Below are 108427 nucleotides of genomic sequence, written 5' to 3'. Positions count from 1 at the left end.
GGGTCAACTCTTTTTTTTTTGTTTGTTTGTTCATCAGCAAAACAGGACCTGCATGTGCAGAGGCTACATTATAACTGAGCAATGCACTGAAAGCTTTTGTCTTAACAGTTACAAAGTGTTAAGATCGAACAGTTTTTTATTGAAATGTACCTTTCTCCATAATGCGTGGCAACCATAAATATAGGCACCGAATTGCTGTGTGCTAAAGGATTCACACCCATAAGTATTACACAGCATGCTGTATTTCACGGCTCTTTCATCATGCAGTTGTGAACAATGAATAAACCTTACTCAGCAGTTACGTCCCACATGGAGTTAATTAACGTCTGTGGTCCCTAAGGCCGTGGAATTACAGAAAAGGCTAAAACCTCCACACTACAATAAGCACGAGACTACAGGCAGGACGGACCCATAAAGAATAATGCCTCAAGCAGATTGGCTTAATGTAATTTTTCATGCAAATATCACGTTGATAAACAATTAGCACATTCTTTACTCAATTATAACACCATTGTCAGCTATGTCATTGTCTGCAATTAATCTCAGGAATTATGAGCATAGGGTTTGTTTACTTGTACTTGGGGGCTAAGGTGTTGTGCGTAGTATATGGTGTTTTAGTTTAGGCCACAGCTCGGAAGTTATCTTCCAGTGCACAACCAATCCACCAACTAAGTGCCATCAGTTCTCAGTACTAACCTGGTGATTCTTCCGTGACCACTGATCAGTGTCTCAGTCTCTTGTTTCCCAATGAAAATGTGGCTGTGGTAGAATTAGCCAGAAAGGGAGTGTATGGTATCTACACAAAACCTTGGAGGTAATCAATACAGCCTTCAATAAAATCATTTCTCAAGTCAACTTTATTATTGTTATAAAGCACGCACAAAAACAAACTAGAAAAACATGTCTCACCATCAGATACTTACAAGCATCTGAGGGAGAGTGGACAGAATAATAATAGTCATAAGAGTATTTTACAGTCTTAAATTACATACAGTATCCTTGGTGAATGTGCTCAGCAATAACTGAAATGCTAAAACATCATTAGCATTAGAAATCAGGCAAGTAGTCAAGACATTGCTTCTAAGAACTCAACTGACCCCCTTCCAACAGTCACAGTCCATGTAAGACAGTTATTCTGTCCATTAGGCCAGCCTTAGTTATATGGTTTGACATGTAAATACATTCAGTGCCCAAAAAAGAAACCGAAACAGAGACTGTTGAAAAATAATTGTTAATGTTATGGTTAGGACTGGGATCCTACAAGTGTTAAATTGGGACCTGCAGTTTAAGAATTTCAGAAGGTGAAAGGCAAGTTCCGATTACTGAAGAATATCCCTTAAACATACATTTTCTAGTACAGCCTATGCTCTACCAGTCATTAAATAACCTGACTCTGAAGAATAATGTTGTGTTATAAATGTGAAAATAGGATTTGCTTTAAAAAAAACAGACCGTCACACAGAAACTGTATTTAGGCCAACCCCCTTACACAAGCTCGCCCAACCATGGAAACAGTCATTTCTGCACTAGTCGTAGAACTGATCAACCAGACACTCAGCAAGTTATTAAAGTAACTGGTTTTCATACATGTCTTTACATTCAGGTCTTACTTTTCTCCATCTTATACATACTCCCAAGGGCACCCTTTTACCAGGCGAGTATTCCCTTCCCATCAACCCTTGCACACGACCGTGCGTTCACACACATCCCCCCATCGAGCGAGGACTGCGGCCTCAGTGACGAATGCCTCTTTGTGAGAGGCCGCCCACATAACCAGCGCCAGTTTTAGGGAGAGACACCTCTCTCTGTGCTCGAGCTGATGCCTCAGCTGGTCAGCTGACACCCAGGGGCGCGGCGTCCGACCCAAACGAACGCCACGTCAGTCCTAAACGTCGCGGCGGTGTAAAAAGGAACGGGTCACGCTGCTTCGCGTGTGGCTGTCCACGCTGGGGAGAAGGCCCCGGGTTCCAGCCCACCCTACCAGTGCTCCTTGTGGCCCCCCTGGGCCTTGACCATCTCAGGGGCCGGTTTGGGAGGGCCCCGGCTCGGGCAGTGGTCTGGGATTCGGGGGATGCCGTTGAGGTCGGCCAGCCGGGCCCCATCCATGCTGCCGCCCAGCTTGAGCGCGCGGGAGATGAACACGTCCAGGTCGAACTGAGGCTCCACCCCCGCGGGGGGGACCGCCTCTGAAGGGGCGGGGCTAGCGCGGACATGCGCGGAACAGGCGGGCGCCGGGGGGGCGGCGGGAGAGAGGGCAGGCGGAGGGGAGGAGGGGGAAGAGGGAAACAGGGACGGAGGAGAGGAAGAGGGAGGGGGGCTGGTCCGGCTCTCTTCGTCCGTGGGCTCGGGGGCGGGCAGCAGCACGGGAGGGGGGCTGAGGCAGAAGGGCCCGGGGAAGGCGGTGGGAGAGAGGGGCAGGGGGGGCGACAGAGGGGAGGGGAGGGGCTCCGGGGGCGGGCTGGGGGAGCGGAGGCGGGACTGCGTGCTCTCCACCCAGCGCGATATCTCCAGGAAGAGGTCGCCGGGCGCCTCGGTGGGCGGGGCCTCGGCGCGGGGGGGCAGGCCGCCGCCCTCGCGCCTCCAGCTGGACAGGTCCAGGATGAGCTGGGGCTCGGAGTAGTGCTGGGGCCGGCCCTCCCGCCACGCCATCCTGTCCAGGTAGGACGGCGAGCCCACCTTGTAGTCGCAGGAGCGGCCGCAGTCCAGCTCGGCGCGGTCCAGCGAGCAGTGCGAGTGCGCCAGGAAGCGCTCGGCCGAGCTGCTGTGGGAGTACTTGCGGGGGTCCACCTGCACCTCCTCCAGCAGGGGGGCGGAGCCCGCGCGGGGGTCCCGCTGCACCTCCTCCTCCTCCTCGCCCCCGTCCGACACCCCCGGGGCGCACCTGCACTGCCCCGGCGGCTGCCAGCAGAGGTCTGAGGACACGCTGGTGTCATACCTGCGGGGGGGGGGGGGGGGAGTGGGGGGGGGTGACGCGATGGGACACGCGGAGCTCAATGTCAACTGCAGTTTAATTTAATCTCAGCTGATGCGGATTTCAGCTGTGCGGCTTATACCTTCATCTTACTCTGAGCCTGAGCCAAATGGCATGACTCAGCTGCAACTCACCAATTTTCATTCATCTAAATTCTGGTACAACTCAATTTGAAGTGGGTCTTGTGTACCATTCATAATGCATTAATAAGCGTTACCTACACAATAGCCATTGTCATAAGAATACATGTAAGAATTATAACCACATCAGATCTTATGTCATAATGCTTATCATTACATGCTTCCAGGCAGCAGCTCTTATAAGCCAGTCAAAACTTTTTGCTTACGACAAGCCTGATTTCGGGCTTTGTTCAGAGCTTATGAAAGTGTCACGAAGACCGGCTTCGAGTAAACTGTTACCTCACGTCAGTAACACTTCCAGGCCATATGGCCTGGTGTTAGACAAGGATGGCATCATAATGAAGTGGGTGGGACAAGCAGAACATTTAATTAGGATCAAAACGCGGCTCTATATTTAGCCCCCAGCCAGTCTCTCAGCCTCACTGTGCCTTCAGGGGCATTATGTCTCGGCTTCATCACCGCGCTTGATCCGGGCAGCTTCATTCCCTGTCTGTTTATCCGCAGTCACATTATCTTTTAAATCTACGGTGATATGAATTAACTACAAATTAACTGGTTAGTTATGGCCAGGGATTACCATGTCTATTCCTGCTTTAAATGGATTCAAATTACATGCTAACAATAAAAACCATGTGGCCCTCCAGTTGACTGGATAGGACTGGCTCTATTGGGGCCATCTCTTAAATGTGTGGCTCTCATACCTGCCCCAGTGTAGGAGGTGACTACATAATCTGTCCTGCTGTTGTGTGAGGTAGCAGACCCAATGTGGATGTGCTAGCTGTAGCTAGACTAGCAGACCCAACGTGGATGTGTTAGCCGTGGCTAGCTACAGTACATTACCAGACCTAGCTGTAGCTACACTAGCAGACCCAGTGTGAACGTGCTAGCAGTAGCTGCATTAGCAGACCCAGTGTGAACGTGCTAGCAGTAGCTACACTAGCAGACCCATTGTGAACGTGCTAGCATTAGCAGATCCAGTGTGAACGTGCTAGCAGTAGCTGCATTAGCAGATCCAGTGTGAACGTGCTAGCAGTAGCTGTATTAGCAGGCCCAGTGTGAACATGCTAGCAGTAGCTACACTAGCAGACCCAGTATGAACGTGCTAGCAGTAGCTACACTAGCAGACCCAGTGTGAACGTGCTAGCAGTAGCTACACTAGCAGACCCAATGTGAACGTGCTAGCAGTAGCTACACTAGCAGACCCAATGTGAACGTGCTAGCAGTAGCTGCATTAGCAGACCCAGTGTGAACGTGCTAGCAGTAGCTGCATACCTGTCCCACTGCGGCGTGTGGCTCTCGTAGCTGTCCCAGGGCGGGGCCGGGCTGTGGCAGTGCTCGGTGACCAGGCTGTCGTCCAGCTCGTCCTCGATGCGGAAGGGCTGCAGGCACACGGGCTCGTCCTGGGGGCAGGCGTACTGCCGCAGGAAGCGGTGGGACAGCGCCGCCTCTGCCGTCAGCCGGTCCATGGGGTTAAAGGTCAGGATCTGCTCCAGGAAATCAGTGGCTGAGGGGGAAAGAGACGAAAGGGGAATAGTATCGATGAACGTTTTCTGAATGGCAGAGACGGATTCAGTCCTGTGAATACAAACGCTTTGTATACGCTGGTCACATATTTGAGCCCTGTTACATTTTAATTGAGGCAATATGTTCCCATTAAACCTGAACAAATAATTCAAAATAACTAGCAGACGTGACAGAATGAGCGGGAAACTGTCTCCCTTCTTCAGCCAATGGGATGACCACTGAGATGCCCGCTGCACACAGTCTGATTCTGATCACCCTCCATCACCTCCCCTCACCCCAGCCTCTCACCCTCCATCACCTCCCCCCGCCCAGCCTCTCACCCTCCATCACCTCCCCTCACCCCAGCCTCTCACCCTCCATCACCTCCCCTCGCCCCAGCCCCTCACCCTCCACCACCTCCCCTCACCCCAGCCTCTCACCCTCCATCACCTCCCCCCGCCCCAGCCTCTCACCCTCGGCGTCCACCTCCGGCAGGAGGTCCCGCAGCGACCGGCGCACCTCCCAGCCCTGGCTGACGTAGGACGGCATGACCCTCAGCAGCTCCTGCCGGTCCTCCTCCCGCAGGACGGGCACCGTGTCCAAAATCAGCTGCATCTGCTCCAGCTCGTGGGCCCCTGCGGAACACGGAACACGCGACATTCTGACACCGCATCGCGGCTGAGCCCCTGGGGAGCACGGAACACGCGATATTCTGACACCGCGTCGCGGCTGAGCCCCTGCGGAACACGGAACACATGACATTCTGACGCCGTGTCGAGGCTGAGCTCGAGGTGGGGACGTGGGCAGACAAAATGGCCAACCACGGGTGCGACTGCCGACTCTCGGACAGAAAGGAGGTAATGACGCCGGTCACGAACTAACACAATTTTTGTTGGTGAGGAGCCACTGGAAAAATCACAAACAACCCGAAGTGTTATGCTAGAACATTTGCACATAGGATTCCTTAGAGAGTACAGGCATCTGCAGATTACCTGTGAAAATGGGGGCAGTGCCGTAGATAATATTTAAAAAACAGCAAGTGGTAAACAAGGCAAGCATTGTACAAGCTGTAGTTCAAACCTTTCGGAAACAGTACCGCTTGTTTTTACTCAACTGAATTTTGGTTTCCCTGGAGACCTCAAACAGGCTGTTATTCAAGGGTCATATTCTCACTGATGTTCTAAAATGCAAGATACAAAAATGGCATAAATTTTGCTAAAAGCCATTGCTATAAATGTCTGTGCTTATTTTCCCTTAAGATGATTTTTATGCCCTGAATATGCTGTGAAATTTCACAACAACACTTTGTGAAAGTAAAACGTTTCTTCTTTGCATCAAGTATGGTTGCCCTTAATTTAAAACAACTTATCATAGAATGACCCTATATGGTATATTGGGGGGAAAAAATAAGTAATTCACTCTTGGAAAAGGAAGGAAGACACTGCAAGATATGAAGAAACTAAGTGAACAGATCGATACAGAAACACAGACAAGGCAGAAGGGAATAGATTCCTGACTGAAGTACAATGCTGAGCAGGACAGGGTAAAAAGACTCATGAAGAGTGAAGCTGTTAACTGCTGTATGAGGGAGGAGGGGTCCCACAAGAGAGAGATCTGGAGACTGGCACCGAGTAAACAGATCAATCGCTCATCCTAAGACCATCTTCTTTTTCCTCTGCAGAGAGAGAAAGGGGCCGGACAGGGTCAAAACAGCAGGGGGCGCCACAACAGAGGACCGCACAACTGAGGTGACCTTCGACACGAGATCTTCAGTTTAAGCATCAGCTGATGCTTGGGCACGTTTGGGAAAGGGGGGGGGGGGTTTATGAGCTCAGCTGATTAAGGCTGCCCGCATGCATTTTAATGGATCTGAATGACCCACTGCAATGAACAGTACTCTGGTAAAGGAAAAAACACATACGCACACAAACACTAACAGGGTTCACTCCACACACTTGCTTGCACACACACACACACACACACACACACTCGCACACACACACACACAAATGCACTCGCACACACACACACACAAATGCACACACACACACACACACACACACACACGCACACACAGCTGATCTGAAAGTCCCACACAGCGGGTTGGCTTGTCTCAATAGCTAAGGAATAAATTCCTCTTCGCTGATGTATTGTTCAGCAGTGCCCCTTCGCTCTATCTGTCCTCTCATCTCCTCCGCTGTCCTGTCCGCTCTCTCTCTCTCTCTCTCTCTCTCTCTCTCTCTCTCCCTCCCTCCCGCCCTCCTCCTCCTCTCCTCTCCTCACCGGCGAACAGCATGCGTCCGGTCAGCATCTCGGCCAGGATGCAGCCGGCCGCCCACATGTCGATGGCCTTGGTGTAGTTGTTCGGGGAGAGCAGGAGCCGGGGTGAGCGGTACCACTTGGTCACCAGGCCCTCCGACAGGTACCCCTGAAACAGACAGAGAGGCGCACGGGGAGACACGGGGGAAGATGGGGAGGAGCAGAGGGAAACATCGCTGGGTTAGCACATAGCAACGAGAACGTGAGCTACACACCAAATATGCTCATGCCTCAATATCTGCTTTATGACACAATAATCTAACGTCCAGCCTTCTCGCAATATTATGCTTAGAAAATAAACAAAACTTAGTTCACTGACATTGTTCATAGATATTTGAACCATAGGACAGTTACCTACAGATGAAGAAGGAGCACTATGCACAAGGTAACAGAGCTGATTTAGACAACCTTTATGGAGATCTCCGGATACCACACGATAATGTGGCCTGATTATAACGGCCTAACCAGCAAGGAGAGTCCGAAACTTCTCGCACAGTTGGGAGCCGCCTGCGCAACGTGTTTGGGTTGCGAACACCATCCTGCGTCACTCTGCCAGCGGGTCTGTGGGAGGTCTAAAGAGCCGCGCTGGCGTCGGCCGGAGAGCCGCGCAGCGCAGCGCAGCAGGCGGGCAATCTGACCTCCCAAACAAGCCGGAGGCCGCGTGTGGATATCAGCACCGCCCTCCCCCCTCTCCGCACGCAGCGTGGCTCTGGCTCAGCTTCACTTCCAGCGCCGCGCTTGTGTAACGGGCACCAAGCACCTCTGATTACAGCCTGCGCCGCATTTAAACAGCACTTTGAAAAGGCTCAGACCTGACCGGTCATTAAGCAATTTACCGCATCCCCGCAAAAATGCTCACTGTTTAATAAACTCAACCGTGTCGTTACGCTTAACTGGAATATCATTTTTTGCGAAGTGGTGGATGAAAGCGCCGCGTATAGCCCTATCTGTCACCGTGTCATTTCTGCCGATCGGTTCTCTCGCTCTCTTTGGAGACGTTACACGCGGGCGGGTTTAACCCCTTAAAGTACAAACTACCGCTGTTTTCCGCTGAATCAGAAATCGGACGAGACGAAGCTGAGCTAAACGACAGGCGTGCGCTCTGAAAGGATAACAGAAGTCCATCCTGCAGCGAATCCTCCCCTCCCCCGCCGACTTCCGCACCCGAAAAGCCGGGCGACTGCGGCGCGAGGGGTCCCTCCCGCCCCCCTCCCTCTCCGTGCCGATAAAAGGCCCCCGAGTAGCGCTGCTCAATGTTTCATGAGAAGCGGCCTGCTCGCGCGCGCTGGAGCTCGGGGGCCCGCCGCCGCCCCCTCATCTCGCCTTCCAACGGTTTCTGTTTTCCTGCCGCTCTGCCTCTTCCCCTCCTTCCTCACCTCGCCTCCCACTCTCCCTCCCTCCAGCGGAGGAATTATTCGAGGGGGTGTGAAAAGGTGAATTCAGCGGGGAAGGGAAACAACGTTTCTCTTTTGTTCAGAGACGAGTGCTAAGGCCAAAATGACGGTTCTTAAAGATACTTTTTTTTTAAAACACACATTTTCGCCGCTCCTGTTTCTAATAATGGCCGTGGATGGTGGGAGAACAGGGGGACCCTTCCCACATACCCTCTGCTCGGGCCTCATATCCCAGCAGCCTTTGAGCTGTGAAAATATTGATCTGGGGCCGGGCCCTCTCTCTCTCTCTCTCTCAGCCCTCCCTCCACTTCTTCGGGTTGTGTGGACCCAGAGACGTAACAGCGAGACTGGAGTCAGCTCCTATGTAGCGCTGCCTATCTCCTCTTACAAACGGAACAAAGCTGTCAATGGAGTCAAGAACTGAACGTTCTGTTCTGCGCTTTCAAAGGGGCCTTCGTGCTACGGGACTTTGGCACAACAATGATTCAATGTGCGCATGAAAACACAGGCCCGCAACACGGCGCGCGGAACAATGCCTGTCACTGCCATCCAATTTAGTTCCATCAAAGCACAATGCAGACACTGCGCAAACACTGCCTCCTGAAAAAGACAAATAAAGAAATTCAAGGTGGACTTTTTATATTTACTCAGGCTGAAATGTGTTCTTTTCTCCTTTTTCTATTTGTTAAAAAACCCACAAAACGACTTCAGTTTCAGAAAATGGAAACAACATTTGATGCTGCATTGGAAGCAGTATTAGATTAGACATGAAGGAAATTAGTATTGATTTTCGCATTTGTGTATCTGTTGAGAATTCATGAGCTTTCAAATATCACAGTCGCTGAGCTGCTGTGGAGTCGTGAGGTGCAGAGCAGAGAGGGGACATGACCCACCGCCCCCCAGGAAGAAGAAAGGAACGACAGAGAGGAGAAAGCTGAAGACGAGACAGGTTGGTCCTGTTCCAACGCGACGACACGAGTCGCCCCGGCAACAGGCCACCTTAGGGGCGGAGCGGAACACTCGTATGCCTGGATACGGTGTCACCTGCCCCACAAGGTGGAGGTGTGGCGTGGAGCACACCTGACGCATGTCATCGTCACCTGTCCCGCTCAACATTACATTACATAACATTCACTGGGCAGACGCTTGTATCCAAAGCGACGTACAATAGACGCATACCGAAGGTCCTTGGGACAATTACAAAACACAGATCTGACAAGGTACAATACTCATTATGTAACAGTTGTATGAATAACTGTTACATAATGAGTATTGTACCTTGTTGGAACACATCAAGTCCAGTTCACACAGTAAGCATGGGCTAGGTCAGAAAGTTATGGCAAGTCTAACAACATCAAGATAACGACACAAGTGCAGTATAAGTGCTGGATGGAGATACGAGTGTAAAATGAAAGTGCCAGAGGAAAAAGATAGAAGGATAGGAGCGATCCTAAATTGGGAGTGTCCTGCAGGCGGTGGCCTTGCCCTTCCTCTCCACCCGTCCCGGAGCACGTTTGAGTTTCGCCTTCTTCTCCCGCTTCCTCCCGCCCGTCCACGGCATGTCCTGCCCCTCCCGCCGTCGCCCTGTCACTCCGACTCTTACCGAGCCCCCGACCCCCCCCGCCCCCCGCCCCCCCGCCCCCCGCCCCCCTGCTCCGGTGTCACCGGGCCGGTCCGCCTCTGACAATGCGCCCCATTCAAAAGGGCCACGATCGCCCAGCTACTGTTACACGGAATTTACCCCCCCCCCCCCCCCCCAATAACGACCATACACAATGAGGCATTAAATTATCACATCAATCTTTCACAACCCTAATCCGAAGCGCAACGGGACAATCACTCCGTTTGATTACCGGGGAAGACGATATGAGCGTCGCTGTTTCCGAGGTTACCCAAGTGTCACCTGGCATCTTCACCCCGGCAAGACAGCGTCACATACTCAAAAAAAAAAAAGCTATTTATTTTTTCATTAATGTGACGTAAACTCCATTTAATGTGGAGATGGCAACAAAATCAAAAGTGCTGCGCTTGCATGTCCGGTGTACCATGAGGATTTGGTTTGTGACCATTGAGCTCTCTATCCTCAAACATGACTGCCAAGAGTCAAAAATTCAATCTGAGACGACAGACGTTTCAATCGTCAGGGTGAGGGAAAGTGCTAATAATGCACCTCCAGAATCACTGGCCAGACTGTTAGATCCCTCTAGTCTCATCGTCTCTCTCTGTGGTTGTTTTGTTTTGTTTCATCAATGGTGCAAAATGCACTACTGGAATGGGGATACATTTTTAATGAAACTTGAGGGAATTTAGCATATTAGCTCAATTTTCAGCGAACAAGATGGACTCCTGGCTTTGAGCTGAGGGCACAGACTACAGAGAGCGCGAACAGACAGCCAAACAGAGAGAAGATTCAGTGCTCACCGCTGCTAGCAGGAGAGCTAGCATGAGCCTTGACCTGATTCATCCAGTGCTGGTACCTAGGATGCCACCTAATTGTCACTTGAGTTGCTCTCAGTGTTGAAGCCTGGATCTTTGCAATAAGAGCGCTTTCAGGGTTTCTGACAAACAGCAAAGGGTGGCTTTGGGAAACATGTACCCCTGTAAACCAACAGCATGCTGATACTGAACGAGAATCACAGGGAAGAATTCTGCGAAGCTAGTGACTGAGGCGGTAACGCAACTCGGTGCGGATGAAATGTCACCCTGACGCTTCGCAGAACGCCGTCTGTAAACAGACACGGCCGAATCGCTTCTCTTACCAGCCCCCAGGAGTCTGTGACCTTCGCACTGCCGCTGCAGCAGAGGGCATCTCTCTGCCTGCAGACGCCAAGTTAGCATCTTTGCTAAATTAACTTTGTAGTTTGATCAATTTGTTGCAGCTATGAAACTAATTATCCGTAAATGTACCTCAGTGCCAGAGAGTGTTCCGTTTTCACTGAATTCTGTACCAACTGCTTAAAATGAGGTGAGAGGAGACTGCCTGGCTCTCCGTTTTTATCCAAGCCCAAGAGGCAGCGTCTGCCAGGCCCTGGAAACGATGTGCTTACCAACCGATTACTTAATTTAAGTACTTAAAGTGCTGGAATGTGCCAACAATCTAAAGACACCTCCCCCCCTCCCCCCCTTCCCCCCCGAAAGCGAGTTTCAGATCTCTGCATTGTTCATCCACTGCATGTCACAGGGGTTTTAAAAAAAAAACGTTGATGGACAGCTTTGTCACGCTTTTACAGCAAAGACACCAAAGTGGGACCCACCTTGTGGGAGTAGTGCAGATCGACGATGCAGGACCCACCTTGTGGGAGTAGTGCGGATCGACAATGCGGGCCCCACCTTGTGTGAGTAGTGCAGATCGACGATGCGGGACCCACCTTGTGTGAGTAGTGCGGGTCGACGATGCGGGCCAGGCCGAAGTCCCCGATCTTCAGCAGCAGCTGGTCGGTGTTGACGAAGACGTTGGCCGGCTTGAGGTCGCGGTGCAGCACGTTGGCGGAGTGGATGAACTTGAGCCCGCGCAGGAGCTGGTAGAAGAGCAGGGTGGCGTGTCCGGTGGGCATGGGGCCCTGGTCCAGCAGCCGGGCCAGGTCCGTCTCCATGCACTCCTGCACGATGTAGAGGGCGGGGAGGCGGGCGGGGTCAGGCGGCAGCGGCCGCCCGCGCGGGCCCAGAACCTCGTGCACCCGCACCACGTTCTCGTGGCGCAGCCGCCGCGTGATCTTGACCTCGCGCAGCGCGTGCTTCACGCTCACCGCGTCGCTCATCGCCAGCTTCTTCAGCGCCACCCGCTGCCCGCTGCGCCGGTCCACGGCCGACAGCACCAGCCCCGTCACCCCGCAGCCCAGCGGGCGCGGGTCCTGGAACTGCCCGCCCAGGTCGAAGCCGTACAGGAAGGGGGAGGAGGAGTCTCTTTTGGCCATGGTTCAGAGGGCCTCCAGGGGGCATTGCATGGGGTGGGGGGTCAGGGTGGAGAAGATCATTCAGACAACCCCATTAATATTTAATGTACTTAAAAAACTGGATATAAATAAATAATGCCAAAACACTAATAAATTACTTGGACGCGCTCACAAAGTATAGGATGGTCCTTGGTTCATTTATAAATAGCCTCAGGAGCACGATTCTGATTCTTAAACACGGCCTGTGGATGAAATCGCTCGCTCGGAATGACCCTTGGGTGAAGGTGCGAAGGGGGTCTGCTCCCCGTCCCGTGGAGTCAGCAACTGTGCGATGAGGAGCACAAAAATGAACTCCAGAAGCTCCAGGTCTCGGGCAGGTGTTCCCATAGCAACGTGCCACGGTCAGTCCCTTGAACTCATTGCTTCACTGGGGGGGGGAGGGAGGGTAGCAGGAACTACCCCCAGCCTCCAGCCTTTGAACAGCCCTCCAGGTAAAGCTAGCCGCATTCCCGGCCGATCCCGGTCGCAGGTCCTGTTCCCCGGTCCCGTTCGGTGTACCGTCCTGGAGCCGGTGTCTGGGGGCCAGTTCCCCCGTCTCTCCGGGGTGGCGGGTCGGTAAATCCCGCTGTAATCCGCGCGTAATCTGAGAGCCTCCCCGCCCCCCGCCTCAGCGCCGGGCCCCCGGCCAGCTGTCCCCCGCCCGGCGCACTGGATCCTCCCGGCCTTCAGCCGCCCCCACACCCCCCCTAAAAGAGAGAGAGAGAGAGAGAGAGAGACACGGGAGGAGGTCGTGAGCACGGAGACGAGGCGGCGGGGAAGCAAGAGCGAGGGTTTATCTGCCGTGGCCCGAGAGTTTCACGGGGAATGAAAAAAGCGCTAAAGAAACGCCGCGGCGTGGCTGTAAATCCTGCCCTGGCCCCGCCGCGGCCGGCTGGTCGATGGTCCCTGCGCTGGCTGGCCTTGTCGGGGCAGCAGTGCTGCCGCACGGTACTTATGGATCTTGGACCGCACTGTGACAGATCTGCTGTCGTGCGCTGGATGGAAACACTGTGGCCGCCCGTCACAGGCGCCCCCTGATGTCTTATTCAAAGGGTGAGAACACAATCGGTTAAAAAAAACAGGCCACAAATCCCCGCCAGTGCCAGAATTTTGAATAAAACATTAACTGTGTGCCAATCAAATCCGCCAAGGTCCATCACTGCCCTAAGGAAGTTTTTTTTTTCTTTTTTTCTGAACAGATCCTTGAAACACTACGGCCCCTGCCTGGACAGCCAGACAGTGAAGCCCGGTGGAGTTTGGAGGCTGGCTGGCTCAGCTCAGCTCGTTTCTTTGCAGCGTTTCTTTGCCAGCTGGTGCCACCGCAAGAGCGAGGTCACGTTGCCCGCAGTCATGCCAACGGCGGCTAGGACAGGTTTCCACCTGCCACTGGAGGTGAGCGGCGGCACACCTGGGACTACATTACCCATGAGCCACAACTTTGTCAACTGTTCGTCACAAATATTTAAAAACCTGCATTTTACTTTTCCTAGTTCTTTTCCAAGAAAACCAAATAATGTAAAATGTATCTGATGTGTTCATTGTACCATAATTTCTTGAACAAAGAAAGCCTGCAAAAATACAAAGAATTTTCTCGCGGATAACCTTCAGTCCTAACCTTGGTGACGTCTGCCCACAAAAAGCTGCTTTCTGGCTACTCTGATGACTGTTGCTTTAAAGATTTGGCAACAATAGAAGAATCTGACCTCTTTAGTCCTCAGTGCAACACAAGCAAACAATTACACACACACACACACACACACACACAGATACACACATACATACTCATATACTCACACACACACACAAGCACGCACACACACACACACACAGGCAAAGGTACAGATAGACATACAGGATTAAGCTATAATTGACTCCATTTGTGAGCTCAGTGGACTATATCTGGAGAATTATTTTTCATTTATAAATGTATTTTGTCTGAAGCCAGAAGGCTATCAGAGTAAGGCACATTAGGTACACCATCACAGGAAACACACAGTAAATGAGCAACAGACCAGAGCAATTAGCCAAATGCAGTAAATACTTTATACAGTAATCTCTACAGTCATTGACAAACAGTTAGAGTTTACGAATGATCATTAAGGCCAAGACTCAGAGAACACTATGTAAACATGCCTGTTACATAGTCTGAAATGTCTGCTTATTGAGCACAATACAATGTAAACATGCCTTTTACTGAGTGCTAACAAAAAACAACAGAATGGCATTCACATCCAATAACACTCTTACTTATTCTCTTTAGTAACGTTCATAAACACCCACTTATGATAACTTCCATAAACCCTCATAGCGTGACACATTGGTATGTACGGCGTGTTAAATTAATGCATTTAAGATGACTGCCTGTATACGAATTCTCACAAATGTCGTGATATGTTTTCTTCTTAATATTGTGTTTGTCCAAAACTCTTATAAATGAAAATTCTTATTCAAGAACATGTTTTATGTACAGCCTGCAGCTGCCATACACACACAGAATACAATGCAATAGCAACCGTATTCCGACTGTTCAGAAAATTCATCAAATTTAAAGGACTTCGACAAAAGAGAACCGTACGCGTCAAAGCTCGCGACCACTTTTTAAACGGAGCATTAGAACTCGCTGCCTCTCGTTTCCAGTCGCTCTAGACTGTGTCTCAGCGCAACCCGCAAAGCCCTGTCATTGTGTACAGCACGCGCAGAAAGCGCATGTGTCCGCATACACTGCGGGGGTTCCTGTCACTCATGTAACCCACGGGAGAAACAAACATTGTTATTATGTGCACATTCTCTGTGTTGTGTGATTACAGTCCTTCACTGAGGTGGCTGACAAGTCAACTGTTGCTAGTTAAAACTACAACTACACCTTACCATATAATAACAATAATAGGTGTAATAATATAGGTGTCGACATATTTTAGAACACTTTGTTTGGTAAAATTGGTATAATGGGCTACGAATTCAAAATTCAGATTTTTTCACAGAGCTGGACTGGGATTTGCTGTATGTTCAAACTCTTAGTTAAAGCAGCTTTGCATTGTCCAGTGAGGGACGTTTGCGTTAGTTCTATTTAGTGGTGTTTATAAAAACGAAAAGTGGGCTACATCACGACGCCACTCAAAACCTTATTTAATAGAGTACAGTAATATAGTTTCTTAGTGTTTTGGATTTTAACTCTGAGCATCTATGTTAAGAAAAGGAAAGTGAACAGGGTATGCTTCCTGGAGGCAACTTTATAAATTATGCATTCCTGTATGGCGTTTGATATGGGAAGATAATCATTTTATTATTTACTGTCATAAAATGCAACGGGGATTTACCCGATTTAGAAATACAACCTTGCATATTAAATTGGATAGCGAAACGAAATAGCTAGTAAGCTACAATACGTGCCTCGTAGCAAAAACACAACACTGAATAAAAAGGTCCAATGATCAAACGGAAATGAATATTAATATTCTTTTATAGCTACATTGTACTATAATACTTGAAAAGCGATGCTTATCTAACAGCCTATCAAAGATCTATGCTGCCTCTGTCTTTGTGTGCGGCGACACCGTTATCGCCTGTATCACATAAAACACAGTATTTCAATGCGCGCACGCAAGAAAGAAAGAAAAAAAAACATAATTTTCAAATTTACTGTTTTGTGACGAAGTCCAGAAGTCGCTTTGATCCCGCACACCGAGGTCTGACAGCAGAATCCTTTTCATCTCCACGGCCCATCTATTCAGGAAAACTACAAAAGGCACAGGCTGGGATAACAGGGTGAACACTTACCATAACATATGCCGTATTCCCGTCCGCTGCTGTCAGACGGAAGCGGCGAACAATGAACGGGGGGAACGAGTCCGCTTGTGTATTAGCTTGATCCAGTCACCGCAGAAGTAGACTGTGAAACAGAAAGTAGCATCATCATAGTTTTTTTTTTTTTTTAATTATTTTTGTTCCCGAATTGTGTGGACAGGCACTGTGAGCGAGCCCGTGCGCGAGATTGCGGCAACAGTTTCTGTTGGCTTCGTGAGATTATTATCCACAGTGATATCGCTCTCTCTCTCAAAGCTGCCCCATGTTAGGCTGCGAGCTATGGCTCCAGCAGGGGAGACGGGTAAAAGGCTCCGCTCTTGTTAACTGCACCTCTCCCCCTCTCTCTCTCTCTCTCTCTCTCTCTCTCCCTCTCTCTCCTCTGTATCCATCTACTCACCCCCCCCCCCCCCCCCTCAACCACCCCCCTCTCCGAATCGAAACCCTACGGTGCCTCCCGCCATGACGTCACATGCAAAGCCTTCAATCATCCATTCTATCCAGACACCTGCTAACATGCTACGGCGCTTCTTGGACGGGCTTTATTATACATTCTGTTTTATTATATAGGGTTTCCTTGCCAGTTATTATTAGTATTTCATTATATTTATCCTCCACGTCCCATTTTTGAAAACTGTACTCGATGTGTAAAAGGTGATGTATGAATTCCATATAAGGATTGCGTATCTTCAGTGATGCAATGTGTCGGGCTGGACTCGTTTTCAAAAGCCGATGTCGTATATTGTCCGGCTGCTCCGCCTATAAACACATTCCTCTCTCAGAAGCACACAGAACCAAACCGCATATTCCTGACATTTTTCCGAGTGTCAGTTCTGCACTCTTTCAACAAGGATCACGCGCTATCACCTCAGCAGGAGGGACGCGGACTCCCACAACTGCTCGTCTGCGGGCAAGTCATTATGTTATCGGTGACAACCCTAGTAATGGCGAGTGCCGTGGCGAGGAGCTTTCACGGAGGCTGCGTTGTCACTAAATAAACCAGATACATTGCCAGTGCCTCACCAAACTCAACACAAACAGTGAAGGGGCAAGGGGATAACACCAAAGTCTGCTGATGACCCCCAGAATTGGGGAGAACGCAGATTCCTTAGCACAGTGACTACCTGTGTGTCTTTAGTACACAGAACTCCCAAATGCCTCCAGGCTTCTTACTGAGCCGGTAAAATACATGAAGATTCATGGAGCCATTTTGAACTGGCCAGCGAGTTAAGAGGTCTCAGGATGAAAATATTTCGCCCTGAAATACGCTGCGCTGATTAATTTATTCTCTGGAATTTGTGGTGTTTGCTTTCTTTTACTGTTTTTGTTCTAAAAAAGACATCTAGTATTGTTCAATGATTAAATAAATCCAAGAGAAAACAGTTGGCTGGCCCCAACAAATAAATAACGTGACATTCCTGAACTTGGTCTTGGCCTTGGCTTCCGGTGTTCAGCTAAACCCTTCCCCAACCTATTTTAAAATGTTTTTTTTCTTTTCTTTATAATGCTACTTGAACAGATCTTTATTACAGGAAACAGAGTTGTTGGACAATTGACAACGAAAGAATACTCTCCTTCCACTATGATTCCGTTTAATAATGCTATGTTATGACTCAGAGTGGAATGCATAACCTCAGTTTGATTGATCGATTAATTGATGTATTGATCAGTTTATTGATTTTTTTAAAGTGTTGTGCACCATTTCAGATTCCCTATCCATATGGGCTTATGAGACAATATGTAAACGAAATATGCACGGCTTTCAGTATGCTTGAGGATATTTAATACCATTCTTAAGACAGTAGCATAAACAACACATATACACACATATATACAGTACAAACCTGCATGCATACTCTGCCTTTATTTTTTATTCAGGTTCTCATTTTTTTCACCACAGGTAGTGATCAAGGAACATCAAAATGAAGTTGTCTGATAGGGCGTCGGGGGAACCACATGCTGTCAGAACAGATTATACCGGCAGGGTCACATGATGTCCCAGCGTCTGGAATCCTGGAGGAGAGACGTGACTCAACTCTTCCACACAAAAAAAAAAAAAAGGTCAGCCAGTCTCATGCATTGTTGATGGAGGTAGGAAAGTTCTGCGTGAGACATTGTTCTGGAATCTCCCATGGGCACTCGTTTGGGTTCAGATCTGGGCCCTGTTTCACGGAACAGGATTACGGAGTTAGCTCTCCCAAATCTGGCACATGGACTGAAGTAAAAAGAGCTGCTCTAGGTTTTACTCAGTGCAGCTATCCAGCTAACCCAGTAATCCTGCTTCATAAAAACACCCCCCCCCCCCCCCATGACTAAGAAGGTCATGGCAAGTGGACAACAATGTTGTCATGCTAGTCAAACCATTAGCTCTTGACATAAATGCCTGTCCACACCCTATTTTCTGTGAGTCCATTTGGAGATGCTTGCCTGTTTAGCCCTGCACCTTGAGTTCCAGGCCGGCATCACCCGACACTGTTCCTTGCAAAACATCAGCAAGTTGTTCTGTCTTCATTGGTTAAGCTCCTGCCCAACACGTGCCTTATATATATATTTGCTTCATGAAGAAAATATGCAAACAAGTTTTGGGAGTCGAAACAAACTAGCGAAATGTTTAATTTGGAAAAATAAATAGCATACTTTACATTAGTACGAGCACTCCATCAGACTTTGCGGACATAAACTTTCTGCTGACAATACTGAAGATTGCCGATATTGATTGCACATAAACACTGCAATATCTCGAGATGGCTAGATGAAAAAGCCACAGTGCCAAGTTACTTCAACAAAATTTACGAATGTATGAGAAGCGTAATTTTGGGATATGGTTCAATATGTGTGACATATTGGTGTTGCAATGTTGAAGGTGGTGTAGTTGTAACTTGGAATCATTTTTATATCAATAATTTTGGAAACAGGTGCAAACAGATCTTTAGGAATTCTGAACATCGCCTCATATCACACTGAAAATATCAGAAAAGTGTTTAAATCGCCGTTCTGCGAGATTGACTTGACCTGACGGGGGCACGTCGACCCGATTAAGGTCCTGACACCTGCTTCCCGGCCACAGTACTGAGAGGACGGGACGACGGAAAGCCGACCTCAATCTGGGAGTCGTGCTGGTTTGGTGAGACGGCAACTCTATTGAGAGGAAGAAAAGATTCTTAACCTAAAAACGAAGTCAGTAATAATGGCATATTCATGTTGAGAACACATTAGCACACCCTTATGAGACCCACTGCATGCTGAATTCCTTGAAAAGTGACCTGAATGCCCAGAGATCAAAACATAAACATCCATATAGACTCTCAGCAACTTTTCAGCGACCAGCGGAATCGACAGGCTACTGTGTTGGGCCAAGGAATTGGTCTCACTGACAAAAGGTTCCATAACTGTCTTTGAGCCGTTCAGAAAGGAACTTTAGCTAATCCGCCTGTGTGAGTGCACGTCTGTGAAGCTGAATGACGAGTCAAAGCAGGCCTCCGTGAAGGCTGGTGTTTGAACGGTAAATAACACACGCGTGTGGTTTACGCATCAAGCTTTTGGCTCGCCGCGGTATTTCCAAAACACCATGGCAACGCGTGTGCAGCATTCGTCACGTCAGCAAAAAAAACAATTCAGATGCAGCGCAGATTTAATTAAATTAAACTCGAGCGAATGAGAGAGTGAAAAGAAAGAGAGAGAGAGAGAGAGAGAGAGAAGCTAATTAGAGGGGGTCAGGGAGGAGGAAAGAGGAAAGCCGGCGAGGTAATTGGCCTCCCCACAGACCTGCTTCTCTCTTCCCTGCTGTTCCGCCACACTCTCTCCATCTCTGGTGCTCTGTGAGCGCCCGTCCCCCAGAGCCCAATTACTGCCAGCCCTGCCTCCTGCCCGGGTGACCCCCCCGAGGACGTCTGGATGGACAGGCCTCGCCACGTACAACCGGGATAGACCGTAGAATGGGCAGCAAACTCACGGCTAGCCACACACACACACACACGGCTAGCCCCACACACACACGTGCACACACACACACACACACACGCATGCACGCACATATATATGCACACACACACACGGCTAACCACACACACACGTGCACGCTTTGGAGGGTGGAGGTTCACTTGAATCTCGCACATCTTATCTCATAAAATGTCTGCCATCACCCATTGCAATTCTCCTAAGCAGGGCTCAGCTCGTGAGCCCTGAAATGCCATTTTTCCTGAATAAAATAAAATAAAATAAAATAACGACACAGAATCTTATGAAAGAGGAGCTTCCTTTGACACAGTTCAGTACATCAAAAAACCGCCAGCCGTCTGGGAGGAGTAGACAATAGGTCCTATAAAAAGCAAGCCTGCAAAGGACAAATGCCAACCGAGTTCAACTATGACACACAAAAACATCCTCTCCAGAAATAACCTCTGCATTCAAGGCTACGATAAACTGCAAAAAGAGAAGGTAATGCTGCCAACCCCCATGACTTCCAACACAAGGACAAGCAAAAGATTTGCTAATCAAATAATGGGATTTAGTGGCTGTGGTTTGCAGTGTGCATAGGCTGTGGTTATTTGGATAGCATGTGGTGTTCATGCAGGTGATGGTTTTCATACCTGCGCAAGGTTACGAAAAGTTCAAAAGAAGACTAAGAGCTGTTATTAAAAAAAATATATAAAATACAAAATTGCATAGTTGGAGGTGGTGTTGTTGGAACTTGGAATCATTTTGATATCAATAATTTGGAAACATTTGCAAACAGATCTTTAGGAACTTCAGGGTCTTTTTTAATCTGGAAGTTCATGAAGCTGTGAGAATTTCCCTGAAAGCCCACAGAGACAGAGACGGATGCCCCCCCCTAAAAACATTTAGGACATATAGTAAATATAAAAACTGTCTTGGAGCCTGACTTTTGGAATCCAATCGAGCCTAAAACACCTCCGTGATCTTCCCTCTCGCAGTGATCGAGGGGCGGGAGTCCCCCAGCTGTAAAAGCAGGTCTTGCCCTTGGAGCAGCTCGCTCGTAACATTTGCAGAAGGATCATCGCGGGCAGCAGCAGGACGACGCACCGCCACGAAGGTAAAGTCACATGACCGATGACCAGCTGCTCGCTCGCTGAGAGAGAGGCCAAAGCAGAGATAGGGGGTCGAGAGGACGAACATTCCAGGAGGTTTGTTCAGTTTACTATAACATTTCTCAGAGTTGAGACAGGCGGTGTTCAGAACGTTTCTTTTCTTATTCGTGGGCATATTTCTGTGCATGAAGACGCACTTCAGTCTGCTGCTGGAAATATGTAATTGCGAGATGTGACGTGTCAAAAATGCAGACATTGTCCCTCAGCTCCTTCTGGAATAGAAAAGACTGTTGTAGTGCCTTCAGTTCCAAAGCAGAACTTTTCTCTTTTGCTTTTTGCCTTGCGCTGTGTGTGCGTGTGTGTGTGAGTGTGTGTGTATGTACAAGAACAGGCATCTGTGTGCGTGCGTGCAAGTGTGTGTTTATGTGCATGGGTGTGTGTGTGCAAGCATGGACTTGAGTGTATGTGTGTGTGTGCATGTGCATGTGTACATGCGCGCATGTGCGTGTGTGTGTGTGTGTGTGTGTGTTTCCTCTAATTATAACAGATAACAACAGACAGCCCAACGGATTCTTGGCTATTTCCAGCAGCGAGGAAAAAAAAGGATAAGAGGATGTCGTCTGCACCTGTTCTTTCACTCCGCAACAAAGGGGTAAAGACAGAAGCAATCGCTCTGCTGAATCTGCCTCAGTGCCCTCCTGACGCCACGCCTGGCACCGATCCAAGAGGAGAGGAGAGCGCGGCGTTTTTCTAACGAATCCACACACATCACCGCCACTGCTGAACGAGAGACAGAGGGGAAAAAAAATAGAAGTGGAGGTATATTTATAGCCATCTCTCCAGCGCTGTACTACGGTTCATGAATTATCTACTTTCTAGAAAGAGAAAAGGAAAGTAAGAGAGAGAAAGAGAGGGAGAGAGATTTTCCCTCTTATCGATGGTTCAGTGAGATTGTTATTCTGGCTCTTTCCTAGTATATCGGTAGTTTAAACCCTCAGTTCTAAAGAACCTCTATACATCAGGTATCGCACGTCCCTGTTATCCACAAACTAATGGAAGCGGCTGTTAAATTGGGTCAACTGAGGTCCAATTAAAATATCGATAAGTCGAATCAAGCAGACGAATCCCCGGGCGCAGTGGTTTTTGTTGACAGAACGGAGCACCCAGATGCTCAGACTGGCTTTAGACTGTTTAACGTCCATTCCCACATTCCGTCTGTCCTTTCCAAAACGGTTTCTGAGAATAAATAGATTAGGTTAATGCATTGTCCAGCATGACGTCCAAGCACACCACACCCCAGCTCTTACCACTGAGCTGAAATAGCCTGACACAGACACATGTCTGCCATAAACAAAGTTACGGGTATACTGTGTATTCGTGTTCATGTACATGAACAAGAAAACAAAAACTCAAAAAGCCCAGCGGGTAAGCACGTCTTTAGAAAGCAGGCATCAGGCATACAAACGATGAGATGCAAATGATTAAGGTTTTGGTCAACAGCATTGTGTGCACTCATCTGCATTATCTGCTTTGAAATTTGAATACATAAATACAGGGGCATGCAAAATGCATCCAGTACACACTGCACACACATCTCATGTACTTTACACTGCACACACATCTCATGTACTTTACACTGCACACACATCTCATGTACGTTTTTGTGACAGCACTACGTAATGGCTAATGAACATTCCACTGCATAAAACAATGGCACAGAGTATTAGACCAAAGAGACAATATTTCCATGAACGAGCTGAACCTCAACGTCAGTGAAGGCCTACAGAACACAAATCATAAATAAGTAAATAAATAAATACAATAAAATTGAAATTATTATTATTATTATTATTATTAGTGGTAGTAGTAGTAGTATTTTCATTATTATTATTGTCATATAAAGCCTATTTTAAACAACAGTCTGTTAATGTCTCTTTCTTACGGAGTTATATTTGGAAACATAAGTGGGATTACAGTATCAGTGGCCTCCATTATCAGCCTGTCAGCTCATATAGACAGCGCTGACTGGTCAGGTGAATAAAATAACATCCTGCGCAGACTGCATTCTGTCCTCACACACACACAAATACACACACGCACGCACATGCACACACACACACACGCACACACACACATGTACACGCACGCACGCACACACACACTCACACACACACACACACACATATATATAACCCAGAGAGAAACACTCTTGGAGATGTGAGGGGATTATTCACAGTTGGAGCGGCGATGAGATAAATAATTCAGACAGCTCACCTCGCTGGTGAAAGCAGGTCATTACTGAGCGATGAAACCATGCAGAGAGGGGGGGGGGGGGGGGGTCTGGAGCAGTTTGTTTGTGTGCAGGTCATTGCGATGAGCCGGCTAGTTTACATCCAGGACTCCCACACAGGAGGCTCTGAGCCACACTCAGCTGCTCGGTGCTGTTATTCGCTCGAGTGACGCTGCTGTCAGAGCCTGCCGCGGTGTACATGGACTCAATTTTCACTTTTATTCGTGTAGCGCTTTTTACAAGCAGCATTGTGACAATGCAGCTGTACAGGGATCCGGGCCTGAACCCCCCCCAAGAGCAGGCCTGGGGCGACAGGGCCAGGGAAAGCCTGTCTCCGAGGGGGGGGGGGGCCCATCTGCTGCTGGCTGGCACAAACAGGAAAGTGACAGGACAGAAATGTCAGTGACAATCTGCAATTCATATGACAACGACAATAAATGTCATATTGTCATAAATGTCAATGACAACATGTGATTGGTATGAAATATATATTTATATGTTTTATAAATATGTGATATGACATTTCGTTTATACCCATCACATCCAAACAGTTGGACTGTTGGGTTCTTGTTCAAGAAATGAAATCAACAGTAACGGCGTCCATGATTTCAAATAATCACAACCGTTTTATCAGATCTCTCGCAATGCCAAGCAATCGAACGGGGCCACTTTCAACTGTCACGAGCGTCCTCCTGTGTGCGCAATGAGGTGGACTCGCACAGTTAACAAGATCAGTCCTCTTCACAATGGAGACATCTATACTCTATATATACTCCATCCGCTAGAGATTGAGATCTAATCACAAGGGCCCAGGGAGAGGGTTGAATCTGGGGACGTGAGAGCGTAGGTGGGAAGGAAGAGAATGTCCTCGCGTCACCTCTCTGAGACGCCAATTTGGCGGTTTCCCACACACAGCGACATGTCCTGGGGGTCGGGTTCAGCCACCCCCCCCCCCCCCCTCCCGAACCTGTACGGATGAGGAGAAATAATGTGAATAAAGGCCTGGTGTGAAATTTAACAGGAACGGTCTGTGACTCAGCGCTGCGGGAAGCGCTCTGACGGCCTGGAGCCCTGGACGCGGTCGGGCCGAGAGCGGAGAGGAGCAGTGGGACACGGGGGCGGGCGTAGCGAGGAGCGTGCGTTCGGAACAATGCGGGGACACGGGGTCACGTGCTGTCCGATAAATAAATCAATCCACTTTCCGACCGAGCAGAGCTCACCCATCGTCTGCTGCACATAATGCAGTCTAGACTGTCTCCAGATACTCTCTCTCTCTCTCTCTAGACTGTCTGGAAAGGAAGGACACAATTTATGAGATTAGTTTCCTGTAATCTGATTGGTTCTTCCACGTTTTAGTCAACATTATGTAATAGGGTAACAGGTCAATAGGATGCACAGCATCATTTGTCAGAGGTAGCAGGCCATTGGTGATTTAGCAAAGCGCATCCATGGAATTTAGGTGGACTTATCTCATTCTGAGTGTCAACCTGGAATGGCTCATATTAATGTGAGGTCACAAGTCACAAGTGAGGCAAATCATAATGCATATTTGGGGGAAAAGGGTCATTTGTGCCAGTCAAAGCAGGTTTTATCAGAATGATATACAGTATATACCAGTTATAAAACTCTTAACCTCGGTGAAGGAAGACCTTGGAACACAGAGCAGTACAACAACTTTCCACATCCGAAAAAAGAAAGACAGTACTTCTAAAAGAAGGTGGTGGAAAAAAAGGGAAAATTAAAGGTCACACCTGTCACAAAATGGAAAAAAATAACGAGCGCATGTAGAATTTATTAATTGGATCTGCGGAGATGTTGGGGTTGCCCTGTCTGACCAGCTTATGTGCGGTGAAATTTTATTGGCTATTAACTTTGACCTTTATGCTGGTTTTAAATGCTGTTAACAAGGCAGGGACTGTTTCATGCCAGTGACATGTTTACCCTACGATGGGTTTTCTGTGCTAGTGTTTTGCCATCCTTGGCCTGAAGGTACTCCCCTGTGTGGTATTTTATCCAGTCCATTCTGCCTTATTATGCAATAATTAATTTGGCCTGATAAAGATTTTAATTGAATTTTGAGCTGCATTTGGAATATGATCTAATTTATGCCTCTGCAGAAATGTTATTGAGGTGTTTGTGCTCCCTGGATAATTATTAATTAAATTAAAGCTGATAAAGGAACAAAGAGACTTTTGGAGAAATCTAGATCAGTATTAATTTAAGGGCTCGATCGTTAAGCCTAATTCATTTATCACTTCCTATACGCTATACCGGCATACAGCAGGGCATTGACACTGATACCATTGTATACGGTCTCCCCCTGCTGGGGAGTTTTATTATTGCATCTGAGTGGGCGATCAGCGGGCTCAGTTTTACAATACGGGAAAAGGCCTGTACAAGCTTCAAGCACGGTTTGAAGTGGAACAGAGCAGCACAAGACTGCTTGTGCTCAGGTTTGTATTTCCATAACAGTTTTCTTTTTAGCGCTTTTTATAGCCCTGGGTGGTGGGTGGGGAAAGAATGGCAGTCCCATGGCAACCAAGAGGGGGGTTAGACTTCCTGGTTGGCAAAACCCCTTGGTTGGCAGAACTGCATATGACTAAAGACTAAAAACCGCAAGACTAAAGGCTCATGGGAAGTTGGTTCAAAGCCACAGTTAACACATCAGTTCTGTGGTTATCGCTCAGCAAATCCTAACTAAGGCACAAATAGCCATCCCATAATTTTCAGAATCCCATAGCTCACCACAGCAGACTGTAAGACCTCTAAGCATAACCACTGCTAACCTGTGATTTGCACCGTAGAAATGCACACGCACATAAATGCCAGATTACTAACTACTTCCAGTGACAAATCTGGCTAAATTTACTGTAGATACAAAACCAAAATAGAAACCCTTGTATATCGCCTGCATTAAATGAGCTTTCTTAGTCATCATAGTGGACAAATATGTAAACTTGAATAAATCCTTTGCTTACGCAAAACAGAACAGTGTCTCTACAACGTAAGTGTGTAATCATATGTAGTGGTTTCCAGTGCGATTAGCTGATTTACACAGAAGCCATGGGAGATCATTGAGATTTGAACTGTATATACGACAACACATTTTGTAGCCAGTCATGTTCTCCTTTTTCATAAAACCTCAACTGTCAAACTCTTCACAGCCAAACCTTGGAGGAGAACAATTTTATTAAACAGGATACAGGAGATAGTGAGTTTAAATATTAAATACGGCGCCAAACACGGCTGACCTTCTTCACTGTTTATTTCTTTCAAATGTGCATTAATACAAGCAATTTACAAGGCATTTGAGGAGCGGTACGATGTCGCAAGAATACTATTTTTCTTTGATCTCAACTTTCTTTAACTCCATCAAAAGCCCTAAATTTACATGATTAAATCATATAAGTAAAAACCAAAAATAAGTTACTATGTTTCAACCCTAATGTTGATTATAAAAATTGGAATCAGTGAGGTTATACAAAGAATGGCAAAATCAATCGAAGGGAATAGGCTCCTTAGCAAAGGATGACTACATTGATATGGTGCTAGGTAACTTGCACGTGAGAAAAACATTGTGAAGGGAAATCAGCAATGACTACAGAGAATTTTATTATTTAAATCTTCAGTAATGCAAAATAATTTTCTGAAACAATTTCAAAAGATACTAAAACTTGTCTCGGTAGCTGAAAAGTATTACACATTTGTGTCGTCAAACCAGCAGAACCACCACAAAACATCAGTTTTTATCGTTGAGGTGGTTTTGGTTTTTGACCTTTTACTAAAAATAATAATAATAATAATAATAAACTGATGAAATGGAGGTTTAGTCAATTAGAAGTAATCAAAGTGGTTAACGGTGCGTATTATTTCTGTAGCAGTTCAGTTACCTGTGCTAATTTCACAGGTGTTCAGGAAATATTCACCCAGACAGCACATAAACACAGTCATGCTTGAATGAACACCAAGTATATGGAATCATATGAAAACGGCATCACATGTATTCAGTGTAACACGAATGGAATTTGATAAACTCACATATATATATTTTTCTTGTAAAATAACCTGACATTTGGATGGGTTATAATGGTGATCCTGAAGAGCTAAAATGCTAAAACGCTAAAAATGAAAGAATAAAAAAAAAAAAAAGACAAAAAAAAGGGTCAATTCACTTGTGACATGAATAGTCTCTTATTTATGTCCATTTAATTACTACTGAAATTGCTAGGTAGTTTTAACATGATCATTTACTTCAACAGTCAGAGGTTATCTTTTTTAAAGGGGTCCCAGAGAGGGAGAGAGAGATAACACAGGCCAACGCCCCACACGATTTCTCAGAAACCGCACGTTGACTCCTCAAATATCTTCTATGGAAAGACACTTTCTTGACGCAATATACGCTCTCTCAAATATCGGCATTTTCCTTTTTTAAATACCCCTGTATATTACATGTTTCTGAGAATTTTTGCCATAATTGCATTCCATAAATGACACGTAAACAGTCCATATACGTCTCAAACTCTGGTCCTGGGGGGCCGCAGTCTCTGCTTGTTTTTTGTGATTTCCTTTAAATCAGCAGCCGTTTATAGCTTGGAAACGAGGTGTGCAGACTCTTTAGCCAATCAATGACAGTTAAACACTTAAACATAAAGACATAAAAAACCAGCAGACACAGCAGCCCTCCAGGATTTTAGCTCAAGATCCCAGATTGAAACATTAAAAAAGAAATCCTTATATTCCCGGAGCGAAACTATCATAAATTCATCATTAATGGTTTATGATTCATTCTTTACAGAAGTGTTCACTCAGGCCAGCATTCAGGTAAATTTTGTTTTAATTGAAATTTCACAACGGTAAAAAAAAACTGCGCAACCAAATCATTTTAACAGGCACGTGACTAACAACGAGTAAAAGGTGAAACTATTTTAGTTTGACCTTGACATTACAGGCCCATGGTGAGAAAGTGTGGGAGGGGAAATAACCCCCACCCCCATATTTAAATGAACCAATCAGCAGCGTGCTTTCCTCTTCCTAATTCACCTCATGAATGTATATAAAATCTCCCTTGGTTGTGCACTTACACAAGCCAGAGCATGCAGCTGCGTGGCCAGGGGGCTGAGGCAGCTTTGAATAGATTTGTGTAGACAGCTTTGCATAAGTTCTGCTTCCTGCCACGAGGTCAGGCAAATGTGCTCTTCTCACAGGAGGATGAACAGGAGAGGGCCTCATTAACCTGATCCTAGATCAGTATTCACTCAGGCTGAGATTGCCAGAGCTAGTTTTTGTTTTTCTTTTCTTTTTTCTTCTTTTTTTTACAGACGAATGTTCCACTCTCGCATCATTTATTCCTGAAGCAATCATGCCTAAGAAAACCTGCTCGAACCCAACACACTTCCTAATCCCCACGTTTATTCTATCTGGGTACGAAACATGTTTTATTTTTTTAAAAACCAAAAAAAAAAAAAAAAAAAAGTAAAGTTAGTAGTCGTTCAACAGAAACATTCCAACACTGGAGTAGGCAGCAAAAACAAAGCGGTTTTCTGAGGGTTAAAAACACAAGAGAGAGAGAAAACCTCTGGAGGTACAGACATAAATCAGACTATACAGATGTACACGGTATTAAACTACGGTCATCAGAGGTCACATGACCCGGGCTCCGTACAGGAAATGGAGGTCGGCTTCGCGGTGGAGCCAGGCGAGGGACCCGTCTGGGACGTCCCATCGGAGTTCCGCCGGGACTAGGCGTAGAGCGGCTGGTAATCGTTCCGGTTCCTTCTGCAGGTGATCACGCACACGCTGAGAATCCCGAAAAACTGAGGGGCAAAAAGGCGGGAAAATTAAAAATAAATAAAATTTAAAAAACACGACAAAAACACTGAAGCCATTACTGCACTGTCCCATTGAGTTCCCCAATGCCAGTCCAAAGTCTGGGATTGTACTACTCTATGAACCCACCTTGTTGGGCAATAAACATTTATTTTGTATTTATTTAACTAGTTAGATCAAAAATAAAAGCTTTTTTTTGAGGGAACTTTGGCCAAGATAGCAGCTGCAATTAGAAAAATACAATAGCACAAGGAATCACATATTTCCTTTAGTTAAAACCATTACAATCGCACCAGGAGATGCAATAAGCAGGAGAAAGGGTACCTTGATGATGGCGAATGCCAGAATGACCAGCATCGCATAGCTCAGGACATCCTGCAGGAGCTGGTCCAACTTGGCCTCACAGCCCTGTACACACAGACACACGCACGCACGCACGCGCACACACACACACACACACACGTGCACGTTTAGTTTCATCCAACTATAAAAATTTCAGATGTGGCAAAACATAATTCTGTCAAATGTCCACACATCAAGTGCTTTGAACAGAAACACCCTGATAGCAGACTATGCTAACATACTGAAGGTGGTCATGTGTCGGGCGTGGCGTGGGTGTGGGGCTGGGTGTGGGGGCAGGAGTGGGTCAGGCGTGGGGTGGGCATGGTGTGGGTGTGGATCGGGCGTGGGGCAGGAGTGGGACAGCAGTGGGGTGGGCATGGTATGGGTGTGGGGCTGGGCGTGGGGGCAGGAGTGGGTCAGGCGTGGGGTGGGCATGGTGTGGGTGTGGATCGGGCGTGGGGCAGGAGTGGGACAGCAGTGGGGCGGGCATGGTATGGGTGTGGGTCAGCAGTGGGGCGGGCGTGGGGGCAGGTGTGGGTCAGGCATGTGGGCAGAAGTGGGTTGGGCGTGGTCTGGGCGCGGGATACCTGAGTATAGAGCAGGTCCGGCTGGTCCGGGCGGCCGGTGCAGCCCGTGCTGTTGGCCCTGCAGCAGGACGTGGGGACCGTGTTGTTGTGAGAGCTGTACCAGGTGGTCCTGGCCCAGTCGGTGTAGTTCTGCACCCCGCAGCACTGCAGCTGCGCAGAGAGGAGAGAGGCGGGACGGGGGGTCAGTCACACACACGGACCGTTTCGGGGGAGGAACGCGCCCCGGGTGTCCAGCAGGCTGTTTAAGGGCAGCTGTAGCTCAGTTTGCACGCTCGGGCCCTGGGGCATTGAGAGTCACCAACCCGTATGGATTCTCACATGCTGTGCATCACATGCTAGGCGATAGCAGTCAGCGGTAGCTCTCCCCTGTTCCAAGTGGTGGTCGTAAGGTCAAAGTTCAGCCCTGGCAAACCCCCCCCTCACCTGCGTCTGCAGATAGTCCACTGCCCGAGTTTCAGAGTTCTGGCCGTCGTACTTCTGGAACACGTCGGTCATCGTCTTCTCCAGGTCACCCTTTATCTGGTTACACACACACACACACACACACACACACACACACACACACACGCACGCACACAGACACACACACAGACACAAACACAAACACACTGTGTCACACTAACCTGATATATACAATGAACTCATCAGGAGAAGGAGAAGTTGAGGACAAACACTGTTTTAGTGACAAAATATGATAAAAACTTTATATAAAAAATACAGAAAAAAAACTCTGAAAAAATCTCCAGTTAAAAGTCGGTTTGTGGTTTGGCTGTCTTAGCCAGCGCCACTTTAGAATTATCCAAGATGGCCGCAACTCTGCTTTACCTTAACAGCTAATGCCTGTTCAACATTATCTCCGTGGAACATTTTAAATTAATTTGATCAATTTAATATTTAACAGATCTGAATAGCTGCACTGATATAACCCCTGAATAGAATACAATGGCTATCAACAGACAACAGAATTGTCTGAGATTTCACTGTGCTGAAACTTTGTTTCCATAGAAACATCAGTTGAAAATGGTATTGTTAATCCTTTTAAGTTTCCTTTTGACCCAGAAACATACATCAAACAGTTATACAACCCGTACTGCAGTTCACATTCAGCACATGCCTGTTCATCTTCAAATGTACGCTACTGGTCCAAGATGTACCCGTGATTAATAATTTGCCAAAAATATGGTACTCTAAAGCGTCTGATTCACCTCCTAAATTTACTCTATAGAGGCTCTCTTATTCCCCCTTAAATTCCTTTGATCTTAGGCCCCCTCACTGTCGTTACCTCCAATATTCACAATGAAGGTCGACTTCAATGTCAGTAGGGGAAAATATTATGTGCGCTTAAGAAAAACATTCAGCGTAATTCCTCAAGATTAAAAATGCCATACAGCAATGGTCATATGAATCCGGGTCGGAGCATTCATCACTACTCTAAGCATTTTAAAAAGTAGCTGAACTTCCACTTCTGCTTGATTGTAGTGGAGCTCAACTCACCTTGCCTCTGTAGATGAATCCAAACACAAAGGCAGTTACCTCTGCCGCCAGGATCACCAGGAGGATAATGAAAAACTACAGAGAGAAGAGTGGTGGACAAAAAGAATGGATAGGGAGCGTGACATGGTAAATAATCAAACACAGTGACACAACTCTGGAAACATCTGTAGGGGTCATTTCCTCCTTTTCAACAAGGACCAAATAAATTGGTGAGCCCACAGGTGAAGGGACGTCCCGCCCGTCCCGGAGCGAGGCTAGGCGTTCCTGTTTTTCTCCGAAGGCGCGAACTTACTGCGCACGCAGTTTAGCATACAGGCAGCAAACAGGAAGTGAGGCGTCGGAGAACGCTGAGTCGACCTTTCGTGGCTTCCTCTTGCCTACGGTGGCAGTGGATTTAAGAGAACTCCAATTCTCAGAAACACAGTACCCAGCCCTAACAATTCCCCCGACACACACACTGATACCGAGGATTTCCTCAGAAAAGTTCCCACAAATCCCCCTCACATTAATACTTGAAATACGCAGCCGAAACCTCTGTATCTCTTCACTTTTACAAAACCCCTACTGGTACACTACTTGTCAAATAGGAAATGACCACTTTTATGAAATGACTACTGAATCCCCCATCCAAAATCAACTTCAACAGCACTCCACTGAACCACTTCAATACACCTTCACTATACCCCGCCCACCCCACAACCCCCACACCCCCCCACCCAACCCCACTACCCCTGTCGCCGCCCCCCCCCCCCATACTCACAAATCCCAGGCCAAGTTTGGACTCCCTCAGGGTGGCACAGCACCCCACAATCCCGATGATGAACATCACCACGGCGACGCCGATGATGATGGCGGCGGGGATGAGGGTGTACTTGTCTTCAAAGAAGTTGTCGAAGTTGTTGTAGCTCTTCAGGACATAGGAGCCCACGTAGGCAAGGGCGCACCCTGCAGCCTGGGAGGGAGATAACACAGCGGTATCGTGAGTACAGGGGACCGCCGTTCGTTTTAAAACTACGCAGGTCGAACTTCCAGGACATATTCCCACCGCCTAGCAACAGGACAACCCTGGAGCAGGATACGCAACATATTTAAAATACCTAAATATGTACAACAGGGCTTCATCACACTTTTCCATACTGTGACAGCCAGTGACTCGCGCATCACATGCATCGCCAGAGGGCTTACTGGAGACAAGATTAAATCAGCACTGAGGTGCCAGTATAATTCAGCTTCTTCAGAAAAGGATCATGGGACGGCACGTTAGAAGCCGCAGGTACTGCGCATGCATGTTTTTTAATGCGCCCACAGGCTTCACCGCAATTCTGCTCAGTCAGTATGAGCTCATATGACACCAGTCTGGCTTGGGGCCATTTTCTCTCCCTCTCTCTTTCTCTCCTGCTCTCTCTCTCTCTCTCTGAGGGATCCCCTGCACCCACACCCCAAACACATGACCCAGCTCGGCCACAATCAGACGCCAGTCATGGGGCCTTAGGGAGAGTGGGGGGGGGGGGGGGGGGGCTTTGGGGGGGGTGGGGTGGTTGGAAGCTCCCCCCCTAATCCGTCCTGGAACTGAAGTCTCGTGCTTCAGATACTAGGAGCAAAAAAATGAACATGCAGTGGAATCGGGGAGAGATGGCGGACGCTGGCACATGTCCGTCTCCTTTCCAAAAAAAAAAAACATTCCCACACATGCGCGCTCTTCAAATTGTTTAAAATGAACTCATCAGTATCACAAACATAATGAAAATGTGCCTGAACTGAAACATTTTCAAAAGGTTTTTTTTTCTCCCCCCCCCCCCCACAAAAGGTTTAATGCTGGTTCATGTGACAAGACTTTTTGGTTTTTCCCCCAGATACTTACAGGACGGTTTATTAGTCAATATCTTTTAAATATATAGAATAGTTCACTAGTGTGCTTTATTGCAACAGTCTGCCAGTACTTCACCAGATTACATCAGTCTCTTGTCCATGTATATAAGGATAACTACAGTGGCCTGGTATATGTTTACCTACATGAAAAATAATACAGCAAATAACATTAATAAAGCACACTGTAAATACAATACACAATCGAGTGCATTCTTTCCAATCATTTAGTTCTGTTCCTCTTTATTCCTTTTTCCTCTGACTTTCATTTCTTCAAAAATGTGTTATACTTTCAAAACATGCTGAATTTGTCGATGAAAGTGAAAGAAATGTTTGTTCACCAAAGTCAAAAAAGGACAACGTACAGGAAAAAAAAATCAGTTGTGACATAAATTGGACAGAAAGCATAATAAAATGTACAAATATAAAACTTTTTCTCAGAAAATAAAACATTAAAGAATTAACTGAAGCCACGAATCGATGCAGACGTTTACTGGCACCTGTTCTTTCGACATAAAAAATCTGGTCAGTTTCACAAACTATAATTTGTGGGCAATTATCAGAAGACATTCAAGAGCTGTGAATGTAAGCTGTGACTGTATCTGTCTGAGGTGACATGACACAGGAATACCACAGCTAACTCGTTAAGCCACAGCGAGAAGCATTATGTTTTTTAATTCCCTTATTTCATCGCAATGCGCCACAGTGTCCTTTCTCAGACTGCCTGAACCAACAACAACTGCTTGTTTATTTTCCTCATAACCGAACTGAATCGATGTCGTTAAAATGCTCTAACAAGAAAGCAGGGTGAAGCCAATTTTAAACGAAAACAGTCGCTAACATATAATTGCAGGGGGGATAAAGGGCTGTTTTGTGTGTAGCTCCCAGACCATTAATTCCCAGCAGCCTTTGCTCCCGCTGTATTGTTGCGCCATGAACAGACACAGGAGAACAAACGACACTGCCCATCAAATGGGTGATCATGAAGTGCACTGCTGTGTGTTTGTCAGAAGACATGGTCATGAGTGTGTGTGTGTGCGCGCGTGTGTGATGTGTGTTTGGAGGCTATCATGTGGCATTGCCGTGAAACAGCAGGCCAAGTCACAGAGGAGGCTGGGAGATGGTGAAATAGAGGGATGACAGGGGGTACAGGGTGAAATGTCAGTATGTAAACTGTTATCATTATCATTCCACTGATAATTTCACTTTGGTCATAAACAAACAGAAAATCATTATTTAAAATGTACCAGGAGTTTATTGCAGCCCAACCTGTAGTTTGCTAAAGGATCCGTTAAGGGATCGAATACACTGTACTGTAATGTGGAGCATCATCAACGCTAGCGAACTTAGCAGGTTTGTTAGCGCTGTTGGTGAATGAAACCAATCAGCTAAACAGCCTGTTAGGCTTCACCAAACTGCTCATTGTCCCGGTTAACCATTAAGGGTACATAGTATGAAGCCTACAGTAAGTATTTCCAATCCAAATTAAACTTTTACAGGACTTTTTAAAGCTTTCAATGACGTAATTTGAGAATGAAGGATTTTATAACAAAGTGACAATTGTGTTTTCCTAGTTGCATGCATTAATATACACAACATTCATGGAAAATTCACAACAATTTAGGACAGTCCGTTAGAGGGCGGCCAGTCACGTGACCGCATGGCGTCTTTTAAGTTTAATTCGCATACCGCAAAAAGGAATTCACATGGTGGTCACCGTCTCGCGGTTATTACTATAATATCACCCCCCCCCCCCCCCCCCCCCCCCCCAATTAGCACAACTAAAGCCCCTAATAGGAACAGCTGGTGCCTTATGGTCCATCTGAAGAACGCTCACGTGAAATTCCACGGCAGCTTATGTTCCTTGCAACAGCACCTTCGATCTGAAGCCCTGAAGAGACCAATTCATGTGCGAGGCCTACCATGAATGGACTGTTAATAACAGTATGCGAATATATTAGCGTCGCCATCTTCTTCTAAGCTACCCGTAGCCCAACTATGACAAATTCAGCATGGACTTTGCTAATTGTGCTAACTTTCAACTTCCCCACAATACCAGGTGCTTGATATTTTCTTTGGTCCACACCTATTTCAGTAACTCACGACATCACATGGTTGGGGGGTAGGTAGCCCATGTTTCAATATTTTGATTTTAACATGTAGGCTATAGGCTTATATGGGGCCTGTAATGTGCTATTTGCTCCAGTTTATCCAAGCCCTCAATACTGAACACAACTTCTGTGTTCCGCCATTTCAACTCTCGCGTCTGTTTGTGCTGCGAGATGCCTGTTGACACACAAAGCATGAGGCTATGTCGCAAGTTCCACAGCTCACGCACTGATTCAGTCATTCACCTGAGGATGACAATGCGCTATTGCTGGCAAGGTTGGCCTAATGTATGATGATATAAACATTCACTATCCCTAAACACTTTGATACTGTAAATGTAGCGAACTATGGCCGAAAATGGGGTTAATCCTTGTGCCCAAACACCCAAAGGTAAATCCTAACAGTTTCCCACTCTATAGAGAAATAAAACAGCTTACTTAAACAAACACCAGCAACATTCTACTGTAAATATTACATGCTGTTTGCAAAAATATTGAACAAAAAAAGTGGACTCGTCTGTTATTAACACTATTAGACGCGCTTAACGTGATAGCTCCAACACTAAAGGTAAAGCTCGCCAAGTGACATTCTTTGCGTGCAGCGCGTGGCACTGGCAACTGTTACTACTTGACAAATTCAAAGCAAGCGTCCTGCTGAAGCTGCAGAGTTGTTCTTCCAGTTTACTACACCTTCAAACCGTTGCACAGTAGTTACAAGATTAGCCAGTGGCCATCTTATGAGTGAGATGCGTCAAATCTGCCTGTACGGGTTTCTTTCTTACATTGCGTAGGTAAAACTATTTCAAGAAGCTCCCACGTGAGAACAACATGTGTTAACTAGCCTATGTTTCATAGGTAACAACACACATCAGATAGATCGACACGTCTATGAGACCAGTGTTTTTTCTGCAAAAAAAATTAACCTTCAAATAAAGTCTTTCAAACCCGCTGGGTTTGTTATGCCACAAGTAGGCACCTCGACGGAACACCTTTTCCGTCTCAACAATAGTCCCAATGTTTGTTCTCTTCATATGAAACAATTTAGAAGTGCAAAATCTTACCCAAAAAATTAAACTCAGGAGCAAGAGAATAGACTTCGACGTTATGATTCCACAATCCATTTTGCTGTCCTGGTTTCTCCGGGCGTTTGTTCGGAACTTGAGTTCGTTGCCTGGTTTAGTCTAGCAACAGTTGCCGAGCTCTTGTTACTTCCGCGCTGAGGATAGTCTGATCTTGCGCTGGATCACTGAGCAATGAGCATATGACTGTGTTAGACTTTTGACTCAAGAGTCACATGCTTCTGACAGGAATCGAAAGGGATTCGGGGATAGTCCTAATGCCGACAATTAACCTGCGAAGGGGAAGGGGGAAACGGTACCACCGAGATTGGCCAAGCTGTTTGATTACGTCTGCTGTCAAACTTAGACGTTGTGTCAGGGAATATAGATGAATTTTCGTTTTGCGAATAGTTTAAATAAAAAATAAAAAAATAAATTAAAAAAAACAGTCAGTGCAGTGGAGTCAAGCGATTCAAACGGTGTCCCTGCAATGACATAGACTATAAGTCAATAAAGTGCGAGTTCCCCCTCTCTTTTAATTTTTAAAAAAATTTGTGATAGCATTATGACATATGTGTCTGGATAAAAACTTTAAAAACATTAAGTTTTTGTTCTAAGCCTTCTAAAGTGTTTCCATCCCTTAGTTCTTGTAGTGTACCGAGCCTTTGTTATTCAGTCTTACGCTTGTGCCACCTGGTGGAAATTTAGTGTCTGTTCGCGTGAGAACAGATTGTTGAATTTGTGTACAAAACAAAGAATTTGTGAATTTGTGTACGTACTTCCTTTCTTACGGGAATGTAGGCAGGCTTAGGGACTTCAAAAAAAGTCCCTAAACCTAGGAAAATAACATAACGCAATCTAAAAATAGAAAAGCAAGCTATTTAAAGCTGCGTTAAAATATCTCCAAATAAAAGTGCCCTGATTATTTCCTAGACGAATTGCTTACAAATTCGCACATTTAAAATGAGAAAAAGTATAATTTATCAAGAAAACCACCTTCGTAAAGCCACACTTATAGGTAATAGACTTCCTTTAACATACACTGTCCTTGTTTCATATCTAGCTAATAGCTGAAATGGACACAATGACATCATGACATTTGATTGGGGTTGTGGGCTACCGAATTATTTATTAGTTATTTTATCTCACTTTCTATACAAAATTAGTTACTTAGGAAGGCTACAGTAGCTTGATAGTTAGTTTCATTGGCTTGGCATGTGGATTAGTGAACTGAAACAATTCTTTATTGTCTCACATAACAATATTTCTTGAATGTCACTGGAATGACATGAACTCTGGAATCATGAAACCCAGGAGATGTAAATTGTCTGATTATGCTCTAATCCTTGGATATTGATTAATTTAACTTCTTAACGCATCTTTTCTTTGCCACAAAATTGCGAGTCATTAAGTATGCACAGAATATTGTTTGTTATGATGTACTTCTAATACGACCCTCAGGTTTTCTTACCTTCATTTATTTCCCAAAAAGTGAAGAGAGACGATTAATTGACGATTTCAATTACAGATCGGGTACCTAAATAGGATGTGTCAATCATGTGACTGAAAGGCTGTGACTGAAAGGCGTTGCGCTTTAAACCACTGTGCGTAAAAGGCATGTCATATCAATAAGCTGTTAATGATTTCGCTGAAAAAGAGATGTAAATGTACGTGAACCACACAACACAGATAAGGTTATGCAAATGCATTGTTTTATAAATACTTAAGTATGCGTTTATAGAAGCAAACATTTCGTACACAGATATTTTGGCTGTCCCGTATCATATTTAAATTCCAGTGTCTCCCTTGATAGTAGCATTGAATAGCACCACAAACTGAACAACGAGCAGCAGCACAACTTTTCTGAGAAATGGCATTTTTACACTCTCGCCCAGAAAATACAGGGTGGCTCTTAAAAGAGCCTTTGGGGGTATAGATGTCTCACTGCGCCGCGGCAACATTAGCTCTGGTAGCTCTGCGCTTGGCCACCTTGGGCTTCGCTGCCTTGGTGGTCTTCGCCTTTCTTGCTCTCGGTTTCTTAGCCTTGCTGGGAGACTTGGCCTTCTTTGCCCCTGCTGATTTCCTTTTAGCCTTTTTAGGAGATTTCTTCGGTTCAGTTGTTTTGGTTGCTGCAGCCGCCCTCTTGCGCTTTTTGGTCGCCGGCTTCTTGGCTTTGGCGGCTGGTTTCTTCTTCTTGGCCGATTTCTTCTTCTTTGGGACAACTTGCTTCTTGTTGGATTTGAAAGAGCCCGATGCACCTGTGCCTTTGGTCTGTATAAGATCCCCTTTGGTCACCAAGCGCCTGATGGCCATTTTGACACGCGCGTTGTTTTTCACAACATCGTATCCACTGGCTGCTAGTGCCTTCTTTAGGGCAACAAGTGAAACACCGCTTCGCTCCTTGGATGCGGACACAGCCTTCATGATCAGGTCAGACACGCTTGGGCCAGTCTTTTTGGGCTTGGAGGACCTCTTCTTGGGCGTCTTGGGCGTCTTGGGCGCCGGAGGCAGTGGAGTCGATGAAGACATGCTCGTTTCTAACGATGATGAGGTTTCAGCAAACTTCTGTTAAGTCTGAGAGAGTGAGCAGTGGTCCTCCTTTGACTGACTTTATCGTGTGGATGAGAACCATGTAGACTCAACCATTTGCTCAGAAGCGCCTTTTTTCTGTTCGGAAAGTTGTGTTTTCTTCTTTGAATAAAAACGGAAAATTCTTCTAAAAAATGGGCCAAAAACACGACAGCATTAAACCATAAAGTAGAGAAAATACACTGCTTTATAGTGGATCGTTTACTTGGCCATTTAAAATGTTGCCAATGTTGTTAAAATAAAAAAAATGAACAGTGCAATGCGCAAAATTTATTTTTGCCAGTTGCACTTTTCCAAATATTGGCAAAATTATACAATTAAACTACAACACAGACACACCAGTAATGATTCGTTTTAACAGAAAAGGAATTGAAATGCATTGTTCTAATTGCGGTTCGTGATTACATTGCTTTTGATTGCTAATTTAATACATTTTGGAATGAGAGAAAACACAGTGTCCGCTTCAGACGTGATAGCAACTAAAGACAATTTGTTGTGAAAACAAATAAAATGTTTCTCTGTTATTATAAGATTTAAAAAAACAATTTTGTTCCCTTTTCTCGATATTTATCATCTATTATGGTTTATCTTAAAAGCAATTACTGTTTGTTTTATTACTGGCGGGAAAACCATGGATCTATGCCAATGTCATGCAAACCTTGTGCGTCAACTTGGTTAAAGATAGCCAAACATGGTTAAATGTAATATAACAGGCTAAACTATGAAACCGATACGGCTAGTATGCATATGTTTGCTGCAATGAACTTGGAAGTAGCCTAAGTCAGTTATGGGCTACACTTTAAATGCATGGAACTTCATATCGTGTTATTTAAGAAGATAATGTAATTCAAGGGCATAAAACAAGAGGAAACGGGTTGTGTCGTTATGGCGTGATTTATGTGAACCACCACCTTCAGGTTTAATAGGCTAATGTGCTGTATACGTTTATATATTTTAATGAAACAAACGACAGGTTGCATTGCAAATACGTCACATTACGAAATAAAAAGATAAAAATATTTCTGTCTTGTAGCTGACGTAATACAATACAAATATAACATCTTTAGCACTGAAATACTACAATGTTTTTCCTTCTTAACTCATCATGCTGTCGTATTGTCATATGGTCAAGTATAAGCATATAGTCAGGCGGAAAAAATATACAGACCACCGCCACACTAAAAACACTGAAGAACCCAGACTGAGTAATGCAATGGGCATAAAACAACATACATTCCTAAATTCGTTAAAGACATGTAAACTTATTAATTACATATTAATAATTTAAATACACATGTTTCAGTGTAATATAGCCAATAAACCAGAGATTTTCAGATTCATTTCATTGTCACATACAACCAATCCTGAAATATAGAAAACTATTTTACAAGTGATGTTTTTAAGTTCTGTACATTGTTTTATGATTCGAAGGTATTTTTAAAAAATAAAACAAACAAAGATATACCCTGGGTTAAGTTGTCATCAGATATCATCTAGCCACTAAATTATACTGATTGGAAACGGTCTTGATAAAGCACATGATATGCTACATTTTTGTTTCTACTGTATAAATGTATGTCTTCTCTCAGGTACGTATTGCCTACGGATGTTTCTTTAGCCTTGCTCAATTGTTTAGCATTTCAAGAAACTGACCCTTTGAATTTAACGCAGTTTTCCTGGAGCTGTCTAGACATTTTCACATTTCACTCCTAATTTTGCTTCGGCAGTGTCCACAATAGAGTCGCCTAATCGCCTAAATATCTAAATAGATTTGTGCACATCAATTGTGACCAATAATAATGACACAATCGTTCAAGTGCCTAAACATACAATTGCCATGCAATCTACAACTCTTTGTAACATAACAAGGACAAATGACAGGATCTTTTTTCTTTGGGTGGCTTGTTTGAAACTCCGTACTGTCCTTATTTACACCCTACATTAAGGTTAACTCGGTCGACAGTGAGCGGGTCCCCAACAAGCATTGAGCGCGCTTTTCACACGCTCCATTTTTCCTTATCTGGCAGTACCAGGAACTGGATAAAGGCCAACCCGCGCGCTCAGTTCAGGGCCTCGTTCAGTTGACAGCAGGTGACAAACACGGTTTTCACGCCGACGTATGTAGGAATTAGCCTACCTATTCGCCTGAAAATGATCGGGGAGCGAAGCACAAAATGCTTGTGTGACGCTGCGCCGACATATTTTCTTTGTCACGGTCACAGGTCTTGGAAATCATGCGTGGAAACGCCAAAAAAGGCCATTTCAAAATGTACTATAATTCTCAGTTGCAGTTTAAAAAAAAAAATCAGTTTGCTTGTAGCCGTAGTAAGTATTACACGTAGGCCAGTTTTTGGCCTCCAGTAGACCTATCTATTGGATGAACCACTGCGTGTGCTTACAGACCATTATTAGCCAACGCTAGAATGGTCCGCTCCTAGCCAATCGCAGGTGAATTATATCCATATGGCCTTTCCGTTGAAAGTAAGGGTGTGACAGAAATAACGTTCGTTTCTGGCCTTATCTGTAGCAAAACATGCTGTGTATACAGCCTGGCCCGAATAGCTGGGATATTTATAAAGCATATGTTATTCATGAATCCAAAAGTTTTACGCTCCAGTGTAGAGAAAGCCTTTCTTCAAATTAACTTCATTCCATTCTGTTTGAATGAAATAACGTAAAGTGGCTAGAATTAAAGAATATGTAGAATAAGTTTAGCTTTAAGTTTAGGACATTACAATCAATGAGGACATCCTTACAAATGTTTAAAAAAAAGTTTTACTACTTTCATCTCAAACATATCATTAGCAATCGACTTTCATGAAAACACCCGTTAACAAGAAATGTAAAAAAAAAAAAAAAACTATTTTAAACGTATAAAAATGTTTGGCTGGGAGGAATAGTATGTAATATACATGTAAATGGATTTATTCAAGTAGCCCTACCTTATTACAAAATGACAAGCAACAGCATTAGTTATGAGTTAATCATTTTATTATAAACAATGTAGCTAACCTGCTAATGTAGGAATGAACCACGCACATTTTACTAACCAATGTCATTTTAAATTATATTGTCTGCGACCGCGGTGCTCCATTGTGTTCACTGGGAACAGGTATTCAACTCTGGGTCAATCATGTGGCATGTAATCATGTAATCCTCTTGAACGAAACATAGGTGGTAAATAAAAACAGCTTCTGTTCATGTCAGTACATTGTATTTGAGATCATATGGCACGATTAATGGTCTTTAATTGAACTTGAAAAAAATTAACCTGTGAATTGCATATTCCACTGCCGTGTGTAGATCAAAACAATTTTCAGCAAAACACCCACGTTCCCGTAGAACCTTAGTGTCCGTTCTGTGCTGAAAGATAAACCGTAGCGACGTCAGACAGTTCAAATATCTACAACTGTGCACGAAAATATGACAGTTCCTTGGTTTTTCAGGCTTCAAAGAGAAAATACTTATATGACCACAAAAAGTAGATTACTACGGTGTACTTTTTCATTAAAAAAAAAAAAACTAGGTGAAAGAATAAGACTGTCTTTCAGAAGCTGCAGTTTATCAACACAACTAACGGACTGCAATGTGCTGTATAAGACACTACATCAACGTTACCAGGCACGAGGTCGGAAGTTCGGACTGAGCTTCTCAAAATCTGAATATATATGAATAAAATTGAGGCAGGGGGTCTGTTGAGAAATATAAACGGTGGTGAGAATTAATATTTGCAGAGAACATCGGACGGTAGGCGAAAAATAGACCAAGACTCATAACAACTCGCATCTAATTCTGAACCGTCCCCACTCACTGAAAAAACTGAAGAAAAACAAACTTGCAGTTTGTAGTAGAGAACACCTGTAATAGAACCTAATGCAATGCTTTACCTCTGCAGAAAATGGCCCGTACAGATACACCTGCAATCAAAACGTACGCACACAGACAGCAGTAATGGTCCACGTATTCAATACTTTCAATGGCAGCACATGACTGAAATACCCAACAAGCATACATACGCCAACGTTCCTGAAACAAAGCAATGGGGACAGAAAAGACAGAACACATGATACACATTTCATTTCAAAAGCGATAACCATAATCATACGTGTTCCATTGTCTCTCAGCCAACCTCTAATTACAGTGAATATGAATCATAAAATATAATATTCCTGGAATTTTCATTTACTGGATTTCAGGCCAGGTTTATTTATAAGGTTCATTTCTTGTAGTTCCTCAGTGGCTGGGTATTTTTCTCACATTTATTCAGCAAGATTCATACTGACAACATTGTCTTTAGAAGAAAAAACAAAAACAATACTGAACGTACCGAAAATATATACATCTTTATACTGATGTAATTTTAAGATATTTCAGCAGAAAATAATGGACCGGCAGTACCTATAATTTCCTCCAAGTTAGCAAGTTTATTGTACAGTCCCTGTGAAAAGTTCTGATGAAACTGAAATGTAGGTGCTAAAAATGCAGACTGTTTTTCAGGATGGTGCACACGCACACTGTATGTGTTTTTTTCTTAATAAATGCATTCACCCCATGATAAATACAGAGTGAGTTAACACTCAGCCAATCAGGACTCTCTGTAGGGTTGCCTTGTTTCCTGTGAAAGTCCCCACAGTGTAAATATCAATGCAGGGTCACTCAGAAACAAAATGGCCACATGCAGCTCAGCTGACTCTATGCAAATGCCTTGATGTTGGATTAGTAAAGTTTATTTTTTGTATATGCAGCCACCAAAACTCAAATGCACTCCAAAACTGCAAAAAAAAAAAAAGGAGGTGGGCTCAATGACACTTCAACTCAAGGACAACCCACATCAGTTTAAATCTTACGCATATGCAATCACTTCTGTCCAGGCAATTTCATGTGAAACGCGTGACACCGTGCTGTGCATATCGGTTCACTGGCCGAAGCATGACGCTTGCTCTATTTACAGTCTCTTCTCGTAGCGTGTGACGTGCGTCAGCTTCAGCCACGGAATCTGGAAATAAGATCCACCCTTGTAGTGCACTGGCTCACCACACTGGACCCAACACCGGAGGAACTCCGTGAAGATCTGGCAACCCGAGAAAGAGTTAGGCCACTCCTCCAACCACAACCACAACCACAACCACGCCTCCCCACACCAACTGTGACATCACAGCAGCACAAATCAAACCGCTGATCCGGGGCCCTGCCCACCACGCCCACGTGTCAGCAAGGTGTGAGGAGGAGCGGAAGGAAGCGGGGAGTATTTTCTACGTGGAGGGCGGCCCGTGGGCACCCAAACATCAACAGTTGTTGAGCATCCTGGCCCTCAGCTCCTTGACACGGGGGCTCTCCTTCACGCTGCCCACGTCGATGTTGTAGACGGTGGTCTGCAGGAAGGTGTAGACGCTGCTCAGGGCCTCGTCGTACGACAGGCCGAAGACGAAGTGCGCCTTGAAGAGCTCGTCGAAGGCGCCCAGCGAGCAGTTGGCCTGGCAGGGCAGCAGGTGGCGGTCCAGCGCCAGGTAGAAGCTCTCGATCTGGTCCCGCCTGCTGCCCACCGCCACCAGGTAGGGCTGCCGCGGACCCTCCAAACCGCCCGGATGCCACTCCGTTCTGGACTGTGACCGGGGAATCCAACCCAGACAGAACCACACGCTTTATCTTACATTACACTGCAGGCATTTAGCAGACGTTCTTATCCAGAGCGACTCACACAAAATTTTTTTACAATTACAATACATTTACCTTACAATATTACAGTCATCTCTAGTCAACACGCATCTACAGTAACGCTATCAAAGCTATATTGCCATGACTACTACTACAGCAGTTTTAGAATTCCCACAGCGCGCTTTTGTTTGGGGCGTACCTTGTAAAACTGGACGACGCGGTCGACCGCTTCGCGGGCGCTGATTTTGGCAGATTTCCTCCCGCCGGGCGGGGGGGGCAGCAGGTGAACCAGCAGCAGAACCGAAGCCATGTCACTGTCCCAGCCTGCAGAGAGACACACACAACGACACACTCACTGAGACCACAGACCCTTTACATTACATTACAGGCATTTAGCAGACGCTCTTATCCAGAGCGACTTACACAACTTTTTACGTAGCATTTACAGTACACTGCATCCAGTTATACAGCTGGATATATACTGAAGCAATGCTGGTTAAGTACCTTGCTCAAGGGTACCTTCAGGTTACAAGACCTTCAGGTTACAAGACCAGCTCCTTACCCACTATACTACGCTACCGCCCCTTCACCATATCAGACTCGCCCGGACACGCATGCGCGTGCGTGACCACGCGCCACGTACCCAGCACTTCCGGCACGTCCTGCTCGCTGATTGGCTCGTACTCGGCGCACTTCAGCAGGTTGCTCAGGTCAGCAGACTGCGTGAGACACCTGGCCTCCCGGATCACCTTGGCCTTGAAGCTGCTGTCCCAGTTCTCCAGCAGCTTGCAGGCCGTCTCCAGCCCAAACAGCAGGGTGAAGTCCTGATTCACCTAGACAAGAAAGAGGAGAACATTTAGCTACAAAACATTCACATACTTGCTGGATAACAGAAAAGGACATTACTGGCTATTAAGTACATTACTTCTAGGATTCCCACTAATAGGACCAGTAGGCGCCACCTACTGGTCCAGATAGTTAACTACACTAGTATTTACCTGAAATCAATGGCAATTCAGTTTCAGTGGGCTACAATATGAAGCCATTTTACAGGAACAGATCACATAGCATCCCTCATTTTAACTTGAACATCTCTTCCACATGACATGAAAACTATAACAAGAGAGTTTCTGGAGACACTGCACATTAGCCTCACTTTGGAATTTACAATAAATACCGTGTCCATCGCTCACAAAATTACAATGTTCACGTCACGCACAGTACCGAATCAGCAGGTGAAGAGCAGCCGGAGTGAATGCTAAAGATAAGAGCCAGCGCGTGGAAACCGGACGGTGCGACGCCATTTTGTGCCTGACTCACCAGGCCCTTGGTGTCCAGGAACCTGGGGAAGGTGGCGAGGACGGAGCCGGTCTTCTGCGGGTCGTGGACCAGCTGCTGGCGGAACTGGAAGGTCTCGCGCATCTTGAGGAAGACCTGCTCCTGGTCGGTGCACTGGGCCATGTAGGAGATGGCCTCCTTGCACACCTCGCCCTGCAGCTGCTCCCCCAGCTGGGTGCGCCGCTCGAAATTCGGGCCCCGGCTGACGATGGGCTTCTGCTCGCCCCCCGTCCGGTGGAAGGTCTTGCGCTGCACTGTCTTCAGGCGCCAGGCCAGGTACCCCGTCCCGTTCTGGCCGTCGTAGAAGTGCTCCTGCGCGACAAATGTCACCGATGGGCACACTTACCACAGGATGGCATTTGATAAAAATAATGTTTTTCTGGAATGCAGAATGGCACTGGTACATCTATTAAATTGTTCAATTGAAATCTGGACATCTGGCAACCCTGTACAAATGTCATACTCACATAGCCTTTCTTGGAGAAGGGATCCTTCAGAGAGGGGAAAAGTGTAACAATGCCCAAAGCGTAGAGTTCTCGCACATTCTTGGGTGGAATTCTCCTAAAAGAAACAACAAAAAAGGCAACCCAAGGACAGAAGAGTTTACAATAATCATTTGAAACATTTCTTAATCTTGAGATGTGCTCAGCGCAGGGCATGATATGGCTAGTGGAACACTTAAGAAGTTAAAAACTTAAGAAATCGGAGAGCTGTGAGTGAGGCACATGAGCGTTCGTCTGGGAGACGGGGAGTTTTACCCCTGCGTTTCGGTCATGTGCGCCACCAGGATGTTGATCAGGTGTCTCCTGGTGGTGTCGGTCAGCGTCCCGTTGATCCGGTACTCCTTCATGACGTGCTCGCCATCGGGCCGCCGGGCCAGCACCGCCCGGACCAGCTGCGGGTCCGAAAACGCACGGACAGACAGTCACATGACACCAGCGATACGAGACCACGGCACGGTTAAGCACGAGCATGCGCATGCTGCCGGTCGCGGGAACCGACCGCGAAAATATGAAACAGGAAGGAGAGCCGTGCCTTCGCCCAAAATCCCGCCGCCTCTCTCAGACCGGTTTCGTTTCTCGCGGCAGGAAGTGAACGAGGCTGCAGGAGCAAAGCGAACTCTCTCACCTCTCGGGCTTCCGAAGCCATGTCCTCGATTTCGGGAGGGGGGCGGGGTCGTTTGGCCGAGCGCCTCGCGGTCCGGGACGGCCCCCTCTGGCTGACCGAGGGCAGCACCGGGACCTCTGGGTACGAACTGATGATCGCGGGCACCATGGGGCTTATGGGGGTCAGGGCGCTTCCTGAAGAAACACACGAGCGGAACACAGAGGACACGTAACACATGAACGGAACACAGAACACATGTAACACATGAACAGAACACAGAACACACGTAACACATGAACGGAACATAGAACACATGTAATACATGATTGGAACATAGAACAAATGTAACACATGAACAAGAAAGTGGAATAAAATCAGGAAACCTGTTGTGTTGAGTGTGTATATGTGAGTGTAACTGTATTAATAATGTAAATGTATTTACAAGGAACTCTTTAAACCCGTGAATGATATGATAAGATATAACCAATATGTGTTGAGGACAGTAAAATACATTATATTACATATGTATATTACATTACATCATAACGCTTTCAAAAGGAAATCCTACCGCCACTGACATCTTTGGCACTGAAACATGAATCAGCCTTTGAATCAAACAGACCAGGGAAAGCTTCGGTATCAAACATGTTCAGGTCCGACTCCTCAGAAAAGTCAGCGCTTTTCCCAGCTAGAAGAAAATGAGGAATAAGCTATCACAACAAAACAACTGTATTTTAACCTTTCACAAAGAACTGACAGATGTGCAATGGTCTTCAATGCTTCTGGCAGCTTGACATACTGCATATTTAGGTCATAGTATTACAGTTGACAAAAGATTATGCACTATAATTCAAATTAATGATTAGTTTCAAATGAAATACCCAATTATTGTAGTGGCAACAGCCAGAACTATCTCCCAACAAATTTCGACAAACTTTAAATAGTAACAGGAGATGTTTGCTTAGAAAATCTTATCCAGAGAGAGCCAGAGGCATTCAGTCCTCGACGTGCACAGCAGTCTTCCACGGTTAAAATGGCAGGAGAACAGGACAAGGCGGGTGTGCGGGAGACACGCACCTGGCCCGTCCTGATGCGACCCTTCCACAGCGGGGCTTCCTTCCGGTGACTGAGACTGGAACGACACGGTCTTCCTGCACGCGTCGCAAAAAGGAGGCTCCGATTCTGCTGCCTTCCCGCAAACCGCGCAGAACATGTCGATCTGGAGGGAAGAGAGGTGGTCACCGTAACCATGGAAGCAACTGAGAGAGTAAGGAGGTGCAAAAAAAATAAAACTGGAGGGTAGATGAACACACTGAGCAATTAAGATAAAATTGAAAGTAAAATACAGAGGAAACGAACTGTTCCATACAAGCAAAGTCTTTTTCAGATAGACCTCATAAAATAATTTCAGCAAAGGGATTTATCATGATAACACATATTTAGAACAATTGCATTTTCATACCACACTAAATTAAATGTGTCTGAGGGGCTCATAGAAGTTGGTTTGGAATTACCAATCTTGTTCACGTGTATTTTATTGATACTTGACTTTTTGAGAAGTCTTCTGATTATAATTCAAGATCCTTTTATTTTAACAGACACTAACCTTAACCTCTGACTCAGGGTCCTCTTGTTTGATGAGAGCATCAGAATGAACCAAGTTCTCCTGCGATTCTGAACGGTTAAAATAATTGCATTGATTCAATTTTTAATCACGACAAAATTACAAATAATCATATTTAAAGGAGGAATTGCACATGCATTGACATTTCATGTTTGTGAAATGGAAGCATTGGACTTTGGGTTAATGTGTGTGTGCTCGAGGGTTTGCAGCGTGTTCTAACTTGCTATTGCAAAACGCACTCGGAACGTATACTAAATAACATGATAACACACCGATGTAGACACCGCTAGCTACAACAGTCCGTATCTGGAGTGGAGTTTACAACCTCTCTGCAAGAAAGACTTTAACATCTTGCAGTAGTGCTGATTGTAACTACTGAGATTTGCTCATGCATAATGATAGTTAAAGCATTTATTACATCCAGAAATCACGCGTTTCAATAGGAGACCCACACGTCGCTCTGTCAATCATGCTCCACAACAAAAGATTGGTCATAAGCTATTACCCGCAACGTTCTTCCTGGACTCTCTCAGTGACTGTAGCGCGAGAGCTTTCTCTGATTTCTGCAGTTTGATTTTTAAGCTGGCCTTTTCGTCCTCGTGCTGGGCTATAATAGATTGAAAGTTGACGAGGCTGTCCTCGTACAACCGAGTTACCTCGCACACAGTGTTTCGGACCAACACGTCCATAATAGAGGCGAGTTGGGTCTGAAACGCCAAAACGGAGGCTGACATTGTTGCTTGCTGTTAATGTTCTTCATCACTTGTTTTTTCATGGCGGTGTAGGACGTTAATGTCGGTGTTTTACCGCCCTCTATCGTACTGGAGCGGTTGAAGAATGGACTGTCAAAGACAAAGAAATGACTGGATGTTTGCCGCTTTTGTTAATTGGACATATCGAATAAAAAGCCATGTTAGTTTATACAGTATAGTACCGGATCTGCCACAGTCTCCTCTCTACCAAAATCGCACTCGAAGACAGTCCGTGCTATTCGATGAAAGGCCAGTTTTTTTTTTCTTTTGCTTTATAGAACTTGATTCGCCCTCTCTTTCTAAACGAATTAGAGTCTGGTTTACAGGACCCGAATCATATTATGATGACAAATAATCATAAAACTGATTTCCTCTGATTTATGGCACCAGAATACCTGGTAATTCTTAATATACTAGACTGTAACATGAGGCTGTAAAACTTTGACAAAATTAAACATGTGGTCTGTGAAAACCTGGTATGGTGAAAGGAAGCTCAGGAACTTTAATCCTGCTCAGACACTTAGTAGTGGTACAAGGTTCTTCATTTTCCCCCCACTGTCACCAGGCTTTATATTCAGTATGATAAATGAACCTATTATCTCTGCCAAAACAAGTCACACAGTCAGTATATATGACCGATTATTATTCAGGCAATATCCACAGTGTAGTAATATATACACTTGCTGTTGTTCACTGTTCACTGTTTACCACCAAAAACAGATTTCTGTGACTACTCATAGTGGTCAGTAATGTACAGTATAGAGCAGAAATTTAAAAAAAAATAGGAGAATATATGTAAATATGTGAGCTTCAAAGTAAGTAGGCCTAGGTGTTGGCACAATAAACATGGAAAATCTTTAAATTAATGAAAATGCACTGTTTTTTCCAGACATATAATCCCACGTATGACATTGCTCTATTTAAATGTAACAGTTTTAAATGGTTTTATCAATAGCATTTGTAGAAAAAAGCTTAAATCCTGTTTATGTGTGCTTTTAATTAGTTACAATTCACGAGCATACTGTTCACATTTATTGTAGGAAAACGGACTCGTATTTTGACGTGTACACTCTTGTGAGGACCGGAAGTAGAATTGGCATCGAGGATTTCCTTCGGATCTATGCTGTACCGATGGTCCATGCATTTTGGCTAACTTAAAACGTTTGGTTTACAAACGTACCGTATGTTACGTTAGAGCAACCAGATTGTAGGTCAACTAATCTTCGTGAAGTAAATGCAATCTGTTGTGGACAATAATAATGTAATTAATGTATCATATTAACTTTATGATTTCTTTTCACAGTTAGATGAAAGCGTCCTCTACTGTCGTGCTGTTTGTTAAACGGAAGGCCTTCTTGTTTTAGTAAAAAAAAGTCCTTCCGGATTAGCCACCAGGTAATCTGCATTGTTTGTCATCATCAATCGAGTCCACTATTTCTGCAAAATGTCAATGTCTCACGAATCCGTGATCACTTTTCAAAACCAACTCGCTTCGATTATGGATGTTTTGCTGAAAAACGCAGTCTGCGAAATAACAAAGTTATTCGAAACCAGTTTATCTGAAATTCACTCTATCAATGTGACACAACGCGAGATGGAAGTCTGTGCATCAAAACTCAAACTGCAGCAAGCAGGTAAAACGCCAGAAACGGAGGAGGAATACAGTGCAAACAGTGGAAGCAACAAGACGGAGTTTGAGACTTGGGATGAACACCTTTGCTCTGGTACCATCGACGTATTCGGACACTTTGTTTCCAGCGATAATGAAAATGTGACAAAGACGTCAACGGCTGTAACGGGTAAGCAGATCTAACTTTCGTGGCATGGTAGACTAGCTAGCTGGCTGGAGTTCAGCATGCCATAATGAACGCATGGACGCTCTATAGCGAAATAGACTAAACACAGTGGTCGCAGAGCTAGCCGACACGAAGAAAATAAATGGCTAGCAAATAGCGAAACTTTTCTTGCAACTGTCACTTATGTAGCCTATGTATAATGGCATTACAAGACTTTCAAAGTTCATCTAAATGTAAACGATGAAATCTTAATTACGCTTCAGTTTCCTTTCCAACGTACAGTAATTGTCAGTCCTCGTCAAGTTATTGATCAGGTGTAATTTAGCTGGCAAGCCAAATAGTGATCAAGGACTGTCCGAATGCAGATAAACAGGATGGTGACAGCCATTCCGAGGATCGAGACTTCGAGCAGCGTTGGAACTGCGATTTGTGGCGAGATGGAGAAAACTCAAGTTCTGAAGCAAGGATAACGCAGACCCAGCCCATCCAGGTCAAACGGGAGATCCCCGAGGTTTGTGAAAGTTTTTATCGTTACCGATAAAATATCAGCCTGAATTATCCGATAGTGGTACTATATTGTATGAATATGGCGTTGAGAAGAGCGTTTCGATATGTCTATGAACTTCTCTCAATTTTCCTTAACCATAATGTTATAAGTTTTGGATGTATAGCTTTTTGTAGATTTAAGCAGAGTATGTTTAACCACTAGCCATACCATCATGCACCCTGTTCCTGCCGAATGGCTGAAGCTAAGCAGGTGTGGGCTTGGTTAATACTTTGATGGGAGACCACCTGGGAAAACTAAGTTGCTGCTGCAAGTGGTGTTGGTGGGCCAGCAGGGGGCAATCTTCCCTCTGGTTGAATTAATCCTAGTGCGGATGATGGGGACACTGTGCTGTAGGAGATGCCATCTTTCGGATGTGACGTTAAACCACAGTCCAGACTCACTGTGGTCATTAAAGAACCCATGACACTTGTCACAAAGAGTACATTCCCTGGTGTCTTGGCTAAATTCCCAACCTGGCTCTCTCAAACTTGCCACCTATTCATCCCGATTTAATTGGCTAATAAAAAGTTCTCTCCCTCTCCACCTTAGCTAATTTGTGCCAAAGTTGGTCCATAGTATCATCTAGAATGTCATTGTATGCTGTAGCATTAAGATTTGCCTTCACTGGAATTATGGGGCCTAGCTCAAACCATGAAAAACAGCCTCAGACCAAGGGGTGTCCAGATACTTTTGGTTATACAGTGTATGTTTATAGCATTTTAAACAAGAACCAGTCTTACCATGGTGATCTATGTGGTGTTCTCTGCAGACTGATTCGTGCTGCTCCGCTTGTGGAAAGATGCCTGTGTCTGTCGGGTCACTGTGCACCGCGTGCACCGGCTTCAGCCACCAGGGGGCGCACGTTGACTCCCAGACATCATCGCTTTTACAACCAGGTCTGTTTTTTGTTTTTCCACTTTAAAAAAAAAAACATCCAGAGTATAAGGCTCTACTGAGTGCTTCACTGAAGACAATGGCTGGATGGATGGATGGATGGATGGATGGATGACCTGAGTTATGTTGAGCCCACAATGTAGCCCTTTCACAAAGACTGATTAACAGTTCAGGATAAACTGCCAAACAGTGTGGGTATAGTGTGTGCTGTTGATGGTCTGCGTTGTGTGATAGCAATGTCAAGCTGAAAAAGACTCCGGCACATCATCAGAGGATTAATAGTATATATGGAGAATGGCATTCCCTGAGTTTTCCCTGTGTTTTTACCCCGCAACTTACATTAAATGGCTATTTTATGCCAAACTGTCCGACAGTAGAAAATAATATTGCTAATATAATTACCTTGTCCATACTGTTCAAAACCTTCCTCCAGTGTTCGGGTCAAATCAGACAGATTTACAACTTTTCATAAATCATAAATATTGTGTTTTTCATCTGATTGCCTCAAGACCTTATGTTTTCCTCCACACTAGGCATTTGAACATATAAAATTGCTGATCACCACTTTCTTTGAATTTTGAGTGGTTTAGTCAACTTTGTTACATCTGTGGTGTTCCGGGTCTAAAATGACCGCCATAGAAAATTAATGGGTAAAACTATATTATGTTCATCCAGCAGATGGAAAGCATCCCCATACACACACCCACTCACCCACACATCCACAACCACAACCCCCTCACCCCCCACCCATCTGCCCCCCACCCTTTCATCCATCCCACTGCCCCACCCCGCCCCCCCACACACATTCACCCCCCCCTCCTTCTTGCACACACACACAGAGGGGGGTTGGTTCTCAATGGGCTTATGTGCCCATCCCCCCCACGTGAACCACACCTTTCAGACTAAACAATGTATCATATCTTCTCACAGACCCCATATATAAAGCTTTGGTGACTCCTCTAATTCAACGGCGTCAGAAGCTTCCCCGCACACCAGCCTCTGCCAGTCTGGTGAGGAGTGTGCAGCCCCCAGCCGCTCCCCCAACCGCTCCCCCCCAACGAGGACAAGGACAGAAAAGGAAGAGGTGCAAGCTCTGTGCCCCTAGAGACAATAAAACCAGCCACACATGCCACAAATGCCATGCCTACGTTTGCAAGACACACTCCAAACTGATCATACATTGCCACTTATGTGCGTGAACACACACACACACACTTTCACTCACACTCACAGAGGACTGTTCATGTTGATGTTCTGTTCATATGGTCTCTATGTTTTGAATTTGTTTGTTTTTTTTACCGTAAATGTTCATTTAGAAATACATTTTCGGTGTCTGTTCTTTGTATATTTACTGCAGTTACTCATGTTAACCACTAGTTGGAGACATTGTTTCACAGCTTAAAAAGGTGTTAAACAAAATTTGGTGATGATTTATGGTTTTGTGTTAATATAAGAGCGGTTAAAACAGACCGGCCAAATTTGGCCGTGAAGACTATAACGAACACTGGAGAAAGGTTAAGAAAAAGGCAGTAAGAAGATGTGTTGGTGTAGTCGTTTCCTATGTAGACATGTTTGATGTGCACCATCTTCACATGTTGATAAGTGGCCTGTGTTCTCCTCTTATTGCGTGATTGTGCTTGCATGTGGACAGTTCTGCGCTTTCCTTTACTGCTGATCCCAGAGGCGTGGCTCCAAGCTAATGTGATAAAATCTGTGAGATTTGTGCCTTTCTTTTGACTTATTTAGATCTGTTCTCAGTCAATGAAAAAAATGATTAGAAAAGTCATAGAGGGCATAAGCCATCTTAAAATTTTCTGGCATAAAAAAATCTGCAGGTTAACAAAATATTTGCACCGAAAGATTAGGTCAGTACCCACCCCCCCCACCCACCCACCCACTTCACATTACTTATTGTGACGCAGAAGTAGTTACAAATTTAACTGAGAGGAAGTGGGATCAAAGCAGCTCACTGAGTTTGTCTGTAAGCCTTCATTGAGCCCTAACCCCTTCCTGTTGTAACTCAGAAGGCAAGCGGAAGAACTGGCACCCCAGGTGTGTTTTTCTGTGAGTTTCTGAAGCTCAGGACTGAGGAACCCTTTACTACCGCATGCGTTACTGTGGTGTGAAAGCACTGTTCTGTAGGAGCGTTTCCTCTTTATACACAAAGACCCGTCATTTTTAAACAAAAACCAGCTTTCAGAACAGCTGGGCCTAGCTCTGAAAGTCAAACAATCTTTATTTTGCACAGCGTCGTTTACAATCTGAGGTTCATGCAGGATCTCAGGGTCCTGTATTCAGTAGGAATAGCAATATTAAATATCACCTTTGTAAATGATGGCAGTGACTGTACATATGGTCATTTCCTCCGCTGTTAGGCTACGTTTTCTGTGTTTCAGATGAAGGAATAGAGAATGAGGTTCCTTCTATTAGTTGAGGCTCAAATCACCATCTTAATCTCAAGAATGATCATTTGGGTTACGTTCATAAAATGATATCAACTGCTTTAAGTGCCAACACATTAAACTGTTTCTCTTCGATGATGCACACACAGACACACAACTTTTTGTTTCTTTGGGGGAAAAAAATCAATATCATGTTATTGCAAAACAAAATGAAGATGGTGGTAAAAGTATTCTTGTATTGCTTGCAGTTCCATGATGCAGTTGGGCCCTTTAATTAATAAGATTTATAACCAATGAGGTACTAACACAAGCTGCCTTTAATTTTTTATTTTTTTAAAAAAGTCTGGGAACAGTGGGCAATATGGTGAAATGATGCGAATTGTATGAAATCTGTGCGCTATTCTCCTGTTGATTTTGTCCCATGTATTTGTATTTTGCTAATGTTGCTGTCCAGTTAAACTGTGTGCAGAAGAAGCTCTGCCAGAACAATCAAACCCTGCTCTGGAGTGAATGATCTGGGACACCGGCCTTTAAATTAACTGTCTTTGATTGTAAACTTTAAACTGATTGGTCCGCCTGATGTATGCTGGCATTGTGTGATTTGTGTACTGAGAAAGTTTCAGTACCTTACTAACAGCACACACACACAGCATCTTAGCTAGCCATGTGCTGCTGGTGCCAGTAATGTTCAGTGCCAATCCTTATCCTTACTGCTGACTGATATTAAAAGTTGCAGTTCTCACACAAAATAGCCTATAAGCCACCGTGTGTAAATGGGAAGTACAGTACCAGTGGGTTTGGAGAGCACTGTCCGTACTAATGTTCAAACAAAGAACTGAGAACTGTAGGTGGTTTCGAACACTGCGAAAGGATATGCCTACAGGGGCCTAATCATAACTGCACCTGAAACCGAGAACATCACACGGACGTCTGCCCACCCGGCACAGTAACCGCGGAAACGCACCGCGTGATGCCGCGACGCACTGTCATCCCCGGCCAATGCCAAATTTGGCCTGCGGCGTATTTCCTGATGAAGTGCTTTGACGCAAAACACGACTGCTGCCTTCGTGCTTCTTAGCCATAAAAACAGCCATTTGCAGATCCGCTGCGTCGAACCTTTGGATGATTCTGTGGTACAGCGTTAACATTCTGGCATTGTTTTTTTTTGTGCTCGCAAACGTGTGTTTGTAGAAGATAGCGCCACCTTCTGTTCAAATGTGAAGGATTTCAGGAAAAAGGGTTTTGAAGGTATTATGCCATCAAAAAAAAAAACAAAGCAAAAAAAAAAAACCATTTCTGTCCAGTCTTCGGAAAAAGTCAATGATGCAGAATTAAAAATTTGAGTGGTAATATATTTGCAATGCTCATATCCAAGTGAACCTCCACGTGGAATTTATAAGGAATGTCTTATCTTTGGATTCATTGATTGAGTTAGTTGCTTGGAATCAAGAAAGCAATAGCAGGTTCTGGCAATTTTTATTTTGCCTTCTTTGTAACACCAGTTCCGTATCTTGAGGCTCTTGATGTTAGTCATTTGTTTGATCTCCTCATTCTTTCACGCTGGAGTTGTTCAGCAAGAATGACGAATGCCCCTTTGAATTTCAGCTGAATTATAGAATCTTTCATTTAAACATTTTCTGCGTCTCTCAAAACAAGTGGGCCGTTGACATTTGTGTTAGAATGCCAAACACATGAATATTTTACTTTAAATTAAATTTGAGGCTCACACAGTCTTGACATATTTTATACGGTGCATCATTTAAAAAAAACCCACTTGACAGCAGCTGACATTTCAGAACGGTTTCTAATGTCAACAAAATGTCGCTTGGTCCGTACTGCAGCTGAAGATACAAGATTTGGTTTTGCATTCTTGGACTACGGTATATAATATGTGAGTACACATGTTCTACAAATCATTTCTAAAGGAGAGCTCCACCAAATGTTTGATGGTTAAGCAAAGCGTTTGGTAATTTCAGTGGAATCTAAGCATTGATATACACTCACTGGCCACTTTATGAGGTTCACCTATCTAGTACCGGGTAGGACCTCCTTTTGCCCACAGAACAGCCTGAATACTTTGAGGCATGGACTCAACATGGTGCTGGAGACGTTCCGTAGGGATTTTGGTCTATCCTGACTCCATAACATCACGCAGTTCTTTTAGATTTTTTGGCCACACTTTCATGCTGCAAAGCTCCCTTTCCACCTCATCCTGAAGGAGCTCTATTGGACTGAGATCTGGGGACTGTGAGGGCCACTGGTGTGAACTGAAGTCATTGCCATGTTTGTGGAACCAGCTTGAGGTGACGTGTGCTTTGTGGCATGGTGCATTGTCCTGCTGGCCATAAAGAGATGCACATGGTCAGCAACAATGCTTAGTTAGATATGCTGTGGCATTCAAATGGTGCTCAGTTGTTATTCAGGGGGCCCATTTTGTGCCTAGAAAACATTCCTCACACCATTACACCACTACCACTGCCATGCTCTGGAGACACTTGTCAGGGTGGATCCATGGATTCATCCTGTTTACACCATGCTGCCAGAGTTGCTTAGATCATGCATCTCGCCCCCTCTAATGTTTGGTTGAACAACAAACAAACCTCTTCACCGTGTCTGCATGCTGTATATATTGCGTTGCTGCCACGTGATTTGCTGAGACTCTTTGCGTTGCTTGCGTTAACCAAATAAAGGTTTACCAAATCAAGTGGCCAGTGAGTGAATATATGTGCTATATGGAAACAATTGTTTCAACCCTCACGGATCACAGTTATCTGTCCAAAAAATCTAGAATCTGGTTTTATTTATATTTCATAGATGAAGTTGTGTGGTCACCGGGTGCAGTAGGCCTACGTCTGTTAATAATGTCGATTTGTTTGTTTTTATATGTTTTTACTGTAGGGTCAATATCTGCAGAAACAGAACACAATAACGGAAAGGCAGTCTCTTCCCACTGGACAGTTATGCCTTTTGAAAATGTGCCGACATTTGTACGTAAGATCAGATGTACCCCTAACCTTTCAATTTTTGTATACAAGTCCCCCGAAGCAAAAATGAAAAACGTCCAGTGAAGGCAGTTCCTCATTATGTGTTTTAGAATATCAGAGAGATTCTGCTGTCCCATGCAGAGGGAGAGTCTATCGTTAGAAGCCTGGATGAAGACCACTGCCTCAACCAACAGAAGAAGAACCAGATGGTGAGAATTCTCGTGTGGCACCTCATGGAGAGATTTGGCGAAACGTGAGTAAAAGTTCAACGACGTTCATTAATTTTTAATGCGATTTTAAAAATACATGGATAAATAAACGTTTTTTTTACGGCATTTTTTTTTTTTGTCGTTTTAGGCCGACATCTCAAATAAAGAAGGTGCTTGCAGCATCCCTTGTGACGGAGTTTCCTTGCCTGAAGGATCCCGAGGGTGACGGCTATGTGAGTGCAAGTCTGTTCTAGACAAATTTAAAATAAAAAAAAAACGGATATTTAGAACGCTGCGTAGTTTCTCAACAGATGTTATGTTCAGGGGAATAAAGCAATGAAACCCGACGGTTGAAATGTGCCGATGTTTCAGGAGGCGTGGTACAGCCAAGGCAAACACCACCACCCCGCTACCGGCTATTTGGAAGAGCGGTTGCGGAACATTCGAAAGCGAATTCGGCGGCAGAGCAGAGAGCGGTCCTGTAGCGGTCGGGCGGAAGAGGACCGACCGAGCGGGAGTGTGGCGCTTCCAGGTAACACCTTTCCTTCCGAAATTTAATTTATCACTATTGCGACAACAACAACAACTGCAACCAGCCGCTACGACGCGGAGCGCTGTTATTTCTAACTGCTTGGAGCTGTTCTCCCGACAGAGACGAGCGTTTCTTCGGAGAGAGCTTTCCAGATGAAGGAATGGCTGAAGCTCCACGCCGAGCCGCTCAACCGGGTCCAGGAGTACATGCGGGAAACGGCCGTTCACCGGGCGAACTGGATCCGGCAGAACGGGGCAAAGTCAATCGGAGAAATCTTGCAGGAGTATCCACACTTGCTGGCCACTCCTGGGATGGTATGATATTCAAGGAACTAAGCTACAGAGATGCATGATTTGGAAAATCTGTTCTAATGGCAAATAGCCAGTTTTTGTGTGGCCATGTTGGGGAATGCTGCCCTGTTTTACATTACACCACAGATGCAAACTGCAAGCTTGCTTGCTTTATAATTACAGCTTGCTTACTTTATAATTAAGCATGAGTCTAGTGAGCTATTGAGTCACAATAGCTTTTCTTGTGAGTTAAAACAGGTTATAAAAAGAAATGATAAATTATGAAAATTTTAACCTTAATTAAACAATAAAATTGTTTTCCCATTTTCTCCCTATGCCAAAGATCTCCCAGGATTTCGGTATTTTATATGACGGTTATGCTGACAAACTGTTCGAAAGATGGGTGCCAGTATTTGCGGAGAAAATCCTTCTGTTTGCCACAAAGGAAAAGAGGATAGAGGAATTCATACAAGACAGTTCCACAGGTGAATGTTATTTAATTTAAAAGCAGTTTCTCTGTAATTTTCCCACATGACCAGAATTAAAATCTTATGTTGTATATAATATGTGATTTAGAAATATTTTTATTATATTGTTTTTTTTGTTTTTTTTTTGCAGTGGGGGATCTTGCTTTAAAGTTGCTACCCACCATCTTGCCCCCTCCTGCCTTTAAGACCGGTAGGAAGATGAGCCGGCCGAGTTTGGAGGAGGCCAAGAAATGCTTCATCGACTGGAAACCAGTGAGTAAGGATATGTGGATTTAAGACCCTCACATTCACAGCGTCAATTTTATCTGCCATTCTGCTGTATTTCAGAAGAAAGCTCTCGGAAATCTCTCAAACGGTCCAGGTTCTTGCTTGTTTCACAGTTAAACGACGATTAGCTAAGCCTGAAAGTCGTCCGTTTGAAGGTCGTGGGGGGGGGGGTGTAATGGGGTTTAAACGACTGCCTCGAGTTACGAGTTTTAATTTCCTTGTTGTTGAAAGGCCAACACGAACATGACGGACTACCTGAGGCACGCGGAGGTGGAGAGGCCGTACCCCTTCGTCTTGCAGCTGGGCGGCGTGCAGACGTTCGCCATCGTCCACGGACAGGCCCTCCAGCAGGGGGCGCTGCTCAGTGCGGTTGACTTCTGCTTCAAAGCTTTCCTCTGCTTTGACGTCGGCTTCCCGAAGCCCTGCGCTCCCACCTGGGAATTCCTGCAGCACGCCGTGTACGGGATCACTTCCGGAAAACCGGCCCCAAACGTCCGCGCTCTGCTGAATTTTATTTCTGCCGATTAATTCATTAGTTCAAAATGTTTTTCTGTTCTCTTTTTCAGGTAATACAATGTGTGAGGACTTCTAATATTATTTATTAGTGAAATATGTTAAAACATGCCAATAAAAATGTATTTTGCTCTGACGGTTTGGTGAAATTAATCCTTTCACAGTACACATTTTGGTAATGGTTAACTGACATTTTAACTTAAATGGAAATTTCACACTGGATAGAAGTGACCCAGTATACTGTATTTGGGGTTATTCTGTCCACTGATATGACCCAGCAGTTAGGGTCTACATTGCGACTGTGGAGATGCAGATACTCCGTTGCACTTTACGTGTCTGTGACCTCTGGACAGCTTGCATGGAGGGCTACTGAAAACAGGCAGGTTTTTATATTTAATTTATATATTTATAGAGTTATTATATTTAAATATGGTCCGAGACTTTAAATCACTTTATTCAAACAGACTGCGCGACGCGCGGCATAATCAGTCAGCTTACTAACTGAAAATGGCTGCCCTGGAAAACTTGGCTGTAATTTCTACTGCAAAGAACTATGATTATTAATATTTATGATTTATGAAATATGAGAACTGCACCCCGCCCTCCCGTGGCCCGACAATTAGGCAGTGAATTGTTTCCGTGCCTAAACGACTCATCGACCATTTCAGATTTTGAAGCTGCTTAACTCAAGTGGACTGGGTACGTATCTTGCATAAGCTAACATTGCACACCAGTAGTTCATCAATTGGACTAGCGAAATATATCTAACCTGATTTTGCTGGCTGTCTTATTTCATTGCCGACAGTCTTGAGTGACTACTACACGCTGCCAGTTTTATAGTGTTGTCAGGCGTCTCTGTCGTTGTCCTGCACCACTCAGTGTCCTCTCAAACCTGTGTAGGCATGGAGAGCCTTCGAGCGGCGATGGAGGATGTGCAAGCCGCCGTTAAGAGAACACTGCCCGAGCTGGAGGCGGAGCAACTGGGCCGTTTGGTGGAACACCTTACGGGAAATGCCGGAGTGGAGAGCAGTGGCGATCTTCAGTATGTGCGGCTGAAAGATATTCAAGACTGCTTGATGCCGATCCAGTGCCGGAGATTTCTTCAGCCCTGCAAGGAAAGAGGTGAGAGGTAGCAGAGGCATCTTAGGGTGGCATTTTGCCAAACCCTTAAATCAGGGCTCCTCAGTTTTATATGAAAAGAGCTGGTGTGGGTGCAGTTTTTTTTGTTTTAGCACAGCACTTGCAACACCTGATTCAGTTAATTCAATTAGTCTTTGGTCAAGATCATGATGAGTAGAATCGATGTGTCTTGTACTGGACTTGTACCGAAACCTGCACCCACACAGGCTTTCCCTTTCCGGATAAGACTGTTGAGAATCTCCTCCCCCATCCCCCAACAATGACTTTTCAGCCCGGATAGTTGACGTTTTTAATCTTCTTTGTTTAGAGTCCGTTGGTGAACAGGCTCTGCCGAGCTGTTCGTCGTCTCCTCCGCCTTCGGAGTCGCGCGGCGGATGTAAGAGAGAACCGCCGTCCCCTCCCCTGTGTCCCGCTGCTCTACCTGCCAGCCCACCGCAGGTGAACGTGAGCTCGTCGTGGGTCAGCATCTTCCAGGTGCCCTGGGAGAGGATGCCCCCGACCCTCCGGGAGGCCGTGGCCAAAGGTCACCGGCCCAGAGCGGCCGACCGGAGGCTGATGGTCCGGCTCACCGTCGACGCCATGCTCGTGTGCTGCCCCAACCCCAACAGGGCTGCCTGCGCCGAAATAGCCAAAGCCATAGTGGCGCGGCACCCGGGTACCTTCGCGGACCTGACGGAGGAAGGGGAGAAGCTGGGCAGCGGGTACCACTCCCTCCTCACCCAGCTGAAGACCCGGGTGGAGCACGTGAACAGGAACAACCTCGTGCACCGGATCCGTCGGCCCAGGAGAACCGGCGCGGGCCAGGACGGCGAGAGCGGCAGCAGGCCGGCCAGGTGCCTGCGCTCCAGAGTCGACGGGTACGGGTGCGTCAACTGGCAGCCCAAGGAGCTCCCGGAAGGGGAGACGGCGGAGTCTCTGGAAGCCAAGAGGCGGACCATGGCGGCCATTTTCCATAGCTTGGGCCCCGACGGCGCGTCGGAGGCGGAGGTGGACGAGCACATGAGGCTGACGTACGTCTGCCAGCGGCGCACGATCAACGGGTGCCCTCCTCCGACCGTCGGCGAGGTCCGGGAGCGGTGGCCGTTCCTCTTCACCCGGAGGTGGCTCTGCTGGCACTTCCACACCCTCACCGGCGTCGACGTGGACAGCCGTCTGAGCGAGGCCCTCCTGACCAAGGGCAGGAGGATCGTGAGCTTCTTTCAGAGCCAGAAGGCCAAGTGGAGCCGGGACGTCCAGCGTCTGCTCAGCGAGATGCAGGGGGACTTCAGGGGGACCGAGGAGAACCTCACCACCATCGCTGCCATTCTTTTGGTGATGAAACGCTTCAAGGAGAAAGAGGACTCTCTCTTCCTCTCAGCAGATGTAAGTAGTGGTGATAGACCATCCATCCATCCTCTAAACCGCTTAATCCAGGTCAGGGTTGCGGTGGTGGATACTGATGTATGTAATTGTGAGAGTGTTTCATGCAAATATGAGGAGTGTGTTTTTTTCAGAGCTTGCTTAATTCATGGGAATATGTGTTCCTCTTTCATTTTGTGTGTTCTTGTAGGCGACTGCAACGAAGGAGGACATAGAGGAGCAGCTGACTTTGCCAGTCAGCCCAAGACTCATCATGCTTGGTAATTATTTGTTTATTATGATAGTAAAGAACTACAGTTAGGGCTGGGCGATATACCTCAACAATAATGCAATAGTAGTCTTTTTTCACCATAGAGTTCTTTACTTTTCATTTCATCTTTTTCTTTTAAATTATGCCTGAAGAGGTGAATGGGCAACCAAACTAAAGAGGCTGTGTGAAATGTTTCCGGAGAAAAAAACATGACTACTGTTATCTATTGGAAGCTGATGAGACAGAAAATCAGTACCAAGGTCGTGCAGCTTCCATGTGACCATGTGATGTATTTTTGTCTGTTGATTGGCTGTCTTATGGTCACCCAATAGATAAACAGTGGTGACATTTTTTTCCCCAAAGCATTTCACATGGCTTGTTTGTTGTTTACTCCCTCATCAGGTATAATTAAAGAGCGAAAACAACTGAAAGAAAGGCAATACACCACACAGTTGCTATGCCCGGTATTGCAGGCGATAGTTATCTCGCCCATATAGTCGCCAAGCCCTAACCACAAAGTACTATATTGTGTTCTTGTACATGAGAAATAGTAGTCGGTGACTGGTTTGTAATAGTGTCCTTTATGCTTGCGTGTTTCAGGGAGTAGCCTGCTCACTGCGACCCGGTGGATGGTTAGCATGGAGGGCAAAGTGGCCTACGTGCTGGACGGCCAATCAGATTTTGCAGCTGCCCTGACCGTCCTCTTCAGCTGCTTTTACGTCTTTAACATAGAGTACCAGGAGTCGGCCTGCGCCACCCTGGAGCTCATACAGAGGTTAGCATTTAGCATTTATGCGCAGCACTTAAACAACTTTACGTGCATAAATTATTCTTTATTATTTTATGTCTCTTTTATTTATTTCATGATGTTTTTATTTCCAAAGGACACTTTGCACGTTGGCTCTTCTGTTTATTTTCTTTATTTATTTCAGAACTGCTCAGCCTGTCTGTCATTTGGTCTTCCATATTTTTCTCTTGCTCTGGAAGCCATTTTAACTGTTCAATCACCCCCCCCCCCCCACCCAACACCCACCACCACCCCAAGAACACTTGGGACTGAACATAGCGTCTATAACATATACTACTGACATAGTCATGAACGTTTTAAAAGCATTTTGTTTACTGATGTAACGTTGCCGTTGTCTTGTTACGGTATCGAACTGTGACCCAAGCAAAACTAATTTGGTGAACAATAAAGACAATCTATCAGTCTAGTCGCTTTCATATTAAGTGATTGGAGTCGATGGTTGTTGTTGGAGTGCAGGGATGGTGTCTGGCTTCTGTAGTTTTGTCGAGCCGCTGAATTGTTTTTGGGATGACCCGTGTATCTTGCTCTGTGTTTTAAGACTCGGGTCTTTGTCTGAGGCTGTGCTCTCTGGCGTCCTTCTCAGGTTCTTCGCCAGGATAAACCCGGAGTACGGGGTTAAGTGCTCGGCCAAAGTGGGCGTGAGCCGCAAGTCGGGCACCATCGTGCAGCGGAAGGCCGCCGCCGTCAACCCGCACGTCACCACCTTCCTCCAGCACCTCATGGAGTTCGAGTGGAAGACCTCGAAATAACACTCAGACACACACACACACACGGCACCACCTTCCTCCAGCACCTCCTGGAGTTCGAGTGGAAGACCTCGAAATAACACTCAGACACACACACACACACGGCACCACCTTCCTCCAGAACCTCATGGAGTTTGAGTGGAAGACCTCGAAATAAATAACACTCAGACACACACACACGTCACCACCTTCCTCCAGCACCTCATGGAGTTCGAGTGGAAGACCTCGAAATAAATAACACTCAGACACACACACTGACACACACACACACACTCAGACACACACACACACACTCAGACACACACACACACACGTCACCACCTTCCTCCAGCACCTCATGGAGTTCGAGTGGAAGACCTCGAAATAAATAACACTCAGACACACACACATGGCACCACCTTCCTCCAGCACCTCATGGAGTTCGAGTGGAAGACCTCGAAATAACACTCAGACACACACACACACACACACACACACTCAGACACACACACACACACACGTCACCACCTTCCTCCAGCACCTCATGGAGTTCGAGTGGAAGACCTCGAAATAAATAACACTCAGACACACACACACGTCACCACCTTCCTCCAGCACCTCATGGAGTTCGAGTGGAAGACCTCGAAATAAATAACACTCACACACACACTCACACACACACAGCGCCACCTTCCTCCAGCACCTCATGGAGTTCGAGTGGAAGACCTCGAAATAAATAACACTCAGACACACACACTCACACACACTCACACACACACACACACACACAGGGCACCACCTTCCTCCAGCACCTCATGGAGTTCGAGTGGAAGACCTCGAAATAAATAACACTCAGACACACACACATGGCACCACCTTCCTCCAGCACCTCATGGAGTTTGAGTGGAAGACCTCAAAATAACACTCAGATACACACACACACACACGGCACCACCTTCCTCCAGCACCTCATGGAGTTTGAGTGGAAGACCTCAAAATAACACTCAGATATACACACACACACACACTCACACGTCACCACCTTCCTCCAGAACCTCATGGGGTTTGAGTGGAAGACCTCAAAATAAATAACACACAGACACACACCAGCACACGCACACCCAGCAGACACGCAATGCAAATATAACCTTGTTATTTTTTCTCCCTCATTTGTGATGGTTGAACCTTGAATTAAATGTTATTAAATGAATAAAAAGAAAGAAAATAGACTTTGTTTTTATTACAATCTTGGAATTAAAAGGACTATAAATATTTTAATTTTTTAATTCTTTTTAACAACATTTAACAGTAAGCCAATGCGTCAGTTCATTCCAGTAGTAATTAAAACCTGATTACAGTGGAGCTTTCTTGCTGTAAAACTGATTGCAGTAGCTACTGTAAAGCCAAAATGTTGAAACTTTCTGCCAACAGTATCCAGGGGCTGCCGATCTGAAGATTGAAGGGGTGGAACACTTTCCCTTGAACTGATTCTTGGTCTCAACCTGTTATGTATATATGGAAAGCTTATTAATAAATTGCAATAAACTGGCTTGTCACAACTGTATGGGAGAAAGAGTTGAAGACTTGTGGTGTTGAGATTCATTGAGACTCTGTGTGGTTTAATGTGTTTTCGTCATCCAAAAATCCAGCACCCCAGCTGATACACTGGAAACGTATTCACAAAGCTTATGTGAATCCTTCAAAAACATACCAAGTGAAGCTGATGCAGTCTCCTAATTGTACTAAATGTGTATTGTGGAATAAAAGGTAACATAAATACATATGTTGTGGGAGTGTTCTGCTTTATTTTGGTCCAGTATTTCATATTTTCTTGCAGAATTGCTACACACTGATATCTAATTTTTGCATCTTCTTTCTTTGACATATGATCTGTCTTCACTTCTGCTTCTGTTATTTCTGCTTTCTGTAGCAGCCGCTAATAATACTATCCTTTGGTTATGGACATCCCCACATATATTAAAGGGAGATGTGTGGCTCTCTGAATATTGTTTTAACAAAACGCTGAGTGGCTTTTTAGGGACTATTATTAAATAGTTCTTTTACCATTCAGTCTTGGGACTGGGGTGAATTTCCAGGATGTCTAAGATGTCATTATGTTTCTGCTTCTCTGGATTTAATCCGCTATTATTAATGTCAATTAAAAAATAATTTTTTTTGTAAAACTTTGTCAGAATCTGTATTACAGTTTTGTGTTATTTTATGTTGTTGTTATGTTTTGTCTATTGAAAATAAAATCAAAATGGAAAAAAATCGGCCTTTAAGCTCCTCTTATTGGCCTCCTCAGCACCCCGCCTCCCACATCATCTCCCTTCTCACAGGCTGAGAGGTCAGTCACTTTTTAGAGGTATCTAGAGGTGATTGGTTGAAGGATTACAGTCTTTGACCTTTGACCCAGGACACGCAATAGGACACACGGGACATAGTCCACTGAGAATCAATCAATTTTAATGCATCTTGCTTGCATAATTGAATGGTAAAACTAATATTTAGTGTATTTGTATTTGTGTACTAGTTCATGTTGAAACATTTGACAATATTTTAATATAAAAATCTATGTTATCTGATCATATTTATTTTATTTTTTCTGGCAGAATCCCTGGAGTTTAGAGAGGCGGGGAGAAAGCGCCCTTTCGCCCACACGGAGGACATGAGAGGTTTGAACCCGCAGCAAATGCCATCCAGAGTTACTGAGGTAAAGCCAGACTCCAGGAAGCCTGTCATGGCATACCGCTGCCTAGTCGCATGCGTTCTGAATCAATGCCACTTAACGTTTAATGGGGATTTTGGAAATGGATATCGTTTCCTAGGGTGGCTCAGCAGTGCAGTGGGTTGGCACAGCCAGAAGGTCATTGGTTGGAATCCCGCCTTTCTGTGGTGAGGTTGCCGTTGTAGGAATTTGGTCCTTTGTAAAGTACAACTCCAAGTTCAGGTCAATAACAATTTATTAATATAGCAAAAATAGTCTTTAATACAGTGTGCAGCATACCAGGTGAACGTAAGGCAGTTCAATCACACCATGGTGTTGTGTGGGCACAAGCTTTTATGCCGCACACCTGAAATAGAATGCTGAAATAAAATTCAGGCTCCTGTCCCTGATTGGGTGACAGGCAAACAAATGGACACTGTTACATATGTATAGCCTGCTCGGGGGGGGGTATGTGGTGTGGAAGGAAACCAAATAGTCATTGTCACCGAGACTTCCTGTCTCACACCCACTGATTATTCTGGCCTCACCCTGGTGGTACCGTCATCACAAGGCTTTGATCCTAACCCCCCCCCCTTGATAATTGAATTAGGTTGATTGTGTTAGGTAACCATCCAAGAATACTGAAGCAGGAAATGTATTTTTCCCCACACCGCGCAAGTTGTTGGGTTAATTGGAGAGTTCCGAATTGCCCCTAGGTATGAATGCGTGAGTGAATGGTGTGTGTGTGTGTGTCCTGCCATGGACTGAGTGGGTGTATTGCTGCCTCTTGCCCAATGCATGCTGGGATAGGCTCCACCACCTCATGTGACCATAACCTGGAAAAAAAGAGATAGATATTGTTTCCTACCTTAAGTCTGTATAATTTAACTTTTTCGCAAAAAAACAAAAAACAAAAAGCAGCTCTAGTTGAGCACGAATCACACAAAATGCTGTCATGCATTACATTTTCTCACCACACATTTTTAAAATTCTTTTTTCAGAGGCACATCACCATCGTAAGGAAGGGCGTCTTTCCCGCCCTGCAGCAGTGCAGAAGTTGCTGCAGGCTGGTCCACTGTCCCTTCTGCAAGGAGTCGGTCTACAAACCCAAATTTATGTACCACGTGAAGAGACACATCCAGATCCACCTGAAGTACGGCGTGCATTATGGGGGTTGGTATCGCGCTGCGTTTCGTAGTTTAAAAAAATTCAGGTCTTCCTTTGGCACGTTGAGTTTCTTGTAAGAAAATATCAGAGATTTGGCAGTCAGTCCACTTATTTTATAAATAGTTGCATGAACCTTTTTGATGGCAATGTTAACCTTGGGGATTTTTGTAGAGGGTGTGAATAAAGCTTTTTGTATTCAGGTTTTTTTTTTAAAAACTACTAAACTTGAAAACAGGAAACAGTGATCCAGGGTTTGGATCACATGATGGAGCTGATTGGACATTGCCCCTCCTCTTCCAGAACACACCTCACGTCTGTCTCTTACACACACACAGCGCACCCCCTAATATGAATTTGTGGGAGGTTCCAAGTTTGGACGTTATTATGATGTTATGAGTTGCATAATTGACAAAACCCTTATTTACTCCGGCATCCTGGATTCGGCTGTAATATCTCTGCGTGTGCTGTTGTAGTACATTGGAAGCTTATCGTTTTTATGATGCTGTACTTCTAATCGTTTTCTGATGGCAGCGAGCAGCAGCATCATAATCGCTTTGTCTGTTTCTGTTTTCGTGCTTGCATAATTTTTACGCAAGCTTCCGCACCGATGGCTAAATGGCCGATGTCCTTTTATCATCTTAGAAAAAACAAGGTTAGGTAGACCATTTCTCTCTCAGGCTGACACAGAACAACTAATGCATGCTTTCATAACCTCTAGGCTTGACTATTGCAACGCTCTCTTGTCTGGTCTACCTAAAAAAAAAAAAGGCTGTTGACCACCTGAAGCTTGTTCAGAACGCAGCAGCTCGAGTCCTGACGAAGACCAGACAGAGAGCACATATGACGCCTATTTTAAAGTAATTGCATTGGTTGCCTATCAGTTTTAGAATTGATTTTAAGATTTTCTTACTAGTTTTTAAATCACTGAATGGCCTGGCACCAGCCTATCTCTCAGACATGCTTTTTAGATATGTACCTAGCAGGCCCCTCAGATCCTCTGCAGCTGGCCTCCTAGTCGTCCCAAGGATTTCAGCAAAAACGCACGGGGAAACAGCTTTTAGCCACAGTGGCCCTAGCCTCTGGAACAGTCTGCCTAAGGATCTGAGGGACTCCACCTCTGTGGACATTTTTAAAAGAAACCTTAAGGCATCGCCATAGGTTGTTTTATTAATCTGTTGTTGTTTTATTCTTTTATTTGTTGTTTTGCTTTTTTGTGCCTTTGTTCACCTCTGTTTACGTTTGTTTTTTTCGGTATTTCATGTGCAGCACATTGGGCTACAGCCACTGTATGAAATGTGCTATATAAATAAAGATTGATTAATTGATTCATGACTACCCTATCCCTAACCCTAACCCAAGGGGTACCCTAGTTTGAGCCCTAAACCCTAATTGAAGCCATTGGTACCTATAAAAACATCAGAAAGCCCATTTAAAATGGATGGAAAACAAGGTAAATATCATGAATACTATAATTGTCATTTAAAAAAAATAAATGTTCTCCCTAAAAAACATGCATTCATTACAACTTTTGTATGGTCATAGGTATACATGCTAGTAGAGAAATGTGTTGGTTCATTCAAAATCATTAACAAACCTATGTCCTGACCTTTCTTCAAGCTACTGAACACAGCCGTGAACTTGCCTCAACCCTCAGACTTACCGTCTTCCTAACTGTAACCCTAGTTTGGGCCCTTAACCCTAATTGAAGCCATTGGTAGCTTGGAAAACTTCAGAAAACCGATTTAAAATTGATTAAAAATCAAGGTAAATACCATGAATACAATAATACAAATGAAAAATAATATGTTTCAGGTCTTTTAAAAAGATTTTTTCCTTGAAAAATTTTTTATATATTGCCTATTTTTTAATGGCCATAGGTACCCATGCTACAGTAAAAAATATTTGACTCATTCAAAATCATTAACAAACTTGTGTCCAAACCATTCTTCAAGCTGCTGAACATAGCCGTGAACTTGCCTTTACTCTCAGACTTAGCGTTTTCCTAACCCTAACCCTAGTTTGGGCCCTTAACCCTAATTGAATCCATTGGTAGCTTGGAAAACTTCAGAAAACCCATTTAAAATTGATTAAAAATCAAGGTAAATATCACGAATACAATAATACAAATGCAAAATAATATGTTTCAGGTCTTTTGAAAATATTTTTATTTCTTGAATAAATATGAATATATTGCACATGTCTTGAATGGCTATAGGTAGCCAAGCTACTGTAGAAAATATTTCACTCGTTCAAAATCATTAAGAAACCTGTATCCTAAACGTTCTTCAAGCTGCTGAACACAGCTGTGAACTTGCTTTTACTCTCAGACTTATGGTTTTCGTAACCCTAACCTTACTTTGTGCCCTTAACCCTAATTGAAGCCATTGGTAGCTTGGAAAACTTCAGAAAACCGATTTAAAATTGATTAAAAATCAAGGTAAATATCATGAATACAATAATACAAATGAAAAATAATATGTTTGAGGACTTTTAAAAAGATTTTTTCCTTGAAAATTTTTTTATATATTGCTCATTTTTTAATGGCCATAGGTACCCATGCTACAGTAGAAAATATTTGACTCATTCAAAATCATTAACCAACTTGTGTCCAAACCATTCTTCAAGCTGCTGAACATAGCCGTGAACTTGCTTTTACTCTCAGACTTATCGTTTTCCTAACCCTAACCTTACTTTGTGCCCTTAACCCTAATTGAAGCCATTGGTAGCTTGGAAAACTTCAGAAAACCGATTTAAAATTGATTAAAAATCAAGGTAAATATCACGAATACAATAATACAAATGAAAAATAATATGTTTCAGGTCTTTTAAAAAGATTTTTATTTCTTGAATAAATATGAATATATTGCACATGTCTTTAATGGCCATAGGTAGCCAAGCTACTGTAGAAAATATTTCACTCGTTCAAAATCATTAACAAACCTGTATCCTAACCATTCTTCAAGCTGCTGAACACAGCTGTGAACTTGCTTTTACTCTCAGACTTATCGTTTTCTTAACCCTAACCCTGGTTTGGGCACTTAACCCTAATTGAAGCCATTGGTAGCTTGGAAACCTTCAGAAAACCCATTTAAAATTGATTAAAAATCAAGGTGAATATCATGAATACAATAATACAAATGCAAAATAATGTTTCAGGTCTTTTAAAAAGATTTCTTCCTTGAATTTTTTTAAAAATATATTGCTCATTTTTTAATGGCCATAGGTACCCATGCTACAGTAGAACATATATGACTCATTCAAAATCATTAACAAACTTGTGTCCTAAACATTCTTCAAGCTGCTGAACACTGCCGTGAACTTGCCTTTACGCTCAGACTTACCGTTTTCCTAACCCTAACCCTTGTTTGGGCCCTTAACCCTAATTGAATCCATTGGTAGCTTGGAAAACTTCAGAAAACCCATTTAAAATTGATTAAAAATCAAGGTAAATATCACAAATACAATAATACAAATGTAAAATATTATGTTTCAGGTCTTTTAAAAACATTTTTATTTCTTGAAAAAATATTAATATATTGCACATATTTTTAAGGCTATAGGTAGCCAAGCTACTATAGAAAATATTTCACTCCTTCAAAATCATTAACAAACCTATGTCCTAACCGTTCTTCAAGCTGCTGAACACAGCTGTGAACTTGCCTTTACCCTCAGACTTACCGTTTTCCTAACCCTAACCCTAGTTTGGGCCCTTAACCCTAATTGAATCCATTGGTAGCTTGGAAAACTTCATAAAACCCATTTAAAATTGATTAAAAATCAAGGTAAATATCACGAATACAATAATACAAATGAAAAATAATATGTTTCAGGTCTTTTAAAAACATTTTTATTTCTTGAAAAAATATTAATATATTGCACATATTTTTAAGGCTATAGGTAGCCAAGCTACTATAGAAAATATTTCACTCCTTCAAAATCATTAACAAACCTATGTCCTAACCGTTCTTCAAGCTGCTGAACACAGCTGTGAACTTGCCTTTACCCTCAGACTTACCGTTTTCCTAACCCTAACCCTAGTTTAGGCCCTTAACCCTAATTGAATCCATTGGTAGCTTGGAAAACTTCAGAAAACCCATTTAAAATTGATTAAAAATCAAGGTAAATATCACGAATACAATAATACAAATGCAAAATAATATGTTTCATGTCTTTTAAAAACATTTTTATTTCTTGAAAAAATATTAATATATTGCACATATTTTTAAGGCTATAGGTAGCCAAGCTACTATAGAAAATATTTCACTCCTTCAAAATCATTAACAAACCTATGTCCTATCCGTTCTTCAAGCTGCTGAACACAGCTGTGAACTTGCCTTTACCCTCAGACTTGCCGTTTTCCTAACCCTAACCCTAGTTTGGGCCCTTAACCCTAATTGAATCCATTGGTAGCTTGGAAAACTTCAGAAAACCCATTTAAAATTGATTAAAAATCAAGGTAAATATAACAAATACAATAATACAAATGAAAAATAATATGTTTCAGGTCTTTTAAAAACATTTTCATTTCTTGAAAAAATATTAATATATTGCACATATTTTTAAGGCTATAGGTAGCCAAGCTACTATAGAAAATATTTCACTTGTTCAAAATCATTAACAAACCTATGTCCTAACCGTTCTTCAAGCTGCTGAACACAGCTGTGAACTTGCCTTTACCCTCAGACTTACCGTTTTCCTAACCCTAACCCTAGTTTGGGCCCTTAACCCTAATTGAATCCATTGGTAGCTTGGAAAACTTCAGAAAACCCATTTAAAATTGATTAAAAATCAAGGTAAATATAACAAATACAATAATACAAATGAAAAATAATATGTTTCAGGTCTTTTAAAAACATTTTTATTTCTTGAAAAAATATTAATATATTGCACATATTTTTAAGGCTATAGGTAGCCAAGCTACTATAGAAAATATTTCACTCCTTCAAAATCATTAACTAACCTATGTCCTAACCGTTCTTCAAGCTGCTGAACACAGCTGTGAACTTGCCTCTACCCTCAGACTTACCGTTTTCCTAACCCTAACCCTAGTTTGGGCCCTTAACCCTAATTGAATCCATTGGTAGCTTGGAAAACTTCAGAAAACCCATTTAAAATGGATTAAAAATCAAGGTAAATATCACGAATACAATAATACAAATGCAAAATATTATGTTTCAGGTCTTTTAAAAACATTTTTATTTCTTGAAAAAATATTAATATATTGCACATATTTTTAAGGCTATAGGTAGCCAAGCTACTATAGAAAATATTTCACTACTTCAAAATCATTAACAAACCTATGTCCTAACCGTTCTTCAAGCTGCTGAACACAGCTGTGAACTTGCCTTTACCCTCAGACTTACCGTTTTCCTAACCCTAACCCTAGTTTGGGCCCTTAACCCTAATTGAATCCATTGGTAGCTTGGAAAACTTCAGAAAACCCATTTAAAATTGATTAAAAATCAAGGTAAATATCACGAATACAATAATACAAATGAAAAATAATATGTTTCAGGTCTTTTAAAAACATTTTTATTTCTTGAAAAAATATTAATATATTGCACATATTTTTAAGGCTATAGGTAGCCAAGCTACTATAGAAAATATTTCACTCCTTCAAAATCATTAACAAACCTATGTCCTAACCATTCTTCAAGCTGCTGAACACAGCTGTGAACTTGCCTTTACCCTCAGACTTACCGTTTTCCTAACCCTAACCCTAGTTTGGGCCCTTAACCCTAATTGAATCCATTGGTAGCTTGGAAAACTTCAGAAAACTCATTTAAAATTGATTAAAAATCAAGGTAAATATCACGAATACAATAATACAAATGCAAAATAATATGTTTCAGGTCTTTTAAAAACATTTTTATTTCTTGAAAAAATATTAATATATTGCACATATTTTTAAGGCTATAGGTAGCCAAGCTACTATAGAAAATATTTCACTCCTTCAAAATCATTAACAAACCTATGTCCTAACCGTTCTTCAAGCTGCTGAACACAGCTGTGAACTTGCCTTTACCCTCAGACTTACCGTTTTCCTAACCCTAACCCTAGTTTGGGCCCTTAACCCTAATTGAATCCATTGGTAGCTTGGAAAACTTCAGAAAACCCATTTAAAATTGATTAAAAATCAAGGTAAATATAACAAATACAATAATACAAATGAAAAATAATATGTTTCAGGTCTTTTAAAAACATTTTTATTTCTTGAAAAAATATTAATATATTGCACATATTTTTAAGGCTATAGGTAGCCAAGCTACTATAGAAAATATTTCACTCCTTCAAAATCATTAACTAACCTATGTCCTAACCGTTCTTCAAGCTGCTGAACACAGCTGTGAACTTGCCTCTACCCTCAGACTTACCGTTTTCCTAACCCTAACCCTAGTTTGGGCCCTTAACCCTAATTGAATCCATTGGTAGCTTGGAAAACTTCAGAAAACCCATTTAAAATGGATTAAAAATCAAGGTAAATATCACGAATACAATAATACAAATGCAAAATATTATGTTTCAGGTCTTTTAAAAACATTTTTATTTCTTGAAAAAATATTAATATATTGCACATATTTTTAAGGCTATAGGTAGCCAAGCTACTATAGAAAATATTTCACTCCTTCAAAATCATTAACAAACCTATGTCCTAACCGTTCTTCAAGCTGCTGAACACAGCTGTGAACTTGCCTTTACCCTCAGACTTACCGTTTTCCTAACCCTAACCCTAGTTTGGGCCCTTAACCCTAATTGAATCCATTGGTAGCTTGGAAAACTTCAGAAAACCCATTTAAAATTGATTAAAAATCAAGGTAAATATCACGAATACAATAATACAAATGAAAAATAATATGTTTCAGGTCTTTTAAAAACATTTTTATTTCTTGAAAAAATATTAATATATTGCACATATTTTTAAGGCTATAGGTAGCCAAGCTACTATAGAAAATATTTCACTCCTTCAAAATCATTAACAAACCTATGTCCTAACCATTCTTCAAGCTGCTGAACACAGCTGTGAACTTGCCTTTACCCTCAGACTTACCGTTTTCCTAACCCTAACCCTAGTTTGGGCCCTTAACCCTAATTGAATCCATTGGTAGCTTGGAAAACTTCAGAAAACCCATTTAAAATTGATTAAAAATCAAGGTAAATATAACAAATACAATAATACAAATGCAAAATAATATGTTTCAGGTCTTTTAAAAACATTTTTATTTCTTGAAAAAATATTAATATATTGCACATATTTTTAAGGCTATAGGTAGCCAAGCTACTATAGAAAATATTTCACTCCTTCAAAATCATTAACAAACCTATGTCCTAACCGTTCTTCAAGCTGCTGAACACAGCTGTGAACTTGCCTTTACCCTCAGACTTACCGTTTTCCTAACCCTAACCCTAGTTTGGGCCCTTAACCCTAATTGAATCCATTGGTAGCTTGGAAAACTTCAGAAAACTCATTTAAAATGGATTAAAAATCAAGGTAAATATCACGAATACAATAATACAAATGCAAAATATTATGTTTCAGGTCTTTTAAAAACATTTTTATTTCTTGAAAAAATATTAATATATTGCACATATTTTTAAGGCTATAGGTAGCCAAGCTACTATAGAAAATATTTCACTCCTTCAAAATCATTAACAAACCTATGTCCTAACCGTTCTTCAAGCTGCTGAACACAGCTGTGAACTTGCCTTTACCCTCAGACTTACCGTTTTCCTAACCCTAACCCTAGTTTGGGCCCTTAACCCTAATTGAATCCATTGGTAGCTTGGAAAACTTCAGAAAACCCATTTAAAATTGATTAAAAATCAAGGTAAATATAACAAATACAATAATACAAATGAAAAATAATATGTTTCAGGTCTTTTAAAAACATTTTTATTTCTTGAAAAAATATTAATATATTGCACATATTTTTAAGGCTATAGGTAGCCAAGCTACTATAGAAAATATTTCACTCCTTCAAAATCATTAACAAACCTATGTCCTAACCATTCTTCAAGCTGCTGAACACAGCTGTGAACTTGCCTTTACCCTCAGACTTACCGTTTTCCTAACCCTAACCCTAGTTTGGGCCCTTAACCCTAATTGAATCCATTGGTAGCTTGGAAATCTTCAGAAAACCCATTTAAAATTGATTAAAAATCAAGGTAAATATCACGAATACAATAATACAAATGAAAAATAATATGTTTCAGGTCTTTTAAAAACATTTTTATTTCTTGAAAAAATATTAATATATTGCACATGTCTATAATGGCCATAGGTAGCCAAGCTACTGTAGAAAATATTTCACTTGTTCAAAATCATTAACAAACCTATGTCCTAACCGTTCTTCAAGCTGCTGAACACAGCTGTGAACTTGCCTTTACCCTCAGACTTACCGTTTTCCTAACCCTAACCCTAGTTTAGGCCCTTAACCCTAATTGAATCCATTGGTAGCTTGGAAAACTTCAGAAAACCCATTTAAAATGGATTAAAAATCAAGGTAAATATCACGAATACAATAATACAAATGCAAAATATTATGTTTCAGGTCTTTTAAAAACATTTTTATTTCTTGAAAAAATATTAATATATTGCACATATTTTTAAGGCTATAGGTAGCCAAGCTACTATAGAAAATATTTCACTCCTTCAAAATCATTAACAAACCTATGTCCTAACCGTTCTTCAAGCTGCTGAACACAGCTGTGAACTTGCCTTTACCCTCAGACTTACCGTTTTCCTAACCCTAACCCTAGTTTGGGCCCTTAACCCTAATTGAATCCATTGGTAGCTTGGAAAACTTCAGAAAACTCATTTAAAATTGATTAAAAATCAAGGTAAATATCACGAATACAATAATACAAATGCAAAATAATATGTTTCAGGTCTTTTAAAAACATTTTTATTTCTTGAAAAAATATTAATATATTGCACATATTTTTAAGGCTATAGGTAGCCAAGCTACTATAGAAAATATTTCACTCCTTCAAAATCATTAACAAACCTATGTCCTAACCGTTCTTCAAGCTGCTGAACACAGCTGTGAACTTGCCTTTACCCTCAGACTTACCGTTTTCCTAACCCTAACCCTAGTTTGGGCCCTTAACCCTAATTGAATCCATTGGTAGCTTGGAAAACTTCAGAAAACCCATTTAAAATTGATTAAAAATCAAGGTAAATATAACAAATACAATAATACAAATGAAAAATAATATGTTTCAGGTCTTTTAAAAACATTTTTATTTCTTGAAAAAATATTAATATATTGCACATATTTTTAAGGCTATAGGTAGCCAAGCTACTATAGAAAATATTTCACTCCTTCAAAATCATTAACTAACCTATGTCCTAACCGTTCTTCAAGCTGCTGAACACAGCTGTGAACTTGCCTCTACCCTCAGACTTACCGTTTTCCTAACCCTAACCCTAGTTTGGGCCCTTAACCCTAATTGAATCCATTGGTAGCTTGGAAAACTTCAGAAAACCCATTTAAAATGGATTAAAAATCAAGGTAAATATCACGAATACAATAATACAAATGCAAAATATTATGTTTCAGGTCTTTTAAAAACATTTTTATTTCTTGAAAAAATATTAATATATTGCACATATTTTTAAGGCTATAGGTAGCCAAGCTACTATAGAAAATATTTCACTCCTTCAAAATCATTAACAAACCTATGTCCTAACCGTTCTTCAAGCTGCTGAACACAGCTGTGAACTTGCCTTTACCCTCAGACTTACCGTTTTCCTAACCCTAACCCTAGTTTGGGCCCTTAACCCTAATTGAATCCATTGGTAGCTTGGAAAACTTCAGAAAACCCATTTAAAATTGATTAAAAATCAAGGTAAATATCACGAATACAATAATACAAATGAAAAATAATATGTTTCAGGTCTTTTAAAAACATTTTTATTTCTTGAAAAAATATTAATATATTGCACATATTTTTAAGGCTATAGGTAGCCAAGCTACTATAGAAAATATTTCACTCCTTCAAAATCATTAACAAACCTATGTCCTAACCATTCTTCAAGCTGCTGAACACAGCTGTGAACTTGCCTTTACCCTCAGACTTACCGTTTTCCTAACCCTAACCCTAGTTTGGGCCCTTAACCCTAATTGAATCCATTGGTAGCTTGGAAAACTTCAGAAAACCCATTTAAAATTGATTAAAAATCAAGGTAAATATAACAAATACAATAATACAAATGCAAAATAATATGTTTCAGGTCTTTTAAAAACATTTTTATTTCTTGAAAAAATATTAATATATTGCACATATTTTTAAGGCTATAGGTAGCCAAGCTACTATAGAAAATATTTCACTCCTTCAAAATCATTAACAAACCTATGTCCTAACCGTTCTTCAAGCTGCTGAACACAGCTGTGAACTTGCCTTTACCCTCAGACTTACCGTTTTCCTAACCCTAACCCTAGTTTGGGCCCTTAACCCTAATTGAATCCATTGGTAGCTTGGAAAACTTCAGAAAACTCATTTAAAATGGATTAAAAATCAAGGTAAATATCACGAATACAATAATACAAATGCAAAATATTATGTTTCAGGTCTTTTAAAAACATTTTTATTTCTTGAAAAAATATTAATATATTGCACATATTTTTAAGGCTATAGGTAGCCAAGCTACTATAGAAAATATTTCACTCCTTCAAAATCATTAACAAACCTATGTCCTAACCGTTCTTCAAGCTGCTGAACACAGCTGTGAACTTGCCTTTACCCTCAGACTTACCGTTTTCCTAACCCTAACCCTAGTTTGGGCCCTTAACCCTAATTGAATCCATTGGTAGCTTGGAAAACTTCAGAAAACCCATTTAAAATTGATTAAAAATCAAGGTAAATATAACAAATACAATAATACAAATGAAAAATAATATGTTTCAGGTCTTTTAAAAACATTTTTATTTCTTGAAAAAATATTAATATATTGCACATATTTTTAAGGCTATAGGTAGCCAAGCTACTATAGAAAATATTTCACTCCTTCAAAATCATTAACAAACCTATGTCCTAACCATTCTTCAAGCTGCTGAACACAGCTGTGAACTTGCCTTTACCCTCAGACTTACCGTTTTCCTAACCCTAACCCTAGTTTGGGCCCTTAACCCTAATTGAATCCATTGGTAGCTTGGAAATCTTCAGAAAACCCATTTAAAATTGATTAAAAATCAAGGTAAATATCACGAATACAATAATACAAATGAAAAATAATATGTTTCAGGTCTTTTAAAAACATTTTTATTTCTTGAAAAAATATTAATATATTGCACATGTCTATAATGGCCATAGGTAGCCAAGCTACTGTAGAAAATATTTCACTTGTTCAAAATCATTAACAAACCTATGTCCTAACCGTTCTTCAAGCTGCTGAACACAGCTGTGAACTTGCCTTTACCCTCAGACTTACCGTTTTCCTAACCCTAACCCTAGTTTGGGCCCTTAACCCTAATTGAATCCATTGGTAGCTTGGAAAACTTCAGAAAACCCATTTAAAATTGATTAAAAATCAAGGTAAATATCACGAATACAATAATACAAATGAAAAATAATATGTTTCAGGTCTTTTAAAAACATTTTTATTTCTTGAAAAAATATTAATATATTGCACATATTTTTAAGGCTATAGGTAGCCAAGCTACTATAGAAAATATTTCACTCCTTCAAAATCATTAACTAACCTATGTCCTAACCGTTCTTCAAGCTGCTGAACACAGCTGTGAACTTGCCTCTACCCTCAGACTTACCGTTTTCCTAACCCTAACCCTAGTTTGGGCCCTTAACCCTAATTGAATCCATTGGTAGCTTGGAAAACTTCAGAAAACCCATTTAAAATGGATTAAAAATCAAGGTAAATATCACGAATACAATAATACAACTGCAAAATATTATGTTTCAGGTCTTTTAAAAACATTTTTATTTCTTGAAAAAATATTAATATATTGCACATATTTTTAAGGCTATAGGTAGCCAAGCTACTATAGAAAATATTTCACTCCTTCAAAATCATTAACAAACCTATGTCCTAACCGTTCTTCAAGCTGCTGAACACAGCTGTGAACTTGCCTTTACCCTCAGACTTACCGTTTTCCTAACCCTAACCCTAGTTTGGGCCCTTAACCCTAATTGAATCCATTGGTAGCTTGGAAAACTTCAGAAAACCCATTTAAAATTGATTAAAAATCAAGGTAAATATCACGAATACAATAATACAAATGAAAAATAATATGTTTCAGGTCTTTTAAAAACATTTTTATTTCTTGAAAAAATATTAATATATTGCACATATTTTTAAGGCTATAGGTAGCCAAGCTACTATAGAAAATATTTCACTCCTTCAAAATCATTAACAAACCTATGTCCTAACCATTCTTCAAGCTGCTGAACACAGCTGTGAACTTGCCTTTACCCTCAGACTTACCGTTTTCCTAACCCTAACCCTAGTTTGGGCCCTTAACCCTAATTGAATCCATTGGTAGCTTGGAAAACTTCAGAAAACCCATTTAAAATTGATTAAAAATCAAGGTAAATATAACAAATACAATAATACAAATGCAAAATAATATGTTTCAGGTCTTTTAAAAACATTTTTATTTCTTGAAAAAATATTAATATATTGCACATATTTTTAAGGCTATAGGTAGCCAAGCTACTATAGAAAATATTTCACTCCTTCAAAATCATTAACAAACCTATGTCCTAACCGTTCTTCAAGCTGCTGAACACAGCTGTGAACTTGCCTTTACCCTCAGACTTACCGTTTTCCTAACCCTAACCCTAGTTTGGGCCCTTAACCCTAATTGAATCCATTGGTAGCTTGGAAAACTTCAGAAAACTCATTTAAAATGGATTAAAAATCAAGGTAAATATCACGAATACAATAATACAAATGCAAAATATTATGTTTCAGGTCTTTTAAAAACATTTTTATTTCTTGAAAAAATATTAATATATTGCACATATTTTTAAGGCTATAGGTAGCCAAGCTACTATAGAAAATATTTCACTCCTTCAAAATCATTAACAAACCTATGTCCTAACCGTTCTTCAAGCTGCTGAACACAGCTGTGAACTTGCCTTTACCCTCAGACTTACCGTTTTCCTAACCCTAACCCTAGTTTGGGCCCTTAACCCTAATTGAATCCATTGGTAGCTTGGAAAACTTCAGAAAACCCATTTAAAATTGATTAAAAATCAAGGTAAATATAACAAATACAATAATACAAATGAAAAATAATATGTTTCAGGTCTTTTAAAAACATTTTTATTTCTTGAAAAAATATTAATATATTGCACATATTTTTAAGGCTATAGGTAGCCAAGCTACTATAGAAAATATTTCACTCCTTCAAAATCATTAACTAACCTATGTCCTAACCGTTCTTCAAGCTGCTGAACACAGCTGTGAACTTGCCTCTACCCTCAGACTTACCGTTTTCCTAACCCTAACCCTAGTTTGGGCCCTTAACCCTAATTGAATCCATTGGTAGCTTGGAAAACTTCAGAAAACCCATTTAAAATGGATTAAAAATCAAGGTAAATATCACGAATACAATAATACAAATACAAAATATTATGTTTCAGGTCTTTTAAAAACATTTTTATTTCTTGAAAAAATATTAATATATTGCACATATTTTTAAGGCTATAGGTAGCCAAGCTACTATAGAAAATATTTCACTCCTTCAAAATCATTAACAAACCTATGTCCTAACCGTTCTTCAAGCTGCTGAACACAGCTGTGAACTTGCCTTTACCCTCAGACTTACCGTTTTCCTAACCCTAACCCTAGTTTGGGCCCTTAACCCTAATTGAATCCATTGGTAGCTTGGAAAACTTCAGAAAACCCATTTAAAATTGATTAAAAATCAAGGTAAATATCACGAATACAATAATACAAATGAAAAATAATATGTTTCAGGTCTTTTAAAAACATTTTTATTTCTTGAAAAAATATTAATATATTGCACATATTTTTAAGGCTATAGGTAGCCAGGCTACTATAGAAAATATTTCACTCCTTCAAAATCATTAACAAACCTATGTCCTAACCATTCTTCAAGCTGCTGAACACAGCTGTGAACTTGCCTTTACCCTCAGACTTACCGTTTTCCTAACCCTAACCCTAGTTTGGGCCCTTAACCCTAATTGAATCCATTGGTAGCTTGGAAAACTTCAGAAAACCCATTTAAAATTGATTAAAAATCAAGGTAAATATAACAAATACAATAATACAAATGCAAAATAATATGTTTCAGGTCTTTTAAAAACATTTTTATTTCTTGAAAAAATATTAATATATTGCACATATTTTTAAGGCTATAGGTAGCCAAGCTACTATAGAAAATATTTCACTCCTTCAAAATCATTAACAAACCTATGTCCTAACCGTTCTTCAAGCTGCTGAACACAGCTGTGAACTTGCCTTTACCCTCAGACTTACCGTTTTCCTAACCCTAACCCTAGTTTGGGCCCTTAACCCTAATTGAATCCATTGGTAGCTTGGAAAACTTCAGAAAACTCATTTAAAATTGATTAAAAATCAAGGTAAATATCACGAATACAATAATACAAATGCAAAATATTATGTTTCAGGTCTTTTAAAAACATTTTTATTTCTTGAAAAAATATTAATATATTGCACATATTTTTAAGGCTATAGGTAGCCAAGCTACTATAGAAAATATTTCACTCCTTCAAAATCATTAACAAACCTATGTCCTAACCGTTCTTCAAGCTGCTGAACACAGCTGTGAACTTGCCTTTACCCTCAGACTTACCGTTTTCCTAACCCTAACCCTAGTTTGGGCCCTTAACCCTAATTGAATCCATTGGTAGCTTGGAAAACTTCAGAAAACCCATTTAAAATTGATTAAAAATCAAGGTAAATATAACAAATACAATAATACAAATGAAAAATAATATGTTTCAGGTCTTTTAAAAACATTTTTATTTCTTGAAAAAATATTAATATATTGCACATATTTTTAAGGCTATAGGTAGCCAAGCTACTATAGAAAATATTTCACTCCTTCAAAATCATTAACAAACCTATGTCCTAACCATTCTTCAAGCTGCTGAACACAGCTGTGAACTTGCCTTTACCCTCAGACTTACCGTTTTCCTAACCCTAACCCTAGTTTGGGCCCTTAACCCTAATTGAATCCATTGGTAGCTTGGAAATCTTCAGAAAACCCATTTAAAATTGATTAAAAATCAAGGTAAATATCACGAATACAATAATACAAATGAAAAATAATATGTTTCAGGTCTTTTAAAAACATTTTTATTTCTTGAAAAAATATTAATATATTGCACATGTCTATAATGGCCATAGGTAGCCAAGCTACTGTAGAAAATATTTCACTTGTTCAAAATCATTAACAAACCTATGTCCTAACCGTTCTTCAAGCTGCTGAACACAGCTGTGAACTTGCCTTTACCCTCAGACTTACCGTTTTCCTAACCCTAACCCTAGTTTGGGCCCTTAACCCTAATTGAATCCATTGGTAGCTTGGAAAACTTCAGAAAACCCATTTAAAATTGATTAAAAATCAAGGTAAATATCACGAATACAATAATACAAATGAAAAATAATATGTTTCAGGTCTTTTAAAAACATTTTTATTTCTTGAAAAAATATTAATATATTGCACATATTTTTAAGGCTATAGGTAGCCAAGCTACTATAGAAAATATTTCACTCCTTCAAAATCATTAACAAACCTATGTCCTATCCGTTCTTCAAGCTGCTGAACACAGCTGTGAACTTGCCTTTACCCTCAGACTTGCCGTTTTCCTAACCCTAACCCTAGTTTGGGCCCTTAACCCTAATTGAATCCATTGGTAGCTTGGAAAACTTCAGAAAACCCATTTAAAATTGATTAAAAATCAAGGTAAATATCACGAATACAATAATACAAATGCAAAATATTATGTTTCAGGTCTTTTAAAAACATTTTTATTTCTTGAAAAAATATTAATATATTGCACATATTTTTAAGGCTATAGGTAGCCAAGCTACTATAGAAAATATTTCACTCCTTCAAAATCATTAACAAACCTATGTCCTAACCGTTCTTCAAGCTGCTGAACACAGCTGTGAACTTGCCTTTACCCTCAGACTTACCGTTTTCCTAACCCTAACCCTAGTTTGGGCCCTTAACCCTAATTGAATCCATTGGTAGCTTGGAAATCTTCAGAAAACCCATTTAAAATTGATTAAAAATCAAGGTAAATATCACGAATACAATAATACAAATGAAAAATAATATGTTTCAGGTCTTTTAAAAACATTTTTATTTCTTGAAAAAATATTAATATATTGCACATATTTTTAAGGCTATAGGTAGCCAAGCTACTATAGAAAATATTTCACTCCTTCAAAATCATTAACTAACCTATGTCCTAACCATTCTTCAAGCTGCTGAACACAGCTGTGAACTTGCCTTTACCCTCAGACTTACCGTTTTCCTAACCCTAACCCTAGTTTGGGCCCTTAACCCTAATTGAATCCATTGGTAGCTTGGAAAACTTCAGAAAACCCATTTAAAATTGATTAAAAATCAAGGTAAATATCACGAATACAATAATACAAATGAAAAATAATATGTTTCAGGTCTTTTAAAAACATTTTTATTTCTTGAAAAAATATTAATATATTGCACATGTCTATAATGGCCATAGGTAGCCAAGCTACTGTAGAAAATATTTCACTTGTTCAAAATCATTAACAAACCTATGTCCTAACCGTTCTTCAAGCTGCTGAACACAGCTGTGAACTTGCCTTTACCCTCAGACTTACCGTTTTCCTAACCCTAACCCTAGTTTGGGCCCTTAACCCTAATTGAATCCATTGGTAGCTTGGAAAACTTCAGAAAACCCATTTAAAATTGATTAAAAATCAAGGTAAATATCACGAATACAATAATACAAATGAAAAATAATATGTTTCAGGTCTTTTAAAAACATTTTTATTTCTTGAAAAAATATTAATATATTGCACATATTTTTAAGGCTATAGGTAGCCAAGCTACTATAGAAAATATTTCACTCCTTCAAAATCATTAACTAACCTATGTCCTAACCGTTCTTCAAGCTGCTGAACACAGCTGTGAACTTGCCTCTACCCTCAGACTTACCGTTTTCCTAACCCTAACCCTAGTTTGGGCCCTTAACCCTAATTGAATCCATTGGTAGCTTGGAAAACTTCAGAAAACCCATTTAAAATGGATTAAAAATCAAGGTAAATATCACGAATACAATAATACAAATGCAAAATATTATGTTTCAGGTCTTTTAAAAACATTTTTATTTCTTGAAAAAATATTAATATATTGCACATATTTTTAAGGCTATAGGTAGCCAAGCTACTATAGAAAATATTTCACTCCTTCAAAATCATTAACAAACCTATGTCCTAACCGTTCTTCAAGCTGCTGAACACAGCTGTGAACTTGCCTTTACCCTCAGACTTACCGTTTTCCTAACCCTAACCCTAGTTTGGGCCCTTAACCCTAATTGAATCCATTGGTAGCTTGGAAAACTTCAGAAAACCCATTTAAAATTGATTAAAAATCAAGGTAAATATCACGAATACAATAATACAAATGAAAAATAATATGTTTCAGGTCTTTTAAAAACATTTTTATTTCTTGAAAAAATATTAATATATTGCACATATTTTTAAGGCTATAGGTAGCCAAGCTACTATAGAAAATATTTCACTCCTTCAAAATCATTAACAAACCTATGTCCTAACCATTCTTCAAGCTGCTGAACACAGCTGTGAACTTGCCTTTACCCTCAGACTTACCGTTTTCCTAACCCTAACCCTAGTTTGGGCCCTTAACCCTAATTGAATCCATTGGTAGCTTGGAAAACTTCAGAAAACCCATTTAAAATTGATTAAAAATCAAGGTAAATATAACAAATACAATAATACAAATGCAAAATAATATGTTTCAGGTCTTTTAAAAACATTTTTATTTCTTGAAAAAATATTAATATATTGCACATATTTTTAAGGCTATAGGTAGCCAAGCTACTATAGAAAATATTTCACTCCTTCAAAATCATTAACAAACCTATGTCCTAACCGTTCTTCAAGCTGCTGAACACAGCTGTGAACTTGCCTTTACCCTCAGACTTACCGTTTTCCTAACCCTAACCCTAGTTTGGGCCCTTAACCCTAATTGAATCCATTGGTAGCTTGGAAAACTTCAGAAAACTCATTTAAAATTGATTAAAAATCAAGGTAAATATCACGAATACAATAATACAAATGCAAAATATTATGTTTCAGGTCTTTTAAAAACATTTTTATTTCTTGAAAAAATATTAATATATTGCACATATTTTTAAGGCTATAGGTAGCCAAGCTACTATAGAAAATATTTCACTCCTTCAAAATCATTAACAAACCTATGTCCTAACCGTTCTTCAAGCTGCTGAACACAGCTGTGAACTTGCCTTTACCCTCAGACTTACCGTTTTCCTAACCCTAACCCTAGTTTGGGCCCTTAACCCTAATTGAATCCATTGGTAGCTTGGAAAACTTCAGAAAACCCATTTAAAATTGATTAAAAATCAAGGTAAATATAACAAATACAATAATACAAATGAAAAATAATATGTTTCAGGTCTTTTAAAAACATTTTTATTTCTTGAAAAAATATTAATATATTGCACATATTTTTAAGGCTATAGGTAGCCAAGCTACTATAGAAAATATTTCACTCCTTCAAAATCATTAACTAACCTATGTCCTAACCGTTCTTCAAGCTGCTGAACACAGCTGTGAACTTGCCTCTACCCTCAGACTTACCGTTTTCCTAACCCTAACCCTAGTTTGGGCCCTTAACCCTAATTGAATCCATTGGTAGCTTGGAAAACTTCAGAAAACCCATTTAAAATGGATTAAAAATCAAGGTAAATATCACGAATACAATAATACAAATACAAAATATTATGTTTCAGGTCTTTTAAAAACATTTTTATTTCTTGAAAAAATATTAATATATTGCACATATTTTTAAGGCTATAGGTAGCCAAGCTACTATAGAAAATATTTCACTCCTTCAAAATCATTAACAAACCTATGTCCTAACCGTTCTTCAAGCTGCTGAACACAGCTGTGAACTTGCCTTTACCCTCAGACTTACCGTTTTCCTAACCCTAACCCTAGTTTGGGCCCTTAACCCTAATTGAATCCATTGGTAGCTTGGAAAACTTCAGAAAACCCATTTAAAATTGATTAAAAATCAAGGTAAATATCACGAATACAATAATACAAATGAAAAATAATATGTTTCAGGTCTTTTAAAAACATTTTTATTTCTTGAAAAAATATTAATATATTGCACATATTTTTAAGGCTATAGGTAGCCAAGCTACTATAGAAAATATTTCACTCCTTCAAAATCATTAACAAACCTATGTCCTAACCATTCTTCAAGCTGCTGAACACAGCTGTGAACTTGCCTTTACCCTCAGACTTACCGTTTTCCTAACCCTAACCCTAGTTTGGGCCCTTAACCCTAATTGAATCCATTGGTAGCTTGGAAAACTTCAGAAAACCCATTTAAAATTGATTAAAAATCAAGGTAAATATAACAAATACAATAATACAAATGCAAAATAATATGTTTCAGGTCTTTTAAAAACATTTTTATTTCTTGAAAAAATATTAATATATTGCACATATTTTTAAGGCTATAGGTAGCCAAGCTACTATAGAAAATATTTCACTCCTTCAAAATCATTAACAAACCTATGTCCTAACCGTTCTTCAAGCTGCTGAACACAGCTGTGAACTTGCCTTTACCCTCAGACTTACCGTTTTCCTAACCCTAACCCTAGTTTGGGCCCTTAACCCTAATTGAATCCATTGGTAGCTTGGAAAACTTCAGAAAACTCATTTAAAATTGATTAAAAATCAAGGTAAATATCACGAATACAATAATACAAATGCAAAATATTATGTTTCAGGTCTTTTAAAAACATTTTTATTTCTTGAAAAAATATTAATATATTGCACATATTTTTAAGGCTATAGGTAGCCAAGCTACTATAGAAAATATTTCACTCCTTCAAAATCATTAACAAACCTATGTCCTAACCGTTCTTCAAGCTGCTGAACACAGCTGTGAACTTGCCTTTACCCTCAGACTTACCGTTTTCCTAACCCTAACCCTAGTTTGGGCCCTTAACCCTAATTGAATCCATTGGTAGCTTGGAAAACTTCAGAAAACCCATTTAAAATTGATTAAAAATCAAGGTAAATATAACAAATACAATAATACAAATGAAAAATAATATGTTTCAGGTCTTTTAAAAACATTTTTATTTCTTGAAAAAATATTAATATATTGCACATATTTTTAAGGCTATAGGTAGCCAAGCTACTATAGAAAATATTTCACTCCTTCAAAATCATTAACTAACCTATGTCCTAACCATTCTTCAAGCTGCTGAACACAGCTGTGAACTTGCCTTTACCCTCAGACTTACCGTTTTCCTAACCCTAACCCTAGTTTGGGCCCTTAACCCTAATTGAATCCATTGGTAGCTTGGAAATCTTCAGAAAACCCATTTAAAATTGATTAAAAATCAAGGTAAATATCACGAATACAATAATACAAATGAAAAATAATATGTTTCAGGTCTTTTAAAAACATTTTTATTTCTTGAAAAAATATTAATATATTGCACATGTCTATAATGGCCATAGGTAGCCAAGCTACTGTAGAAAATATTTCACTTGTTCAAAATCATTAACAAACCTATGTCCTAACCGTTCTTCAAGCTGCTGAACACAGCTGTGAACTTGCCTTTACCCTCAGACTTACCGTTTTCCTAACCCTAACCCTAGTTTGGGCCCTTAACCCTAATTGAATCCATTGGTAGCTTGGAAAACTTCAGAAAACCCATTTAAAATTGATTAAAAATCAAGGTAAATATCACGAATACAATAATACAAATGAAAAATAATATGTTTCAGGTCTTTTAAAAACATTTTTATTTCTTGAAAAAATATTAATATATTGCACATATTTTTAAGGCTATAGGTAGCCAAGCTACTATAGAAAATATTTCACTCCTTCAAAATCATTAACAAACCTATGTCCTATCCGTTCTTCAAGCTGCTGAACACAGCTGTGAACTTGCCTTTACCCTCAGACTTGCCGTTTTCCTAACCCTAACCCTAGTTTGGGCCCTTAACCCTAATTGAATCCATTGGTAGCTTGGAAAACTTCAGAAAACCCATTTAAAATTGATTAAAAATCAAGGTAAATATCACGAATACAATAATACAAATGCAAAATATTATGTTTCAGGTCTTTTAAAAACATTTTTATTTCTTGAAAAAATATTAATATATTGCACATATTTTTAAGGCTATAGGTAGCCAAGCTACTATAGAAAATATTTCACTCCTTCAAAATCATTAACAAACCTATGTCCTAACCGTTCTTCAAGCTGCTGAACACAGCTGTGAACTTGCCTTTACCCTCAGACTTACCGTTTTCCTAACCCTAACCCTAGTTTGGGCCCTTAACCCTAATTGAATCCATTGGTTGCTTGGAAATCTTCAGAAAACCCATTTAAAATTGATAAAAAATCAAGGTAAATATCACGAATACAATAATACAAATGAAAAATAATATGTTTCAGGTCTTTTAAAAACATTTTTATTTCTTGAAAAAATATTAATATATTGCACATATTTTTAAGGCTATAGGTAGCCAAGCTACTATAGAAAATATTTCACTCCTTCAAAATCATTAACAAACCTATGTCCTAACCATTCTTCAAGCTGCTGAACACAGCTGTGAACTTGCCTTTACCCTCAGACTTACCGTTTTCCTAACCCTAACCCTAGTTTGGGCCCTTAACCCTAATTGAATCCATTGGTAGCTTGGAAAACTTCAGAAAACCCATTTAAAATTGATTAAAAATCAAGGTAAATATCACGAATACAATAATACAAATGCAAAAAAATATGTTTCAGGTCTTTTAAAAACATTTTTATTTCTTGAAAAAATATTAATATATTGCACATATTTTTAAGGCTATAGGTAGCCAAGCTACTATAGAAAATATTTCACTCCTTCAAAATCATTAACAAACCTATGTCCTAACCGTTCTTCAAGCTGCTGAACACAGCTGTGAACTTGCCTTTACCCTCAGACTTACCGTTTTCCTAACCCTAACCCTAGTTTGGGCCCTTAACCCTAATTGAATCCATTGGTAGCTTGGAAAACTTCAGAAAACCCATTTAAAATTGATTAAAAATCAAGGTAAATATCACAAATACAATAATACAAATGAAAAATAATATGTTTCAGGTCTTTTAAAAACATTTTTATTTCTTGAAAAAATATTAATATATTGCACATATTTTAAGGCTATAGGTAGCCAAGCTACTATAGAAAATATTTTACTCCTTCAAAATCATTAACAAACCTATGTCCTATCCGTTCTTCAAGCTGCTGAACACAGCTGTGAACTTGCCTTTACCCTCAGACTTGCCGTTTTCCTAACCCTAACCCTAGTTTGGGCCCTTAACCCTAATTGAATCCATTGGTAGCTTGGAAAACTTCAGAAAACCCATTTAAAATTGATTAAAAATCAAGGTAAATATCACGAATACAATAATACAAATGAAAAATAATATGTTTCAGGTCTTTTAAAAACATTTTTATTTCTTGAAAAAATATTAATATATTGCACATATTTTTAAGGCTATAGGTAGCCAAGCTACTATAGAAAATATTTCACTCCTTCAAAATCATTAACAAACCTATGTCCTAACCGTTCTTCAAGCTGCTGAACACAGCTGTGAACTTGCCTTTACCCTCAGACTTACCGTTTTCCTAACCCTAACCCTAGTTTGGGCCCTTAACCCTAATTGAATCCATTGGTAGCTTGGAAAACTTCAGAAAACCCATTTAAAATTGATTAAAAATCAAGGTAAATATCACAAATACAATAATACAAATGAAAAATAATATGTTTCAGGTCTTTTAAAAACATTTTTATTTCTTGAAAAAATATTAATATATTGCACATATTTTTAAGGCTATAGGTAGCCAAGCTACTATAGAAAATATTTCACTCCTTCAAAATCATTAACAAACCTATGTCCTAACCGTTCTTCAAGCTGCTGAACACAGCTGTGAACTTGCCTTTACCCTCAGACTTACCGTTTTCCTAACCCTAACCCTAGTTTGGGCCCTTAACCCTAATTGAATCCATTGGTAGCTTGGAAAACTTCAGAAAACCCATTTAAAATTGATTAAAAATCAAGGTAAATATCACAAATACAATAATACAAATGAAAAATAATATGTTTCAGGTCTTTTAAAAACATTTTTATTTCTTGAAAAAATATTAATATATTGCACATATTTTTAAGGCTATAGGTAGCCAAGCTACTATAGAAAATATTTCACTCCTTCAAAATCATTAACAAACCTATGTCCTAACCGTTCTTCAAGCTGCTGAACACAGCTGTGAACTTGCCTTTACCCTCAGACTTACCGTTTTCCTAACCCTAACCCTAGTTTGGGCCCTTAACCCTAATTGAATCCATTGGTAGCTTGGAAAACTTCATAAAACCCATTTAAAATTGATTAAAAATAAAGGTAAATATCACGAATACAATAATACAAATGAAAAATAATATGTTTCAGGTCTTTTAAAAACATTTTTATTTCTTGAAAAAATATTAATATATTGCACATATTTTTAAGGCTATAGGTAGCCAAGCTACTATAGAAAATATTTCACTCCTACAAAATCATTAACAAACCTATGTCCTAACCGTTCTTCAAGCTGCTGAACACAGCTGTGAACTTGCCTTTACCCTCAGACTTACTGTTTTCCTAACCCTAACCCTAGTTTGGGCCCTTAACCCTAATTGAATCCATTGGTAGCTTGGAAAACTTCAGAAAACCCATTTAAAATTGATTAAAAATCAAGGTAAATATCACGAATACAATAATACAAATGCAAAATAATATGTTTCAGGTCTTTTAAAAACATTTTTATTTCTTGAAAAAATATTAATATATTGCACATATTTTTAAGGCTATGGGTAGCCAAGCTACTATAGAAAATAATTCACTCCTTCAAAATCATTAACAAACCTATGTCCTATCCGTTCTTCAAGCTGCTGAACACAGCTGTGAACTTGCCTTTACCCTCAGACTTACCGTTTTCCTAACCCTAACCCTAGTTTGGGCCCTTAACCCTAATTGAATCCATTGGTAGCTTGGAAAACTTCAGAAAACCCATTTAAAATTGATTAAAAATCAAGGTAAATATCACGAATACAATAATACAAATGAAAAATAATATGTTTCAGGTCTTTTAAAAACATTTTTATTTCTTGAAAAAATATTAATATATTGCACATATTTTTAAGGCTATGGGTAGCCAAGCTACTATAGAAAATAATTCACTCCTTCAAAATCATTAACAAACCTATGTCCTATCCGTTCTTCAAGCTGCTGAACACAGCTGTGAACTTGCCTTTACCCTCAGACTTACCGTTTTCCTAACCCTAACCCTAGTTTGGGCCCTTAACCCTAATTGAATCCATTGGTAGCTTGGAAAACTTCAGAAAACCCATTTAAAATTGATTAAAAATCAAGGTAAATATCACGAATACAATAATACAAATGAAAAATAATATGTTTCAGGTCTTTTAAAAACATTTTTATTTCTTGAAAAAATATTAATATATTGCACATATTTTTAAGGCTATAGGTAGCCAAGCTACTATAGAAAATATTTCACTCCTTCAAAATCATTAACAAACCTATGTCCTATCCGTTCTTCAAGCTGCTGAACACAGCTGTGAACTTGCCTTTACCCTCAGACTTACCGTTTTCCTAACCCTAACCCTAGTTTGGGCCCTTAACCCTAATTGAATCCATTGGTAGCTTGGAAAACTTCAGAAAACCCATTTAAAATTGATTAAAAATCAAGGTAAATATCACGAATACAATAATACAAATGAAAAATAATATGTTTCAGGTCTTTTAAAAACATTTTTATTTCTTGAAAAAATATTAATATATTGCAGATATTTTTAAGGCTATAGGTAGCCAAGCTACTATATAAAATATTTCACTCCTTCAAAATCATTAACAAACCTATGTCCTAACCATTCTTCAAGCTGCTGAACACAGCTGTGAACTTGCCTTTACCCTCAGACTTACCGTTTTCCTAACCCTAACCCTAGTTTGGGCCCTTAACCCTAATTGAATCCATTGGTAGCTTGGAAAACTTCAGAAAACCCATTTAAAATTGATTAAAAATCAAGGTAAATATCACGAATACAATAATACAAATGCAAAATAATATGTTTCAGGTCTTTTAAAAACATTTTTATTTCTTGAAAAAATATTAATATATTGCACATATTTTTAAGGCTATAGGTAGCCAAGCTACTATAGAAAATATTTCACTCCTTCAAAATCATTAACAAACCTATGTCCTAACCGTTGTTCAAGCTGCTGAACACAGCTGTGAACTTGCCTTTACCCTCAGACTTACCGTTTTCCTAACCCTAACCCTAATTTGGGCCCTTAACCCTAATTGAATCCATTGGTAGCTTGGAAAACTTCAGAAAACCCATTTAAAATTGATTAAAAATCAAGGTAAATATCACGAATACAATAATACAAATGAAAAATAATATGTTTCAGGTCTTTTAAAAACATTTTTATTTCTTGAAAAAATATTAATATATTGCACATATTTTTAAGGCTATGGGTAGCCAAGCTACTATAGAAAATAATTCACTCCTTCAAAATCATTAACAAACCTATGTCCTATCCGTTCTTCAAGCTGCTGAACACAGCTGTGAACTTGCCTTTACCCTCAGACTTACCGTTTTCCTAACCCTAACCCTAGTTTGGGCCCTTAACCCTAATTGAATCCATTGGTAGCTTGGAAAACTTCAGAAAACCCATTTAAAATTGATTAAAAATCAAGGTAAATATCACGAATACAATAATACAAATGAAAAATAATATGTTTCAGGTCTTTTAAAAACATTTTTATTTCTTGAAAAAATATTAATATATTGCACATATTTTTAAGGCTATAGGTAGCCAAGCTACTATAGAAAATATTTCACTCCTTCAAAATCATTAACAAACCTATGTCCTATCCGTTCTTCAAGCTGCTGAACACAGCTGTGAACTTGCCTTTACCCTCAGACTTACCGTTTTCCTAACCCTAACCCTAGTTTGGGCCCTTAACCCTAATTGAATCCATTGGTAGCTTGGAAAACTTCAGAAAACCCATTTAAAATTGATTAAAAATCAAGGTAAATATCACGAATACAATAATACAAATGAAAAATAATATGTTTCAGGTCTTTTAAAAACATTTTTATTTCTTGAAAAAATATTAATATATTGCAGATATTTTTAAGGCTATAGGTAGCCAAGCTACTATATAAAATATTTCACTCCTTCAAAATCATTAACAAACCTATGTCCTAACCATTCTTCAAGCTGCTGAACACAGCTGTGAACTTGCCTTTACCCTCAGACTTACCGTTTTCCTAACCCTAACCCTAGTTTGGGCCCTTAACCCTAATTGAATCCATTGGTAGCTTGGAAAACTTCAGAAAACCCATTTAAAATTGATTAAAAATCAAGGTAAATATCACAAATACAATAATACAAATGCAAAATAATATGTTTCAGGTCTTTTAAAAACATTTTTATTTCTTGAAAAAATATTAATATATTGCACATATTTTTAAGGCTATAGGTAGCCAAGCTACTATAGAAAATATTTCACTCCTTCAAAATCATTAACAAACCTATGTCCTAACCGTTGTTCAAGCTGCTGAACACAGCTGTGAACTTGCCTTTACCCTCAGACTTACCGTTTTCCTAACCCTAACCCTAATTTGGGCCCTTAACCCTAATTGAATCCATTGGTAGCTTGGAAAACTTCAGAAAACCCATTTAAAATTGATTAAAAATCAAGGTAAATATCACAAATACAATAATACAAATGCAAAATAATATGTTTCAGGTCTTTTAAAAACATTTTTATTTCTTGAAATAATATTAATATATTGCACACATTTTTAAGGCTATAGATAGCCAAGCTACTATAGAAAATATTTCACTCCTTCAAAATCATTAACAAACCTATGTCCTAACCATTCTTCAACCTGCTGAACACAGCTGTGAACTTGCCTTTACCCTCAGACTTACCGTTTTCCTAACCCTAACCCTAGTTTGGGCCCTTAACCCTAATTGAATCCATTGGTAGCTTGGAAAACTTCAGAAAACCCATTTAAAATTGATTAAAAATCAAGGTAAATATCACAAATACAATAATACAAATGCAAAATAATATGTTTCAGGTCTTTTAAAAACATTTTTATTTCTTGAAAAAATATTAATATATTGCACATATTTTTAAGGCTATAGGTAGCCAAGCTACTATAGAAAATATTTCACTCCTTCAAAATCATTAACAAACCTATGTCCTATCCGTTCTTCAAGCTGCTGAACACAGCTGTGAACTTGCCTTTACTCTCAGACTTACCGTTTTCCTAACCCTAACCCTAGTTTGGGCCCTTAACCCTAATTGAATCCATTGGTAGCTTGGAAAACTTCAGAAAACCCATTTAAAATTGATTAAAAATCAAGGTAAATATCACGAATACAATAATACAAATGAAAAATAATATGTTTCAGGTCTTTTAAAAACATTTTTATTTCTTGAAAAAATATTAATATATTGCACATATTTTTAAGGCTATAGGTAGCCAAGCTACTATAGAAAATATTTCACTCCTTCAAAATCATTAACAAACCTATGTCCTAACCGTTCTTCAAGCTGCTAGACACAGCTGTGAACTTGCCTTTACCCTCAGACTTACCGTTTTCCTAACCCTAACCCTAGTTTGGGCCCTTAACCCTAATTGACGCCATTGTTACCTATGAAAACATTAGAAAACCCATTTAAAATTGATTAAAAATCAAGGTAAATATCATGAATACTATAATTCAAATGCAATATAATATATATGAGGTCATTTAAAAAACAAACTTGCCTCAAACCTCAGACTTACCGTTTTCCTAACCCTAACCCTAACCCTAGGGGTACCCTAGTTTGAGCCCTAAACCCTAATTGACACCATTGGTACCATGTATTATTCTTTTCCTGGAAATGGTAAAATAACTCAAAACGTCCTTTACCAAAAATGATATAAATTACCAGGTTGAATCTAGAGACCATGAGTAACTATGCCAGAAAGAATGACCTACTTCAGAAGGTCTTCATTCTAATGCACAATCATGTTTCGAAGTAATGTTTCTCATGAACCGGAAGTTGGATCATCTCATGCACAGGTATATAGATTGTCCAAAATCCTGAAATCTATGCCGCTTGGACTCTTTTCTCCTTCGCCTAGTATTCATCTGGCTTGAACATGTTCGTAGGACCCCACATTGCTGCTTGCAGCAATATTTATTATTATTATTTTTTTGACATTTTGTCTGTCCGTAGCAGTGAGCTGCTTTTGTAACTTAATGGTCACAGGTTCGATTCCCCGGTAGGACACTGCCATTGTACCCTTGACCAAGGTACTTAACCTTCGTTGCTTCAGTATATATCCAGCTGTATAAACGGATCATGCAATGTAAATGCTATTTTTTTTTAAAAGTTGTGTAAATCGCTCTTGATAAGGGCGTCTGCTAAATGACTGTAATGCAATGTAATGATATCAGATGTCAGACAGGTGTGTTTCAGGGAGATCTGTCGTTCCTTCTCCCTTTCTGTTCTCTTCAGATTATATCATTTGCCGCTGCAACCTGGAGTGCCGAAAAGTGGCCCACTTCCACTGCCTCTGGTGCTCGAAGACCATACTGCGCAAAGAGGACTTCCTCAACCACCTCACCGTCTGTCAGGAGAAGAGCTTCCCGTTCTCCTTCCGCCTGGGCCACCAAACCCCGTTCCCCTCTCCCGAGCTTCGGCCCGCACACCCCCTCCCCCCCCCCCCTCCAGCGGGCGTCCCACAATTCCTGCTAGAATTCCCATCAGCCCCGGAAAATCAGGACTGTAAAATTTCCAAATGATCATTTTTAAGGTTCAACTACACATTAGAAATCTTTATGGCTGACTTTATGGGTCTGCAAAGAAACCTTTCATTTTCAATACTACATCGCTGTTCAGTGTACTCGACATCCTCTGGCCTTTGGTGACACAATACATTATAACTAAGGCGATTTCTGTGTTCCACATGTGTTTTAATCGTTAGTTAATAAATCACCAGCTTTGCAGAAGCTCCAGCACCAGGTATTTCCCATTACATTTATAGTGTTGTATACATTAGTTCCTTAATTGTTTTTTTTTTTTTTTTGCACCATTCTGAAATTCCCTTGTTGGTCGGGGGTGTTATGTGCTGTACAAAGTTCCCCTTCCATTGATCTATCCCTGTTAAATATTTACCTTTGTTGCCACAACGCAACCACAGCCATTACAGTTTGTGACTTTTTTTTTATCAGGAATGCTGTCTAATCAGTTTTTTGTTTTTTAACTTGGCAACAACATTTACTGTAAAGGGTGATGTACCAGGCAGATTTTATCAGGATATTTTAAGAGTAAATAAATGATGTGTGTACTAACTAAAACTGTGGCTAATTTGTGATTGTGTTTACCAATGAATGAGTTGTGTACATCAAAGTTCAATACATCAAGGTTGAATTATCTCACTAGATAAGACTTGAGTAAGACTTGAGGTCTTTAGGGTATTTTCCTTTTCAGGTATTGCACACAAAGACAAGAACAGCAGTCTTTGTAGGTGATGCACGTGCTGCTTTTTAAAAATTTAAAAATGTTTCTATCCTCCGGACATTACCACGATTGGGATACTTGGATGTCAGGCACGACAGGTATGTTTTCAAACTGGGAATTTCTCCTGATTTTTCGTGTCTCCGGGGAATTAAAATGTCAGAAAAAGCTCTTACAAACTGATACTATGAAGGGGGCAGCTTTGGCACGTGCATAAGTGATGCAGGAGAGAACTTCATCTTTGTGCGGTGGTGAGAATGTGCGCATGACTGGCTGTAAATTTATTAATGAGCAGCTTATTCCAGTGGCTGTTGTAGATTTTATTTTATTTTTTTTTGTTTACTGTATAACACTGAATTTTTAGTGCTAAACTGAGAGGGCCTGGGAGAGGGTGTCTTAACCCTTAAGTTATGCAGGCATTTACACAGGGCTTTGGTTGACACTGATATAAAAAATAATGCATTTTATTTAATTCAATTTGTTTAACTGAAGTCTGAAGGCAGTTTCAAAACTGAAACTAATGTGGCAGGCGATTGAAGCCACACAAAATTTCCAGCCCCAACAGGTTTGAGGGAACTTCCAAAACTCTACAGTTACATGTGAGTTACTTGTTTTTTTTTTTTTTTTACATTTACAGCAGTGTTCATGAACTACATTAAAACCAAAAAAAAAAAAAATAGCCTTCTGTTGTAACTCTTTCAAATCTAGATAATGCAGTGGAACAGGACAAAAACAACAACCATTCTAATAATAATTATTAGAAAATAATAAACTTAGGTTTTACAGTGCTTTGCAATACAAAAACAAAATCAAATAAAAATACTCAAAATAGAACACATTTAAAAGGAAGCCGGCAAGCAATAAAGATAGTAGTATCTATGTCCATAAAAATTAAAAAACATTTTTAAGTTAATCTTTTAGAGCTTTAAATGTGTCAATAAAAGTTACCGGTATTTGGATGATCGTGGAACTTCCTGAATAACAAGGCGTGGGGATGTAAAAGGCAACAGCACACTCTGTGAAGGGCTCACAAAACCGAAAGTAGCGTTTCGAACCCCGGTCTCGTGATGGGCACGGGCGGGACAGACCACATTTCCAGCCCGGGCACGTCACATTTCTTTCATACCACAGCATATCAGCTGGGGAGCGGCCTTGCACTGTTCACCCAGTGTTCAGTGTTCACCCAGTGTGCTGCTCTCTCTGAACTGAGCAAGTTCTAATGAGAAAATATAGACCAGTTTCAGCCACGGGGGAATTCGCATGTTAAATGACAGCCTTGGTTAAAATCACGCGGCTGAAAATAATATGCCGGAAATCTGGGTCCCATGACTGACACTTGTGGTGACATCATTTCTAGCACCCCCCCCCCCCCCCCCAAAAAAAAAAAAACATTCAAAGGGGAGCCAGCTTGTCTTGTTTGCTCAGTGATCAGGTCCATTGTGCTTCATCAAGCTGTTTGTTGCTTTTTCTTCTCTGATAATGTTCTGCTCAGCACTGGAGTACTGAAGTGTAACGTCATGTACTGCGCCAAATGAGATGTACAGCATAAAACATTATAGAATAAGACTCAGCCATGTTTTTCTCATGAACATACACAATCTTTCTGAGAAATTGCATTAGTGTAAACAAATATGTATAAATATAAATATAATTTGACCATTTTCAGAGCGTAAAATATATTATAATATCTATGATATACAGAATATATTTTTTACAGTTGCCTTTGCTCAAAATACTTATTTTTTTGTTGTCACGGGTTTTTTTCCTCAGTCTTTTACTTGGGTAAGTAAAAGTCTTTTCATGAAAGACCCTTCGCAGCAGCCAATCAGTTCGGGGATATTACAAATCAAAACATTTTCATTGGTTAGAGGGTGATGTGACAGTCGTATAAAAAGAGGAAACAGAAAGGAAAGTGACTCATACTAAGTCTTGTGACACCTGGGGAGATCATATCTCTCATCGCCGAGACGACGACAACAGTTATCGGAAAGTTAGAAGGCGAGCGCAGCCTAATCTGGTTGTCACGGCAAACCCAACCATGGGTCTGAAGGTAGCTACGCTGTTGCTGCCGCTGCTGCTGCTGCTGCACAGTCGCGGTGCGGAATGTGCGCCGGTGTCCCACAGTCGCCAGGACAACGGGCTGCGGCAGTGCCGGGCCGGTGGCATGACCGTCCCGGCGCTGGAGGTCCTGCCCGGCGGGGGCTGGGACAACCTGCGGAACCTGGACATGGGCCGGGTGATGAACTTCAGCTACTCGCTGTGCCTGACCACGGAGGACGGGGCCTACCTGGTGCCGGACGAGGTGTTCGTGGTGCCGCAGAAGGTGACCGGCGTGGAGACCAACTCGGAGATCATCAGCAGCTGGCTGGAGCAGCGGAGCTCCACCTCGCAAACCGTCAACGCCGACGTCTCCTTCTTCTCCGTCCTCAACGCCAAGTTCTCCAGCGAGAACCAGCGCGTGAAGACCCACCAGGTCAAAGAGGGGTCCGTCACCACTCGCGTGCAGGTCTGTGAGCACGTCCCCACACACACGCACGCACGCACACAGAGTAACGAACGCACATCCACACACACAGTAACAAATGCATATTCACACACACACAGTAACGAACGCACATCCACACACACACACAGAATAACAAACGCACATCCACACACACAGAATAACAAACGCACATCCACACACACAGTAACAAACGCACATCCACACACACAGTAACAAATGCATATTCACACACACACAGTAATGAATGCACATCCACACACACACACTCTGAACTTTGGCACTTATCTTTGGAAAAAGCTTATTGAACACAATTTTTAAAAATACTGTCAATTGTAATTTTGTTTTGTTGGCGCATTGATTTTTTAAATAATAAGCTTTGTTATGCTCAGAATAAAACAAACTGATGCTTTACACAGTTTTCATCATTTTCATCACTATTTAAAAATCATACCTTTTGCTTGTGCCTCTCAACATTTACACTCTTTGTATATGAAGACAAAGCTATTTTACTAAAGCAATTTCTTTTGATACTTTATGGCTGCCATACTGGAATATTTAAGCAAACTTTAAGGACATGCCAGTACTCTTACTTGAGCACTGAAAATGAAAATATGAATATAGAATGTGAGAAGCAGAGTGAGGAAGTGCCACTTCTTCTTTTTAAAATACGGAACGGAAATGGAAAAGCAGAATTTACAGGCTCTTTTTTTTTGTTTTGCCTTCGATTAACTTTGATCTCATTTCTGTTTCCGCTTGCCCCGTCTCTCCCCCCACCCCCCCCACCCCCTCACAGGTGCGTAACTTCATCTACTCCGTGAAGGTCCACCCGGACTTCACCCTGGATTCCCGCTTCGCCCAGCAGGCGCAGGAGATCGCCGACGCCCTGGAGAACAACCGCACCCGGCAGGCCACGTACCTCTCGGAGAAGATGGTGCTGGACTACGGCACGCACGTGCTGACGTCCGTGGACGCCGGCGCCACCTTGGTCCAGGAGGACTACCTGCGGGCGTCCTACGTGTCGGACAGCGAGTCGGCCCGCACGTCCATCACCGCCTCGGCCGGCGTCAACTTCTTCAACAAGGTCAACGTCGGCGTCGGGGGCGGGGACACGCACGAGACCTCGGAGACGCGCACGTACCAGGGCAACACCACCTACTCGCTGACACAGAGCCACGGCGGCGTGCCCTACTACCCGGGCATCACGCTGCAGAGGTGGCAGGAGAGCACCGTCAACAACCTGGTGGCCATCGACCGCTCGGGCCTGCCGCTGCACTACTTCCTGAACCGGGCGGCCCTCCCCAACCTGCCGGAGCCCACCGTGCGGAAGCTGGCGCTGTACGTGAGCCAGGCGGCCGACCGCTACTACCAGGTCAACTCCCACCCGGGCTGCGTCAAGCCCGACTCCAAGAACTTCAACTTCCAGGCCAACGTGGACGACAACTCCTGCGAGGGCCCGGCCACCAACCTCAGCTTCGGCGGGGTGTTCCAGGCCTGCACCATCCTCACCGCCGACGGCGGCCCCCTGTGCCAGGCGCTGGCCGAGAGGAACCCCGACACGGGCGACAACTCCTGCCGCCCGCCCTACACCCCCACCCTGCTGAGGTCGGAGGTCAGGGAGGAAGCCTACAGCAAGTACGAGTGCCACCGCCAGTGCCACAGTTGTTGGATCTTCGCCACCTGCTGCAAGCAGGTTTGTGGGGATTCCTACCACGTTCGGAGGGTGCAGGTGGACACCTACTGGTGCTCCACCACCAGCGGGGTCGGTAGCCTCTCGGGGTTCCTCTTCGGGGGGTTGTACGGCCCCACCCTCCAGAACCCCCTCACCAAGTCCCACAGCTGCCCCCCAAGCTTTTTCGAACAGAAGTTCCTCTCCGACGGAGTGAAGATCTGCCTGAGCAAGGACTACGAGACGGCGACCCGCTTCGCCGTCCCCTTCGGGGGGCTGTTCAGCTGCAAATCTGGCAACCCCCTGGCCCGGGGCAAGCTGCAGTGCCCGCCGCAGTTCAGCCAGCACACGGTCGCCATTAGCGACGGTTGCCAGGTTCTGTACTGTGTGCAGTCGGGCCTGTTCACGGGCGGGCAGCTGCTCCCCGTTCGCCTGCCCCCCTTCAGCCGCCCCCCCCTTGTTGGCATGATCGCCACCAACACGGTTGCCGTGATGACGGAGGGCGAGCAGGCCTGGGTCCGGGTCGGGAAGACCAAGATGTGGAAGCTGGCCGAGCCGGGAGAGCTCGAGAAGATGGGGAAGATGTTCGACGGGTCGTCCTCCCAGCTGTCGGGAGGTGAGACCTTCGGGATCATCGTGGGCGCCGTCATAGCGATCGTCGTTGTCGTTGGCGCAGCCGCGTTCCTGCTGAGGAGAAGGAGAGGGGGCGGGCTGACACAGAGGAGAGGGTACGAGGAGTTTCACAGCGAGGGAACGGCTGAGTCACCACCAGGGGGCGATACGGTGGTGGAGGCGGAGCCCGAGAGAGGGAACGAAGACCAAGCCCAGCCCCTGCTGCCATGAGGGGCGTCGGTCAGGTGCAGGACCAAAAAAACAAAAACAAATAATCATCAAAGGAGAGCTCAAAGTTTTAATAAGTGAATAATTCCTAACGACTGATAAAACTCTTTTTTCTCTGTTTTTTGTGATCTATAGACAGCATCGAAGGGTGTTTGTACTGAAACGCTGTGCCTTTCGCATATGTAGGCGACGTTCCTGACGGTGACCCGACTAACACACAAAATGAACGCCTGTTGCATTTGCACTGCTGTTGTAATAATGTCATAATTTTTGAAGAGCATTAAACTTTCAGCTGCTTTACTGAATTGCACAATTTATCACGCAGTTTATCACACATGTTAAAACCAAGGCAGTGGCATTTCCACCACTGTTCATCTTTCTTCTGATTAAAAGGTTTTAAAAACAATGGACATTCCAAAATGTGTCTGTTATTTCAATGGGAGAGAAGCTGAAACTACTAAACAACTAAAATCTTTTCAAAACACTTTAAAAAAAAAAGTCATCAGACATTTTACGAACACACACATTTTATCAGACATGCATGCACAAACACACTCGTTCATTTCACATATACATTTAAAGATCATTATAGGGCGATACATCGACATGCCCAGGACGGGGGATCGAACTGGCAACCCTCCGACTGCCAGACAACCGCTCTTACCTCCTGAGCTATGCCGCCCCTGGATTGCGGGCAGACAGCAGAGAAGTCTGGTTTCTGTACTGTTTGTGCTTTCCCCAGTGGTTCAGGTAATTGTCTGTGCAGGTAATTGCCATAATTGCAGGTTTGAGCCACGGCTATATCATTGGCTAACGAGGAATGACCAGGAAGCACACAGCAGCAAGACATAATAGGCTTCATCAAAACAGGGTCAGGTGTGGAAAGCGCCAAGTAATTACCCACTCAAACACAAATTCCAAAATGAGTGACTGTACCTCACATGAGTACGCATACACAGTACGTTTGAACAAACATTACATTTGCCTGTTCTGAAATGCTCTAAAATTACATTTACGTTCTAAAATGTCAGCCCATTGATAATGTAAATGATTTTGAAGCGTTAGCCGTTTATAATATAGTATAGCAGTTCAGTATAATACAACGATGCTGCTTGATCCATTTTGTATACTGGAGGTTTAACTCATGAGGGGGTTAGTTCTTTGACAACTGTGTTCTTCATGTCAGTTCCTTTTTCACAAGTCTATTCACAGCCGGTATAAGGGGCCAATAAAAGTTTCACTTCTGCCCAGGAACTTTATGTTCCTCTTGGTGGCAAACACACACACAAAGCACACGCATGCACGCACGCACACACACGCACACACACTACGCAAGCACTGGCACACATACTGTGGTACCTTCAGCAGAAATAGTTCGGTTTTTTCATTCAGGAAAGATAAATAAAAATTCCAGACAATCAACGAGAAGTTAGTTTGTTGCTCCATAATTCCTCTCTAAACCTGGGCGACATAGCTCAGGAGGTAAGACCGATTGTCTGGCAGTCGGAGGGTTGCTGGTTCAAACCCCGCCCTGGTCATGTCGAAGTGTCCTTGAGCAAGACACCTAACCCCTAACTCCTAACTGCTCTGGCGAATGAGAGGCATCAATTGTAAAGCGCTTTGGATAAAAGCGCTATATAAATGCAGTCCATTTACCAATCTATGTAACATTATTTTCATTTAAAGTGGGGTTGAGATCTCTGCAATCCTGAAGTGACAACTTTCTCTAACAGTTTTCATAAGTAATTCTGTTTACAGTTTTACTAAATACACCAACGCTTGAAGATACACTTCTATTCCCTACAACATCCTATATTAATTTCCCCCAGTATTGACATTGTATTGTTCTATTAAAAATTTTGTATCAGAAAAATGCTACAGCTCATTCTTAAGTTATTCAGTGATGTATAAACCTTAACACACTGTAAATGTGTCTCCTCTTCCCTTTGGAGAGAAACGTTATGGACAATAATCACCGCTTTCGTTCACTTGGCAAAGAAAGAAAAGAAAAAAAAAACAGCAATTGTATAAATTCTATAAGAGAAAATATGAACTCCTTCTACAGACAGTATTATCACAGCATATTACTGCATGTAAATGCATATAAAAAATGTTATTATTTTTATTATTAATGACCTTGGCCAGAAGAATGAGCCACCTTCTATAAAACAGAGCCCATATCCCTCTGCTGAAGCATTCATGAAACGTGCTTACGTTCACATTTTATCGTAAACTGCACGCAAGACCATTTCCAAGAACACTCTGGCATTCATATTTTTTTTTCTTATCTATATTTGTTCATGTCTGTTTCCTCATACTCATCACATGAACAGTATTGTGCATAAGATCTACAAACAATCAGCATTCATCATCTCATACACCTGGGATATGCGCAAAAAAACAAAGGTCTGCGCATGTGTAATGAGTCCCATATTGGCAGGAACATTTTTAAGAAGGAAAGAAAGAATAATTTAAGAAAAGGATTGTAAATGAGGCTCATTGTATTTATATTTAGTTCAGACAACATTTCTGAACTAAACAGTGCCCTCTGCTGGCTGAACCCCTCTTACAGCAGCAAATAATTTCCCAGATCTCCCAAGCCAAGCTAAAGTTAATTTAGCTCAAGCAGCTCAACACGATGAGGCTGAGGATAGCATGGGCGGTATTTATTTCATTACTCACTCTTAAATGTCTAATGTTGTTCTTTCACAGTGCATTCATTTAAAGTAGGAAAAAAAAACATTCTACATGGTCCATAATTTAGCAGCACTGAAGTCAAGCATGAATATCAGGATTTCAATCAACCAGCGAGCAACAGCACATATTTCCTGTCAAGATTGTTTCCTCATATTTACAAAAAAAAATTCTCACTACCTGTGCCAAAAATGAATAAAATATTTTTTCATGTTTATTACTCATATATAACCAGAGGAAATGCATCAGGAATATAAAATGATAAAGCCCATATATTCAGAGAATACTAAATCTATGAAATATATACATTTGTCACACAAATTGGATGGAAAAATATATTGCAAATAGATGTAACTTTTATGACATTGAATATTGTATCATATTAGTGCATTTTCACCTACGGCCAGGAGATTTCACAGGCAGATATCGGCTCACGGAGAGGAGCAGTTCCTGAAATATATCGCACACATGACTGGAAGGTGCTCTCACTTCCACAGTCCAGACGGATATATTTTTTTCGGCTCGCAAATCAAGGTTCCCACAGGTGAGAGTCCTCGCCAGGTAAGAAACACCCAGGTAAGAAACAACCAGGTAAGAAATACCCAGGTAACAAACAACCAGGTAAGAAACACCCAGGTAACAAACACCCAGGTAAGAAACACCCAGGTAAGAAATACCCAAGTAACAAACAACCAGGTAAGAAACACCCAGGTAAGAAATACCCAAGTAACAAACAACCAGGTAAGAAATACCCAAGTAACAAACAACCAGGTAAGAAACACCCAGGTAAGAAATACCCAAGTAACAAACAACCAGGTAAGAAACACTCAGGTAAGAAATACCCAGGTAACAAACAACCAGGATAAGAAACACCCAGGTAACAAACAACCAGTCCGTGGATGAAGCCTCTAGAGGACTCTCAAAAGACAGCCAATCAATAGTGCCTCTACGAGCACCTGGAGAGTCCTCTGTGCAGAGGCTGCTGAGTGACATGTTCCGTTAAGGCACTGTTCTAGAACACGGGCCCCACAGTCCGGTCTCAAATCTGGACTGAGCCAGTGCCGACCCTGATCGGCCAGCCCCACAGGAAGACGCAGAACTGGTCGCTGCCCAGGAACGGGCACCGGGACAGCTCCATTCTGCTCTAGCGACCCCTGCTGGTCAACGGAGTATTTACAGCCAGCCAGTTGAGCCGCATAAAAAAAACGTCCTGCTCAGGCTCATGTGGACTCAGTCATGCAGACTGTGTGGTGTAATAAGACGCTGTTGGAGGAGAAACACATACTTGCCTGCGCTTGCACGATCGCTGACAAATATGATTTGGGCATTCCAAATTGGAAGACAAACAGGAAAAGCATCAAAAAGAGTACATCTATGTAATATCATATAGTCGGAGAAAAAATGCTGTATAAAATTGTATAACCGGACACAAGACTGTAATATTAAACCAAGTTAGGTGTGTCTGATTTCAAGACAGCTTAGGCTGCATCACGTTGACTGGAATTCCTAAATAAATAATAATAATTATGCAAATAACAATTAAAAATAATAATTCAAATGTAAAATTTTATATAAACAATTTTAAACAATAATTAAAAATGAATAAACCTTGTGACATCAAACCGAGATGCTGAAAACCCACAGAGCTGTAGGCAGACATTCATGCACGGTGATAACTGCGTGATCGAATCGCACGCTGAATCCTGTTATCACTGTGGGACAGCGATGGCAGTCATACCCTGAAGATAAAACAGGATATGTTTCTTAGGAAATGGCGGCTATGTAAAAAAATAAAATAAAAATAAAAAACACAACGTAAACAGAGAGTATGTGAATCACAGTGTGCAGTGTGTGGCTGTGTTGAGTTGTGTGGCTGTGTTGAGTTGTGTGTGGCTGTGTTGAGTTGTGTGGCTGTGTTGAGTTGTGTGGCTGTGTTGGGTTGTGTGTGGCTGTGTTGAGTTGTGTGGCTGTGTTGGGTTGTGTGTGGCTGTGTTGAGTTGTGTGTGGCTGTGTTGAGTTGTGTGGCTGTGTTGGGTTGTG

The 108427-nt window shown here is 41.9% G+C and overlaps 6 protein-coding genes and 2 long non-coding RNA genes across 10 annotated transcripts; 3 read left to right on the top strand and 5 right to left on the bottom strand.

The window, feature by feature from the left end:
* Window positions 1-839: 839 nt before the first annotated feature.
* On the bottom strand, window positions 840-16425 carry mapk4 (mitogen-activated protein kinase 4). Of its 2 annotated transcripts, none has more exons than XM_035380140.1 (6): window positions 15900-16425; window positions 11696-12966; window positions 6898-7042; window positions 5088-5249; window positions 4384-4615; window positions 840-2935 (listed from the first exon to the last, which is right to left on the bottom strand). In XM_035380140.1, the coding sequence occupies exons 2-6, from the start codon at window positions 12239-12241 to the stop codon at window positions 1978-1980; spliced, it is 2043 nt and encodes a 680-aa protein (XP_035236031.1). In that variant the 5' UTR covers window positions 12242-12966; window positions 15900-16425; the 3' UTR covers window positions 840-1977. The 2 variants fall into 2 exon arrangements, with proteins under 2 accessions (XP_035236031.1, XP_035236030.1); XM_035380139.1 differs by having other exon boundaries at window positions 16037-16425.
* Window positions 16426-26645: 10220 nt separating this feature from the next.
* On the bottom strand, window positions 26646-37035 carry tspan36 (tetraspanin 36). Its single transcript, XM_035378676.1, has 7 exons — window positions 36683-37035; window positions 32408-32599; window positions 31648-31722; window positions 30577-30672; window positions 30154-30303; window positions 29549-29632; window positions 26646-29211 (listed from the first exon to the last, which is right to left on the bottom strand). Exons 1-7 carry the CDS (start codon window positions 36740-36742, stop codon window positions 29137-29139), a joined length of 732 nt encoding a protein of 243 aa, XP_035234567.1. The 5' UTR covers window positions 36743-37035; the 3' UTR covers window positions 26646-29136.
* Window positions 37036-38369: 1334 nt separating this feature from the next.
* On the bottom strand, window positions 38370-39272 carry LOC118206257 (histone H1-like). The gene has a single exon (XM_035378675.1). It carries the CDS (start codon window positions 39206-39208, stop codon window positions 38621-38623), a length of 588 nt encoding a protein of 195 aa, XP_035234566.1. The 5' UTR covers window positions 39209-39272; the 3' UTR covers window positions 38370-38620.
* Window positions 39273-42241: 2969 nt separating this feature from the next.
* LOC118207068 lies at window positions 42242-49777 on the bottom strand. Its single transcript, XM_035380364.1, has 11 exons — window positions 49498-49777; window positions 48975-49042; window positions 48446-48587; window positions 47937-48056; window positions 47390-47562; window positions 47020-47156; window positions 46729-46822; window positions 46244-46573; window positions 45567-45756; window positions 45123-45247; window positions 42242-44871 (listed from the first exon to the last, which is right to left on the bottom strand). Exons 1-11 carry the CDS (start codon window positions 49724-49726, stop codon window positions 44554-44556), a joined length of 1926 nt encoding a protein of 641 aa, XP_035236255.1. The 5' UTR covers window positions 49727-49777; the 3' UTR covers window positions 42242-44553.
* Window positions 49778-50791: 1014 nt separating this feature from the next.
* On the top strand, window positions 50792-65239 carry zgc:113210 (uncharacterized protein LOC541387 homolog). 2 transcript variants are annotated; one of them, XM_035379263.1, is made up of 11 exons: window positions 50840-51543; window positions 51906-52051; window positions 52857-52983; window positions 58282-58370; window positions 58478-58620; window positions 58725-58809; window positions 58949-59108; window positions 59229-59422; window positions 59742-59883; window positions 60017-60138; window positions 60385-60802. In XM_035379263.1, exons 1-11 carry the CDS (start codon window positions 51189-51191, stop codon window positions 60679-60681), a joined length of 1860 nt encoding a protein of 619 aa, XP_035235154.1. In that variant the 5' UTR covers window positions 50840-51188; the 3' UTR covers window positions 60682-60802. The 2 variants fall into 2 exon arrangements, with proteins under 2 accessions (XP_035235153.1, XP_035235154.1); XM_035379262.1 differs by lacking the exons at window positions 58282-58370; window positions 58478-58620; window positions 58725-58809; ... (3 more) ...; window positions 60017-60138; window positions 60385-60802 and adding exons at window positions 61567-61788; window positions 62114-63168; window positions 63356-63425; ... (1 more) ...; window positions 64807-64985; window positions 65130-65239 and having other exon boundaries at window positions 50792-51543.
* Window positions 64878-65231, bottom strand: LOC118206485. Its single transcript, XR_004761204.1, has 3 exons — window positions 65158-65231; window positions 65004-65080; window positions 64878-64926 (listed from the first exon to the last, which is right to left on the bottom strand). It is a non-coding gene; the product is annotated as an uncharacterized LOC118206485 (long non-coding RNA).
* A 120-nt stretch (window positions 65240-65359) lies between the features above and the next one.
* On the top strand, window positions 65360-66729 carry LOC118206484. Its single transcript, XR_004761203.1, has 2 exons — window positions 65360-65468; window positions 65534-66729. It is a non-coding gene; the product is annotated as an uncharacterized LOC118206484 (long non-coding RNA).
* Window positions 66730-100588: 33859 nt separating this feature from the next.
* On the top strand, window positions 100589-104103 carry mpeg1.1 (macrophage expressed 1, tandem duplicate 1). Its single transcript, XM_035380154.1, has 2 exons — window positions 100589-101187; window positions 101981-104103. Exons 1-2 carry the CDS (start codon window positions 100720-100722, stop codon window positions 103694-103696), a joined length of 2184 nt encoding a protein of 727 aa, XP_035236045.1. The 5' UTR covers window positions 100589-100719; the 3' UTR covers window positions 103697-104103.
* The last annotated feature ends 4324 nt before the right edge of the window (window positions 104104-108427 follow it).

This window comes from Anguilla anguilla, chromosome 10 (genome assembly GCF_013347855.1).
Source record: "Anguilla anguilla isolate fAngAng1 chromosome 10, fAngAng1.pri, whole genome shotgun sequence".
Taxonomy (NCBI): domain Eukaryota; kingdom Metazoa; phylum Chordata; class Actinopteri; order Anguilliformes; family Anguillidae; genus Anguilla; species Anguilla anguilla.
The sequence above is the reverse complement of the archived record's forward strand: the minus strand, read 5'-3'. Positions and strand labels throughout refer to the sequence as shown.

Excerpts from the sequence above, each read along its gene's own strand:
- mapk4 (XM_035380140.1), bottom strand. The coding sequence starts at position 12,241 with ATGGCCAAAAGAGACTCCTCCTCCCCCTTCCTGTACGGCTTCGACCTG. Across the intron at positions 7,043-11,695 it reads ACCCGCACTACTCACACAAG|GGGTACCTGTCGGAGGGCCT; the intron begins GTGGGTCCCGCA and ends TGTCTGTTTCAG. Across the intron at positions 5,250-6,897 it reads CGGACGCATGCTGTTCGCCG|GGGCCCACGAGCTGGAGCAG; the intron begins GTGAGGAGAGGA and ends CGTGTTCCGCAG.
- tspan36 (XM_035378676.1), bottom strand. The coding sequence starts at position 36,742 with ATGGATTGTGGAATCATAACGTCGAAGTCTATTCTCTTGCTCCTGAGT. Across the intron at positions 30,304-30,576 it reads TGGACTATCTGCAGACGCAG|CTGCAGTGCTGCGGGGTGCA; the intron begins GTGAGGGGGGGG and ends CTCTCTGCGCAG. Across the intron at positions 29,633-30,153 it reads CGGACCTGCTCTATACTCAG|GGCTGTGAGGCCAAGTTGGA; the intron begins GTATCCCGCGCC and ends CTGTGTGTACAG.
- LOC118206257 (XM_035378675.1), bottom strand. The coding sequence starts at position 39,208 with ATGTCTTCATCGACTCCACTGCCTCCGGCGCCCAAGACGCCCAAGACG.
- LOC118207068 (XM_035380364.1), bottom strand. The coding sequence starts at position 49,726 with ATGTCAGCCTCCGTTTTGGCGTTTCAGACCCAACTCGCCTCTATTATG. Across the intron at positions 49,043-49,497 it reads GTCCAGGAAGAACGTTGCGG|AATCGCAGGAGAACTTGGTT; the intron begins GTAATAGCTTAT and ends TTAACCGTTCAG. Across the intron at positions 47,157-47,389 it reads TGGCTTCGGAAGCCCGAGAG|CTGGTCCGGGCGGTGCTGGC; the intron begins GTGAGAGAGTTC and ends TCGGACCCGCAG.
- zgc:113210 (XM_035379262.1), top strand. The coding sequence starts at position 51,189 with ATGTCAATGTCTCACGAATCCGTGATCACTTTTCAAAACCAACTCGCT. Across the intron at positions 52,984-61,566 it reads ATCATCGCTTTTACAACCAG|GCATGGAGAGCCTTCGAGCG; the intron begins GTCTGTTTTTTG and ends AAACCTGTGTAG. Across the intron at positions 63,169-63,355 it reads CTCTCTTCCTCTCAGCAGAT|GCGACTGCAACGAAGGAGGA; the intron begins GTAAGTAGTGGT and ends GTGTTCTTGTAG.
- mpeg1.1 (XM_035380154.1), top strand. The coding sequence starts at position 100,720 with ATGGGTCTGAAGGTAGCTACGCTGTTGCTGCCGCTGCTGCTGCTGCTG. Across the intron at positions 101,188-101,980 it reads CCGTCACCACTCGCGTGCAG|GTGCGTAACTTCATCTACTC; the intron begins GTCTGTGAGCAC and ends ACCCCCTCACAG.